Here is a 115,563-nt window from a genome sequence, read left to right on the forward strand (position 1 = left end):
CTGATAACATTTAAACCTGTTATTAATATGTGTCTCCAGTGTCCACACTGAGATCTGATCACTCTGTCCTGCTCAAACAACCAAATGGGTCGAGTGAGCGATTACGTATTTCCCACCCACTAGTGATGCACGGGGCAGGGTTTTTATTACCCGTACCCACCTGACCAATTATGAGAACCGACCTACAAATTTAATAAAACATCCCAACCCGATAGTAGCACAATTGTCAGGACTGAGGTCAGAGTCAAGGACAGAGACAAGGACTGAGCGGCGCTCGCTGTGTTTGAGAGAGTAACAGAGAGAGGTTAGGAGGTGGACTGTTGCATGGATTGTTTCTGTAAGTTATTAATAACTAACTCTGAACCCTGCTTTGTGAACCTGTGATATTTTCTAGTAAGCTGAGCCAAACGTTGTGGGTTGACCCGTGCATCACTACTATGCATTTTGGGTGCATTTACACCTGTAATTTCATGTGGTCCCGCACTATCTGATTACAATCCGATCACCCAAAACGCATTTTAAAGCCGCATTTTAAAGCCGCATTTTAAAGGGGGTAAGTGTCATACATTGTTGCTGTGACTTGGCCAAGAGACGTGGCAGACTGCAGTACAACGGGACTGAATGTTTACAGAAGTAAACACAGTTTTAGGAATGAAAGTGAACCTGGAACAATTCGTGCTCATCGGATCTTTTTCTTTCCAAGTCAGCAGCAAGCGGGTGAGTGTGAGGTATGTGTGACCTCTCACACCCACAGGTTCCTTCTATGTAACGCATCTGGTTCATCATTTCTCTTCTCCATGTATACAGCTGTGTGTGGAGAGAGCGCTCTGTGTGCCTACACGTTAACATCACGGAACACGTCATAAGACGTTGTCAGACTAGGCAGGGAGTTATTCTTTTTATTTCCAGGACGTTGTGAGGCGTCCCTGATGCTGAATCGGTTGCCTTCCAGTATGACACAATACAAGGGATGAAACGGTCGTGCCCAATGCTAATTTTCGCTCCTGACACCATCATATCGTGGTCTAATCCTGGTACATATCTCAGTCTCATTTGGTTAAATGTCAATTCTGTCCAATTCTGTGACAAAATCAACATTCATACAGGTTAATGGCAAACTCTGTATTGTGTGATCAGCTGTATATGACACTTAAAAAGAGTGATCACAGAGAGAGTTAGAGAGAATTCTCTTCTCATCGTTGTTTTTTCCCTGGTCCACCCTGAAACGCCAGCATTTCCAGACCATTTAAGAAAAATGCTGACTTAGTGTGGGTGGATGCCAAAACAGAGCGAAAGTGTTTTCAGATGTAGGCGGCTCAGTGTGGACGTACTGCGAGAGTGAAGCAGGGGGAGTCATTTCCTTTGTTGGTGAAATCAACTCACTCTGAAGTTCTTCCTCAGTGTTTATATTTAGAGACACAAGACTAAATCTGCCATTAAGCACTTAAGCCAACAAGTAGGAGAGAAAGAAAAGACAGAACACTGTGGAGTCTCTAAGGAGTCGGTCGTCACTTCTAAGCATGCTCTCCATAATTACACCGAACAAACAAATTCAGACATAATGGTAACCCTATTTACAGCAGCTGACTGGGAGTGGATCGCTTGCAGAGTGTATCAAATCAAACATATTCAATCATGTCAAGAGTACAAAGAGCCAGTCCGTGGCTACACACCGATCATCAAATTTGAATGTCACGACTCACTACAGTACACGTGGGTCTCCTCGCCGTTTCCTATTGGCTGGAATGGAAGTGACAGCAGTAGTGCAGATGGGGAAATCAATCAGAGGGAACATACAGGTACCAGAGTTATTTTTACCTGGGTGTTGTCGGTAGCCTTGCGTATTGCGTATGGCTTGGAGATGCTTTATGCTCTTACAAGTCAAGGAACCAGGAGGTTGTTGTTTTTTTATAGTTCTTCATAATCACCGTCATCTCTTTTGATCGATCCTGCTCCTCCGCCCAGAAAGTCCTCCAACTCGTCCACATCTGTTTTCTTGGTCCGGGATTTCTTTTTCTTTTTCTCGTCTCCTGCCGGAGCAACTTCTTCTTTTTCCTTTTTCTTGTGTTTGTGTTTCTTCTTGTTCTTTTCATCCTCCTGAAAACAGGACACAATTTGTTGTATTGATATTACTGTCTTTTAGACACGTTACTACTTTACAGTGTGTAAACTGAACAACGATAACTTTACCTCTTTGATTTTCTTCTTCTTTTTCTTCTTGTCTTTGGAGGCGAGTTTGCTTTCTTTCTCTGAAAGAGGAGCAGATACGTACAGTAGTCTTATGGTGATGGACGACTGGAGTAGTTGATTAATTCATTTCAAATATCTTACAATCAAGTTTTTTAATCTTTCAAAGAGGAGCAAAGCAGATTTTTCAACCATTTGACTAAAACATTATAAAAAGGAGAAGCTTTATACCTTATTGTTGCTTAAAGTTACAACGAGGAACTTTTAACTGGTTATAAAACAGTCTCAATGTAATACTGATGCCTCTATATGACCCATATAAGCAAACAAGTCCATCAGAGGTTCTATATAGTTATTATTATTAACGCCTGCCATCGGGTCCGATTCCCCGCAACATCAGACGAAGCAATTTACGGCACGCAGGTTCACCAGAAACTCCTTCAGCTCTAAAAACTGCGGCCGCTTCGATCTCGTGAGGTTATCGTTGCCCACGTGTGCATGACGTCAGAGCAAGTCAGGACAAAGTCGGACACAAATCTAACCGGCGTGCTTTGTGCGCTGATCGCCGGTGATGGATTCTGCGCAGGCCTGGCTCATCTCCAACGAGCCTATTAAGAGAATCCAACTGCTCTTACACGAGGCCAAGGAGGGTGAAAAGAGGAGATGTCACGGTCGTCGCCACGTCATATCATCGGGGTACAACACATGCGCAGTAAAATCCAGTCTGCGCTGAAATTGGGCCAATAGCAACGCATGACCACAGCTCCAGTTACAGTGCATCTTGCACTTCTCCCTGTGCGTTCTTTCCATTTTGTTTGATGCAGGCTATATAAACAGCTGCTTCACCCACGGTGTGTGAAGGTGAGATAGTGCAGGTACTTCCTTCCTGCTGCCGTCACACTTTACCATCAACACTGCTCCAGTAGACCGCAATATTTCAATATATTTTCAATATTTCCTATGTGCAATAATGTGAATTCAACCGTTCAGTCTGTCTACTTGTTACATCTTGCTTTTTTACTGTTAAATTATTTATCAAAGACCTGTCTTGTCACTGTTCACTCATATTTATCAACATTAATCCCAACTATGACTGTATGAAAATAATTGTTAAATCTATGATCGTTTGTTTTTATGAACGGCCGTATGGTGCGTCGCTTTAAATGTTGCGGCAGCAAAGAATTGGGACGCCGTTATCTCCAGTGTTCCCTATGCATAAAGGAGATGGAAAGGAAGCATTGAAGCACCTTTCCTTAACATTTAGAGAATTCCAACAGCTACTTGGGTACTTCCGGGTCATTTCACCCCGTTAGGATCCTTCCTAAGCAAAAAGACTATTTGACCGCAGCCTCGGTCTGTAGCATACGTTCTAGCTCGGAAGCTAGCTATGTTCAGTGTGCTGCTGGCCAATCCAGTTGATCAGGAGAGAACCAGACTGACTGCTGAACCCGGTCGCTATTTCGGAAAGAGGAGGCGGGGGGCAGGCGGGGGCCCGGGAGAACGCAGCAGGGGTGGAAGTGAGTCAGGAGCATCTGATGAGTTCAGATCAGAGCGGAGAGCTGCAGCAGCAGCTCTCTACAGCAACAGCCGAGACAGCACATAATTAAAATAATAATAATAATAATAAGTTTAAACGACGAGTATTTCTGGTGCCAACTAGCGAGGGTGGCAACATTTAATTGACAAGTTGCGGACATCCCTAGTGTTGAAGACAAGAAGCTTTTTTTTCATTCATATTCTTTTTTTTTCTGAAAAGGACATTTAGCCGGTGATACTTTATTGTCCTCGAACAGGAAAAAGACTGTAACATGATCTCAAATGAACATTTTTGAAATACAAAGCTGCGTGTTCGGTCACAAAGTGACATGAAGAATCAATTTTAAATGAAAAATCGATTCTGAAGTGAGAATTGTGACACCGAGACACGACACAAGCCGTCGGAATGAAAATCAAATTGTGAAATTCCCAAAGCTTCCCACTCCTACATATATACAGACTCATTAGAACAACAACAGCTCATTTGTGGATACTAGTGTGAATTGTAATTAAAAATGTGAGTTAGAGAGTTAGAAAGACAGTTCGACTTGCCATCCTGCTCCTCGCTGCTATCCTTGGCTGCCGGAGCCTCTTCTTGGATGCCGAGGCCAAACAGGTCGGTATCGTCCTTGTGTTTGAAGGAGATCACAGTGGGCTTCAGAAGTTCTGGCACCTTGGCTAACTGCAAGTCATCGTCGGAGAGGTCGGACAGAAGCTCATCTCTGAGTGGAAATAAATCCTGGGAAGAACCATCACATGAGGAAATGTTGAGATCTTACCCCCAAAAAAGGCAGAGAAAAATAAAGATTCTGATGAGACAGAAGCTCAATTAAAGTCTCTTTAGTATTAGCCAGAGTATAGTAGTAGTAGTAGTGTTCGCCAGACTGACAAACACCTGACTCAAATCCAATAATTACGTTAAAAGCTCAGGACTTTCTGCAGTAAAAAGAGCCGTGAACCGAGTGAATCTGCTGTAATAGTAAATCTGTTCTATTTACCTTAACTATTTTTGGTGTGTCTGATGCTTCAGACTCAAAGTCGGGGTCATCCATGATAAACGAGAGCATCTGATGGGCCACAGGGGCCTCTGGGTCTGTATCAGAGTCCTCAGCTTTGGGTGTGCCTCCCTTCTTCTTGCCCTGGTGTCGAGGCAGCTGCTCCGCTGCTGGAGTCAAAGTGAGGGAGATTGGTGCTGCGCTCTGGCCTCTGGGCTCTGGAGCTTTAGATGCCACCTTTAGTTTTGTGATGTGGATCACAGGCCTGAAACAGAGTGATATGAAACATTAGTTTACCTTACAATACATTAGGATTTTACTACATTTACTTATTTTTTCACGTTCTAAAAGCCAGAAACCAGAGAAGTGAATCTCACACTTGTGATGTCATCAAGTATAAAGTCTAGAGCTGCTCCATAGACAAATGGGAGTAATTCCCCTTTAACTTCCACTCCAAATCTATTTTTCTTATCTGTATGCTCTTTTTGTGATGTCACTGGGAGCTTTCTTGCTGCAGCAGTGGTGAACTTTCAAGTTTAGTTTACATTAAAACCAGTCGCAAAGAAAGAAATGAAAAAGAAAAAAGAAAACAGCACAGGTGTCTTCAAATGGAACGAGTGAGTTTGTGTTTTTCACATGAGAAGTGGAGGGAACTATTAAAATGGGGAAGTAGCAAGACTCCACCATCCGCTTTTTTCTGTTGGTGTGAACATGACACAAGTGAAAATGGATGCTGTCATTTTAAAAACACAAGGACTAAAAAGGTGAGTGAGAGTCTGCTCTTGCGCTGTGTCATGTGGAGAGAGACTGAAAAGAGCGCAACCCGTAGATCTGACTACTGAAGGGCGGTTTCTTATCTTGTTTTTCATGTATACCAGAGATGAGAAACATAGCTCACAGTTATGATGATGGGAACGGCAATCCCACACTGATTTGGCAATCAGACAGTAATGGATATCTGTGCCAAGTAGCTGAACGGTCTGAATTTAGCTGATTGGCCAGTTCAGATTCGATCATCTCAGACTTTGTTGAGCACCGAGATGTATGAACTTGTTTTTAAGCTCTATTTACAGTGACAAATCTTTCCATTGCAGCTCTGGGCGATTGTCATAACTGACCTCTGTGTGCCTGGAAAACCCAAAAGCTGTGAGTCGCCATGTCATTAGCTGTGGAATATCTACATGTTTAATGCTTATTTATTCAGTTTGGATAAATGTTGCCTCAATTTATTTTAATGTGGTGAGACGCCTTTAAAAAAAAAGCACAATAAAATATGCAAACGAACAAATCTTGTTCTCAAGGCACCGCAGGGGGCCGCGGCACCCGCTTTGGGACAAAATGCCACAAGCCAAAACAGGATTAGTTCCTTCCCTGATATTGGTGAAATTCAATCTACAGAACTTGTGATTTACATTTTAAATGTTCCTGTTACATGCAGAGGCAATATATAGGTGAAATCAGCTTATTTGGACTTCTCTTTGGTGATGGTCCACATGGCATTAACTGCTTAGTGTGATAAGGAACCTCCTATTGTTGTTATTGAGCCATTCAGTACATCAGGTCGTAGAGAGTGCACCATTTAGGCGAGGCCCTAGCTGCCTTTTACTGCATTGCGTTACAGTTCAAAATGTTTCACAGTTACATATCAAAGTATGGATTGCAACATAAACTGTTGCTTTGTGGTTATTTATATAACATGTTGCTAGTTAATAGCTTCGGTTTGACTTTAGCTCCCTGTGACAGACCTGCTCCTACTCACCCGCATCTCCTCTACATCAAAGCAACATATATATTCATGTCATTCTTACGCTTTCAGCTCAGGTTCACTGTCCAGGTCTTGGACCTGTGTGATAGTGGGGGCTGCTGGTACTCCTTCCTCCTCGTCACTGGTCAGAGCGATGTCTTTACTGAGGGGCAGGGTCTTCGGTTGGGGAAGGCTGGGCTCAGTGTCGTCAAGATCGAGGTCATCATGGAAACCAGACACCATGGGGTTTCCTCTGTCTTCACCATCACTGGGACAGACAAAGGACAGGAGACTCATTGAGAGAGGGTCTACAGTACGACTGGAAGCTACTCTCTAGAACAAGTTGGTGGTTGAATCCAGAACCGCAGGGATGTTGAATGTACATGCACATCTTTTTAAATGCTGATAAATATAACTTGTATATCCTGGCACATCAAAAAAACATTTAAGTTTTTATAGTAAACACATTTTATTCTTAAAAAGAATACAATGAATAAAGCTTTGTTTCTCATCCATCTTAAGGAAAATTTCAAAGTTAAATTTTCATAATTAAATAATACACAAACAGGTCTCTCCCAAATCTGAAAACAAGAGCGCTAAAACTCAAACTTGAGATGTCATGGAGTCTGGAGCTGCTCCATAGACAATAAATAAGACACAGAATGTTTGTTTTCTTTTTTTTTTTTTATACGCAAATGAGCTTTATTCTATTGTAGTGTTGTCAGTTGTGAAATTCCCCTGGTTGCTCTCAGTGTCATCTGTAACATCTCTCATACTTGATGACATCACAAATTTGAGTTTTAACACTCTAGTTTTTGGATTTGGTAGAGAGTTGTTCACGTTTACTAATATTTTTTGGACTGTCTTAGACCATAGGAATAACATGGATGAATTTGGAAAATGGGCGTAGTTCCCCTTTAATGTGAAAAAGGGTTAAATGTAGGACATCAACAAATACTAACTCTGTCCCAAAGGATTAACAAGCTAAGTCAAAATGACATAAAAGCATTGGTGTACATCTCACCTGTCGCTGTCCACAGTCGGAGCAGGCTGAGGCTTCTTGGTCTTGGAGGGCAGGCTGTCGTCCAGGAAGCTTCTATCCAGTCTCTCATCTGGCACAAAATCATCCACACTCTGAACCTTACCAGGACACGCTGGTGCAGGCGGGTCGTCTGAGGAACACATAGAGCCCAATGACTATCAAATACTTTCAAAACTTTAGCCTTGTTAATTACACAATGAAACTGAGAAATCACATGATATTCCAGCACCAGCCGGTCCTTTCATCTTTAAAGCTCTGCATTTCTCCTGAGTCTCGGGATCACTTGCTATCAACTTGATGAGAGTTTCAGTTATGGCTGAATAACACAATAACACACAATGTTGATCAGATAACAAACAATAGCTATTGGCTAACCCCCCTAACTGCTTTAGAAGAAATTGTGTACAAAAAAAGCTGCATCCTATTGTTTTCAAATAATGAGAGAATAACACATCTGCCAGAGTCAGGCACCTACAGCTTCTTTCTTCTTTAAATGGCCAACATCTTCATAGCTGCTGTACACAAAATGCGTACAGGTCTGCAGAGGCTTGCTGTTCCATCTCTGTTCCATGATGAAACAATTATGCAAAGCCTACATTTCAAAATAGAGACACTGCAGTGTTTTAAATTTATACTGCAGCAATTAATCAGCACTGTACAAATGAGTCCTTGGGTATACACACTTAACAAGTTAACCTTCTAGCTACCTTTCTCATATGCTTGCTATAGATTTGTCTGCAGTGTGAGCTACAGTGTCAGTGGCAACTCTTGCATGGGCTAAAAGGACTAGAGGATGCGAGCATCATCGACGGTTGCGTACAGTGTGCACACGGCTACAGAGGAGATGGCATGTGGACTGGTGCAGAATCTTTTACCGCCTGAGTAATCCTGTAGAAGAGACTCACCTGGTGCAGAAGCAGCAGCCTCAGCAGCGGGAGATGAACCAAACCAGCGGGAGATGAAGCCGCGTTTCTGGGGGGCCGACGCTCCAGATGCAGCTGAGCCCTGAAGGTGTTCGGGCGACTGGGCCGATGGCTTTGACTCAACAGCAGGTGAAGCCGCCCCGCTGACCACTGCAGACGGAGGTGGAGGGGGGGAAGCGGCCACAGACGGTGACTGTGGGAGCACCTGGGAGGGAACGGGGGGCTGAGGGGTGCTGGGGCTGGAGCTGCCTGTGGAGGCCCCACTGGGAGGGACAATAGGGGACTGGGAGCCCGACGAGGGACTCTGACCATTAGCTGGACCAGGAGAGCCAAAGACCTTGCGAGACTCCAAGTTCTCCAGAAAACTGCAGAAATCACAACAGGGCTGGTTAATAAACTATGATTCACCTGCAATAATATCAGAGGCTAGGAACACAGTGTGGGGACTGCAGAGTGTAAATGCTGCTCTTGTTTCAGGAAAAGTCATCATGAACATTTCAACTGTCTTGACAACGTTCTGTGCTATAAAACTAGTTAATCACTCAAGTAAACTAGTTTTATGCTGGGATACAAAGAAATACAGAACACAACTTCACAAATCTGTTTGTCAAGAGGAACTCATTACCGTTACAATAAATTTGCAATTGTTTGCAATGAAGTTTCCTTTGTTAAAGGGGACATATCATGAAAAACTCACTTTTTCAGTGCTTGTGCACATACATTTGGGTATCTGGAGCGTTTACCAACCCACAAACTGTGAAATAAGACAACCCAGTCAGTTTTCTGTGGGCTGCCTAGATCAGAAAACATGTGATTCAACAAGCCAATCAGATTAGCTCCCCTTCCTATTCCTGTATTCATTAGAATATACCGCCCCCTAAACTGAGTATCTCCATCACGTCTGTATCAGGTGCACACAGTACACTATCTGCTGTGCAACAGAAATTTGTGGAAGAAAAAGCTTTTGCTCATGTCCCTCTAGGGGGCTCTGTACAACAGTGCACTGGCAGAGAGAGAAACGAAGCAGGCAGTACATCTCATAGTTTTGATCTTCAGTCTCCTGCTGGACACACAACTCCTCCAGGGTGGCATCCATGTCCAGCTGGTTTGTCTCCAGCTGCCTCAGGAGGGTCTCTCTCTGCACACACACACACAAACACACACAAACCTGACATGAATGAGAAAGAACGGTGCACGGGCAAAACAATACAACAATCTCATTTTCTTTACTTTACTTTCTCCCATTTTCTCCCATTAAAGCATATTAAAATCCTTATAAACCAGTACAGGATGGAAAAACTAAAGACAAAAATCTAATAATTATGATAGTAACGATGAGTAGAAAACAAAACAAATGAGGAGTAATAAAATAAATAACCTGTAGCTGCAGGAAGGGGATGTTGAAAAACCTGTGCAGATATTTCAAGCCAAACCCATTCTTCATTGAGGATTCAGCATAGTGGATGTAAGATGCTCCCATTGGTCTGTAAAACACAAGCATTATATTTATGACATGTCCTAGTTGGGCCATTAGGAGGCAGCAGAACAAGCTTTAAAAAACAACATCATTCAAGTTAGTGAATGTGTTAGCAAACCATTGCCTTTATGCGCATCCAGCAGACATTCATTAGGAGTTACTCTCCTCTTAGCTCTGGTTTGGTCTCCACCAACTCCAGAGAAATATACCCGTCTCTTTAGCTGCTAAATGCTCCACTTTGTTTACCAGCTAGTCTCTGACTGCTGTTTGCTGCTGGGCTTTAAGTAACATTTCATATGATTGGAGAATGATATTCATTAAATTATCTTACTACCTTTATTACATTATTACTTGGTATCAGGCGGAAATGTTCTCATATTTATGATTATGTCTTCCTAGTTTGGAAGTCACAGTCACTGTTTTGCATCGCCACATTTACTCAGTTATCCTCCTCTCCTCTTATTCCACTTATGTGCCAATAAAGAGTGAGCACCAATAAGGTACATTTGCATTTTGTGTCAGCAAATATATTTTATAACTAGGATTTTTAGACAATATATTCATTATTTTACTGTAACATATTGCACAATAACATCTACATTTAACGCAGCACTTCTGAACAAAACTATTACATATTTAATAACTGGCTTGTTGAACTTTTATTGCACACACATGAGACTAAAACTTATTAAAATCAGAGAGGTGTTGCAGTGTTTCGGCTCCCGTCTCGAAGGGCTGCTAGTGTTCTGGCGATGTCTGGAGCCCCGCAAATCTTTTTCGGCACAAATGGAAAGAAAGCCCAAAAGCTTCATTAAGGCTTCATCCGCCCATCATTACAATTTAGAAAAAAATGTCTGATCTCTACCTGTTAAGTCCAGCTATCAGGTCTCTTATATCATCGGGGAGGATGACGCGATGCTCGCCCATGTCCCTGTGGTTTCCCAGCACACACACGGGCACATGGGTGGGTACTTTGGGCAGTTCCCTCAGGATGTAGTTGAATGTCCTGCAATTGATAAAATCACAACACAACATTGATCTATGGGTGGGTGAAGAAAACTTAAAAGATGCTTGGACCAAAAGGAATGAATTAGTGAAGGCTCAGTTCAGTGGAGGTTTAAAGACGTCTCCATATTAGTGGGCTTGATTTTTTTTTTTTTGCTTATTCGAGATGGTCATGGTGCATATTAATATTAATCTAACTAACACATACGTTTTACAGAGGCAATTTAGTTTTCCCAAGGCATTAATTAACAAAATACATCAAATATGCTGTTGCAAGCACCAATGGATAGGTCACTGCAGGTAACTGTTATTACAAATAAAAAAACACAACTTCTAATGTTTCAGAAAAGAAAACTTATTATCAGACATTCTGAGAGAGAAAAGGTATATTAAAAGCCTATTTAGTTGGGCATATTGGTTTAAAACTCCCACCAGTTTCGACCTCACAGGATCTTCATCAGGGCAGAGATGATTAGAACATATTGAACATATTGATCATATTGATTAGAACGATTGCACCTGGTACTTTATAGAGACCATACACCAGAAGTAAACATCATTTCAATCCCATAATGAAATGACCAACAGATACAAAGGAAACTACTGTCTCAATGATATCTAAATCATGAAAGAATAATAATAACTTTACAAATTATATCATGCAGTACCATCAGCAGAGATATACTTAAGAATCTTGTTTATAAAAATGTTTAATTTATTTCTGAATCCAGACCCAGATATGGCATCAAATTTGAAAATCTAATAGGTCTCCCTCTAATGTTTCTTTAAATCTGTAAAAATCTAAATAAAACTACTGAAAATAATGTACTCTATCAAACTGCACAGTTTCACGTTCATTGAGTGATTACACGCCAGATGTTTGTCCAACTACACACTTTGTGCAGATGTTTCAAAATAATAAAATTACAACATCAGATCTCGCTGCTGTTGTGACCTTAAAAGAAATGGTGGCGCTGTGGGTCTTCTTAAGGCAATAAGGTTTAATATGTGCATATACTATACATAGCTGCTTATGAGACAAGTCTGGCACTATATTTTTATTGTCAACAAATCCCATGAAAAGCCAAAAACTAACAATATGTTAGTCTACGTATGTCTCAATACTATCTGACTCCCTTACCGTGTCTGTGGCTCTAATTGATTCCTACTGAAGACTGAAATCTTTAAAAACAGCTCACTGATGTATTCTTTCATTTTAAATAAGACTGAATCATTTCCTGAAACAGCTCACAGTCACTGTAGCTTTTAGCAAATGTTACTCAAACCGGAGGAGATGGCACATTTGTTGGGGACTATTTTCAGCGGTGGATAAATCCACATTTGATGCTCTAGTGAGTATTTGTGGCAGCAGGACGGTGTATGTGGGACTGAGTCAAAATAAACTACAGAGTGTGTGTTCATGGTAACGAAGGAACATGTCTCCCAGTGCACCAGTGTGGCTCACTGATGTGTTTCAACAACAATGTGGCACAAAGGAAAGAAGATACATCAGGCTTTGATTCACACACTATACTTGTTAGGAGATACATTCAGTGTTGTTGAAAAAAAATATATAAAAGTATTTCCTGTATGTGCTAAACTAGAAAATGTTACGCTTGACAGAATGGCATGACTACATACTGACAGTGATACCGATACTGTTACTACAAGGAAAGTTGGTACGTCCGGGTACAATAACAACAAATATTTAATACCTATTGGTGCATCATATCCTTCGTGGCTAAACATGATAGTATTTGAAAATAAAAATATTTATTCCCTGCGACAGGATGCCTAAAATAGCCCTGTTGAAATGTCTTTGAAGGTTTTTGGCTTTGAAGCTGAACAAAATCCACCAGTGGAAGCTCTCAGCTGAAACCTAATCTGTCCATGCATATTGTAGCATTAGAGCTCACTGATGAGACGGTGTGAGGACAACGACTCAGACAGACGACTCTTACTACTAGGCCTGTCACCATAATTAATACTATTGGACGATATATTGTCCCAGAAATAATTGCGATAAACAATATTACTGTCATTTTAAGACCATTTTATGCCACTGATATAATGGTAATATAATAACATGATAATGAGAGTACACCCTTTAAAAGAGCAATGAACTTAATTCTTAAAGATACAATATGTTAATGTTACAATGAATGGAGCCGAAGGGCAGGCTTTAAGGTCTGAAATGAACTTTTTTCACTTCCTGCCACTGTTGTAGGCAAGTATTTATTTTTTTGTGTGCAACTCAGAAATTGTATCTGCCACTTTTGAAATCTATGCACTAAATGAAGGAATAACATTTTGATCTGATGTCATTCAATGTTCGATATATTTGACATAAAAAACATATGCATTGTACATTACAGAGTTTGAATTACACTGTAGCTTCCGGGGGAGCAATATTTTTCGGGGGGTACTATACTGTACTTTGCTATTGTCGTCTATAGTGGTTGTTTGCATAAAACACACAATTCAAGTGATTATTTAAATATTTGCTTTAATTTACAAAAATCTTGGCAAGCTGCTTAGAGCTAGTAGCCAAGTCATAATTCCCCCTCTAATATCTTTTTTTATATTGCTGTGAAAACATCTCCTTCAAATAACTGGTTTTATTCAAGTTTCTCACCAACACATCATGATAACGTTGTTATTTACCTACGCTCAATATTCGTTTTTACTGAGCAGAGATTGAACGCCTCATAATAATAACTCAATGGTACCTCCATTAACGTTAGTCGCTCTGTTATTTAACCAAGCAGGACTGTGCTGCCCACCACCTTCTAACAGCTAACATTACTAGCTGTCCTCCTTTTGATTACAACACAGATTTGTTGTTCACAGTGTCGCATTATCAGGGAAAAAATAGGATGCATCCCCTGAGGTTTAGTAGTGTTAGCGCCATGCTTTTGACCGCTTTTTTTTCTTCTCTCCGCCATGGCTTCAGCCCCAAACAAACTGATGCATGATACAGCTTGCGTGTGTGTCATTGTGCATGCGTAACTGTCGGAAAGCATTAAAGGGGAATCAATAGTCACGGAGGCATGAGATGCCAAGGAATCGGACAACTAGGAACCGGTTCTCTATTCCCAGCCCTAGCAGTAGCTGGAAATGTTTTAATGTCTGGCCATCCGGCTGACAGCCGACGCTTATGGAAAACCCTGGTTACACCCCCACATGGGGCCAAAAGGCTCTTTGATGACGCCCAGAAACGTCCCAAACACAGCAGAATAAGAAGAAAAGAGGAAATCCAGGCAGAGGGCTGCAGGGTCTCTGTAGATACAGACACCACCATACACTGCTAGTGGGTCATTATTGAGAGGGTCTCTTTTTGTATCAGTCTATATATTGTTTTTTGGGAAATTCTTGTATTTTATCTGTTAAATGCAGATTCAATTTTAATCTAAAAAAAATATAGAATAGAAAATTGTATCTGTCTTTAAAGATATTGGAATTGGATTGTGAAACAAATTTAAATACTCTAAATATATAAAACCACACAACCAAAACAGTCTAAGGCTAAAATGTTAGTGACAGTCTTATGTAAACAAACATGCATGTTTGCATGCGGGCAATATCAAGGTCAGCAAAAATGATTGTCCACATATCGTACGATAAGTCAAGTAATTATTGGGACAGGCCTACTTACCACTGCTTGGTAATGTCAAACATCATGATGATTCCATTACAGTTCTTGTACACATCCAGGAACTCTGCATCCAGTGCCACCTCATCTGACTACGACACAGATATCAAACACGTGTATTAATCACATGATGTAGGAAATACTTCTTACAATACCTCTTTACTCTGGCCGACTACATCGCTGACCCACATACTAGAAATGAGGCTGTTTCCTAATCACATGGCAGTCATGTGATAATCACCTCTTGGGGCTCATTCTCCAGTTTCAAGTTCTCTCCGCGTCTTTTGCCTTTGCCTGAAACAGCAAGAGATCACAAGATTAAACATAACAACCTACAGCTTTGTTTGTTGCTTTATGTTAGATTATGGTGAGTAAAACGAGCAGAGCAGCACAGCCCCTTTTTTTCTTATGGAAAAGCATGTTGCAGGCTAATTTTAACACGCATTATCCTTTACTGCTGGCATTAGGTCACAGGTCACGGCTCACACGGTGCAGACGCTCAGGCTCGAGCTGTACACAGCAAAAAAAACTCAGCCAAACTCAGAAATGTAGCCACGCACGCAGCAAACCCCGGAAAGCTAAACCTTGAGAATATTGACATTCAGATAAGAGTGGAACGAGGCGGGACAAGCCCACAGCACACAAGCGAGTTACATTTTTACACACTATAGTGGCGCTCACCTACACCTTCAGGAAGAGGATATTTTTGGCCTGAGATGAGTTCAAGAAAGGTGCAAAAAAGACAACATCAATACTGATGACAGAAAAAACAGATAAGCAACCATGCGTCTATTTGATGTCATTAAATACTGACAGCAGTAAATAGAAAAGGGTGTAACTTCTTTGAGCGAGGTGAGCCTCAGTGGAAAGTCTGGTTCTTTAAAAAGGGCATGAGCGTCAACACTTACCTTTGTCTACCACGTCCCACACCTCTACCTTGACCACATCATCAGTAGCTGAGAGAAACAGAACAATGTTTTCAGTATTCATGCTCTTGGGGCCACAGAGGAAACTACTTCAAATGAGCAGGCTGTTAAATGACTAATATGGATCCAATAACTGAGAACACTAGAAGTAATAGTGGTGGAACAAGGTTTGCTTGGTATGGAAAGACTAACACAAACATAGGACACCTACTCTAAAACTGGGTTAGCTGAAGCTAAATCTAAATGCTCAGTCTCTTTTTTTTTTTTTTACCTTGATATGGAGCCACTGAAATAAATCACCGAGGCACAAACAGCAAATGTCAAATATTCACCCAAATAGAAACATGACCAAAGCAGTGGTAATCAGATAGAATAAGTTGTAATGTTCAAAGATTACATGATGACTTACTTTTGTAATTCCAATGGATACTTGTGGCTTGGATCTCCTGAGTGGGTAGGTACTCCTCCACAAACTTCTTGCCCTGCAGTCGATGCCATAAAGTACTCTTTCCAGTGTTTCTATCTCCCCGGATGACTATTTTCACTTGAGTGGGAAAGAGATTGTACGATAAGTTTTTGTCAGATCAAAGTTGATTGATTTCACTGAGAAGCTAAGATTTAATTTTAGAAATGGGACAGACGTATTAAACTGCAGAAGCCTGTTTCACTTGATTTACAGCATTACTTACTATTATACTGGACCCCTTTGGCGAAGCGTCTCTGCAAGCTTTGGTTCATCGACTGCAGGCCAGCCGGAATGTTCTTGTCCCTGAACTGCCCTGGCTCGGATCCCACCAGCTTCTTTAACGCTGAAAACATCTTGACGTGGGCTTCACGAGCTTCTCCAGTAACACGCGGTAGTACAGTGGAACTCCCCTGACAATTCGTCACGCAACAACCGAAGGAAAAGTGTAACCGTGTGTCCTGATGGCTGAGGAAATTAATGGTCCATGCTTAGAAGCAAATATGAAGTCAAATTACTAAATATTGACTCTGAACTTAGCAGCGGTTCCCTTAAATCTGACTGGATGATCTTGGTCGCCAGTCAGAGGTGGAGGTAACTATTATGTTGTTTGGAGCATCATCTGTGAAAGAACAGAGGAATACAGACGTTATGGTTGGGAATTAACCTCCATTCTCTTTCAAGGTGTAGGCATGATGAAATGTTTTTTGTGTTTGTCAAACACAAAAGCCCGTACAAAATCATGTCTTCATTACAAGGCGTGAAAGACATGTGCAGCCAGATCTAGTAACTTCAAAGGAAATACACTTGTACATATGATATTCTGGATATATCAGAACACAGACAAACACCATTAAGACTCAATTTGAAGTTGCCCCAGGCTGTGCCTCTTGTGTTTGGGCAATACATTCGAGTCACAGAGCTAAGCGTCCATTTTTTCTGCAAAATAATTATCCAAAAATAATTACACAGTGATCACTGAAAACACCAGAAGGTTGTTTATCCTGCTGTTCTGATTCTGAATGTATTTCCAGAAACCTCAAACACACTTTGAACCATCTGGATGAAACAATCTTCCATCTCTTTATCCAGGACTAAGAGAAGAGAACAGAGCACATTACTCCGGTTTTGAAATCTTTACATTGGCTTCCAGTTGGTTTGGTTACAGAACAGATTTTAAAATGCTGCTACTAACGTAAATATAACTGAATGGTTTAGGCCCAGAATACACCTCTGATATGTTTGAAGAATATAGGCCGAGTAGGGCTCTTAGCTCCATGGACTCAGGTCAGCAACTAAACTAAACTCAACATGGTGCAGCAGCATTTAGCCGTCATGCTGCATGCAAATGGAACAACCTGCCAGGAGATCTTAATGTGAACTAGATGGAGCAAATCCAGGTTAAAAACATTTCTCTTTTCATGTGCCTATGATTGAGCTACTATGTTTTTATGACAAATGTATTCTTATTTTATGTACTTTGTATTTACTTTGGTAACACTTCATTTTACAAGTCCACAAATGTCATGGTAATTAGGTGATAATTAGCAAGTAACCTATTTGGAATTACTGCCAAATTGCCCCAATATCTACCTCAAAATGTATCGAAAATTGCTTTATTATACATTATTTAATAAGTATATTCTGCTTTTTCCCAATAACTGGTAATTTTTTAAATACATTTCCAGGAAAAGAATACACAGTTAATTGATACGCTTTATTTCCATGTCTGCTGATAAATAGATAATAATTAGCAAATAACTTATTTGAAATTTCTTAAAAACCTCCCTTCATATGACTTATCTTTTAATTATATTACCATAGAAATAATGTATATTACTCTGTTTAATTACTATTTTAGGTACTTTGTAATGTTCTTTAATCATATTCTTTATTTGGATGTTGCTTTTTGTTTTAATTCATGTAAAGCGCAATGAATTGCCCCTGTGTACTTAATGTGCTATAGAAATAATGTGCTATAGAAATAATCTTGCTATGTTGCTTGTTTCCTAACCAACAACAAGGTGGCTAGCCTGAAATGACCTGTCTGTGCTCAGTGTGTGTACAAGCTGACACAAGAATAACAAGTTGTATTATCAGTTAGATTAGTCTACATTGATGTTTCACTGTCGATTAGTCGATTAGTGGATTGTAAGATATTAGTGCTCCTTAAGGCCTTACAGCTGCTCCATGTCCCTGGTATTAAATCCTAATGGGCACAGTCTGCTGTCACAGTGTCACACGAGCTATTACATTATTCACACAGATCAGCCTCGGGATTTGTCTCCAGTTGACATTAGTATCTTTGTTCAGCTTAATGAGACTCTCTCGGATGCAGCGTTGTGACGTTAACACCAACACCAACACAGGGACCTTTAACGGTATCCAGCTAGCAGCAGCTACCCGGGCTGTTTCACGCCTATAGAAGGGTTTGATCGACTTTTTGAAGCAATGATGGTTTAAATCTTAAAGCCAAATCCTCTACAGAGTGTGTCAAGCAGTGGTGAGGCAGCTGGGTTTGTAACCTAGCCCTGCTGGAAGGTAACGTTATCCTCTGGCTGTTTGAGCTAGCGAGCTATCCAGACGATGCTAGCTAGCTTAGCTCTTCCCTTTTTTAGGTTCAGTGACATCAAACCGCAGACAGACTGGAGGCTTTCCTTTCAGGCGGCGTCAGCTACAAATACTCACGGTTATTTAAGAAGATAAGACACTGCAGTCCCGACATGTTTGTCTCAAAACATCTGTCAGTCCTCCATCCCGACAGAGGCAGAGCAGCAGCGACATTCCTCTGCAAAGACAGCAGCTACACACAGAGCAGAGCAGAGCAGAGCAGAGCAGCAGCGTCAAGCGGCAGACGACAACAGGTACGACTTCCGCTACGACTTTCAAAATAAAGCTCATGTTTTTACTCATGAAAGCATTGGGAAATTAAATTTTTTGACCACAGAGAAGTTCATTCTTGACCTTGGAAACAAACAGTAGTTGAAAAAGCAATCTATTTTTTTTTTTTTTTTAAATATTATATTTATTGTTTTTTGTTCATTTTGAAACAACAGAACAAACATTCACAAACGTCCCCAATAATAACATTCTCGGTAAAAAGAAACTTAACAAACCTAATATTAATATAAAATAAGCCAGTATAGATACAGGAAAAACATAATATATACAAAAAGAATATACACAAGTAAAAAATCAAATCAAAAACAATCAAATCTATTTATATATACATATATATACTGTATACATATATACATACATACACATATACGCACACGCAGTATATACACATACCAAAACACATATACATATAATCGATTAAAAAAACTCAGTGTACAATTCAGTCTGAAAAAGTAATCTCACCACCAGGTCCATTCAGTAGCTGTCAATTATTCATGTTTTTACTCATGTGAAATTACATTTGACGTTCATTAGAAGTTCATTCTTGACCTTGGAAACAAACAGCAGTTGAAAAAGCAATCTCAGTGAGATTTTACTTGAGTAAATGTACTTAGTTACTTTCCACCACTGAGTACATGTTATACTGTAGTGTTTTTCTAAGCATTCTTTACTGCTCCTGTTGGAATAAAATAATTGTTGATTATTTAACTGCAAAGTAGTGATATGTTTTTGATACCTTCACTTTTTTTGCATTAAATCATACCGGGATGTTTGCTGAAATTGATTGGATGTGGCACAGCCCTACCTAGAAAAATGTCCTCATGTTTTTACTCATGAATGCATTGGGGGAAATTACATTTGACGTTCATTAGAAGTTCATTCTTGACCTTGGAAAACAGTTGAAAAAGCAATCTCACCACAAGGTCCTTCCTTCCTGCAGCTGTCAGACTCCACAACCAGCACTGCTCCCAGTAGACCACATACACACCAAAAAACTGACAAGAACTGCACTTTACTGTACACCAACTGTCTATCAGTACTACTCAGGTGTAATTCGTACTGTGCAATATCATTTTCCACTTGTGCAATTTTATTAATAGTCTGTTTATTGTCAATATTGTATATACTGCTCCTTTTGTTATACTTCCTTCTTTTTAAATGGTTCATATTTTGTTACACTTTGTTTAGCTTGTTTTCTACCTGTTAGCTGATGCATCTTGTTTTTTTTGCACTATCCCCTTTTCTGCTGTACACTGCAAATGTCCCCACTGCGGGACTAATAAAGGAATATCTTATCTTATCTTATATCATCAGCTGATGGAGTTTCCCAGGTCAAGAATGAACTTCAGCTGTTGAACCAACATGGATGGTGAAATCCTAAAAAAGCTCAAGAGGAAATGGAAATTTTAACATCTATGATTCCATATCTGATGCACTACATTGTGATGAAAAGTCAACAGTATTTTTCCAGGAAACAATGTGCTGTTACTCAGGATAATCCACAGACATCACTTAGACTATCTACTCGGCATACAGGAGGCCCTACTTCTTCAGAAGATTGGAGGGGTACCAAAACACTCAGAGGGAGATATCTGAAAATCTGGGCACATAATAGCAAAACTATCTGCAGTGATCAATACCACTAGCAGTAAATGCAAAATGTGTCTAATTTTGTAATTTGTGGTTAGCACTGTCGCCTAACAGCAAGAGGGTCACAGGGTCAAACCTGGCTTGGGGTCCTTCTGTGTGTAGTTTGTATGTTCTCCCCGTGTTAGCGTGGGTTTTCTCCGGGTTCTCTGGTTTCCTCCCACAGTCCAAAGACATGCAGGTTAGGTTAACTGTTGACTCTAAATTGTGCATGTGATAGTCTGGTGACTTAGGGTGTACGCTCCCTTTGATACATGTCAGCTGGGATCGGCTTTGTGAGGGGGATATTGGTTTAAACATCTACATTGACTTCTGGGCAATATAAATCAAACATAACACTATGAGTGAATGCATGATGATTATGCACATCCTACAAAACTGACGAACACAAATACCTTGCTTTTATTTTGAAGAGACAATGACAACACTTCCGACATCAGACTGACTAAATGTGTCTACTTTGCAGCAGCAGCTCTGGTCCAATCCCCATGATCCAGGTCCAGGTCTAGTCCAGTCCAGTCCAGCGCATCGCAGCCTGCTTCCTGATGCTGGTACCCGTCTATAGCTGCTCTTCTCTCGGGCTGGCGCCCTCCAGCGGTAGACGTAGTCACCTACAGCTGAACACAGCATCCTCCTCAGCTGTCACATCTATCACATGAAAACGCCTGCTCTCTTATTTATCAGTGCAGATCAAATATCCCTATGCGTTCTTAACATAAGCAGGGATACATATTGTTAATAAATGTTCAAAGAGCAATGGGTCGTTGTTACTAACATCACATTCAGCTGTGTGTTTGCTGTCTTGAACACACCCCGCTGAGTACCTCGATATTGTTCAAGGGGAATAATGGCTGCACAGGAGCCGTCTCCACCATCTTCCCTGGAAGGAAACAAACCGGGCTTCCCAAAGAAAATACTGGCCAACAACCTGGAAGACAAGCATCTGTGCAATTCGTGCCAGAAAGTGTTGAGGAGGCCCTTGCAAGCTCAGTGCGGTCACCGCTTTTGTTCCTTCTGTTTCAACAAAATTGTGAGGTGAGTATAGTGTCATTGCTAGGGAGCTAGCTAGATGGGGAGAGCAATCAGAGCTTGTCAACCAGCCCTCCTTCAAATATCTCTCAATTTAACCATGCCCTGCTTATTGTTAGGTAACGCGATATACGAGCACAAAGACAAGTTATGGTATATACATTACAGACCCACTGCACAATTCGGCGTGCATGTAATTCACCAATCACCACTTGATCCCAATGAAATCTCCACTTGTGTGTGACGGGTTGTGCCAGGTTGCCTCGTAGTCTAGTCCTCCGCTAGCCTCTGTTGTGGCTGGCCCGAGCAAGCAGTGGAGATGTGGGAAGAGTTGAACTTGACAGTGTATTGTGTTAAAGTCAGGTTGATGTATGCCGAATTGACTGGAAGGTCTGGGACCTGTTAACACCTTCACAATATATTCAATTCACCATGTATCTTTTGTGGATAAGCGAGCCAAACATTAAACTGGGCATTTTCTGATGGGAGTTTGGGATGACCTTTATCCATATGGTAGATAACGTGACCCGACAAGGGTATATCCTATACATACTATACGTGTACTTTACAATAGTTTTTCTCTATTAGAATGACAGTGGAAGGAAGGAGAGTATGACTCATTTGCTTTCTTTTTTTTCTTTTTCTTTTCTTATCATGAAACACATAAAAAATCCCATATTGGCTATTATTATTATTATTATTATTATTATTATTATTATTATTTTTCTGATTCGCACTAAGGGTGCAGTGAGACGACATTAAGCTTGGCAGTGAGATCACTGATTTTTCCTTCTCACAGTGCGCATGTGTGTGTGCCATTTTTTTCACTTTCACATTTAGTTGTATTTTAGATCAGTAATTTTTGGTGCAAGAGTGGCCTAATGTTTGCTGCCACAGCAACACTTTCTCCTGTCTGCTCTCTTTGTTAAGCATATGGCCTTATTCACAAACCCTGTGTTACTCAAAAATCAGATTCTGTGACTCTGTATGATTACTATTGGGGATGACTATCAGTGTAGGACATTATGTGACTACAATGAATACAAATTAAATAAATAAATCAACTGATCTTAGTACATATTAGGGCCAAGAAATCAGGCTTCTTCAAGTGGAAATCCAGTAGTGTTGACCTTGCTAATAATAATAATAATAATAATAATCTAATAGCTTAATTAATTAAACCTGATTTTGTGTTTACATTGTTGTAAAATATAAATACTAAAGTATGTCTCACAGGTCCCTCTGTTGATATCTAGACATTGATTCTGTTACTTTATATAATATTGTTTTAGTTAATCAAATTTACACAACTAAATGACACATGGTTGTAATATTCCCACATGCCGGTTGGTTTCTGGGTCTCTGTGTATGCTGCTGTACCTGATGGGAACTTGTCAAGGTACACACTGTATTCAGCGACACAGCGTTTCCAGTAATTAAACTTTTGCAACCAATACAAACATGTTATTCTTCCTTGTTATCATATTTTGTCACAGTATTCTGCTTTCATGTGTGAATATAAATGTAAACAATACGCCAATTTGTTATGAAGTTTAGGTACTAAAGCTGGTGCCTCTACAGCTTCTGCCGTATCTTCAATAAAATGACAAAGTACACTGTAGTATGTGTGTACTAATGACTGTTTTCATTATTGATTAATCTGCCGATGTTTTTCTCAATGGATCGGTTAATCATTTTGTCTATAAAATGTCAGAAATCACATTTTCCTGCAGCGAAAATTGACATCTTCAAATGACTAGTTTTGTTCTACTAACTGTCCAAAACCCCAAAGATATTCAATTTAGAATGATATACAAAACCGCTGAAGCTGGAACCCGTCAATATTTGTCATTTTTGCTTGAAAAATGAAACTGAGCCAGAGTAAAAAAATGAGGTTGATTCCATTTCCAACCTTCGAGACCAAGACCGATCTCGAGTACTAAAACACTGTCTCAAGGTCTTCGTCAGCAAATGGAGCTGTAGTTATTGGTCTGGCGTTCACTTGAAGACCGTGAAATGTGGTTGAACGCTCAGACGAAATGTTGAGTTGAGATTTTACTGTCATGATCACCGATCCCGGGGTCAAGAGTGAACTCGACGGACTTTAACAGCACCTGGATAGCGGTGATGATAATGTCTAGCATCTATATTGTCGTTTAATATTGGTACAGTATCTATACTAATGTAATATTTGCTTTTTCTCCCTTCAAGTTCTGGACCGCAGAAATGCAGCGCTTGCATCAAAGAAGACTTGTTTGAGGAACCCACCTCCATTCTCAAGCAGGGCGGTGTACGTACATTTTCATCCTATGCATCTTTTTTTTCCTCACAGTTACATTAAATATTGCATTAGTATGCATTTAAAGTTACTACAAGGAACTTCTAACTGCTTATGAAACAGTCTCAATTCAATACTGATGCCTCTATATGACCTACATACTGTAAGTAAATGAGACCATCAGCAAGAAGATTGGCTATTTGGATTCTGCGTGAAATCTGATGAAATCGTTCAGGTTCACCAGAAAACTCCTTCAGCTCAGACTCCAGTGAGGCCTCCAGCAGCGACCAGCGTACCGTGGACAGATCTGGCTTCGCTGTCACCTTCGACCTGCAAGTCGGAGCTTCAGCGGCAGGTGGAGAGCTCTGCACCCGGCAGAGGCCGATCCTCCTCCAGCAAGGAGCAGAGCTTCTCCTCGCTGCTCTGTTGGTCCTCGCTGGGATCCAACACCGACACCACGCTGCTGGAGGCCCAGGCTGCATTGCTGGGCCCGCTGGAGGAAAGGGATTCACGGGAGAACCAGAACCAGGACTGCACAGGGCAGACTGTCAGACCCTGCTGTAGTAAAATGAGAAGTTTTCTAAAGGGACTATGGTGCTCGGACACACTATCGCTTTTGTCCACAAGTTCCTCGTAGTAACTTTAAGTTCCCTAGTTTGTTCACATAATGACGAGTCTGTCATTGGGAGTACAGTCTGGCCTGGTTTGGTATAGATGATGAGAGTCAACATTTTTGCCGATATAAAAACCCTGCAGAGTCAGCACTGTAACGTCACAGCCATTGTTTGTTTTCAGGTCCAATGTGCTGGAGTATTGAGCCAACACAACAAAAACTTTGATTGCTCTATAGTTCTTGGCAGCGTAGACAGAGAGTAGATGGATCAACTCTAGTCCTGTGTCCCTAGAATGACCATATTATGTGCTGGAGAAATTAGAGCCAGGGTGAGAAAAGTGAGATCTGATGTGGAAACTGATGCAGAGTGTGTTTGTAACAGCACCCCTCCGACTGTAACTGAAGACACAAACAACAACCTCTGCTTCTCCACGCAGGCTTTCCCTGACAATGCAGCTCGGAGAGAGGTGGAGGCCTTGGCGGCCGTCTGTCCCAATGAAGGATGCACGTGGACGGGAACTATCAAAGAATTTGAGGTGCGCATTAATGTGAAGCAGGCATGGAAATGAAACACCCCGCTCTCACCTCCCAGTCAAATGTCTTAAGTGTAATTCACACCGTGGCTGGTGTAGTTTATCTGCTCTACCAGCTACTTACTGAGACCTCTGCTCTTCCAAAACATTTGCAGTTGTTTCTTGTACTATCAACGCGACCTTATTTATATAGCACATTTCATACACAATAAAAATGCAACACAATGTGATTTACATAAAATTACATATAATAGTTAAACAAGTGCAAGTACAGAAACCTACACTTTGTTGTTTTGAAGAGAAACGTCAACCTGCTTGTGTTCGTCTCTCTCAGGTCCTCAGACAGGGCGTTCCATCTACTTGGGGCATAAATACCGAAGGCAGCGTCTGCTGCTTAGAGTTAGTACGTCTTTATTTGGAAAAAAACAATACACCCCTCTTAGTATCTCAAAATAAGTGCTGAGTTGGTACAACTTCACAATTAGCGAACTGAAAGAGGCAAAGCATAAGAATTTAAGATGGTGTACCCCATTTGAAATCTTATGCTGTGTGTTTCTCGAATCATTCTAAATTTTTTTTCACAAATAAACCAATTCCTTAATGCCGGAGCCACATGGCCTGGCATGTTGGAGACCTGTCCTCCGGACAGCAGTTCTTAAGAGCACCACATTAAATATCAAAACACAAATTAAAGTCCAGCGCTCAGTGAGAAAAGACGGAGAGAAAGCAGCATGTGCTCTCACTCTACAGTACCAGCCTATATGGTTTTTATATGATATCCATGTATTTTACATAAACAAAGCTCTAAGACATTTGGTGACCGTTTGGCTAACTGGAGGACTGGATGATAAAATGTGTGTTTTCAGATGACGGTGTACAGAAGTGTGCATTAAAGGTGCTCATTTTCAGGTTCATACTTGTATTTTGGGTTTCTACTAGATTATGTTTACATGCTTTATTGTTCAAAAACACTTTATTTTTCTCATCCTGTCTGTCTGAATATACCGGTATTCACCCTCTGTCTGAAACACTCTGTTTTAGCACCTTTCTCTTGAAGCCCCCCTCCTGAAAAAGGCCAGTCCTCTCTGATTGGTTTGTGAGAAGCCAATGTGTGTGTCCCCTTTAATGAAATCATATTAGCGACGTTACAAACTGTAACCTTTAGTCATCATGTGTTATTTCTGTTCACCAATTAGAACAAGTTGACAACATGAGAAACCTATCTGAAAATACTACATGACATGTACCTGACTAATATTCTCATTTCCACATTGAAAAACGTTTTTTGCACGACTAAGCCTGAATCATTACCGCACTTATTTCCTAAATGTAGTCTAGTGTCTACTTTTTGGAGCGCTGTCATTTTCCTTTTTTACTTCAAGAAATACTCTACCGTTAAATTGTAAAGACGTTCTATTTTCATGTGCAAAGTCTACTATGAAATACTTTTTCGACTTATTTATTCATTATTTTCTTATTAATATCGGCGATGTGCAATTTTTACACACATCTGGAGTTTTTGTCTTTCTTCTTCTTATTGATTATATATTTTTAACTTATTCTTTGAAACTTCTAAGTTACCTTAAACACCTACCTACACATGTGAAGTTTCTATTTCACGTCATAACCTCATCACCTCGTCATTGCTGTTTGCTGTTTAATTAAAGTCTCTGAAAAAAAGCGGGCGAACGAGCGTGACTTAATCATACACATGACGTTGTTGCCACCACACTCACGAAGGTGCACTCAAGTTCATCAAACAATAAGTGAACATTATTTTTGTTGGTCACCTGCAGGCGAACCATGAGGGCAACTGTGACTTCATGATCATCCTGTGTCCCTCCTGCAAAGAGCTGATGAGAGCCAACGAACAGGAGCGCCACAACGAGAGAGAGTGTCCAGAGAGGACGCTCAACTGCAAATACTGCAAAGAACCCTTCCTGTTAAAGAACATCAAGGTCAGACTTCTCTGTAGTACTATAATCAAACACTGTTCACTGTATATGACTTCAGTTAGGGAGATGTTTCAGGGATATATTGTAGTTTAATATTGTAACATGATACCTGCATGATCCTGTTTAGTCCAGGCATAAACATACTTATGTTACGATCAATGTGTGTTATTAAATGTCGTTGATAAGATATTCTAAACTCGAGGTTCAATTATTAGCTTTCCCGGAGCATTCAACCATATCTCACAGCCATCCTCGAAAAAAAGTAACTGTCCTAACACGATGGAGGTACAGAACTTGGCTCAAATGGTAACTTGGTTGTAGATGATCTTTCTCCAGTCGTCCACTGACTTCCTGTCTTTAGGGTTTGTTGAATGGGTTGTGTTAAAGGAATGGTTGGTAATCTTATATATGAAGACAACGGAGTAGAAGCGCTGCTGGGTCTTTGTGGTAATCACATACAGGTGTATCGGGCTCATTCAGTCTTGTGAACGGCTCATTGCGTGGGTGGAATATGGTCTCAAAAAAAGTACAAAATGCAAGTCTCCCTCAAAAATATTCCAAGGCACACTTTAGTATTGTATAATAAAAAGGCCTTTATTTTACATGGCAATTGTATAAAATGACCAACGCGCTGCGACCAACATAGCATGCAGCATTCAGCAGTAGCTTGCACACCTTTTATTGTGTTACACTAATCAGTTCTCCATCAATGTGCAAGCCTATTGGTCGAACAAAAAGGAAATGACACATCATCAATAGAGAGGAGAAAAAAGATAAAAAAAAAAAAAGTGGAGGGGGAAAAGAAAGGGAAAGATGTTGTTATATTTGTTGAAATTCTCATTACATCCCGACAGCAGTCAGTAAATCAAATGCTCTGATGAAAAAAAAGAAAAAAATGTGGTATCTGTGGCTGTCGCAGGACTGTAATAAACCCGTCCAATCGTTTCATTCATGAGCTGTGAGTACTAACAGTAGCCATGTTGGTTGTTTATGTTCATAATGATAATTTTGGGGGAGTGGTTTTGGAGGGAGGCCTGAAGCGACGGGCTGTCAGTGTTGAAGACTTGGCGACTTTCTCTCTGTATTTAGAGACTTTTGGAGCTAGTGCTGATAGCTACTTTCATTGGAAAAGAGTTGGCACAACACTGGGCTGAGTTTTTCCGTTGGATCATTTGTAATAATCTAGTGTACTCTTGCTGGTTTCTCAGCATCGCCCAACCCTACCATTAACTGCTGACTACTTGTGACTTGAAAACTCTAGCGAGGGATATTCATTATCCACATCGTGCCTGTTGTCCACTCTCGTAAGAGGGGTCATGAGGCAAAGATAGTGTGTGAGGTGAAAGGGAAAGGTGCATGTAAAAAAAAAAAGTGTGACAACAAGCACTGAAGGCCTGCAGCTTTTCTGGCTCAAGCCAATGCAACAATGAAAGGAATGAATTCAATTTTTAGTTATACTCAATTTCTGTTGATGTGACCCACTGTAGCCAACTTCAAGGTGACATTTGAGGTGACTGCATCATTGGAGCTAAATAAATGCAGTCTCGCCCATAGAGATTTGTCAAGTATTTAAAACTCAAATCGACACGGGAGTGGGCAAATATGCTGCTTTATGCAAATGTATGTTTATATCTATTGTTGGAAATCAATTAACAACACAAAACAATGACATATATGGTCCAGAAACCCTCACAGGTACTGCATTTAGCATAAAAAAATATGCTCAAATCATAACATGGCAAACTGCAGCCCAACAGGCAACAACAGCTGTCAGTGTGTCAGTGTGCTGACTTGACTATAACTTGCCCCAAAACTGCATGTGATTATCATAAAGTGGGCATTTCTGTAAAGGGAAGACTTGTGGGTACCCAGAGAACCCATTTTCAATCACATATCATGAGGTCAGAGGTCAAGGGACCCCTTTGAAAATGGCCATGCCAGTTTTTCCTCATCAAAATTTAGCCCAACTTTGGAGCGTTATTTAACCTCTTTGGCGACAAGCTACCCTGACATGGTTGGTACCAATGGATTCTAGGTTTTTCTAGTTTAATATGTTACCAGTAATCTTCACTCTATCTTTAAAACTGAGCCTGCTTCAACCCCAGGAGGATGAATTGTGTTAATGCTTTAAAGAAATGAATGCCGTTAAAACAAATTTGTGTTATCGCGTTAAATTTTGCAGCCCCAATATAAATATATTCAAGACTCACTCATGTGATGATCATATCATGCAACTGCTGAATTAAGGAACTGACACCCTTTTTTGGTCCAATTCAAGCACTGGCTGGAACTCCATAAATTGAAGTAAGACAAAGAGTAATAATATATATATATACAAAATCCATTAAAATTAACTTTTTTTATGTTGTACTATTTATAGATTTTTGGACATTAGTAAAACTCAGAATGTCCCATCGACATGGTTCTTATATTCCTGGAACACTAACACTCTCCTCTATGCATTCATATACAGATGAACATAGACAAAAACTCACACAATGTTAAATAGCGGGGGATGTTGGCGTGAATTTTAACTTGCTGCAAACTCATCTCAACATATATTTAGTAAAATTGTTGTAAAAAATACTGATGCCAACTGCACCATATACAGTATATAGATATTTCTCTTATTGTGAACTTTTTTTTTTAGGCTCATGATGAAATCTGTCCAAAGTACCCGATGATTTGTGAAGGTTGTGCAAAGAAAAAGATCCCCAGAGAAAAGGTATTCCAGATATTTCTTTTTCAAGTGATTTCTCATAATTCTGTTGGATTGATCTCATTTACCATTTAGCTATAGGGATCAGATTCTACAACGTCTTCTATAGATCATCAGCTTCCTTCATCTTTTTTGTTTTGTTTTGCAGTATGTGGACCATATTAAGTTCTGCGGTAAATTTAAAGCACCATGCAGATTTCATGTTGTTGGCTGCGATACGTCTGTAAGTAGACATTTTTGTCATAATGTGTGTAACACTGGCTAACGTCACAACTACTGGATCATGTAATAACTTGGCAAAATTCAACAAAATCTCACACTTTGGTCGACAGAAAGATTATAAATTACATTTTCAGACAAATGGTTTAACTAAAAAAAAAGTACGATAACATGATTTTCCCAGTATATTAACTAATATGTGAGAAAATAAATGAATATTATGTTGATTAAAAAAACAGAAATTTTCTTTAGCTTGCAAAGGTTATTACATAATTCAACAGTTATTACAGAATTTGTTGCTGCATGCCTGTAAATGAATCCTGTTTTGTTGAGTACGATGTGTGGTTGTCATGATATCACATGAAACGGCGTTATCATGTTGTGTTTAGGCTTTTCAATACTGATCAACAGAAAAAGTGAAAATTTGTTTGTTTTTTCAGAGCACTCTGACATTTTTGTGCGGCCGCTCCGATCGCTTCTAGTTGAAAGTCTCTGAACTATTCAGAAAGGCGCTGGTGTCATCACTGCGGATGAAGCGCTTCCCAGCACCCTGTCAGCGCTTTCTGCCAGAAAAAGCTCAGCCTAAAGCGCACACTGAGATTGAATGCCGTAGCCTGCCTAACCACCATAACGGCAAACGGCAACAAGTGAGAGAGATCAGATTTGGCCAAACAAGCAAACCTTCACAAGTATTTTCTTAAACCGAGCAGATCTAATGACAATGAAGACGATGAGTCTGAGATGCAGTCTGAAGTCACGGAGACTGCTGGTGCCGTGGCTCCTGCCAAAATGAATGTCATTCTTATATAGCTCACCTATCAATTGTTTTAAAGCTCAATAAACACAGATAATATTTGACGTGAATTTCTCCCATTTGTCCGGGACATAGAAATCTTCCAGGACACGTGGACCGGCGACGGAAATCCTGACGTCAATATTTAGTAGAAGCACAAATTTGGCAGAAACGTCCACGTGGACTCAAGGATGAAGTGATTAGAATTTGTCACTGGGACCTCACAAAACACATTTTTGGACATAACTCAAGAATTCATATGCTAATTATGACAATTTAATGCTAAATAAGATAAAAGGATGAAGTGATGACATTTTGGACAGACATGGATGTAAACTGCATCTTGACTGGTTGGTGGAGGCATAAAACTGCGAGGCAGCAATTGTAGTTTTTAGAATTGACCTTACTGTACTCATAAGGATAGTCCTTCCATTGAATGGTCCTTTTAATTATCAGTATATTGAATTAGTTTCAAATGTCTTTTCTCTCCATCCTGTGGTTTTTGACAGGAAACTGACTAATCAGGTGTATTTAACATAACATCAATGGCACACCGTCATTGCACGTAGCTAGTCTCTATTCAATTTTAATATTCGACTTCCAAAAATATATCATAGTAAAGGGTGTGAAAAGTTGTACTTATTATTTTTGCTCAATGTGTGAGATCACTTTGACGTCAAAGCATTTTTTCTGTTGTTCAGTGTCAATGTGGTGAAACGATAAAGCATGAAACATTACGGCGATGAATACTTTGTATAGCGTATATTTCCATTATAAGCTCCATTATTTATTTGCTGTATGCTTTTATTCGTTTCTTCTTCTGTGGCACAATTTCACATAACATCATACAAGTTGATTTCTGTTTGTATGTAACGATTGAGGACTGTTGTTTGTGTTCTTAATGGGTTTCTGCTTGTATCTTTCTTTGAGTGGAGGTGGAGAAAGAGAAGATCCATGACCATGAGCGGCAGTGTTCGTACGAACACCTCAACCTGCTCCTGCATTTCATCATGGGCATCAAGGTGAGCCTGGAGAGCCTGCAGCCCCAGAGCCTGGAGGTGGCCAGCCACAAGCTGCAAGAGCTCCACCAGTCCCTGAGGGACCTGGAGCAGAAGATGAGCCAGCTGGGTGGTGGTGGTGGGGGTGCTGCGGCTTCCGTGCAGGGTGCGTGCGCCCCGACCCTGGTCACGTCCTTCACCCCGCTGCCCAGCGCCGTGGGCGCCGCCCTGGAGCTGCAGCTCCAGAGCGAAAAGACCAAGGTGGCTGAGCTGAGCCGACGCTGCCAGGAGCTGGAGCTCAAAGTGAGCACGTTCGAGAACATCGTCTGCGTCCTCAACCGAGAGATGGAGCGCTCCTGCACCACCATGGAGGCCTATAACCGCCAACACCGACTGGACCAGGACAAGATTGAGATCCTCAACAACAAGGTGACAAAATGACACATGACCTCTGCAGTCCAGCTGTGATTGCCACCAGATTAAGTTGAAATCTTAACGGTCCCAAAAGGAAATTAGATTGTAAAAGGCAACAGAAATTAATAGAGAATTTGAAAGGGTCACTTCATGCTCAAATCATCCTTAAAAAGGGTAACGTAATGCAAGTGTTAACGGTAATTGAAGTGTTTAAATCAGGTGTTTGCTCATCGCATTCGTGAAAATACACTACAGCACTCTACTTTTCAGGGAGCATTGGTTTTGGTCTCAGCGAAGAACTCAAAGATAGCTTTTTAAGATAAGTCAACTGTCTTGTTTATGCGTTACCGTGCTGCAGGTTCGTCAGCTTGAGAGGACGGTGAGTCTGAGGGACCTGTCCATCGTGGAGATGGAGGGGAAAATGAGGGAGATGTCTGCGGCCACATACGACGGCATCTTTGTCTGGAAGATCTCGGATTTCACCAAGAAGAGGCAGGATGCCGTGGCCGGCCGCGCCCCTGCGATGTTCTCTCCTGGTAACAGCTTCATATGATGACTAACTTCTCAAAGTTATAATCCAGACAATGACGAGGCATCCTGTCTGATTTAAGGATTAAAACTTCTTATAGTGAATAAAAGTCATCATTACATTTATTGGTGTGTTATGTTTTCCAGCCTTTTATACCAGTAAATACGGCTACAAGATGTGCCTGCGGATCTACCTGAATGGCGACGGGACGGGCCGCGGCACCCACCTGTCTCTGTTCTTTGTGGTGATGAGAGGACACAGCGACGCACTGCTCAAGTGGCCTTTTAATCAGAAGGTAGGGTCTCTACCCGGCAGACAGAAATATGTGTATGGGTATCTTCACTAGTTTTAAAACTGAGCCCACTATGAGGTTAAAAATCTTGTAAACAAATTGTAAATTTGTAAATTAGATTGAGAATAATAATACAAAATATAATCAACAAATAAATTGTGATGTATTATTATAGGTTTATTGATCCCGGGGAGGAATTCACAAGCTACCCAGCAGTATATAAATGATTAAAATTAGCTCCACCTTTATCTGCAACATGAACACATTAATGCATCAATAATTATTATCCAATAATATAATATATTATTATGAAATGAAACGGAACAATCTGCAAATTAGTTACATTTTGATGCTAATACTTTTGTACTGTTACTATTTTAAATGCATGACTTTGACTTAATGTAACAGAGTATTTCTCCTACTTTTTACTTAAGTAAAAGATCTGAGTACTTCTTCCACCACTGCAGTAATGTATAAACACATAGCTTAACCCCACCCACAAGTTAAACATGATGTAGCTGCCATTTCACTGGGACTTTAAAGTACGGAGCTGCAGCCATGAAGGAGTTAGCCTAGATTGATATCAAGACTGAAACGGGGAAACAGTTGGTCTGGCTCGGTCCAGGTTCAAAATTATACTGATGATGTTATTTTTATATTTTGCTTCAGATTTATTGCACCAATATTTTTTTATTTATGTGATTTTTTTTTTCTTATGGTCCATTATTCATTTTGAATACACTGTTAATCATATTCTAATGATTCTAACGAGCACCTTAAAGTGACATCATGCTGTAGACTAGAACTGCCGCAGTTTTTTCCGTCAGAGCAGATGTAAGACTAGACTCCCAACATCTGTACCCAGGTCACCCTGATGCTGCTCGACCAGAACAACAGGGAGCACATCATCGACGCCTTCCGGCCCGACATCTCCTCCTCGTCCTTCCAGAGGCCCGTCAGCGATATGAACATCGCCAGCGGCTGCCCGCTCTTCTGTCCACTCTCCAAGCTGGACTCTAAGAACTCCTACATACGCGACGACACCATCTTCATCAAGGCCATTGTAGACCTCACTGGGCTCTAGGTAACGGATGAGGGCATAAATCCAACTCTGCCTTTTGTTGCTACTAACCTGTTTGAATCAACAGGTGTTTGTATCACCAGTAACTGGCATTTGTCTTTTGGCATTGGTCTGTCTAGTTCTTTTGGTTTTGGATTGTTGGCGGCAATACACAAGACCAGAGCAGAGCTTTTCTTTCGGCCAGTGGCTGTTGGTTATTCAAGTCTTGGTAAGCCGCTGTAACTAGTTTACCAATCAAACTGAGTTTTTATTTGACAAAAACTTTGATTACCTACCAAAGTGACTGGAGGACTGAACGCAACATATATGCCAGTATTTACCTGGTGACAGGTGTTAATTTCCCCACCCTGCAGAAGCCCCTCAAACGGTATTTGAGCTGATAGAAGCATTCCAAGTCTTGAGTAGGATATTAGGCTTGTGAAAATAGACAACGAAGATTACATTAACCATGTTTCCATTCAACTGTCAAGCGAATTTTAAGAGAATTTTTTTTTGTTTGCGAAATGCAAATTAGGCACGTTTCAATCAACTGGTTTGGAGCAAATAAACTAGACTGCGTAGCTTTGTCAAAAAGTTGGTGGTATAGGCTACGCATGGCTGAAGCAGAGGTTGCAAACCAGAAACAAAACAAGTCACCTTGCCAATCTAACCATCCACGAGAGAAAAATGGAGAGAGGTCTTCAGGAATTTGTTTCAATTGGGCGAGTTTTAATAGTTCTTTCATGTCAGCTAGTATTGGCCATGTTTCATGCTGTCAAGAAAGACAATGTAATATATATCTAGGAAGACAGACAGCGGAAACAGCTGATCAGTCATGTGAGCTCAATATTTGCTACGTCAGAATTTATTCAGCAAAGGCGTTTCCATATCCCATTTAGTGTATCAACTCGTTTTCAAAGGCAAAAACCACCTCAAGCGAGTGTAAAAACTTTTCGCGCAATTTTATCGTATTTTGCTGTTTCCATACAACTTTCCTAATGTGCAAAATGTGCATAAAAATACGTGGATGGAAACATGGCTATTGTCTCTAATCTCCAGTGATCATCCTATGGCTTCTTGTACCATAGATGAGGATTTTTACATGGGTTTTATGTCCAATCACATTCACACATTGTTGTTTCCTTCTGCAAGTAAATAAGATCCTCAAAAAACAGTTATTGCTGCTAGCTGCTAGCTATGTTCAAAAATAATTGGGCCTTAACTAGTAGCTAGCATAACTACCATAACTCAAGACAAGCTAAAAATGACACGTTTGACGTATTACGGCCCTGAGAAGTTGATTTGGCTAACATGTTAGCAAACTATTCCTTATTTGCACATCCAGCCGACACAGAGTAACATTATTATTCATTAGGGGTCGTGTCTCTGGCAACCGGATGAATTAAAGTCCTATATAATCTCCTTTTAGTTCTGTTTTGGTCTCCACCAACTCCTGAGGGAAATATCTGGCTCTTTAGCTTACTAGATGCTTTACTATGTTCACCAGCTAGTCTCTAATTTGATCTGTCTGCAGGTCGTGTAACGTGGGCTTATCAGAGCTTTTTCACTAGAAACCTGGATGAGAACAGCGAACCCAAACAGCAAAATGAAAACGATGAGCTAAAAGATGCTAAAGTGCGTATAGAGCTGAGGAGGAGCTGCAGAATTGGGGTTATAATTCTCTCAAGGTGTGGGTGACCCCTCTCATACTACATGTAGTCATCTGGCCCGCTGTTAACATACAAATATTGATAGTGCAGCTGTTAAACTACAAAGTGCTTGTGATGCAAACAGTATTTTTGTTATCTGATTTTCACCTGGGTTTTTTGTATTGTATTTTTGTATTGTTAAAGTTTGAAATTTCAAACGCCAATAAATTTCCAGATTTTTGTTTTTAAATGAAAATAATGAGCCTTCAGAGCAGCGACACACCATCGCTATGTAGATTAAACCGCCTACAAACACAGCGCTAGATCAAGCAGGTCTAGGCGTTTGTGCTCACCGTTTGCGTTTACTGCTTGACATTTGGGTTAACTAATCTTTTTTTGTTGTGTCTTTTGCATTTACAACGTGGAGTTCCAATAACAGTGTGAGACGCCCGTGTAGCCTTCAGAGTGTCGCTCAGCTCTGCACACAGTTTGTGGTGCAGTTGGACTCGTTTACTGTTTCTTAACGTCTATGCCTCCAACTCTCAAGTCCTGTGTTCAATGGTAATCATTTGTGGTGGTGGACATTGCTTGAATTCCATGAATTCTGAGTGCAGTATCTCAGTGTGTATGTGTGTGTATGTGTGTGTATGTGTGTGTATGTATGTGTGTGTGTGTGTATGTATGTATGTATGTATGTATGTATGTATGTGTGTGTGTGTGTGTGTATGTGTGTGTGTTTGTTCCATTCCTTCGCTGTTCGTTTGCATGTTGGCTCTGTGGAAGATGCACCTTAGCTTACAACAGTTTCTGGGCTGTTTGTCCGGGACGGCGATTGGTTAGTTGAGCTGATTTTCCCCAAATGGAAATATGACATATTTTATGAAAAATAAAACGTATATTTGCATACAAGGTCTGATAGATCCAATAAATATCTTTTTGATATTAAACTTTGGCTTTTTTTCAATATTTGTTGTCTGCATATTTACACTTTCTTTGACCCATTTTTACCAAGGATGTAATCCGTTTTCATTGTAGCAGTTTATAATATTTAATAACATGCATATGTACAAATATTGTGAAATGGCCAAAATGGAATATTGAATATTGAATATACCTGTGCAGTGATTTTGCACCTACATGAGAGGTATATCAAAAATATGTCCACTGCTGTGTCTTCACAAAGGATCCATTGTTCTCTGCAGTTTGTGCTGAGGAGTGTGGTGCTCTCCAAACATATTCATAATTGTGCAAACATTTTTATGCCCCAATAGTAAGAGTTGATAATTTTGTTCAAGACCTGGTATTTTGTCATCCTGGGGTCCGAGCTGTTGGATGGAGACTGAATGTGCTGGGCTGCAAAATCAAAACACTGCAGCGAGTGGCAATTTTTTTTTACAATTAAACCATTGTAAGTGTTTCCATGGGTTTCTCCTCACAAGAACCTTTTGTTACGGTTCCCGATTATTCATGTTTTTGTTGTGACATGCACTGAAATCACTGCATGAATCACAAACAGTCATTTCAAATTGGAGAGACATATTGAAATACATTCTAAGTGATGAATTCACCTCCTGCTAAGTGACCAACCTGCATTTCAGCTTTGACATTTGAATATAAGTGCATAATTATAATTTCTCAGCTGTGCGTGGATATTTAACTTGTAATATTACTAAATGCAGAAAGGGGATGTTGAACCCTCTGTGAAGACACCGAGTTATATTTCCATATGGGTGTAGCCTCTGGCCGCGCTTAGACACGCAGACATGTGGAGGCTGGAGCTGGGATGTGAAGGCCTCAGGATGGAGGCAGAGCTGAGGTATTAAAAGAGGAAATGGTTGATATTATTGTAATATTTTCCTATTTTTGGCTTTCCTTACAGCTTTGAACTGACCTACTTTTTACAGAAAAAGAAGTGCCTGTACCTTTTTTTATGTTCCATGAGCCCACTTAGTTGTGGATGTGCTTTCCTGTGAGTTCAAACCTACCAAAATGTGAAACTTTTAATTTTGTGCAGTGTATTTTTAATTTGTATTTTTTGTATTGTTGTCCTCTAAGAAGCCCCCCCCCACCCCCACACACCTCTTTTCTGAACCCTTTGATGTGTTGAAATCGAAGTGACTAAGAATGTTTCCCTTTGCATACATAAAACTAGTGAATGTTACAGTTTTACTTTATATAATCACAAAATCAATGAGGTCAGAACATCATTAACACCCAGCTTTGGGCATCTTCATCCGAACACATCCAGCATGTTTTTAAACCTCTCAACAAATACTGAAAGCTCTCTGTGCATGAGATGTTTCAGTAGTGAAGCAAATGCGTTTCTATATATATAAACACTGGTTCATATTGTAGACCAGCATTTTATTTTTTATGATTTTATGATCGAGATATACAGCATATGAGCGTGTGATATAATTTTGGTACAAACTTTGACAGTGTTATTGAGTTTGATGAGCTGCTGTGAAAAAGTTAATTATATCTGAACTAGAATGGTGCACTTAGAAGAGTGCAGATCTCCGCCAGGGGTGTCAGCAGCGACCACCGCTGTAGTGTTTGATTGAATAAATACAACCCACAATTGGCTATGTCTGCACCGACATCTCAGCTGCCTGCGTGTTTCCAGTCGCCCAGTGCATGATGGGAGTGTTGTGGTGAGTTGGAGGGTCTGTTTTTTGCATAAAGTTGAAAAATCTAAACTTTATGCAAATGAGCCCGTCCAGTGTGACGTGTCTGTTCTCACTAAACTTGGACCAAGCTGTCAAACAATAGGCAATGTAGTTCCAAAATGAAACGAGATTCAGCAGCGACATAGACTATTTCTCTTCTCAAATGTTTTCAGAAATAGATTTTGGTGGATTGTTTAGACGGAATAACAGAAAGTTTACGATCAGGGCCGCCAGCAGCGAGCAGAAAATCAGGGACCAATCAGGTGCATTCCACGATAGGGTATACGTCACCGCTTGAGCAGCCAGTTAAGTGGAGCAGCGTGTCCTCTTTAACGTTTGTGCCGGATCTATTGCACATGTAGCATAACGGGCATAACCGCCAACTGAAGCAGCTGAGTATAGGCAGTCAATGCACTCAGCTGTGTGATCACTAGCGGCCCCTACTGGCTTGGGGTCCGGTTGAGAGTAGCGAGTCAGCAGTCAATCAATGGCCGTATCAAACAGGCAATAAAAGGTGTTTTGAGAGTGAGTCATTGCAACCACGAGAGGTCCTTGAGCATGCAGCCATAAAACGAGCACCCAAAATATGATGCAGTTTGTGAGATTAGCTGTGGACAGACACAGAGATGCACACTCACTCGACCCATCTCATGATCCCCTGGCGGAGATAATAATAATAATATATAGTATTTATTGAAGATTATACTGTATGTTGAGAACGTTTAAAAGCATGATTTGGTTTGTTTGTCAAAAAGAAGAAGATGTGTAGTCTGACCTCAGTAGGTTGCAGCTTCTACAGTATATTCCTGGCTCTTTCAGCAGAAATGGTCACCTTTTTGCTCTCTTGTTATTCCAGAAACGTTGCCTCCTTTCTTTTCCTCTTTAGAATATGTCGTCAACATAATGTAGACTACATTTTGCATGTATGACTGTGGCCTCAAATAAATTAGCTGCTACATTTGTTGGGCCCTATGTGCTGCTCCTTCAGGCTCGTAGACGCAGCCGAGCAGCACCGTATGGATGTTTATCTTTGCTCTTGTGAAATGTGTTACCTGATGTGGGCTGGGATCTTATTTATTATTCATAGCTGGTGAACATAACAAAAGGGCTTCGCATTTCATTCCCATCTGCCGAATGTCGCGTAAAGGCATACATACACATGCGTCTGTAGCTTGATCTGTTGAATGGATCTGACAGAAGCTTCTCTCGACTCCAGCTGGGGGACCACATCACATTTGAGCCGGTTGATGTTATGCTGTATCAGCGATATTGACTTGTAGGAAATGCCACACTGCCTCACTGTTATTGCAACAGAATAAACAATATGTCAATGTGATGTATGTATTTCAAATAACACTTCAGAACGGTCAAACTGAACCAGTTTGATTTATTTACATATCTATTTCTCTGTTTATGGATCTCTCTCTCTCTAAAGCCCGTGTTGAGATTAAGATGAAGAGCTTTCATCTGTAGCAATGACATCAAACTGCAATCTGCTTGTTGTTCTCTCTGCTACATCGTGTGGATAGTAACCTGTGTGTTAGTGAACTCTTTGTACTACTGGAAATTTGTTCCATATTTGTATTTAGTTTTGTTTTATTAAAGGTTTTAAGATGCCCTCTATGCAAAGAAGTGCAATGTTCATCAATTTTTGTGAATGTGAACATTTACACATCTGCTGCGAGATGAAAACTACGACAGCACATAGTTTTACCACATGAGGGCGCTCAATGCCAATGCATCCACACAAAGCCATGCCATTATTAATGTATTGTATTTTGTAAGTTAGACATATAATTGTTTTATGAAAAATCTTGATATTAAAAGTAAAAAGTAGCCATAGTTGTAATAAATGTAGTGGAGTACAGTGCTTGAATAAAAGTACTTAGGCAAGGCAAGGCAAGTTTATTTATATAGCACATTTCATACACAAAGGCAATTCAAAGTGTTTTACATATATAACAGCAAGATAAAAGAGCACAAAGTGCATAAGATAAAAATGAATAAAAGAATATAAAAGTATAAGTTAAAAGAAAAAAAAAGGATAATAAAAATGATCAAAAGACAGTAAAGTGCAGCATTTGATCAATTAAGAAAAGCGTCTGAGAAAAGTTTGGTCCTGAGTCTAGATTTGAAAGTGGCCACTGTTGGTGCATCTTTGATCTCATCTGGAAGTTTGTTCCACAGTTGAGCAGCGTAGCAGCTAAAAGCAGCCTTGTTTCGCCCATGTTTCGTTCTGACCGTACTAATAGATTTTTTCCCAGTGACCTTAGAGGTCTAGTAGGTGTGTACTGCTGAACCATATCTGAGGGGTAATTTGGACCTACCCCCTTTAGTGATTTGTAAACAAGCAGTAGTGTTTTAAAGTCAATTCTGTGACTTACTGGGAGCCAGTGTAGGGACTTAAGTACTGGAGTGATGTGATCAGTTCTTTTGTTTTTTTTAAGAACTCTAGCAGCTGCATTTTGCACCATCTGAAGCTGTTTGATGGTCTTTTTAGGTAGGCCCATGAAGAGACCATTGCAGTAATCGACTCTGCTCCAGATAAAAGCATGGATAAGTTTTTCCAGGTCATGCTTTGACATAAGACCTCTAAGTTTAGCTATGTTTTTAAGGTGGTAAAAAGCTGATTTGGTTATCGCTTTCACATGATTATTGAAGCTGAGATCACTGTCGATTAACATCCTTTGTTGACTTAGTTACTTTCCATCATTCTATAAGCAACTCAAACAAGGCTGGACCTCTTCACAGACAGCATCAGTATTTGACTCAGAACACATCTTGTTATCAAGCACACTGCCGATGTATTTGGACTCAGGAACAACATATCTGTCCTTATTGTGGATGGCCGTGTTAGTAAAACTGGGCTGTTGTTCTAAAAAATCAATGACCGTATCTCTGTTTTTTGCTACGATTATCTTTAAATAAAACTCATCACACAAAGATGCAAAATCATCAACAGCTGGTCAACAACAACCAGCTCAGGATCACCTCACCTAAACGCAGTTGACCTTTTTGAAGCTTACATAGTTGTAAAAGTCATGGTAAACACATGGGATGTCTAACATTTAGCACTACGAATAGTTGCTGATCACTCAATGGAAATTACCAGACTTATCCACATAGACAGAAGCTCTTCTTGATCTCATCCAAGATGTTAGAGGACTAACGTCAGTAATTGATATACACCCCCGACTCTTCATTACGTCATCAGTGGTTCTTAGTCAACTCTCTGGAACTCCTAATGTCTTCCACACATCTGGTGAAGATCTCCCCCGTCCCCTCTGACAGACGTCCTCCTGTGTGATTAATGGAGGATCAGGCAGTAAATCATTCTGTGGTTGTGAGCTTGAATGGGAATGGCATCCGCTAAGAAATAAGACGTTGAATAGTTTATATATTTGGATGTTCTCTCTATGTTAACTTATTGTTGCTCCCAAATGCTTATATCTACATTTGTTTTAAGAAATAAGAAAAGCAGGAAACTTGATCCACACAAGAGCTCCTAAACAAAACATCATTGCCCATTTTCTTCTCCATGTGGTAGACTATAGAAAGAACGTAGCTTTGAGTAGTGAAGCAAGAAGTAGCCTTTACAAAGGCTCATTTTTGGTTTCCTCTTGGGCTGGTTGGAAACGATATTCCATGCTTAGCTTCAAAGACAGAGGTCATGTGGAGTAGCCAGCACCATTGGGATAGAGGAAATGACCATTGACAGGCACTTGGGAATACCGTGAGTCCGTCTTAAGGATGAGGAAACACTACCTGCCATTTCTATGAATGAGGCTATGGTTGTCCGTACAGGCTGATCTTTGTGAGATGTGCACCTCCAATTCTCCCCTGATCCGGGGTTAATATGTTGCCTTAAACCATGCAAGCTGGAAAGAGAATTGAAAGAAAGGCCTTCTCATGGTGCAAACCACACTAAAAGAATATAGGTACAGTAGCTGAAAAGTGGATTAGTTCCTAAATAGAGATTCTTATTCAGCAGAGACCTCCTTACCAGATGTCACTGTGTTTTTTTTGTGCTTGGCAGTTAAAGTGCTTCTGAAACAGACCTCTGATTCACTGAGAAAATGGAATAAAGGGGTCTGTATGCTTCCAATGAAGTGTTGACGAACAGCGCCTGAAACCCCATCACACCTTTTTCCAATTCAGAAGAGTGTGTACAAATGGAAGTCTATGGGAAAAAGTCATTTTGGGCCCAATGGCATCACGTGACGGACACGGAGGTTGTAGTAATTTACACAAAGAACAGCTGATGGGAATGTAGTTAATTCTGCAGGTATTTGGTGCAAAATGAAATAATAAAAAATGGACAACTTGAAACGTGATGATTGCGCTATAGGTGAAATGTCAGAGGATCACCAGAGTGAATACAGTTCATCCTGATGGGGAACATGAATGTCTGAACTACATTTCATAGCAATCCATCCAATAGTTGTGAAAATATTTCAGTCTGGACCAGCGTGGTGGACCAACTGACCAATAGACCAACTTTGCCATTCCTGCAGCCATGCCGCTACTGTGGCTAAAAACAACTGGAAGTTGACTTGAAATGTTCCCGCCAATGACATCCTAAAACATCTGTGCGTTGATTTGTCGGATCTTAAAGGGTTTAGAACAGAGATCCTGTAGGTAACCTACTATTCTGCTGACCCTTAATTGGACTGCTTCATGTATTTACTCTACTCTGGTCTTGATTTCTTTTTTTTTTTGTCTCGACTTGTCTCAACATTTTTTGGCCTTGATCATAACTTGACTGGGTGTGGTGCTGGACTTTGACTTTGACATGGCTGAGATGATACTGACTACACAGTCCAGGCTGTGCAGATATGTGACCAAGAGTCTGATGTGTCATAACCCAGCATTGTCAGTGTGTTCAGCGTGGGTTGGAGCATCACTAACCATTACCAGCGTAATCGCACAGCGCATACGATTAGAAGCTTAATGATGCCCTCTGCACTCGGCGAGCTGAGCCGGGATCTGTGGTCTAATATGTGGATTAGCACAGGAGATATCCTAGAGGGAAGAATTTCCTCTATTTACCCAGAGGCATTGTGGGACGTGCTTAATTCTCAATGGGCAGAGAAAGCGCTTTGTTATCAATGCATTAGTGTTACTGTGAAAGAATCAAGGGCAAGAAATGCCTGGAAATATACTATGGATAGAGTGAGTGGAAAATAACTATATAACTCAGCCCAATCAATTAAAACAAAAATAGGCAAACTAGTTTAATTTAAAAGACTAAATAACACCCTGAACATCTGGTCACTGTAGTTTTTATCAAATGTTACTCAAACAGGAGGACATTGTGCATTTGTCGGGGACTATTTTCAGCGGTGGATTAAAATCACATTTGGTGCTCTAATGAGTATTTGGGGCAGCAGGACGGTGTATGTGGGATTAAGTCTGAATAAACTACAGTGTGTGTGTTCATAATGAAGGAACAAGTCAGCCAGTGAGGCTCATTGATGTGTTTCTAATAGTTTTTGGACATAGATAGAACTCTATGGCACAGAGGAAGGAGATATATCAGACTTTAATACACAATACTTATTAGTAGATACATTCATTGTTGGTTTGGGTCTTTTTACAATTCTACAATTTCATTTAGCAGACGCTTTTGTCCAAAGCAACGTACGCCTGAGAGTTCGTACAACACAACCAAGGATCTAGATAGGAGGGAACAATGTGAGTAAGTGCCAACAACAGCTTCAAGTACACACATGCCCAGGGTGTATAGAAGCAGATTTATTTTTCTGTCTTCATCATTAACAACATCAACAACATCCTCAATATCATCGTCATCAATATCATCAATAGTATTAATGTCATTAGGTGCGGAGGTGTTCATGAAAGAGCTGGGTCTTAATCTCTTTCTTAAAGCTGGAAAGGGACTCTGCGGATCGAATGGAGTTCGGTAACTCATTCCACCACCGGGGGACTACAGAGGAGAAGAGTCTAGCTAGTGACTTAGGGTCCTGTTGTGATGGGAGTACCAAGCGCCTTTTAATTGGCCGAGCGTCCTGGGCGGGAGGGAGTGTAGACCTGGATGAGGGAGTTCAGGTAGGAGGGAGGGAGTGTAGACCTGGATGAGGGAGTTCAGGTAGGAGGGAGGGAGTGTAGACCTGGATGAGGGAGTTCAGGTAGGAGGGAGGGAGTGTAGACCAGGATGAGGGAGTTCAGGTAGGAGGGAGGAGTGTAGACCTGGATGAGGGAGTTCAGGTAGGAGGGAGGGAGTGTAGACCTGGATGAGGGAGTTCAGGTAGGAGGGAGGGAGTGTAGACCTGGATGAGGGAGTTCAGGTAGGAGGGAGGAGTGTAGATCTGGATGAGGGAGTTCAGGTAGGAGGGAGGAGTGTAGATCTGGATGAGGGAGTTCAGGTAGGAGGGAGGGAGTGTAGACCTGGATGAGGGAGTTCAGGTAGGAGGGAGGGAGTGTAGACCAGGATGAGGGAGTTCAGGTAGGAGGGAGGAGTGTAGATCTGGATGAGGGAGTTCAGGTAGGAGGGAGGGAGTGTAGACCAGGATGAGGGAGTTCAGGTAGGAGGGAGGAGTGTAGATCTGGATGAGGGAGTTCAGGTAGGAGGGAGGAGTGTAGATCTGGATGAGGGAGGTCAGGTAGGACGGAGGGAGTATAGACCTGGATGAGGGAGTTCAGGTAGGAGGGAGGGAGTGTAGACAATATAGAAAATAATCAGCCTCATCCTTTAAATGCATTGCAGCGGTGCTTTATTTTCTTGTTGTCATTGTTTCGGCCATCATCACTATCAGTAATAAATACACCATACTCACCAAGTTACAAATTCAAAGCATTCACGAAACATGAGCATTCATGTTCTGATCAGATATGTTGGAAACAAATCCCAGGTGAGTCAAACTTATGTGGAAAAGAAAATGAGGAAACAGTGAAATTAAATGGATTGATTTATCAAACTGATGGAAAAAGAGTTGATTCCAATTCTTGTATATATTTTGTGTGATGTGCCTCTGTGCTGTCTCGGGAAGAGATGTGAGTATCATGTTGCTCAGCAGAGGGCAGGCTTGTCTCAGTTTTCACTGAAACACTCAACTCAACTATGAGTAATGCTGTACCAGGTTCTTTTCTTGTGTTTTTATACTATAAACCTTATCCTGTTTCTTGTGTGATCACCAGCGGTGTTGCTCTTCTAATGTATTTTTATCTGCTAATGCACCCGCTGACACAGTATGTGATTCACTATACCTGTGCGTGTGTGTGTCATTATAGATACAAAGATAGAGTGACAGGTGAGGAGGATGATTAATGTTGCCTGACACACATTGTCTACCATCCATACGTCTATCCATCCTCCTCGCCTGTCTCCTCCTCAGCATGGTCACCATAACCCAGTGTGAGCAGGCATTGTGGGTAGCAGCCTTCATCCTTTTTCCTCTCAATGATATCATTTTAACCACTTCCCCCTCATCCTCTGGGTCTATAGTTTCCAGACCACAGTTCTCCCTGAGCCCAGCGTTTAAGAAGAGGTCTACAAGTAGGACTCTTGTGTTTCCTCCGTTAGATACACAAGCAGCCATTCTCCATCTCAAAGGTAAACAGTGGGTGGCCGCTGAGGAATCTCCCCGCTGAGTTAATTTACACTGCAGGATGGGGATGAGACTTTATCATCCATGCAGGGGGAGAAATACAGTTGCAGCAAGACGCCACAACTCTTGCTTCTTTGTGCACTTTGTGTAGTATTAATGTTACTTTTACTTAACAGTGTTTTGAATGAAGAATTTTACTTGGCATATTTTAGATATTTAGACATAATAGATTTCCTTTTCAACTAGCCATCATGTTGAAATCATAGACTGTATATAAGAGGAGGACGTAGTCACCGTGACGTCACCCATTGGTTTGTTGACTACCGTTTTGAAGCCTCGGGTTTGGCATTTTGGCCGTTGCCATCTTGGTTAATTTGGAACCAGAAGTGACCATATTTGGATAAGACAAACAAATATTTATTGATAACTGTCAACAGCCAGAACGCCCTTCAGGGGCCGAAGGACCGTGTTGTATTTCTATTTTACACGAACAGTGTGAGCACTGAGGTCACGGACGCGGCTTCTTTATGGTCTATTTGACTCTAAATGGGACCATAATTTACTAAATGATCTTCATGCTGTATTAAAGAAGACTTGAAACTAGCGGTTGAGACCATAAACTCATGTTTACAATGTTTACTGAGGTAATAAATCAAGTGAGAAGTAGGCTCATTTTCTCATAGACTTCTATGCAATCAGACTTCTTTTTGCAACCAGAGGAGTCGCCCCCTGCTGGCTGTTAGAAAGAATACAAGTTTAAGGCACTTCCACATTGGCTTCACTTTTCAGAGCCAGATGTTGCCCCTTTTGGTTGAAATATACACAGGATTGCCAGTTTAGTTACAACTACCCTCATATTTATTGTACCCTCACTATCAGTGAGCTGTAGCTTATTTCTCCCCCTGTTCTCAGTATAACCTTAAAACCTTCAGGATGTACCACAGGACTGTTATATTAGACGGCATTAGCTTTAGCCAGGGTGTAGCTAATAAACTGGAAACTGAGCTAGTCAACGAGCGCAAGATTTTTTTTTTAACAATGGTTATATGTAACCTACATGTCTAAAATAAAGAAAATAGCTTTTTAACCAAATCAAACCAAGTTTTAATCTAGATGAGGTTTTCTTGACCTGAAAATCAACATATTCCTATTAACTGGAATTACATTGCCTCTGTTGTCATCCATTTTCAAAAAGGAAATGAGCTTAGCAAACACATTTTCACCAAGTTTCCATCCAAATTTAGCATACATTTTTAAACACATTTCCGGAAAATTGGCAAAAGAAAATGCTAATTAATAAATGTTTCCATCCGCTGTTATGCAAATTTTAAGAGTCGGATAAACAATTGGTGGCGCTAACTCCACTCCGGTGCCATTAAACCACACAGGACACAACAAGATGAGAGTGCAAGTCAAACTCCAGTAAGATTCATTCATTCAATATATTAACTGCTATACTGAAATGTGATATAAGGGGGAAAAAATAGTCTTACTAGAGAACAGCTTTATCCAGGGACCAACAATAATGATGAATACACCTACTATGAAACATGTATCAATAAAGTTTACTTTCTCTCTCTCTCTCTTTCTCTCTATACATATATACGTATAGAGAGAAAGTGAGAGAGAGAAAGTTTTACTATCTCATTCCCCCCGGTGTCTGTCTTGGCAGAGATATACTGGACTATATTCACTTCTTATGTTTGTCTTAGATCACTCTGCGCCAGAAAATCACTTATTGTTATTGCTTTTTCGAGGCCCTCGAGAAGACACACTGCACTGTGTTCTGTGGTTTATTTGTCTTTGGGCCAGCAGCTGTTTTACTACTCAATGGAAATAGTGAACGACATTCAGGAGATGCCGCTGGGCTCTCTCTAGTTTCTACCTGCTGTGTTGTTCGTCATTACGGTAAAGAGTTACCTACTGAGAGGCTTCTGAACACTCCCCCTTTACTTTACTGCCTCTTAGCTCAAAAGCGCAGTTTTTAAAGACGGAAAAGTTGTAAAACGTTCACGTCCTTTTAGCTCTGACTCACCAGAGGCACACCAGATCATTTACAACACAGCTCTGGGTCAACATGCCAAAGTTCATCAGTTCAGATTGCGACAAAGCACACATCATTTTCACCCAACTGAGCGAGGCGTCCTCACCTCATACTCAATTAAAGAATCACTTTTTCGATGTGCTCATTGTGAGGTCTACAGAGGTACGTCAGCGTACAGTTAAATGACCAGTAGCTGATTGGCCATGTTCATGTATCACTCAGCAACACTCGGTAACCCATGATGAACATGGGGGCCCCTGTCTGGAAAACTGCTGCAGTGGGGGAGAAAACTCATGGATTCCCACTGGAGCCCCTTTCATGTGGTGTTTTAACAGTGTAACCCACATTCTGGTGGCTTGAGCTCACTTCCACACATCTCGTGGTTCTGCTTCCCCCTGCTGATGTGGTGAATACACCCATGCTCATAATGTCCTTCATTAGTCCTTGCAAATACACACTTTGAAACAGATGCACGCAGTCAGCGGGCTGGTGGGGATGGAACAAACTAGAGATGACGGGAGGTCAGACTTCCACACCTCAAAAAATGTGCTTAGCTAAACCGTCTCTATGGCAACACCATCAGCAGTGTCGAGAAAGCTTCCTATGTTCCCTTTTTCCCATAAACACTGTGCAGACGGGCATTTCTGAAACATCTGGATGCAGGCTGTCGGACATAAATGTGCTGTATTTATTTAGCTTTACCTCATAATCTCCATGACGCTGAAACATTGTGAGAACTGTCAGATCTTCTTCCCCTCCTGGCTGTGGGCATTCTTCTTATGGTCTTGGGTGGCTCAGTGTGGTGCAGCATGGCACTACCACGACCAGATTTTCCCATTTGGGCCACCCAGTCTAAACAATGCATGCGCTCATGATGCCGTAAGCTACTTTAAATAAAAGCATCCACCAAAACTTCACATGTCAATGACAAACGGTCAGCATGTGATCACGTCAAGGTGGAAGCATGTGTCTGGCCTGTTGAACCAGATGGTGGAGCGTTCGGCCAAGGTCACGTTAGGGTTCAACTGCGCGGGTAGCAGAGTTGTGGGGGGAACTGTGAAATATCTCTGACAGGGCCTGGTGACTCCCCACAGAACACAGCTATCAAATGGCACCCCAGGCCATATGACTGCACATGCATGAGTAAGAAAACCACAGGTGGTATTGGCCCTTTCCACATGTCTATGTTTCTCCAGGCTGGGTATGTTGTGAGCCACATTGTGATGGGAGAGGAGTTTCAGAGATAGAAGTTGGTTAGAGTTGTATATAGGCGTCCCATCTCTAAGGAATTGAGATGATAAAGCAGCTGTCTGAAGACTCTCGGTAGAAGCAATTTTTCATTTTTAACAAGAAACGTTCTCCAGAGTGTTGGTACTGATAGTTTGCACCTCACATAATATTCCTCAAATATTACATCTACCAAATTGCTTCGTAATGAGCACAGTACGAGCGGTGAAGACATTCTGTTTTCTTTACATCCAGAAACTGAGACGGATGAATTAAAAGAAAAGGAGGGTTTTTGATTTGTGGTTAGAGAGTTCTTTAAAACGGGGATTGGTTTTGAATGAATTCTGCATATTAATATCCTCTGTGTGATGGGACAAGTATTCATTGTTATATAGTATTAATTTTTACACATCCACATTATTCATATCATGAATGAAGAACGTCATTTTTAAACAGACAACCAGGGTAAAAAGCTAGACTGGAGATGTGAACTACAGAATCTGGTCTGGACTCTTGAAAATGAACCTGAGAATGGTCCCAAACTTTGACGTATGAGCCCAAATATTCTTCGTGCAACATGCAAGAAGAGAGCTTATACAGTAAAATACATTTCCCTTACGGTCATGTTGGCAATATCATTATATGCTGTTTGGGATATTATTCATTAAAATCTTTAATAGTTAGAGGACAAAGTAACCATTTGAAGTGAGAACCATTTTATGTTGTTCAAATGTCCAATTGTTTCTAATTTTCTAAAGTACAGACTAAAACATTTCCATAAAATAATACAGAAAAGTTTATATATTTAGAATAGGGGTGTCACAATATATCGGTATTGATGATAACTGTGATATTTAAAAATGAAATATTGATATCAAGTTATCATACATTTCCAAAAAATATAGGAAGTGTGTAGCTGCTGCCCTGCTGGTCACTGCTGACTGACTTAGGAAACCTCAGGAGCTCTCTGAAATCATTTTGGAGCCGAGACCAACACTTAGAAGGTTTATGCCTGGCACACTATTTTATAAAGATTTCTAGGGCTTTTATTGCCTTTATTAGAGCAGCTGGAAAATGACAGGAAAGAGGGGAGAGAGAGGGGATGGCACGCAGCAAAGAACCGCAGGTTGGAATCAAACCCGTTGCCAAGGATCCATCAGGTGAGCTCAAGGTCGACCCATGCACAGCCCTCTTAAATGCAAAAATAAAAGCAAACTTATGTGATTCTTAGAATTTTGAGGCCCTTAAAACTTTTATATAACATTTATATGTGTGCAGTAGGGTCATTATTTCCTGCCCATTGATATGATTAACTGGATCTCCAGGATAAGGATCTACAATTCAAAGTTTCCTTTAAAAAAACAACCCACTCCACACACAAATGTGATCATGTCCATGTCCTTACACCGAGGGCTTGATTGAATTTGACAAACGGGGGCCAGCAAAGTCCGACTTGAACAAAGAAAGGTTTCAGGTATGGTTTGCAACACTAAAAAAATGGATAGGGCATTTTTTGTGTGCAAAGCAACAGAGGAACTACAGTTGTGCCAAAGAGCTCTTCGTGCAGAGGAAGTGATTCTAGAGTCTGGATTGCAGATACAAAATGAAACAGGATGTAAGCTTTTCATTCACAATAACGTAAAGGTTGACAGTCCAATGCTACATATTTATTTTGGCAGGCTTAATATTTAGGTCGATGTCAACAATTCAAGAGATTTAAAACAAAAACATCATGAATGAAGAAAAATTGTGAGCACCAGCAAAAAAAGACATTATAAACAGATATGTGAAGTAAAACCGGATCAAAGAAATGGCACAACATTCAAAATGGTTGTTTCTAAATGTGAATACTTAAACCAGTGTGCCTTAAACCGGGAATAATGTATTTATTTTTTGACACTTGGCAGAAAAAGATGGCATATCATCCAGTACCCACCCACCTATGCCATGTTGCACCCCTCCACCTGATGCATTTTTATAATAAAAAGAACAAAATATGTTTTGCATTTTTGTTCATATTTGAAATTATACAGATAAAAACACAATTAGGGGTATAATTTAATTGTGGATCTAGCAGCCCAATTTAGGCGGAAGACATTCAACCATCAAATCTCGCACATAACTGCGAGATGACCCGCAAGGTCAAAGGTTATGCCGGTCGCGTCTAGAAGGTAAACCTAAACTCTCTCTCTCTCGAGATAGTTAAGGTTTTGGTCGGCTATGGTTTCTCAGTCTCAGCAACACTTGCAAGATCTGGCAACTAACGTTAAAGCGAATGCCCTAGCTAACTAATTTTCGGAATGCTATGGCTGTTAGCTGTGTAAATATCTAATGTTAGCAAAAGAAAATATAATACACAGATTTTGAGATAAATCTCAAACTTTTTCACGTGAAGGATCCAAAATGGATGTCCAATAGACCACAGACCATGGACGTAGAAGAGGTTGTGTCCTGTGCTTTTGCCCTGCGTGTTAGTAAATAGCTGTTGATGTCATGCTACTAGCACTACCAGCTACTGGCCAATAGCCGGTTGTTTGGGAACAGAGACGTTAATACATCCACCACAGTACAGGCTTACAGCATACAGCCCATGGGTGTATTATAAGATCATAAAAGTGATGAATTACAGCCAATAGATCCATTATTACAGCCGCATACCGCCAGCAGGAAGCTGGCAGAACCGGATATGTCATATTAGCGCGCTGGGCGGTGAGTCCTGTGGGTCTGATGCACATTCATTATTGCGAGGAAAATAACTCTGGATTCAGCTATTAGTTCATTTTACAACTTTAAGGACATGATGATTTAAATGAGGGCTATTTAAGTGTTCCTACTGGGAAGTTGACAACTTTGGTTAAGGTTAGGATAGGTCAGAGGTCAGCAACCTGCAGCTCTGGAGCCACATGTGGCTCTTTAGCCCCTCTCCAGTGGCTCCCTGTGGATTTATAAAAAAAACTGTGGAAATGAAAAACAGTTTTTTGTTTACATTTTCATTTTTATTCATCATTGTTGTAGATCTATGGTACGACGGAGTATTAGGTCCACATTGAGGAAAAAAAATAAATCTGAGATTTCGAGAATAAAGTCATAATATTACAAGAAAAAAGGTCATAGTATTATGAGATTAAAGTCATAATATTATAAAGTAGTAATTTTACGTGTTATTTTCTTTTTTTCTCGTAAAGTTATGACTTTATTCTCGTAATATTATGACCGTATTCTGGAAATCTCAGATTGTTGTTTTGCGGCTCCAGACATATTTTATTTTTTTTATTTTTTTTGCCTAAAACGGCTCTTTTGATAGTAAAGGTTGCTGACCCCTGGGATAGGTCGTCGGGGCAGCTAGTCTCGCGATAGTTTCTTGCAAGTTTTTGCTGCTTTTCACAATTTGAGGGTTACCTTCTAGACACGACAGGTTACCGGTTAGCCCTTCGGCTAATGGAGCCCTGCTGTCGTCGGTTTGCGGGGGTTTGGTTGTGATTCTCAGTGGACCACAACTTCAGCCTCCACATGATCTTGGAAGTGAGAGAAAAAAATCACTCTTAGTAATGAGGAGTAGCTGGTCTTCCAGAGGGACTTCTCACGCAAATGTCAGATGGAAGGACAGTGTCCCCACCGCGACGCCTCACCTGCAGCTCTTCCGGTGAGTCCAGTTTTTCTACAGTCGTTAACGCAGATTTGCATACCGACTATATGGAAGTCGGTTGCGCAAAACTATTAGAGTTAGCAGTGGTGGTTAAACTCAGGCATGTGCGCTATGTTGTGGCATTTTGGTGGAATAATTAAAGCTGCATTAATCCGTTTTTTAGGCCAATTTGGGGGTAGAGCTCCATAATAACATAAAAAATGACTCTTGTAAAGCTGATCTGGCAAACCTGTTATCATACTTCTTTACACATTCAGGATACACTGGAAAAAGTTCACCAACTGTAGTTTGATAACTTTCCCTTTCTGTCATTTGGAGCTGGGCAGGTAGTCTGATCATCAAAGCCTTCTCCCTGAACAGAGACGATGATGAGAGCTGTGAGACTGAATCAAAACAGTACAGTTGCAGCCAGAAAACCAAAACAACGAGGTAAAAGACACTAAAACATTCTGTAGGGCTGAGGGGAATTGCAAATTGCATGATCATTTTCTGTAGGTTTAACACCACACTACAAGCGACACATTTAACATTACACATAGCTATCGTCATTTCATCTATTGTAATACAAATAATGTATTAGTGCAGTATTTTATCTAAACTAATCCATACTTGCCAGTCTTGCCGGTCTAGGGGTCCTCCCCCATAAAAATTTGCATTCTGCATTCTGGTGATTTCTAAAGAATGAAAATAACAAAATAATAAGTACACTGCAACAACATTTTTATTTTAAATAGGCCTACTTTAATTTTACTTTTAATTCTCAGGAAAGAAAACAGAATAATTCGCCCCTCTGGTGTGAACTTCTCTGGTCTAAACTAATATTCATCAGTTTTTATTCATTCATTAATTTTTCGCCCCTGTTTGAGTATTTATTTTTCTTAGTTCTCTGCATTTCTCTCTCCTTCTCTCACTCACTGAAGGTCCTTTCAGACACAACGTGACAATGGCACCACTGCGCTCTGAAACCCGTTATTTCTAATGGCTTGTGCCATGCCACAATGGCTTATCGCTGCGTCAATCAAAGCTATAGCTACCAGCTGTATATATATCTCGTGAGCTGCTCTCATTTGGTGTAGCTCTATGGAAACAGTAGAGCTTATAGACGCTGTACAGTGTACAAGAAACAGGTTGAGATAGTGAAAAGGAAAAAAAGGTGTGAAAAACGGGAGAAGTGTGACCCCAGGAGGAAACTGAGAGAGGGCAATGAAAAACGTGAGTCTCCCTGGAAAATCGGGAGGGTTGGCAAATATGAACTAATCCCGTGGTACAGTCAGAATGATGGTCACGCTGGTGTGATGGAGATTTCCAGTGAATGTACAGACTCAATCGGCTGACTCATGATATAAGAGACTTGACCATCAATATTGTACTAATTCAACCCAGGTCCTCTGTGTGCTTTTAGAGACAAAGGCTTTTTTATTCTAAACCACGCTACTGTTCCACAGATATGTTCCTAAACCCATAATGTATTGTCTGCATGCTGGCGGTGCGCTGGCGGTGATGTTCTTATAAAGCCTCTCTTCTTTGGGCGGTTTCATAACCATCAGAACATTCATCCCTTTCAGATCGTCTTGCGGTTGGCTTCCAAGAGGCTCGGGTTTGTCTGTCTCTAGATGGTCTGGGCTTACAGGAGGCTTTATTTTCATTGCTGGAAGCAGTATCCTCTGAAGCGCCGGGGCCTCTCAACAGGGCCGTGTTTTCTTTGTCAACGGCTACTGTTTTCTTTGGAGGCCTCGTGCTCTCGCCGATAGCGCTGCAGTAGCATGAGGTGGAGAGTTTTCCTCACTGAGTGACATTTGTGGTGCGAAACAAAAAAAAATGTCATAGGGGAAGAAAACCTTCAATTTATGAGCCCAGCTTAGCTCCGAACGGACTGCTACACAGATGTGGCTGTTTTGTGAAATGACTGCCTGTTGCAGTGTGATGTAGAGGGATGTAAATCACGTTCGGTGGCTTAAGTCATCGAATTTAGGCCTGGCCGTCAGTGGCACGGCTGTGTGTTTAATACCCTGCAGATGTGTAACCTGTTTTAAACATTAAGATACATGTCTTCATTGAGGCAAACTTTTCCACCACTGTCAGTCCCCACTATACTTCTTTTACTCCCATTCAGGGTGTAACTGCATTTTCATGGAATTGCTTTTTTTTGGTTAGGGACCGTATGAAAATTATTGGGAAGGGGAGGAAAGATGAACTTTATGTTTCACTAAAAAAAAAGATTTATTAATATGTTTCCATGGACCCTCCCTTTGTCTCAGAAAAAACTGCAAAATAATATTCAATATGTATTATAATATTTTAAAATAATAGTCAATTTCAATTCCAGCATTAATTCATTATCTGCATAATGGAAGAATTAATTTTTACAACAACCACAATGTGCACATAAGCAGAGGAGAAAGTGGTAGGGATGTCACGATACCAGAAATTGAGTAGTCGATAACAATACCAGTGAAACTGCACAATTCTCAATACCCAATTTGATACCACGGTCAACTTTACACGTTGTTTATAAGAATTTTATACTTTCTTAAAACAGGTGTGGGTGACAGAAGTTCCGGAAGGTTCGGGTGTCATGTTTTCTCGGTATATCAGGTCTCGACCTCCTCAATGAAGTGTTTTGAGTAGTTCTAGTTTTTGAGTATTGGGTGGTGCGCACCTTTCAGGTCGCAAGCGTGCAGGGCTCACTAACATGACTTGCGGGTATCAAGTGGAAGTAAAGCAATATGCTGCATTATCCTCCCAAAATATTAGACTGTAGTCTCCATAAAGCTGATAACTTATAAAATCAAGAAGTGTTTCACTTTACTTATTGTGATAATTGTCTTGATGCTGCATGTGCAGCTTTTTCTTTTACAGTAAATAAACAAAAAACTGTTTATTATGTAGGGCTAGGTTTTCACATATATAATATAAAATAGATAATAGAGAGGGAATTATGACCTGTTAAACTTCCTAACAAAAAACAGTATGCAAACAGTAATAAAGGAGTGTGTGTTGAAGTACATGGGATTTATTGTTTTTGTAGCCTACCTCACCTACTGGTGAAATGTCAGGAAGCCTAGTATTCAGGCTTGAATTGATTAACTGTCAATATATTTAAAATATTTTGCTTCTTTTTCGGACACTGGGCATGACAGCAACCCCACAGGTGAAGCCAAAACATCTGGATTGCCCCCTGGTGGCTGGCTGTTAGTTTAGGAAGCGCTTGATTTGATATGCAGCAGAGTTTTCTATGAGCGGAGCACGCATTATAAATGTCAGTATCTCAGTCAATCATGTTCACTTGATTGTGGGAAGCCAAAATCGTGATTGCGATTAATACAGTATTATATATGTATATGCAGCCCTAGTATGTAGTAAGAAATGACCTGGAGACGGGTATTTGCTAAACAATTATTAACACTATATATACCAGGCACAAAAAGTTGTGTTACCAAACTGCTGCATTCTCCCCAAAGTCCACAGACAGATGTTGGAGACGGGTAACGTGCTGGGTTATGTAGTGGAAAGAAGGTGTAATATAGAGTTAGGAGCCACCAATTTGAAAGGATGGTTCACTTTCAACGCCCTGCCTGTAAATCACGGTGTTTACACTAACATCATCTTCACTAAAGATGCCTGGATGAGCTGTGGCCTTCTAAGCCATTCATTAGACCAGCCACCACTACTTAGCTCCTTTTTACCTCTCAATGTCACAGGTAGCGTTTTTGATAATGTCGAGGACTATATTATATAGTCTATTATATCCAGTCCTTTTTGCTGCTGCCAACTATATATGAAGGACAGTGTTTGTGCATCCCCTGAGGCTTTGATCGTTCACGTTCAAAGACCGGTGCGATACGAGCACCTGGATCTTCCCGATGGTTAACAAGGTGCAAATATGTGGCAGAAATAATAATAGTCATTATTTCCATCGACTGCTGTTTGAAAGGTGGGAGTTACCATGGAATGGGGGCATCTCAACATGACCATTAAGTTGCAAAACAGAAATTGCGAAGATTCCCCGAGAGGTTAAGAAGAAGGCGATGTGAAACGACTGCTTATTTACTTAGCATTTTAGGTAATCTAATGCAAAGGAATGATCGCAATACACCTGGCTGTTGATGTACATGTCATTATGATCAAGCCTTTGACCTTTGTGGCGACAGGATCGACTCTGCTATTTACACAAACTGTCGGAGCACTTTCCTCTTTTTCGTGTATTTTTCAGTCCTGTCAGAAGATTAATTTGGGGAGCTCAGTGGCTATGGCAACTCACCAGACTAAACAAACGCTGGCAGCTCCGGTAGTCAAGGCGTCAGCAGCACTACATTGGCTTCCTGCTTTCTCAGTGTACATCACGGATGAATCTGAAGTTGTGTTGAACAAATTACTGGCTCAGATTCAGGGAGTCAAGTTCAAGTTCCTTTTCTCTATCAAACTTTTTTTACGGCAGTTTTGTTATAGAGCGGCCCCTCCGGATGCTTTTTTATTGCTGCTGTGATGTTGTTGCAGCTTCGGCTAATGGCATTTACCCGGTGTGTTAACCGGTGCAGAAAAACATTTCAATCAAGGAAGACACATGTTTATTCCAGTAATTAAAAGATCTTTGACATTGACCCCATCAGTGAAATCAATTTATGGCGGCGACACCCTGTAAATAGCAGTCATTCCAGAGATTCCCTGGGGAGCCATAGATGTGGGCCCAGACACTGGTGGTGGTGGAGAGGAGGAACAGACAACAATGGAGTTACAGCAGAGAGACCAAGCAGGCGTGCAGGGAATTACTTAGGGGGGCCCCAGACCCTCCAGGCCCAAAGGCACCAGGTTCAAGGGCTTGGGGTAATTTGGTGTATATAAAATGTGCTTGGTAATACACCATCAAATCACAATGTGAACTAAAATGATGGGACCTTACTGTGATGCCTGCATTATTATGGAATCTCTGGGCCCTGTGTTGTAGATGGGGCCGAGTTAAATTTAGTGTTTTAGTATTGTGGGTTTTTAGAGGGTTCGATGCTGATGAGAACCAAAACAATGAGCGGAAAAATGCTCCATGGAGCTTGGGGGGGGGGACCGCAGAGTCGGACGATAATTCTCTGTGGCTTCATTACTACCAGCAGCTCCTTTCACAATACACGCAGTGATTTAATCCTTTGTTAATATAAAAATATTGACTAGAGGAGCTTGAATTACGACGACATGAAAACAGTTCTCACAACCTGCAATAGCCTATAAATGAACTCTTTATAAATCCATCTTCCCTACAGTTGATTAGATTAGGTGGTTTACCTTGCCCAAAGGAGGTGCCAATCCACATAAAAGAATTCAATTAGCTTTTTAATGGAAAACAGTTTCGGTGTTACATGCTTGCCTAGATGCTGTTTCAGCATTTCCACCCTACTAAGAATATAACTGGCTACAAACTCTGAATACATCAGGTGTGGTGTGGTGGATGGAAAAACCTGAAGCTATTGGCAGAAAATGTCCGTTATCAGCTTCAGAGATGAGAAAAATATTAGTCTGTGGATAATTTATGGTTACAGTGGAACTAAAAAGCAGTGACATGGCACATTGCTCTCCATAAACATACAGTGAGCTGCAGGGGGGGTGAACTCACTTAATGTTAATGCTACACGATTTCCTGCATTTCTGTGGCACACACACAGAACCAAGAGGTCAGCGGTGAGGCTTGAGCACAAAGGCTCCCTGTTCTCTGAGGTCTTCTATCCCGTCGACCAAGAACAACCTCTACAGGCCAGAGACTCTGTCTGCTGGCTGCTCAGGGATCCTCCGGCTCAGCCCTGCTGGGGGGTGTTTGCATTATATGCTTACAGAGAGACAGTTTTCTAGATGTCACATTTGCTACCGCAGCCTTTAACTATAAACTATGACATAACACAGAGTAACCGCCCCTCAGAGACACATCACCTTCCTGACACAATGCCCCTTTTGAGATTCAGAGGGCAAAAATCAAAGGTCACTGCTGCAGATGAAGTGTGGGAGGTAGTCATAATAATAAACTGTCCAAAGAGAGGCATGCAGTTCAGTGGGGAGGCATGAACAAGCAGACTGGAGGTTTTGCGTAGGCGAGTCATCAAGACTCGCCTACGCAAAACCTCCATCCTAAAACCCTACTGGAAAATATGGATGGGGGAAGTGAGTAATGATTTCCGTTCCCTCAGCAAGTACTGTTGAAGTGCCCTTGAGCAAGTAACTTTACCCTCAACTGCTCTGATGGGTCTGCTCAGAGGCCATGAGTAGAAGGTTGTGGTGGAAATCTGCGTCAATGTGAATATGAAGCGTGAAATCTGCAAAATCCTCATTTTTTTTTTGTTTATTTTTGTCTCCATGTGTTGGCAACATCTTCTGAAGCTCATTGCCACAGTGGTTCTTCACTACATTTCCATGTCTGTTCTCATGACATCATTTCATTTTGAGTTTTCTATTGATGAGTTCGAGTTTCCTGCCTCTGGTTAGCCACAGTGTTTTGCTCATGCTCATTATCCAGATCCATTTATTCTCCACAAATGGAAGTGAAAAGTCATTTTCTTGTGGACCAGAAACTGAATCTGCACGCTATTGTACACTATATGTATTACAAGGGCCCGGTCACACCAGCATCAATCTCGGAACCCATCGGCTATCGGTCCGACGATGATTTAGCCTCATGGGCCAATGGCCAACATTTCTTGGGTTCTAGTTTAGCCAGCACATGGATGTATAAAGAGAACTGGATGCAGCGTTGGAAGCGAGACCCCGTTCATTGCTATGGAAGTTGCTCAGTGGCGCATGAAGCAAAAAAATATATAAATAAATTACATATATCGTCAGGCGATCATCCGCATTCCATTGGGTCCATATGCAGGCGCAGTAGCGTTTCCTTTAACGATTTCCTTTTTATATTCAGATATAAGTGCAGGGAACAACCATCAGAACTTCCATGGCGGACCAGAGTGAGTCAATGAAACAAATAGTTTATAATGAAACTGTGTTTATTATGTAGAACACTTTAATTTGGTTGTTTAGTCTGGGACAGTTGAAAGTAGAATGCTAGACAGTTGTGGTACATCAAGTTAATTTGGAGCCCTGATGAATAGCCTGGATCGTTTGTTGAGTACAATATGACATTATATGTAATCAGCGTAAACTCTATAGCTGTTTATCTGACATCACTGTTTAACCACGCTGATGACCTTGATGAGGTGCTCCCGGTGGGCTGATTCAGTAGGAGCTGAGGTAACTTCTGGCATCTTGCTTCCTCCAGTGGAGGCCATGTGTGGTGACCTGTAGCCGGCTCAGAGTCTGGGGAAGAGATCACATGCAGTAAAAGCAGACACACAGAGACCAACATGATGACTGATTTCTATCCGAGACACAGTCTCCTTAATGTAGCGATATTTTCCCATTACATCAGTAGCCCCTGGGGAAAGGGTTAATCCCCTCTGAAGACTGATACGGCTCTGTTTTTTCCTGCTTCCTCTACTTTTCAGTTCAAAGAGCCACTGAGTTATTGTTAGTGGCATTCAGTTAAACACTGAATCTATTGTGTACTTTTCCTATGATATCACATATGTAGTGTCAGACATTTGAAAGATTTTCTTTGCGCACAATTTGAGTTCTCATCAGGCTCAATTAAGTCAACATATGGCAATTATTACAGATTAGTATCTCCCATTGGATGGGCTAATTGGGGATGCCTGATGGCATTCTGTGTTGGCCATTAGTGTTGAATAAAGTTTAACTGGACTAAAGCCTAGCTTTGAGGTGATTTATGCTATCAAATTAGGAGCGTCAGGGACTGGGACCAGTTTCAGAGCTCCCTCTACACTCCTGACTAAAGGCCGATAGATTCATTAGGCGTCCGCTTCTTTTTATCTGTTTAATTGGCACCATTAATCAAAATCCCCCCGCACCACTGAGCGGAACGAGAATGTGACGGCGCTCACGTACAACTGCTTTTACACCCTCGGTAACAGTGACCAGTCTCAGCTCACCTACAGTGGCCGAGGCTTCAGTCGGGCTTTACTTAAACCCATAATTGTTCCCACTGGATTCAGCAGAAGTTGCTAATGATCAGATAAGTGTTCAAACGTGGCTTTAGAGGGTGAAGTCATGTGTTTTCTTTGTCCTCCAGAGGTCAGGCCAATTGGAGTGGGGGTATGCAATCCGATCCTCTGGCCCCTCTGCCCCCCCACGTCTGCGATTGGAGTATTGTGAAATTGAGATGAATTTACAGCCGGCTGCTTATGAGTTCATTTTCTTTAAGTCTGCTGGGAGCACAGAAAGTCTTGAAAAGTAATAATGGCGCAGGAGGCTGGAAGGAGTTGTAAGTGTGTTTCTGATTTGTTAGGGAAATACCGTGTGTCAGTAACAGGGCCATGCTCCTGTGTCTGATGTTTTGATCCAGAACCAGTGTTGACTGATGACATCCTCTATCTGTTGAAGAAAACATTTTCCAACAAGTACTATGTCTGTGTATTGGCAAGAATCTGACGATACAATACGTGTCATCATACAGGACTAACGATTCACTATAACGTGATATATTGCGTTGCTGTAAGCAAGGCGTTATATATTGAAACAGATGAATCATACACTTCTAGGGACTTATATCTAAAATATCTAAATTAATACAGTAAGAGTGTTTGATTTTCAGCATGTATGTAGTCAGAGATGTCCTGAAGTCAAATATATCAGGATCATTGTCAGGCATTATTTATTACATTTTTTCCAGCAACCCAAAAATCAAAGAATAAAGACATTAACACTCACAAATTAGTGGTATTTTCTTTTTAATTTATAAGGGACATGTAGTGTTTTTTACTTCTGGTTAATATAATCCAATTAATCTTATTTCCATATATGTATTTTGTATATACAGTTCCCTTTGTTATTACCTTATTTTGAAAACTGGACGTAGTCACACATGTATACTTCCTCTAACTTCTCCAAGGTGGTCTCTAGCTCTCCCGTCAGCTCCGTTCTCTTTATACATCCATGGTCAGCTCCATCGGGGCCGTTTGAATGCATTTAACATAAATGTCAGTATATGGGTGCTCTACAGTTGTGGCGTCGGCCCATTTGACCACAGAGATGAGAGTGACGGCTGGCTCCACCGCACGTTACCGCGATACGATAACGTTTCCTGTCCATGACAGTTGGAATGCAGCTTTAGCCGTGATGTCTAGCTCTGCTTTACCTGCAATGTGTGAAACCCAAAGTGTTTCCATCCTTTACTGTATGTGTAGAGTTTACCACTTTGGATTTCACGTGTGGGTGCAGGTCATATCCACGCAGACCCTCCGCCGTTTTTAACTTTGTCGTCTCGGCTCGCTACGGTTTGTTTTGTTTTTGACAGATACGGAACGGGTATGACGTCACGTTACTCAGACTACAACAATAAAAGCGGTAACTTCTTTCTACCTCCACATGGACTCAAATGAAGCAAATATATCGATTCTGGCATTAAAAAATCAATTTCAAAATCGTAAAAAGAAAAATCGCGACACATAGGTGAATCGCTTTTTTCCCACCCCTACTGTACAGGGAATATCAGCTCAAATGATATTGTAGCACATTGAAAATGTCCTCATTATTAAACTCTCGTAAGCACCTCTACTTTGGAGTCTTTGGACTTCACACTGATGCACATCCTGTATGAGTGACTGTGTGTCTTTTGAAAAAGCCCTTCAGGCTGCAGGCGGTTTCCCATTGGATATCAGCAAAGCTTTTTGGCACTTTTTCTCCTCTTTTGATGGTTTGCAATACAGTGTTTGGCCTGAAGGTCCAACATAAATGACTGAGGCAGTGGAATCACGGCATTCATTCATGGTTTATAAATAGAAGGCATCTTTTTTTGCAGGATCCTTTGTGCTTCCTATCAGCTGGGCAGTGATGTCAGAGGGTTTTGGGGAAGCCCTGGGTCTGTGGCGGTCTAAGCTAGTGGAACAAAGCCACATCGGTGGGGGCTGGTGGGGAGAACAGAGGGGGTGGAAACCTAGCTGTCTGCCTCACAGTGCCACTATTGTCTCCCTGCCACTGTGCCCAGACCTGCTCTCAGCCCCTCGGCTGTAGCATGAACAGGATTACTGAGTTTTGGTCTGTCTCAGAGCTTCAGCATCCTGCTGAACCTCTTACACACTGACTGTGGCAACGAAGGAAGCTTACTGGTCACTTCTAGATCTTCAAAACCAGTCGTCACGTGATTAAAGGTGCTCAGGGACTTGCACAATAGCACACATCTTTGGGAGATTCTAGATCATTTTAATACTGTGCTAAATTTCAGGTCAACCCACCTTTGTTTATGACCAAATACCTCCAAAATTATAGACATTCCCATCAGCCTCAGCTGTACTTTGTGGTTTGTGCTATAGGGTGGGAAAAAAAACCCAATTCGACTATGTATCACTTTTTTTTTTTACGATTTTGAAATAAATTTGTTTTAATACCAGAATCGATATATTTGCTTCATTTGAGTCTATGCGGAGCTAGACGGAAGTTACAGCTTTTATTCTTTTAGTCTGAGTAACGTGTCGTTATAGCCATTCTGTTTCCGTCAATCAAAACAAACCGCAGTGAGCCAAAATGAAAAAGCAGAAAACGGCAGAGGGTCTGCGTGGATACGACCTGCACCCTCACATGTTATATAACCAAAGTGGTAAACACTACACATACAGTAAAGTATGGAAACACTTTGGGTTTCACACATTGCCAGGAAAAGCAGAGCTAGACATCATGGCCAAAGCTGCATATTAACTCTGTCATGGACAGGTACCATTATCGTATCGCGGTAACGTGCGGTCGAGCCGGCCGTCAATCACATCTCCGTGGTCAAATGGGCCGACGCCACAACTGTAGAGCGCCCATATACTGACATTTATGTTAAATGCATTCAAACGGCCCCAATGGAGCTGACCATGGATGTATAAAGAGAACGGAGCTGACAGGAGAGCTAGAGACGACCTTGGAGAAGTTAGAGGAAGTATACATGTGTGACTATGTCCGGTTTTCAAAATAAGGTGTTAACGAAGGGAACTGTATATACAAAATAGTGCATTCAATGTGTTTAATAGATCTAGGCCTACATGTGTTTCATAGGCTATGCCATGCTGTCAGAGAATTTGCAATATGTTGCTGTGGAAAAAAAGCTTTGATTGAACCCACATTTAATATTGTTTGGTATATGCACGTTTTTTTTAATTATGATTAATCGATTAATTTGATAATCCAGACAATGCAAGCCACCCCCCAGCACTAACTGGGACATTTGTGTCGTCTGTAGTAACAGATGAATCTGTACAGTGGCCACGAATCAACCAGATCAGCGAAACAGCGTGTTGATAGTGGCGATGCATCCCTGGCAGAAGACCTTCTCCGGTTCCATACCCTTTAGCACATGCTAATGGACCTCAACCTGGGGCGATTGGATGACGGGGATAGCACAGAATCCACTCTGAAGGCACACGGGGGCTGAGTGGCACGAGAAATGTCGGCCAAAATTCAAGAGAATTAACTACAGGAAAACAACAAAGTACCTCTACTGTTCACATGCATGTGATCCACTCACAGCCATCCACAGTCCACAGAGCCGATACTTATTTCTTCTGCAATGCTGGTTCTGCAGACTTATATAATCCAATAGCTCCAAGTTGAGGTCATATGGCATGTGCTGAAGGATGTGGAACCAGAGAAGGTCGTCTGCCAGGGATGCATAGCCGCTGTTTCCTGGATCTGAGTTGACACCGTAAAGATTCCTCTGTTACTACTTGGCTGAGGACACAAATGTCCCAATTAGTGCTGGGGGGTGGCTTGGATTGTTTGGATGTAGAGGGCTGGGTAAGGTCCATCAGGACGTGACACTTCGGCGTGGTTTCGACGAAATGACTACGATCACCTGACAGTAGAACAAGAGACAGTTGATCAAACTGTCAAACTTGGCAGTGTTTATCAAATATGAATCAAGATTCTGTTTAGGGGCGTCATGATTCGATTTGATTTTTGATTTAAACATGCCATTGTTAGACTATGGAGTGTCGATTCATAAAGATCAACAGATCATTGGTTTTATACCCTGACAACTGTCATTTACACTTTCAAATTCTTCTTTAAAAAGAGAACTTAGCTCCCTTTTTATTTAGAAAGTGTTTCAAAAATTAGACTACTATATCTACAATATAAAAAAGCTGCATCTCTTCAATATCAGTATCTGTGTGACCAACCTCAGTACATAATCATTACAAAAACAAAACAGAAATCCTTCTGCAGTGCATTACAAGTGTGCTGTGATCTACAAAAATACGGTTTTGTTGTCATTTACTGTCGCGCTTCTTTCTCTCCTCTCTCTCTCTCCTCTGATCGCTGTTTGTCGCCGAGAGCGGAGGCAGAGTCTGTGTGCGCTGAGAGACGGCACTCGGCAGTCCCGCTAGTTGGCTGCTACCAATATCAGCTGCTCAATGTTGAAATTCAAATGAATGGGCATCCCCAGCTTAGTTGGAAATGACACCTTAAATGTTTTGCTACACTCTTTGTTTCCAAAATTAAGTACGTTTGAAGATTAGACCCGATGGATCGGTGGCAATCTTGGATTTGACCTCTAATGGTCCTCAGAAGTCAAATTTAACTTTCCCTCCACATCTGAAAATAAACCTTACCTTATACTACCTATGTTAGAAAATTCATGATTTTCTCATATCATGCAGTGATAATATGAGAGCTTATCCACTGTACTAATAGGTTTTTGTTGTGTGGAGTGGACACAGGCACTATATGAAATAATATAAATATATTTTTGTGACGAAAATGGAACTCGGCAATGTGGGCTGAACCCGGAGTGCATAGCTGTCCCGCACCACATTTTCTCATCGCACTGGTGAGAAACTGCTTTAAGTTTAATCAAATGACCACAAACTTATTGCCTGCTGTATGCACTGTACCTGATAGACCCTTGAAGGTGACTGGGTACATCCACAATGCACATTACCTCATGCAACTTTGGGTCTCATGTTGTTTTTTTAACATCCAACTGTCTTTGTCTTTTGGTGCAGTAAAATGTACCTGTCCCAGTCTTTTATTTTTATATTTGCCTCATACTTCCTATCTGTGAACTAACAGTACTTGATCTCGCTCTATGCTTACCAATGCACCTCAGCTTCCAGCCATCTGGCTGTGGTCCCGGCTTAGTGGGAAGTTGTTGGCTTGTGTCCTACCAGAGGTCTGGTCCAGTTATTATGCCGGCAGAGAGAACAGAGCGTTTTAAGTCATTTCCCCGTCTCGTCTCCAGACGCCAGTTTCTGCTACCGTACATACAGTTTTCCATGCTTGTCTGGCCTGCGGAAGAGGCACAAGTGTGGGACAGCCGTCAGGGGAGTCGCCGCTGTTATGTAAGACCTCTTCTCAGCGTTCTGACTGTAAGGCCATTATAAATCCACATGGAACAGATGTCTATGCACTTTGTACCTGCAGATGTAGAATTGGCGACACGCTGCACTGCGCAGAAAGTGTGTGTGCAAATACAATTAGAAGTGTCATTTCAGAGATGTAATTGTCCAGCTGTGCAGTCTACCTTTGTGATTAATGAGTTACAAACCGAGGCTCTGCTATAGTAATCATGTGGAAAATACATAAAATGTTATGATGCAAGGTAAGGAATTTATGACTTTTACATTTATTTCCATTATATTTAAAGCAAAGAAATGTCTCTATTCTAAGATGCATTGCAATGCAGACGTGGACGGTTCTGCATTGATGCAGTGACGGAACACGATTGAAAGTTTGGTTTCATTTCAGCTCAGTGTGAGTCTTTACTGCGTTTTGCTGTCATTTAGTGTCGCGCTAGTTTCTCTCCTCTCTCCTCTGTCTCTAATCTCCAAGCTAATAATGTGATTTTGACACCTCTTTGCAATAAAAGTGTATCTGTAATAAACATTAGTTTCTCAAGGTCTGTTCTAATGAGGCGATACACACAGTGGTGCTGTCATGCACGATGGAAATGTAGTCATGTCCTGTACTATATGACGTGTTACGTTACATTGTTGTTGCTGTTTCTGTCAGCCAGCTGTGAGGCTCTGTCCTTGCCAATACTGTACATACCAAATGTTGACCATTGATCAGAATTCAAGGCTCCTGTCTCCTTAGATGAGTCTAACAGAAACGTGCCGTGATCTGTTGGGAGATTTCCACACTGGTGTAGGTAGTGCAGCAGAGCGGCGTCAACAGCTTATGATGCTGGGTCGCAGCAATAATCTGACCCTTCTCATTGTTAATCACGGACCCGTAGCTAATGGGATTCCATCTATCAGAGGATTATGATGATCTAGCTCCCTTTGTACACCAGCTCTGCCATTTTACATACATTCTTTATCAATTTGACACACACTTTGTCAGCAGCAGTTGGAAATGTGTCTCCCCCAACCCCCCCCTAAAAAAAAGAAAATCTAAACTACAGTATTAGGAACATGATATGATTAATGGTGAGAAAAGTAAGGAGATCTGAGGTGTCAGAGTTTTTCTTCTCTTTGAAGATTGTCTCATCACTGAGAATATTACTTTGTGGGATGCTTCAGAGGTTTGCCGTCCATTACACTTTCCCAAACGATGACGGGGGATTAGTCCAAATGACAGGCATTGGGACAGGCAGGGGGTCGCCTGCAGTCTGGACAATTTATTTCTTGATTACCCATCCAGACTTCAATGCAGGAATAACGGGGTGCTTCATCACGAACATTGCCGTATATGACTGATGAATGATGAGGCTTTCGAACAAAGAAAGGAGCTCACACGCTTCACTTGTATGGAGTCTTTTTTCTCCAGTAAATCACTGTATATTACATCTTATGACAGGCTAGTGTTAGATATGATGACAATGTGTGAGTGTGTGTAAGTGGTACTCACAGAGATAGAAGCCACTCAATCACACAATGTCCTTTAACTTACACCAGAAGAAGGTCGTGCCTCGCTCCCCGCCGGACTTGATTTTCACAACACATCCCTTACAGCTGGGCAGAGCTATGATGATGAAGCCAGGCGTGATGGTCTACTCCGACTCCTCCCTGATGTCAGTCTTCTCATGCTGCCATTATCAAGCCGATGGTTGCCTCCATGTCATGAACTGTAAGGTTGGGGGTTCACAAAAACAATCTAGAGGGAATGTATTGTGTACAGCATAAATGAATAATCAGGCACCAGCGGGTGCACGTTCATATCCACCACACAAAGTCATCTTGTTGATATCGACATGGTCGATATTATTCATTATTACGATAAATTATTCTGTGTTGTAAATCCGGACATGACATGCATTTTTGGCTACAGCCACTAGGGGGTTCAGTGAGCCCCCCTGAACCAACGCAAACTAGGCCTGCGCTGCATGTCCGTCCCTTTGCATCTTTTGGAAGTCAATGAATGCAGCGATGAGTGAAGGGAAGCAGGAGGCAGCGGCTAGAGACGGAGGCACAGTGGTGCACTGGGAAGCTCAATAAGAATTAGGTCATTACCCGGGGCAAGTTCAATAGATGATTAGAACGAAATGCCAAAAAGTGGGCCTGCCCCCCCCCCCCCCCGTTTTCCTGATGCTACTGCTGCGAATGCACACAAGACTCACGCCTCGAAGGAAAATTCTCTTGCGGGTCCCTGCTGAGTGCGACCGGAGACTTTAAAGGCTCATATTTTACTCAGCAATTTTCTTTGGGAGAATTTTCAACTGTCTAACAGGTCAGAGCCCAGAGGATATTACACATCTTTTGTGCTGTATTTTTTTTCCACAACTATCTTTCTTTCTCAGTTTGGACTACTTCAACTCCTTTTTCGAAAAATCATCTCGTTCCCATAGCAACAGTCTCTTTTCTCGCAGCCATTCCAGGAAGTTGACTGTGTCGGCTTCCTAAGCCGTCGGAGCACGATGAGCGTACGGACCATTTTCTTCCTGCCACAAGATAAACAGTGCAGCTTAATGAGCAGTGAGGTTTCAGATGCCTTCAGACATGCTTTCTTGATAAATGAGTCTCCATCTACTCATCGCCGTGGCTTGCTTTAATTGAAATAATCAAAAAGAGACTGTATAGCTGTACAGATTGTAAAGACCCCTGAGGCAAATTTGTGATATTGGGCTATACAAATAAAATTGACTAGATGTGCCAATTGATTCTGCACTTGGCTTATGTGTTTCAAACCACATCTGCGATCTTGACTCTGGGTTTGGGGGTGGGGTGGGTGGTGGTGGGGAGCTTAGTAGCATGCAGTACAAAGCACTTCCTTGTGCTCTATCCTGTCTGATCATCAGAACTATTCTGTGCATGTCCCTCTCTTTATATGCTGACCTTGTGCTGTAATAGATTTCCCATGGAAACCTCATAAAGATACACAGTTTGTATTCCAGGCATTATAGACCGCATTGCACTGTTGTCTCTCACCACACTAAACTGCAAAGGACCGTACAGCTAGTAATACTCTTGCCACCTGTACTCCATTTAAACTAGTTATTATAGGTCTCAGACACCTCCAAACCATGTCTCTGAAGTTTTTTTTTCAAAAAAACAATCAGATCATGCATGATCATCAGCATCACGGGTCAGCTGCTGAAGGTTCTCTCTGGTTCGACCAGGAAACCCTCACGTGGCTTGCATTCCCTAATGACGTCAAGATACAAGGAAAAAAGCGAATTTTTTTTCTGCACCCATTTCCGGACAAACGGAGGAGGAGAAAAAGAGAGAGGATGGTCTTTTATGATACTATGGTGGCCTGTAGACACACTGGGGACAGATATTGATGTTTAAAAGACATGGAAAAGTGCATTTTGCATAATAGGTGACCTTTAAGTCTTAGGTAAGAAGTAGGGCTGTCAAAGTTAACGCGATAACACGTTAATGCAAATTAGTTTTTACGCCATTAATTTCTATAACGTATTAATGCTATTCTGTCTTTTGGAGGCAGTAGCTGGTGTGGTTTTAAAGCTATAGTGAATATATGGGCATCATATTAAACTAGAAAACCTAAAGAGTCATTGTCATTAGGGATGCTAATTTAGATTTTTTTCTTCTAACCGATAGCCGACCCTCGATTACCGATTATTAACCGTTAACCGACAAGATTAGTGCGTTGCATTCAGCGGCGCTGTGGTTTTTAGGGCCTAACAAGCCGCCCAGCTGCAACGATAAGCCGATGCACAAACAGGTTAAATCCATCATTTATCACCAGCTGCAGTGTATGAGCACAACAGACATCTGAGTCCCCAGTTTACCCGTCCGGGAGAGTTAGCAGCCACGATGCTGCGTGTATTGTCGTGGACACATGCAGCCACTTTCCCAGTAAGTCTCCACCGCATCGTTTAGTTTAGCTGCGAGGTTGTCACCTGTATGTCTACCTGGCGTAACGATAGCGAGTGTTCGGTCGAGAGCCATAAATCATAAATCGGTTACTTTTTTTTTCCTTTCAGTAGCATCAGCACTTTGTTTAAATGAAGGTTCTGCTTGCCTAGACATATAATGTGATTTAGCCACGTTTTGGTGAGTGTATAATCACAGTAGAGCTTTAACCTTCACTTTGCTGTTAATAACAGCATAATAACCTCTGGGGGAATCGAGACATACTAATTAGAATCTTTTCTTGTGTACATTATAAAAAAAAAACTCTCTCACAGATGCAAGACAAGTTGGTAATCGGGTTACTGTAATCCGTCCCTTCACCAGTGTATCAGAATGCTAAATGAAAGCTTAGTTGAACGACAAAGCTTTGAAATTCACAAATCTGAAGGATTAGATGACTTTCAAGAATCAGACATTTTGAGTGCAGCGGGGATATGGTATCTGCAAATATGGATATCATCTTAGTCTCATGAAGAACATTATATAAAAAGGCAGACACTAAGGGGAAAATGGATGGAAAAACAAGGAGACAAAAAAGATGTTGTGTCTTTTGCCGAGTTTGTCGTTACATCAGTACACTGAGAGATGTCGGATCTATGAAATGGTTTCCTCTACTGACGAGCAACACTTGAAGTTTTTCTCTCTCTAGAGAACGGAAACTCAAACTGCTCTCCCAAGGGATCTCCTATGTACTCATATGTGCCTGTAATGCAACTTTGCAGAACAGGCAGTCTGCGTTGAACTCACATATGACAGTTCATTCCTTCTCCTTCAGTGAGACAGTCTGATTAAAGGCACGTGAATCAAATCCAGGAGAAGTAAAAATAGGCCCATGTGTGCAATGACATTCAAGGTTTATTTCATATTCAACCAGGAGACACATTTCTTGCCATAGGTACCATTGATTTGAGGGCATTAACATTCTTTTTTTATATAGATTACATGACGTATATAAGTCCCGACCTATTGGGGGAGAATTGCTGAACAAAACTCGGCTTGTTAAATGAGAATAGCTGGTCCACCTTAAAAGCCAGCCCATCTTAAGAGCTAACTTCGGGGCGAACCCCTTTCACTTTAATCAGCAGCAGGTTCAAAGCAAACCACGGGAGTTGTAACATTTATTCATCAACAAATATCCTAAACTGTCCACAAACCGCTCTGTTACGTTCACAACTGTAACGTTACTGATAACTTCGTACTCTCTCGACCACACACACACTCTCTAATGTTTCGGGTACCGACTGTGCCGACACATCAATGGGCTGAACGGAGACGATATACAGGTGGCGGTGGAAGACTGGCAGTTGTATAAAATCATGTGGCTATAAGCTGCTTTTGTAGTTTGAAGAAGACTAAAACCAAAACATTCAAGTCGCCATCTTTCTGAGCTCAGCTGCCTGGTACTCCATAGAGACCGACCTCTGGTGGTGCGTGCTGTGCACTACATCACATCATTACAGCATCATACAAAGCGGAGTGTCTGTATTTATGACAGTACTGAAAATCATACCGTCGGGATTTCTATATACCTTGCTTCACCTTTATACCATATTACCGCCCACCCCTAATACCACTCTCATGTCTGTATGTTAAATATGAAAATAGAAAAAGCAGGGGATTAGTTTAGCATAACAACTGGAAGCAGAGCTATAGCTTGGCTCTGTCTAAAAGTCTAAGCTAACTATGTGCTTGCTCTAGTCCAGGGGTCAGCAACCTTTACTATCAAAAGAACCATTTTAGGCAAAGAAAAAAAAAAGAAAATCTGTCTGGCGCAGCAAAACATTTGAGCATTGTGACAGTTTATAGTCTAAGTATATAGTATATAAGTCTAATGCAGTGAGGGCCAAAGTGCAAATGTACTACGGAGTATTAGGGCCACATTGAGGGAAAAAACATCTGAGATTTCCAGAATAAAGTCATAATATTACGAGAAAAAAAGTAGTAACATTACGAGAATAAAGTCATAACTTTATGAGAAAAAAAGAAAATAACACTTAAAATTACTACTCTATAATATTATGACTTTTTTCTCGAAATCTCAGATTTTTTTTTTTCCTCAATGTGGCCCTAATACTCCGTCGTACCACAGACCTACAACAATGATAAATAAAAATGAAAATGTAAACAAAAAACAGTTATTCATTTCCATTTTTATAAATCCATAGGGAGCCATTGAAGAGGGGCTAAAGAGCCGCATGTGGCTCCAGAGCCACAGGTTGCAGACCCCTGCTCTAGTCTCATATTTAGCGTACAGACATTAAAATATTTTCTCATCAACCTCTTGGCAAACCATCAGATGTTACATGGCTGAGGAGAAAGCAGGAAATGTTTATCAGAAAAAACAGCATCAATGTACTTATAGTCATTTAATTGTTTCATTCAGTAAATGCATGCTAAAGGATGTTACTATGTGATATAGTAAGTGCTGGGAATGTATCGAATAACAGGAAAGTCACTTTAGTGCACTTGTCTCTGACTGAAAAACTTCCCCACCACTGTCTGAGCTGAAGTAAAGCCCAACCATCTGGCAGTGAACACAGACTAAAACAAACAATGATGATTTTTTAGCTACTATTTGACCCAGTCCCTTGTCCTCCTCCTGCCAGATGTTCAACACAACTCCTGTCATTTACCTCACATTGGAGAAACACCAAGTTCTCTAGGGCCCAAGTAACTCCTCTACATCCTCTCTCAAATTAGTTGCAGTCACACGTGTTAGAGGAATAGTGATGGCAGGTGAGACATGAGTCGTAAAACGTCCCGTCTCCAGGGAAGGAGGCTGAAGATTACCAGCTCAGAATGGAAACCTCGTTCCCACCCCCTCAGGAAACCTGTCTGCAGTCGTCTACTCATCAGGAGAGGTGAGACAGAGAAAGAGGAAACGACTGAGAGGGGATCAGCAAGTTTCTGTTCTATAAGGCAGAGCTGGCCATTGTTCTCAGTTTGTCCACTGAGACAACGTGATCTCATCCCTACTCGTCATTTTGTGCCACTCAAGCAGAAGCCCCTGGCTGTACCATAATGACAGAAGCCTTTTGCGTAATATCTTGACGCAGAAGATTCGCGCGTGGTTAACATTAGGCTCGTTCGAGATGAGCCAGGCCTGCGCAGAATCCATCACCGGCGATCGGCGCTAAATGCATGCTGGTTAGATTTGTGTCCGACTTAATCCCGACTTGCTCTGACGTCATGCACACGTGGGCAACAAGAACCTCACAAGATCGAGGCGGCCGCTGTTTTTACGGGAAACGCCTGGCTGTCGCCTACTCAAAGAGCTGATTGGCTCTTAGTTTTGACAGCAAACACCACGTGTTGTAGAAACTTTCTGTGTAATTGTAATATTTAACACTAGATTGTAGGTTATTAGTGTCATGTTGCGCAATGAAGATTTCATCTGTTAACAAACACATCTTGTGTGGTTGATAATAATAATAATTTATATAGCACTTATCAAAACGAGTGCTCATTACAAAGTGCTTTACAAGGCGGCAGACATAAAAATAAGAAAGGACAGAATCCAACGCCAGATACCTGCACATTTCCACATATATTTACAAACAAATATAAATAAATCAGAACGTGGTCTGCAAACTACAAGTAGCCTACAGATCGGGTCTAATAGGATGTAACTTTTCTTGTGACTTGCTGTAAATTCTTTGAAGGCTGCTGGAAACGGCTGGAAACTGTCCAACTTGACCGCAGCTTTTTGTCTCCGCCTCCCCGCTGCTGCCGCCGGATCTCGTCTACTTTCCAGGCGAGGCGCAGTTCATCTCGAACGAGCCTAGTGCAACACGTGGTTAATGTTGTGGAACTGTCGTGGTAAGGTTTAGGCAACAAAACTACTTACTTGGTTAGGGTTAGAAAAAACATTTTCTGTCACTTTTCAACACGATAAATGTATTCCTTGAACACTTTTTAAAGCTTATACGTTTTAGTTCTGCTAGTTCAGCGGTTCATTCTGACCATTCGATTTTAAAAAACATTTCCTTTGCAGCTGTGATCAGGGTGACAGACGATAAAGATTCGGGGCGCCGCCTATGAACATATACCTATGCACCTTTTATTCATGGCTACTGGCTTTACTGTTTGAAAGTTTGCCTTCAATTAAATTGAGTCTTTTTCTTTTTCCTGTCAGTTCTCCAGCCTCCGTCTCACCCTTCACCCCTCCCTGGCTTCCTCTGTATCTCTGGCTTTAATCAGCCTCTCGGTGTCCAAACTGAGAGTTATGTTCAGCCTGGTAACCTGAGGATGAAGGCCTCCCCGGGGCCTCAGTACTCCTTCCTTGGGCTTTCCGCTCTGGCTTGATGGGTGCAGTCATCTTTTTTTGCGCTCTCTGGCAGGTGGGCTCAGTAAATGAGAAAACCATCTGACACAGAGACGGACATTAGGTGGGCAGGAAAGCGCTGATATGGGGTTTAAACAGAGGGGAGGATAGTCTCAGGGCTTCTCCAGTGATACCTGAAACATCTGAAGTGATTGTGTGACATCAACAATTAAATGAAAAGTGACTTTTAAGTATAGTTAATAGCACTAATCTAAAATAAAGAGTTACTACATTGGTTGACAGAAACAATATGACTAAAGCAGATGTTGTGTAAGCTGGGTGTATGACAGCTACCCCTCCTACTACACAAAAAGCAACACAATTTAATAAGCTTACACATCACCCACACATCACACATGCACTCTGGGTATGACAGCAGACACTTGAGAATCCGAAACGCGTTATTTAAGCTACGGACGTAAATTAGAATAAGTGAACGTTGACTTTTGGCTTTACACTGGGACATGAACTTCTGGGTGAAAGTCTTTGTTGGTTGGACCCGTCCACCAGCCTCGATGTCCTCCCTATGCGAACTTCCGCAGACTATTATTACAAATTTATTTGTGGTACGTCAAAAACAAACGTAATCCGCGACAAAATACTTTTCTCTTGAAACGTAATTCACAATTAAGTTTAGTTGTGTGGGAACGTAATTTTTAGGAGACCGGGCTGCTCTGTGGTAATGCTGACTCTCTTCTAAGTTTACACAATTCATCCTTGTACAGCGTCCTAATAGAGCGTCAAATCATAACAGAAGTCATCTCAAACACGCTTTTCATATAGAGCAGGTCTAGACCGTACTCTAGTTTGAAACAGTTAAACATTTTGTAATATTAAAATAAAGAAAATCAGAGCATGTTGCAGCTTGGTGTAACATCAACGCTGGTAAAAGCCGGAAGACATAAATTCTATTGGTTGAACTTCAGGGAGAAATGTGTCACTTTGTACAAATTCCTGACATGGAAATGTATTTTTAGGCGAAGGCCAATAGTCAATCTGTCTTTACGAAGGACAGTTTCAGTGGTCTCTGTTGGAAAAAAGCATGAATGATTTTGAAATATGAGCTGTGGTTGGACATGTCTACTGTGTGTGAGTCAGACTATGCATTCATCAGACATCAATCACACCATCTAAGAGATGAATTCCAGCAGAGCTGCTGAGGCGAGTGTAACAGGCAACTTTGACCAAACGGTGAGAAGTTTGAGCATCAAATTACCTGTTGAAAGACTGAATACAGGAAAAGAAGCCCACATGGATTCATCATTTCAAAAGTTTGACCTAATTCCCCAGTCTTACACCATCTCCATGACAATGACACTTTTGTTTTTCGGTGTTTTGATGGTGACTTTGCTGGAGGTCTGCCTGTGAGGCCTTTGTGTTTTATTCACAAAATCTAATCTCACAGGGTAATCCAATTGTCGTAGTACAATAAAACGTCTTAAACTACTGTACATCTGTCGAGAGGGACATATAACACTTTTCTTTTATAAGTTCAGGAGCACCCACCTCAGTGATAAAGAATTTGATGCACCACATAAATGTATGTGCGGATCGGGAATGTTAGAGAATAAAGGGTATTTTATATTTGTTGTGAATTCTTCATACTCAGAGACTTTTATCTTGAAACAGTGACTTTTATTTTGGTATTATGAGTTGTAAAAGTAGTAGACTAACTGAACAACCGACAGACATTGCCATCCCAAGAGCCGAGCTGCTTGTGTCGGTTGCAGGTGTTGTGTCCTTGCAAACGAACCTGTCCCTTCCCCATGTGTCAGCAGAGAAAACCTAAGCACAAATAGGGAATTTTGTCATGAAACTACTGAATTTGGAAGATAACTTATCTGCACAAAACAAAAACTGTGTAGTAGTATCAAGTAGGGAGTGCTCCACAGGCAGTATTGAGGGGAGGTATGATCAATAATTCTCTCAATGTACTGTATATATGGCATGTGAATATTGCATTAAGATAGACTTGAAAGAAATCCTAACCTATCCTTAAAGATCCCATATTATGCTCATTTTCAGGTTCATACTTGTATTTTATATTTCTAATAGAACATGTTTACATGCTGTAATGTTCAAAAAACACATTATTTTCCTCATACTGTCAGCCTGAATATGCCTGTATTTACCCTCTGTCTGAAACGCTCCATTTTAGCGCATTTTGACGGAATTGCAACATGATTGCATTGCTAGGCAACAGCTTGGGTCCATGTGTACTTCCTGTCAGTTGATGACATTCACATACACTGCAACCAGGAATAAACTGGAACACATTTAGTAATGTTAACGTTTAAGTCTGTGAAAAGGGTCTAAATATTGTATATTCGTGACATCACAAATGGGCAGAAATCTTGACAGTATTCATTCCTGAATACGGGCTGTGTGTATTTCTCGGTGGATTGAGTGTTTTGATACTTTCACAGTATTTATATAGGACTTAAGCCTGCTTTATAATAAAAAAACATGAAAATCTCACTTTTTTATAATATGGGACCTTTAAATATCTGTGTTAAAGCAAAAGGTTATTTTTTGTGTGTGTTTTGCTTCCATTGTTTTACTCTAACCAAGCTTTAACATATCTTTTTGAATATATCATTAGCAGGCCTAATGGCTACTTACTAAATTTGCCTGCTGGCTAGTACTGTAAGCTTGACAAAACCAAGCGTGTGTTTAAGAAAACTGTGCTTATTCTTCTGTAGCTCCAACTTTCAGCGCTTTGATGCTGAGAATACAAACCCCGAGGGACTACAGCTAAAGACGAGACAGTTTCCTGTGTCCCAGTAACCTGAATTTGAAAGAAAAAAAATCTTACTATATTTAGACCATATTCAAATTAATTTGCAATGTTAATGAATGGCTTAACACCCCACATCACAACAATCCTTTTCAGGTATAGGTTCTCGTTTGAGTACTGTATGTACAGCATGTTGAATTCTAGCTACAGTATGTTGCTATATTTGCTATGTATAGCTTCAGAGTAAATCTGAGGAGGCGAACGTCAGGATTTAATATGCACATTAAGGGGTAAATGCCAAACCCCATCATGGAGTGTGAGTGACAGCAGAGACTTTATATTCAAAGTATAGGTGGTCTAATGGTGTAATTAGCTTAGGTGTCTCTCATTCAGGATCACTGAGCAGCAGACGTATTTCATTGGAGAGATTGAAACTAGCTATTAATCTCACGAGGACATGAGTTGTCGAAGCTGTGTGGTCTAACGGGTCAATGATGCAAAATGTACAACCTGACAGGGATGGACAAAGGAGCACATTTTTTTTATTAATCACCATCATTCATTTTTTTCTCCAGCCCCCTTCGTCCTAAGGAGTGCTGAGAAATAGAACAACTTTTATAGATCCTCGTTTTTCAGTGAACCATGATTAAGTTTTATTGTAAGAATAAGCAACAAAGGGCTTAATATCTGACTGTAAGTAAGTAAAATGACATTTCTAGTGTCAGCGAAGCCAGCAGTGAGGTGTCTATCAAAGACACAAAATGTCAATAATTTTCATTTGGACCTCTCGTTCTCTGAGCACGTTCAATCAAATTCCCATTGAATATTGATAAAAAAACAAACATTTGACCCTATCTAGTGTTCCTCATTCATTTTAATGAGTTTCTGAAATGATACTCTCCTGTGAGCATCTGTCACTGCTCAATTCTCCTTTCCACACAGACACCTTATCTGGCAATGGACAGCGAATGGCATCGTTTCCCCCCCCCCAAATACAATTCCATCTCATCTGGAAGGCAATAAAAAAAAAAAATAATCACATTCATTGTGGGTTTGTTCTGAAATGTTTCTGTTAGCAGGTCTGATAGCTCCATTACAAAGAGGAGCAAATGAGAGTTTAATGTTTTCATTGCACCCCACAACCTCTAACCTTCACTGCCAGAGCAGCAAGGAGCGCTGCGTTGGCTTTGGACTCTGCAACCTTAATGTTTAATCTTATGATCGCTATAAAGCACATTAACTTTGCAGAGGAGGGGTAAATTTAAAGAAACCTCAGATTTATGCTTGAGATATTTCAATTGTTCCCCATATTATGATACTCAGGTTTTAAAGACAGCATAACTTTACTGACATTGGGCAAACCCTGTTATTAATATCCATTGTAAAGCTGCTGTAATCTATATATCAACAATGGGCCAAATCACTGTGCAATTTGAAATGGTTCAGTGCGGGGCATTGTCCCTATACCCTATATAGGTTCCCTCCAGCCTTTTGGCATCTTTCAGCTCATTGTTTTAGTCTTAAGATACCAGCAATTACTTTGGTGAATTCAGTGTTATAACTCATAGAGCTGATGACCAGGGCTACCAACATAACACCCAAGTTGTACTAAACCATATTCCTTTTTTAATGTTGAACAAAATGCTGTACATGCTGGCATAAATTGTCAGCTATCAGCAGTTTACATCCAGACATACTGGCATCGGTGTTGGTCTTTAAAGTCCCTATAACCTGAACCGTAGGAAAGTGATTGTAAAATGCTTTAAAAGTTGCTTTATGTAGCTTCTTTGAAGTTTTATATAAGTGTTCTCACACATGGTATTGATATACCACGGCCTTGTTCACACTTGGCATCCATATAGTGTAAATTACAGGTGTGAATTCACACATTGAGGACGCATTTGGATCCAATCACACAAGTCATATTCACAGGTAGCCTCTGTAGTTTAATGCAAATGCACTCTAGACTACATCAAAGGACCAGCTAGTTGTTGAGTGCTGCATGGAAAACCCCTTGGCTGATTTGTGTACGTCAAACAAGTTAGACAAAGTCCTCAGTAAAGAGGTGTATTGTTTATGATTAGCTGTGGTTGCAGTTTCCCGCATACAGTGTGATGCATATGAGATGTATTCTGGTGCCAGCTGATACACATCTGAATAGTCCTATATCTGAACACAAAACTGAGATTTTCATTCTCACTGTAAAATGTACAATTATTTAAAATGTAATTGAAATAATGTGCAGCATGTTGTAATTTGTTATAATCAAGCTGTTCTGTGTTTTATTAATGAAACAGTGTTATTCTGTAGCATGTCAGACTCTATAGCACAGCCACAGACTGTCAAGACAGAATATTACAGTAAAACACAGTGGTTCCCAGCTGTCTGACGGATGCACACCGCGTTAAAGATGAACTCTTAGTACCCTTTCGTCAACACCACCCATCATATTCCAACTGACTTTAAACTTTACGTTGTTTAACACTGTTAACTATGTAAAGGTGTAGGCTATATTGTTAAAGTCAGGGTTGGAAATTAACTTGTTTGTCCACCTGCCACACAATATGCAGTGTACCTTTTTATAAATATGTACTATAAAAAAATCATATCAAATCATTTCTGTCTTTTCAAATTAATTTATGAATACTTTCACCCTCTCACCCTCCCCATCATGATCCTCTTTGTCTACAAGTGTCTGTCTGAAGGTTTACAAGTAGTTGCAACAGCTGTTGTTTGTCAGCAAACCTTTTTTTAATTTTCATTAAACAGCAGCTATGCATAAACATACCTATTTGTTCCTACTCATTTTTTATTTTACGCTGTAGTACATTTTCCTGTAATTGGAACCAAGTGACGTAGCTGACACCATGAAAAAACGCCCAAGACCAAAAATACATAGATGTATGCAAATGTTCACACATTAGGCCATACGCAGCATTTTTCCAAAACAAATGACAAAATGCTTTAGAAACACAAAATTGCATAGATCAAAGTAAAATACAATATTTAAAATAGTAATACTAGTACAAACCTACCTTTTAAAACTGTTAACATTCATAACCATAACAACTAACAATAAATAACTCAACATATAATATTTGTGAGGGATGTGACTGACATTTTGACCTTGCTTTAATAACAACTGAGAAAAAACTGAATAAATTCAAACTAAATGAGTGTCTGTCCTCTCAGCATTTTAAACAGGCTCATAAAGTGAACAGCACACCTCTTGCATGACAAGATCTCTTTCTCTGGCAGATGTGTGGTGGGTCATTTTTTTTTTAACAAATGACCATCTGCTTGGCCAGTTTGGGTTATGAATGTGTTATATAACTGGATACGGCGCCACTGCTCAGCCTTGCCTCCAATTGTTTTTCCGGTGGCCACTCGCAGTATTGCAACAAATAATCCCCTGCGGCCTAAAATGCATTTTCCACACAGACCAACATTGTAAAATAGCTGTCTGTAAAACTTTTGACAGGACACCTCCAGCTATAACCATGGTCAATTATTGATCTTTTTATTGTATAATTTTACACCATGGGGGTTTGATCTTTGTGAAACTTTTCCAAAGCCCAGAAAGTCAATCGTTTTCTAAATGACGTCATTGCTGTGAACAAGCACTCTACACACGTTTGTGTTGTGTCTCGGAAACGAGGATGCTTGTGAGGTTAAAGCAACTACTGTACGGATGTGCAAAAGTTAAGGAAAACTGAATAACTGACACAAAGGCGAGTCTTCTTTTTCACAATCAATGTATTTAGATTTTGTGGTTTTGCGTCTCATTTATTGGTCACTTGTTAACCTTTGCTCCAAAAAAATTTCAGAATTTCTTGATTTACTGATATGACACTGTAGACAATTTTTCATAAATTCCCCCAGTCACAATTTTCTTCAGAGTATTTTAATTTAGTAAGTCATTTAACTTATATGTGATACTTTATGTGATCTGCGTGTGCCAGCAGTGTCTCATCCTTTGGCACTGATGACTGAAGTTTGTCAAGCCTGAACTAGCATTTGATATTATGACACGTTATGGCAAACATGACACAATAACAAACAGAAAGCGAAAGGTAAGAGGTAAGAAAAAAAGGTAAGCAAAAGCTTTTATTTCTCTGTAGGGTCCTGTCTATAATGTTGTCAGACACTTATAATAACAATCCAAGCCTGTCAGTGGCAAAAACAAACACTTTTACTGAACGTAAACTGACTGTACTCCCTCAATAATGGACCCATTTCAAAAATTGTTGTCCCCATTAGTCACTCCAGGTTGAAAAATAACCAAGTTATCCTTTAACATCAGTCTATAGTGTCAGTGTCGCAGTCGCCAGATCCAGAATGCAGTTTGCTCGTTCACATGGACCAGCTGGACCAGAGGTATGATGTGATTAACACTACTGCACATATTCAGTGGGCCGGAAGTAACCCGCGAGCTAGAGACTTTTTTTGGTGTATGCACAAGGCGAGCAATTCTCATTGGACTGAATAGGCACCATCTCTGGGTCCGGTATCCAGTTCTACAATACATCCATGGTTTGGGTTGAGGACACCAATGACCTATAGTCCTATAAGGTTGAGCAGCAAAGCCTGCTGGGTCTTAGACATTTGCCACATAGTGGATGGCATTTAAGGATACAGTATATGCATATATTTCATTATTTACCTCTTGCAATTGTCCCTAATATTACTTATGTTTTGAATTCCCTCACCTTGGAAAGCACTTTGTGCTTATGGCTTGAAAAGTGCTCTATAAATAATAATATTATTTATTACTACTAATAATAATATCTTACAACTGCCAGTGAATATTACTGAAAATCCCACATTTGGGTTTTAAAAATGTAATCTTGTACATACCTCTTTACAGGGTTTGGCTTAGAGGGCTTTATTTATGTGAACTAATGGTGCATATGCTCAAAGGCACACAGCATTTTATTGCCAGAGGCGTGCGGTGCATGTGCGGTGCAGATGGAAATGGGAGGAATACATTTTCACTCAGTGGCATCAGTCATGATCGATCAAATCACCTCTTTTCCGTCCCATTAAAAGCAATGTCACAGTTATCTGACAACTTCAAGATGGAAGAGAAAAGTCACAAAAGCAGACCCAAATAGAAAAGACACAAAAGCCCCCTCCTGGAGGGAACAGTGTCCTTGTGTGGCAGGTGCAAAACCAATATCATAATAAAAACTGAGCTTAAAACCATTTGCTTGTTGAGGAACTTATGCCATAAGTGGTTTCATTCAATTAGGCAAATATATAAACAGAAGTCAGCGGAAAACCACTGGAACAGTTTGACAGAGAGGGCGCCATGCAGTATTCAGCATATGACATACAGTATGTTTTTCTCTGTCTAATCCCCGTCATGGTGTTGGACACATCATTTACGCCACCACAACCACATGTGTATACAGTAGTCTACTGTTGGTAGGATGACACATGTTGGATGGTTGTGTTCTTCTACATAGGACGTCTGTAGAAAAGTCCGATTGGTTAAGACATTCCAAAAGAGTTTGTAAGCTCTTGAAAGGGATCTGTTTACGTAAGCATTGCTCCGTAAAGCCACTAACATTGAATATGGCTTTGTGCATTTTTCCTGCTTGAATGTTACTGACACAACCATTAGTGCACCTTTTTTTTTGCATTTTGACACTGTAATCTATACGATACTCAAATCAAACACGTCTCCCCAAAATTACATTAATTTACAATAGGGCTGTCAATCGATTACATTTTTTTAAATTTTTGCAGTTTTTATTTAATTGTGATTAATCACAAATTAATCCCACATTTTTTTATCTGTTCAAAATTTACCTTAAAGTGGCAGTAGGCAGTATATTTTTGGCATCATTGGGCAAACATTCCATAATAACCTTTCAGCATATTGTAATTCAAGTGTTCTGAGAGATAACTAGACTTCTGCACCTCATCATGGCTCTGTTTTCAGGCTTTAAAAAATCTAGCCCGTGACGGGAGACTTTGACCAATCACAGGTTATTTCATTGAGAGAGCGTTCCTATTGGCTGTGCTCCGGTCATGTGACCGGAACTTGGCGTTCCTTCACCAGATTTCACAATGGCGGCGGCGTCACAAACTTTCTCATTTTACAGCTAAACTGCACTACAAGATGATTCTGAAAACATTTGAGGCGAGAAATAGGCATTAACATAACATAATATTGATTCATATTTGATCAGCGCGGCCTAGTTTGACCGTTTGGTCGGACTTTGCGAGTGATTGAAAGCCGGCTCTCATAGACGGCAGCTGGACAGCGGACCTCAGATCAGCTCTTACTGCTTGTTTTCCTCCGGTAAGTGAAATCTTGCAGATGCCCTTAGGAGCATCGGAGGACACGGAGGCACATGATTTTTTTCAGGTTACCTGTTTCATTACTACTGTCACGATATAGCGACCGTTTTATAAAAATAACTTTTTTTTAATCATATTTGCTCCAATCTCGCCTACTTCAGCTCCAAATGGAGATTTGTCAAGTATTTAACATGGGAGTGAGCAAATATGCTGCTTTATGCAAATGTATGTATATATTTAATATTAGAAATCATTTGGCAACATGATGTTTGGCAAAACAACAACAAATATTGTCCAGAAACCCTCACAGGTACTTAGTTTAACATAAAAAATATGCTCAAATCATAACATGGCAAACTGCAGCCAAACAGGCAACAACAGCTGTCAGTGTGTCAGTGTGCTGACTTGACTATGACTTGCCCCAAACTGCATGGGATTATCATAAAGTGGGAATGTCTGTAAAGGGGAGACTCGTGGGTACCCATAGAACCCATTTTCATTCACACATCTTGAGGTCAGAGGTCAAGGGAGCCCTTTGAAAATGGCCATGACAGTTTTTTCTAGCCAAAATTTAGTGTGAGTTTTGAACATTATTCAACCTCCTTCCCAACAAGCTAGTATGACATAGTTGGTACCGATGGATTCTTTAGGTTTTGTAGTTTCTTATGATGCCATATATCTGCACTCTTCCTTTAAAACTGAGCCCGCTACAACTTAAAAATCTCAAGTTGCGTTAAAGAAATTAGTGGCGTTAAAAGTCATTTGCGTTAACACGTTATTATCACGTTAACTTTGACAGCCCTAATTTACCACTAATATGTCTAAGCAAATATGTTTTGTATGTAATGCCACCCACATTATGTTTTTAACACCATATTGAATTTATAATAAAAAAGAAAAGTTCACTGTCAATGTATGCCATTTGTTTTACTACAGTATTAGTCTGACTCACTGAATGTATTGTTATTGTTTTGAAGAAATACAAACAAGCCAAATTATTTCCCCCCTTTGCCAGAATGATAATGTGTGGAGCCAGACCTTTTGACTCTGGCTATACAAGACTACTCCTTTCCTGCCAACCAAAGCATGATGAATTTCTTATTGTTATGTGCTCAGAGCACTTGGCTATAGTTAAGGAAAGACGGTGGCCTTGTAGAATATTGAGCTAAGACATAAGTGTCTACAGCCAAGCTAGTGGCTCTGTGAGGCTGTACTTAGGCACATCAAATATTAATGTCTGCAAAAATAATAACATGCTGATGTTTAAGAGATATAATGTTTATGCCACATTAATCCTGTAGCTTGGTGTGTTAGTCTAATAATATTTGACCAACAGACTGACAGAACGGCTTGGCCACACCACTAGCATGGCTAAAACATTAATGTTGATTTGAGGCACAAGATGGGACTAGTTACTACTGTAGTAGATTGTACTAATAACCAAAACCACCATCTGTTGCTAACATTAACCGTGTTTAGCTGAGGTGTAATGCTGGGGTCAAAAAGTTAGTGGAGCAACTATGAATATTTCAACAAAGGGCAGCATTGTAGCCTGGCTGCAAACCTTTGATTCATTGCCAACATCTACAATTTTAAAACAAAATGGTATAAAAAGACTTTGACAAATGAAACTAGGTTATTGTTTACAGTCTGATTAGCAACTTGAGACACAAGAGTGCAACTGAATTGTTTCAAATGTAACCAGTTAATTTTAAGATAATAAAAAGCTAGATCTTCATCAAACAATAGCCGATGGGTTCCCAGATTGCATTTCGGGCCAATACGTTCCGCCTCTTTGTCTCTCCACACGGACTGTTTACCTGCATTCAACCAAAGCCTGCTCAAACACGATTAGTCAAACGGAAACCAGAACGCTTCCGATACCAAAATCTTGTCCCGTTGCCTAGATTCTGCTTATGAATGCTTGAATGTTTATAGAGATTAGCATACATCCAGCTTGTGCTGCACAATTAATCGAATATTAATCCCGAACACAATTTTGGCTTCCCACAATTAAATGAACATGATCGTTGAGGTGAGATATTGATGTTTAAAATGTGCGTTCTGCTCATAGAAACTGCTGCATATCAAATCAGGCGCTTCCTAAACTAACATCGAGCCACCAGCCGGCGATCGAGATGTTTTGGCTTCACTTTTTGGAGATATACATATATTATCTATACAACCAATGTGTTTATGATTAAATTAAGAGCATAAAATTGTTTATTTAGCCATTATTGTTGCTTATTTTGCTCTTGAAGTGCATCAGATTGAAGCATTTAACTTTAAAGTGTAGCTAACAAAGGGGTGGGGTGTATTTTCTCATATCAAAATGTATTTAGCAGAAAAATAATTTCAGTTTTTTTCCAATATCGTGCAGCATTTGTACATTAAGAGGGATGTAACACTATCTGCTGTTTTCTATTCCTTTCTATTTTGGTAAATCAATTAATAATTCAAGTGAATCTACAATCCAAGCAAATGGCATTGGATAGTGAAAATCTTAATGTGTACAGTGTACCTCATATGTGGTGAAGTCTTGGCATGCGTTATTGATTGCTCAGGTTAAACTGGTTAAACCAAGTATTTGTTGAAGGATTAAGTTTAAACCATCTGCACCTCTGCAGCTTATTTCTGCCCATGGCCTCCTGCAATGTGTTGGGTACAGAAAGAGTCTTAAAATACCAGTGACTTGAAGCTGGCTGTTTGTACACGCGTGTGTGTGTGTGTGTGTGTGTGTGTGTGTGTGGGCGCTCCAGCGTGAAATGTGACCTTGCCTTTATGGTGAAGAACAACAGCACAGGTGTGTAATGTGATAGATGCGATCTCCTTACCAGTACGCCCACAGATCAGCCGGGCCTTTAGCACTGCCAGATTTCTGTTGTAATGACTGTGGAGATGAATGAACAATTTGTCATTTGTCACATCAGAGAAAAAAAAAAAGCAGAGTTTCAGCGAGGTAAAAGACAACAGAAGCTCAACCGAATCAAAGTCAAAGTCAGACGTATTGTCTTACAACTTTGTGATTTTCTAACTTTGTTACTCACTCTACTTATTCCCTTTGTAGTTTTAAAAGAAGCTTTTAAAATGTTTTTTTTTAATGACATAAGAGACTCCCTTTGCTCAAGGACAAATAAGGGTAAATCAATTGTTATAGGATAGGATAGACGGTGCATTTAGTTTCTAATTTAATAAATTTTTTAATGATTTAAAACAACAACAACAAAAATGTTTGAAAAATATAAACACATATAAAACCCAGTCAATTAATGTATCTGAGTTAGCTGTGATAGCTGTCAGTAATCCCATTAGGTGGTGTTGAACTGGTTCACCAGTTCAGCGATGTAGTCCATGGACTAATGGACTCTCGATACCATCCTGCTAAACCCACAGACTGTAAGAAGTGGACGTAGTCACCGTGACGCCACCCACTGGTTTGTGGACTACGGTTTTGAAGCCTTGAGTTCCGCATTTAGGCCGTTGCCATCTTGGTGACACCAGAGGGTGCAACCGACCTCTGAATAAAACATTTTTAGGTGACCAAATGTTACAATTAACTTTCATGAACTGAAAACACACTGTGAAAGGGTTAAAGTTCTAAGACGAAACAACAGACAACTCCCAGACCGGACAACACCGTGGCAGCGACCTTTCAATCACTAATTAGCCACGTCCTAAAGCATCCCCTGCTTTATGGTCTATTTGACTCTAAATGGGACCATAACTTACTAAATGAACATCATACTGTATTGAAGAAGACTTGAAACTAGTGATTGAGATCATAAACTCATATTTACCATGTTCACTGAGGTAATAAATCAAGTGAGAAGTAGGGTCATTTTCTCATAGACTTCTATACAACCAGACTTCTTTTTGCAACCAGAGGAGTCGCCCCCTGCTGACTGTTAGAAAGAATGCAGGTTTAACGCACTTATGCATTGGCTTCAACTTTTCAGACCGGGAGATTGCCCACTGGCTAAACCTTGTTAAAAGTTCAGGTCAGTTCAAAACAGTAGGTCTGGATTAACCCCGTAGGGATCCCTCTGTTTCTCCCATTCCTTTGTGCATTAGTTAGTAATTAGTGATAAGTTTGTGTTAACTTGATTAAGCACACATTTAGTAAAATACACATTGTAAGCATAGTATAAACTGAAATAATTAAGGCCTTTAAGCTAGGTTAGATTTTAGGGTTCTACAAGATAGGCTTCAACATTAGGTAATGCAGATGTTGCATCATTTTAGTTTATAATATGCTTTAGTTATGCATATATGGCTGTAACGATTAATAATAATATATTTTTTTAATTTTGTTTATAAATTGTCGGTAAATAGTAAAAAAAAAAAAAAAATGCCCATCACAAATCCCCAAAGCCCAAGTCGTCAAAACCCAAAACCCAAAGACCAACAAATCCCCACATCAAAATAGAATACATTTTCGGTCAATTAGACTAATTTATTCATCGATTAATGGTTTCAGCTTTAGATGCTTGCACTATTAACAAGCCATGTTGAGCAAAAAGAGCACATTTTTGTCAATTTTAAACAAATAATCTTACCTTAAGGTAAGTCAGTTTTTTTTTTTTTTTCCAAACTACTGTTAATCAAAGACATTTCACTCAAACTAACCTGGAACCTTTGGGCCCCATGGGTGGTCCGGGGGCCATTTTCTACAGTCTTGCAAAAGGGAAATAAGAGGTTGGATCTACTTTCTGTCAAGTCTCATCTGAAATCATAGTCCATATAAGAGCATCTTCATTGTGTAAGGATGTTGTTACGGTATCATGTCTGCATGTGTGCAGTATGATCATCCAGGCACATTGCAGCAGCATTACATTTTATGTGTAATTACACAGATCACAGAACTCTCCTGCTGCTGTAAAAGCTGTGAATGCCTGAGCCGTGTGGCGTGCGGTAGTAATCACTAAAGAATGAGCACATACTACTACTCTGCAGCAAAGACACTGGGGACAGCTGTCATTCAGATGAGGACAAATGTAGGTCACTGTTCCTTGTGTCTTTGCTGAGCAGAGCTTGATTAAAGCTGCAACCTATGGCCTAAGATCTCTGCCCAGCCCTCACTGCCAAGTTACACAACATTTGACTTTTTTTTTTTTTTTGCAGTTGTGAAGGCTGCGTGATTCGATATCCTTCCTCACCGAGAGTCCTTGCCCAGCGCCACCCTGACTCCCGTTTAGAACAGCAGAGACTGGATTACCCAACTGTCAATCAATCATATGGATGCTGATGCAAGCCCACCATGAAACATCCCAGACAGATGGCCAGCCACTACCACACGCCTGCACCCCCCACCCAGCCCTAACCCGGACCTAGTCCCTTGGTAAGAGACTGTAAGCTCCTTAGAATTTTTTTCATGCTTATCACTAATTTAGGTCTTTTCATCAAAGCGATCATGCTCCTATTTTTGCACCAGTAATGACACTTATGACGCCCTCTTTGCGTATAGTTAACAGCTATCATACGCTTCATTTACAACATTTAACGGTCATGCAACTGTTAGGAAATGTGCAAAAATGTCTTAATGAGTTCATAAATCCGCGGCTGTGCTTAAGACAATAGCATGCCAGGGGGCTGAGCAATGGGTGTATTTTGGGGCAGGGCAGCGACCCCCGACACCCGGGCCGGCAGGCAGCGGAGGAGGAGGCTGAGCCAGAGCAGGTGTCTCTGCTGACATCTGCTTCAGTTCACTGGGGAAACACAAGCACCCTGCAGCTACAGCGCTGACAATGCCACTGAAGTGCCCCGGCTCCATATAAACAAGGTAGAGTCTTTCCACTTACTTCTTATGGGATCTGGAATTATCAGGTTGAGGAGTGAAGACTCATTTCTTTTGCAGGATTTTGTTAAAGATTGGTGTTTTTTTTTTTTTTTTTTTATATATGTTCGAATTGTGCTATCAGCAAATATGACTTTTCACTGGGAAACTTTGTGGTTAACTTTCCTTTATTACTATTTCTTGCTTCTGGCACTTCTATGTTCCATGTTCATTTCCAATGTGGCAGTTTAATCCATTAAAAACGCACATTTTCATGGCTGAGTATTAAGAGGATTCGACCCAGATCTCTTACAGACATTAAAGAAAGAAATCGTTGGATGTTCAGTCTCATGCAATATTGATGCTGTCATGTTTACTCATCAACCCACTTTCTGCTGAATCTAATCAAGCTGACAAGACAAACCCACAAGGCTGTTGATTCAGACACGCTATTGATCCAAGTTTGCGTTCCATTTACCCGAGTGCATTTTTAAAGACTTTGTAGTGTAATTAAAGGCTCTGTGGACTCCCTGACCTGTGGTTAGCAGATGTAGCCTATATATTTTATTCTCACTGTCAGCTTATATAAAGCTGACAGGCTTTCACATCACAATGCCATACTTTGTGTGTTTGCTATAATCGGACATTGATCTTCCTGTGCGCTCCTCAAACAATGGATTGTAATAGGACAATGATATGATGGCGGAGTGTGGAGGCGGCGGCAGGAGGATGATGTGCTGTGATGGATTCGTGTTGACCTGAGGATGAATGAAGGGGGGGGGGGGTGGCTGACAGGAGTACCTGATAAAAATTCTGAGCATGCACTGGGGTGGTGTGAATCCCAGTCCATATGTGTCCTGTAAATGAAAGAAGCTGTCGTCTTATCGCTGTAAACTGACCTATTTCAAAAACTCAGAGAGAACAGAGGAAGACTACGATGAAGAAGGCGGTTTGATTTTTAAAAAAATAATAAGTGTGCAGCATTTCTGATCTTTACTGCTTCTTCGGTTTGGAGGTTTTAATGAGCCCAGTGCACAATAGGAATGATATCGACTTGTGTTTGGGGAAGTATGCCCTTTCCCTTTCCAATGGCTTGCTCTTTTGCACTTGTGTTCCAGACATAATTTGATTCTGCTCACACACACACTCTGTCTTCCTAACCAACAAAGTGCCACTGCTTATCTCTTAGCAGCCAATAGGCGCCTGTAAAATCCAAATGTCAGGAGGTGAAATTGATCCTGGGTTATAGACAGCTTTGTGTATTTTGACAGATTCAGGTGTCTTTCTGCAGGTGTTGAGTTATGGGTGTTATTGGGAGCAGAGCGGCAGCAGGGTGTCCCCTGAGCCTGTAGATTAGAGAAGCAGGTCTGGTTTGTAGAAGGGTGCATAGTAGAGGCAAATTGAATCAGTTTACCTCTAAGCAAGGCATTTAATATGTGAAGATGAAATGTGTGAAAGTAAAAGAAATCGTGAAATAGATGATGCTATAAGCTTGGTGACGAACTACCGTATAGCTGGCCGGCTAACCGCTACACTCCTGTAACATGGCTGAACATGCAAACAATGTGAAATGTGTCTACAGGCAAGCACACAATGTTTTCTTGGACTTTAAATGGAGCTGTTCTTATGAGGAAATTTCTATTTTAGCCATAGTTAGTACCAAATGACATATAGTTCTTTCTGGGAAACCTCCTGAAACAACTATCAACATGTTATTGTGAAATCATGGAGTTAGTTAGAACATTTAAAGGTCCCATATCATGCTCATTTTCAGGTTCATACTTGTAATTTGTGTTTCTACTAGGACATGTTTATATGCTGTAATGTAAAAAAAACAACTTTATTTACCTCATACTGTCGCCCTGAATATGCCTGTATTTACCCTCTGTCTGAAACGCTCCGTTTTAGCGCATTTCGACGGAATTGCAACAGGATTGCATTGCTAGGCAACAGCTTGGGTCCATGTGTACTTCCTGTCAGCTGATGACATTCACATACACTGCAACCAGGAATAAACTGGGACACATTTATAATGTTTACGTTTAAAACTGTGTCAAGGGTCTAAATATTGTATATTTGTGACATCACGAATGGGCAGAAATCCTGACGGCTTGTTTCAAATGCAGAGTTTCTGAATACGGGCTGTGTGTATTTCCCTGTGGATTGAGTGTTTCAATACTTTCTTGTTTTTAATATGTCCCCTTTAATATGAAGATTTATATTTAGAGATACAATTTAAGTGATCAATTTTCCCTTTTTTAATTTATGTACTGCTCAATAAATAACTTGTAGAAAATGATCATGAATTAGCTTGATAATGCACAGGCATAAATAAGCAATATAGTTTGTTATATAGCTTTTATAGCGTCTCACCCACACCGTGACAAATAACGGTTAAAGTGGTGTCTTATGGAGGCTGATCCTCAGACCAGTGGGCTTATTTGTGGAGACGGGGGTCCCTCCAGCCTGAAGTCATTGCTGATCTGGCATCAGCCTGTCTGGGGACAGGATTAGGGGGTGAGTGTAGAGGTGAGGACTTGCAGATAGATCAACGGCCTCTGACTGAGCCTCACATGCAAACAAGCGCATTATCAGCAGGACCAATTTACCTAACATTGCTGAACACATGTCCACTGTAGATCGATCCGCTGCTTAATCCCCTCAGTGCAGATCCTGGAATATGATGCGAGTACTGCAAGTATATGAAATGTATGAGATTTAGAGTGCTACAGGAATGAGTCCTAAAACCCATAAAAGTTCACATTTTAGCACTTCCGGTTCCCTCGTCTGGAAGTCAATGGTTTATTTTAATAGGTTTTTAGTTAGGTGCCTGAAAAAAGGGCTGTGGTGAACACAAGCTGAAAAGATTTTTACATTTTTTTCAATGATATAAAATGTCAGTAAATATCCCAAATTTTGAAGCTTTTGTGTCTTAAAAAAGGTAGTTGTTAATAAGCGGCTAATTGAGACTACTAAATGTCATCCCGCCTAGGGATGCACTGATACCGATACTGACTCAAATAGCTGGATCGGATATCGGTGACAATCCGGCTGATCTATTTAAATTCATTTCTATGTTTATATACTGTATACATTATATACTGGAATTTGAATTCCTATTTAAGTTTTTTTTTACCAATTTGTTGCTGCATTAAAAAGGTTTTCACCTGAATCGTAATTCCTGTTAATTTTGAAGTTGCTGGTGTACATTTTATTATTTTAATAAGAAATAACAATTCACTAAATTTAAATCTATGTATTTATTTGTTAGATTTTGTTTTACAGAGTTGGGAAAACAAGGTTTAAGTCAAACCTGATGTCGCCTTACACATAAAAGAATGATCCAATCTCTTCCACACAGTGAGGCTTACTGCTTATTAATTAAACACTGGTATCGGATCGGTACTCTGTATCGTCTGATACCCAAAGCCCAGGTATCACTATCGGGACTGAAAAAGTCTTCCGCCGAATGCATTCACACTTCAAATATCCTAAAAGTGGTGTTCATTTGTGGAGATTATTTTATGGAACAAAACATGTAAGTATTATAAACGTTTGTTTGCCACAGAGCTTATTTTCTGCAATAATCCAAAACTCAATGGAACAATCCCATTGGGTTTTTGTCGAGAGAACCCAGGGCGATGCTAACTTCCTGGTTGGCCTACTAAAATACATCATCCCTGGAGCACACTATTGGTAAACCATACAAGTCATGTGCTACAATGGCACAGAGCTCTCTCTTTTTGGAGATTTTATTCTATAGTGATTCCCTTGATCTCTTTGACCGGATATGGTTTATACTGAAGGGAATATAGTAAATGGACTTGCATTTATATAGCGCTTTTCTAGTCTTCCGACCACTCAAAGCGCTTTACACTACATGTCAGCATTCACCCATTCATACAGGATCTAATCTACTCATTCACACACCGATGGCTCAACCTTCAGGAGCAGTTTGGGGTTAAGTATCTCGCTCAAGGACACTTCGACACTGGTGGGCGACCCTCTCTACCTCTGAGCCAAGAGGTTATTTTATTTCCTGGTTAGCCCAATAGATTTTGTTCATTTATGTTATTATTATTGTTCAGAACAGCCACTTATTGCTTTTTAGAGTTAGTCCATGTCATTGTTTTTTGTTGCAAAAGCCCAGCTTAGCTCTTATCCTGCTTATGAGAAATCCAAATAAGATAGCTGGGATATAGTGTAATTAGATGGGATTCAGAGCATGTATACACCTTATCCCATCTTTGTTAATTGAGTTTCTGTGGCAATAGCCAGAAAATCTGTAAAGCTTGTTGGTAACTAATTAACTAAAATAAGTAAATGGACTGTTGTCTGGAGCTCTTTGTGCAAGCACTGCAAAGAATGGGCAAGTGTAGGTTGTGTAGTCAGATGGGGTCAGTGTACTGTAGGGGTGTCCCCGACTAAGAATTTACAAAGTCGATTGGTCAAGTCAAGCCTATCGTCAACTGATCGAATCATCTTTTTTTTCTTTTTTGCTCATTGATGAAAAATACTTAAAACAACAAAATGATTGGCCGAGATACATGTGACTAATGCTTAGCTGTTGTGTCAGAGTTATGGACAGCGCTGTTGGTTGTGCGTGTAGTGTGTGTGTGTGTGTGTGTGTGTGTGTGTGGGAAGCTGAGGCGCTGTCCGTAGTACTGAAGCATAGCGGAGATCAATAGAGAGACACAATGACAGACATTGTTTTATTCTCTGTGAATGTAGCCATATGTTAGCCTTTCTGAGGCTATCAGCAACATGCTGCTCTGATGGTCCTGCAAATTTGTATATTGCAACTTAGTCTACATGGTGATTTCTTCACGCACACTAAGGAGATTGATTGAAAGCACATGAGCTATTTTCAAATTTCCATTAACAGTATTATTAATAGGCTGATATTTATACCAAAATAGGCTATATACATATGCTAAATATCAGGATTTATCATGAGAAACCAAGCAATTCTATGTCAAATCAGACATCCAGCACCCACATATAGCCCAAATGGAATGTACCTTTGTTTCATAACCACATTTTTGGTCGACGATTTGACTGAGATTGGAAGTCAAATTAGACTCCTTAGATCGAATTGTTGAATAGTCGACTATTCAGGTTGTGCCCTAGGTTAGTGTGTAGTGTTTAAAGGAAATTTCAGCAATATTTAATGTTAACAAGCTGTGACATTTGGTGTCATGTTTCTAGCAAAACGACAAATGTAAGTCCAATATGCACTCTTTTAGCTCCGGTTTTGGTCTCCACCAACTCCTGAGGGAAGTATCTGTCTCTTTAGCTGCTAAATGCCGCACTATGTTCTCCAGCCAGTCTCTTAACTGTGTCTGTCTGCTGTTTTCTGCTGAGCAGGTATGAGTTCAGTGGCTTCATCACAGCTTTTTAGCTGAAAACAAAGTTGATGAGAGCAGTGAGAGTGAACCAGAAAGAGCGACCACAAGTAAAGGATGCTCAAATCTCCACAGAACTGAGGGGAAGTGCTGTGTTGGGAGATAATTTTCTTTGGGTACGTCACTCCAAGCGACCCCCTTTCACATCACATGTCGCAATTTGATCCACTGTGAATATAAAAATATTGATTAGTGCAGCTTTAATTGAACGTTTTGTGTAGAGGTTGATCAGTTTGACCTTTGACCCCAGTGGGATCAGTTATCTCACCCTCCAATCTGTCCATACTTGGATAGCGCCATGTCTCTGGGGAACACAAAAGAGCCTCGATTAGAGCCTTCACCCCCCCCCCACACACATCTATCTATGGCGACACATCTTTAGGTGTGTGTCAACAGCTACTTTGTTTTAGCTCATCGCCAAAGAACCCACAAAGTGAAGTTTTGAGTCAAACTGTTTTCCCAAGTCTTTGAGCGTGAGTGGATGTGAACAAGGGGAAGGATGAAAGGGGAAGGTTAAATGGGGGGTGAAAAATGCCGTTAGCAAAGCCTCTTTGAGGATGGAGGAGGAGGCTGAGGCACACATACACTCACACATGGACTCATGCGTGCAAACACACATGCACACGTCCCTCCAGCAAGCAGATACGCAGAAGATTTAGTTCCCTTTTGAATATGTAATGAGTTTAACATGCATGATGAGCCGGTGGTTGATTCCTGGTGAAGCGGGCTGTGATCCATGCAGCACATTCAGGATTATCTGCCGCCAGAGATAACGGGCAGAACAAAGCTGGGGAGGGCGCTGCGGGCGGAGGAAGCCCTCGCCGCTCGGCAGCCGCTAGACCCTCACAGCTATTTGATTGGAGAATTCCCCCCACATTACCTTTGCATGCCTCCAGGCTGCACTCCACTTTTGGGGGTAGGCATCCTTGGGGGAGGCAGTGTTGGCTCTGAAGGCGACAAAGCATTTAGCAAGAGAGAGTATAGGACATAACTTCTCTTAAAAGCTTTGCTTTTCCTTGATCACAGTATGGTATCTGATAAACTGAACAGCCAAGAAGCTCAGCTGTGAGAATAAAGATGATGTGTACATCACGATAAAGACATATTTAGATATTTGCTTTTATCCTATAATAGTATCTTTATGGGTACCACATTGCGACGGATAATTGAACTGTATAATCTATGCCATATGGGATGTGATTTAAAGGGGCACTCCAGCAATTTAGTATTGCACTTGAATCTGGGTGATCATTAGAGACACAGGAGACCGCTGTTTTAATTCATTTACCTAACGTAACTTAACTTACGTTGTGTACGTAATGTAGCCTACTTTACTACGTAACAAACATACTTATTTGAACCCAAACCATGACCTTTTTCCTAAACCTAACTAAGTAGTATTGTTGCCTAAACCTAACCAAGTTGTTTCCTGTGAACACGGAAGTTTACTTTGTAAAGACAGTGTAGGAATGTAACAAACAGAAATTGACACGTCCAAAACTGACTGAAGCGTAGCGCTACTGACCAAGCTACCATATTTTGACCAGTTGGGAGTGAGAACATGTTTTTAATAACACCATATTGTATATCGTAAATACATACAAGTGCACATAGTTCAATTGTCAATTGTTAAACAGAATGCAAATACATTTTAAAACATGCTGTAGCACATTGATGAATGCTACGGTGTATTAAACAGTCGTGTACATGTCAGACTGACTGAGACCACAGTGTGAGTAGTAGAAGGTGATGTTTAACACACATTGAACCATTTTTTGCTGTAGCAATACCACCAGTGTAAATATTTCATATGGACAATTGAAATTCTGGGTCAAGTCAGGAAAAATATAGATTCCATCTGATTGATGGTCACATGGGCAGTGTTTCTGAGGAGAAGCAAATGAAAGATTGACTATATGAAGCCTTTAGCAAAGTAACACACGTCCTTTCACTTCACTGCTCTTATAGTTCTTACCAGAGAATCATTGTGAAAGTTTAATGACTCACATTTTCAGCTGGAGTCTCTCATTTTAACCTCAAGCCATTGTGGTGTAAGATGATCGCTGCATTGCTGCATTGAGAGTCCCACCGTTTAACTTGAGAGGGACCTTATTACAGGCAATTCAGAGCTTCTTTTCAGAGCCAGCGGCACCGCTGACTGAGGCTGTCCAAAGTTGAGTCGGCTGTTTCTGAAGAGGTGTATTTTCTATCAGGAACGTTTCAAATGAAAAAATGAGGGCTTCTTGACTGGCATGTCGACGCCGGCTAAGAGTAATGATTTGGCTTTTAGCTCCTGACTCGAGATGAGACTCTCGACAGCGGCAGCCATCGGGTACATTTCTGTAAAATGATCCTCAGCTTGACGACAGCGTGTCAAGAGAGTCCTAACCTTAAAAAAGTTCTAAAGAGACTGAACAGCATCTCAGTTCAAATATTTGTATAACGTTGAAATTGACAGTTGCTATTATTTCTGCTATCCATACTGGGCCCATTACAGAACACGATCCAGTGGATAAAACGCCAATCAGGTAAAATAGGAAAGTGCTAAATCAGTCAAGGCTTCTTGTGTGTTACACTTGTTTATTCTAGAAATGAAATTAAGGTTTGTTCTGTTTTTCCTCTCTTAGTTTTCTCTGCCATCTTTTAACAAGATCTGCAGCGGTGGGTGAGGGGGAGTTTTAACACTCAGCCTTCTGTTGCTTCCAGTCTCCTGCTGGACTTGAATAACACAGTGACCTAGTTAGGAGGAAGCTGATGATCTCCCCCACCTTGTCATCAGTGGCCTGAGACTAACGGATGAAATAATTTCTTTCTATACCCAAGGCAAAGGAAGAGTAGAGCCAGGCCTGTAGCCCAGACTTGTGTGACACATAACGGCTCTGTAATCACGCCGAATGCAAACGATTCGGCTCCCTGGCGGCTTGGCGCTGGGAGCTGGCAAAAAAGAAACTCCACTCATCTGGCCCCCGTCTTTCTCTGGACCGAGCTAAAGACCTGCCGAGAGGGAGGCTTCAACTCGCTACAGTCAAGTGCTGTTGGCAACCAATTAATGTTAGCAAAAGGGGAAAAGAAGGGTAGGAAAAAAGCACCTTGCACAACACTTTTCTCAGGCTCCTGTTTCCATGGGCACAAGCTCTCCAGGGGGGCTGGTGTCAGATCGTAACAGGTAGCTTACTCCACGGCGCGACCTCCTCTGAGCTCAATTACATCTTTGTAGGATTTAATTTTTTCACTTATCAGCTGCAAACTTTGCAACCTGAAGACTGCTGGAATGTGTGATTTCTCCTTTTCCCCTCAGGTCTGGTGGTTATGTGAAGGTAGATTCTGTTTGAGAACTCCGATTTTTCTTTTTTTTTTACCCCCGTCTCCTCTTTCTTAGAGAGGGAGGCACTCTGCCACCGGATCATCTGCCAGCAGAGCTGCCCCAGTGCCAGCTCCTTTTCATTCAAACAGAACAAGCGCCTACATTATTCAGGCTAGAATGGATCGTCTATCGCTCTGCCAGGCCGCTGGGCTGCACACTTACCAACAGATATGTTTACTGTTCGCGTTAGAAGATATATTTCAGAGTCCATTTCGAGTGCTACTTTACTGCACGGATCCAAAAGGTATGTGCCAGGAAGCATACCAGAAGATCACACTGGCTTAAACCCCCCCCCAGCACAGCGGGATGTTTTCTGCTGATTTATTAGACAGTGATGAGCCTGGGCGATATCCGAGTGCTGCTGTGAAGTGTTGATGCACTTTACCACCAACACCAGCAAAACTGCCAGTGAAGGAGATTTAAGCATGTCCACACTCCACACATCCCAGGATAAATGTGTTTACATAGCACGCTCGACTCCACAGTGCACTCTCACAAAGTGGCTGTTAAAACACTGCCCTTCTCCTCCCCTCCGCCTGGTTAATGGCCAAGTGATGATGTGCGGAAGGTCAGACGGTAGGCTGCCATGCCAGTGGCCCAGTGTGTCGGTGCGACCTGCCTGCCTGCCTGCTGCTCAGTGTCATTCCACCCACTGTTGTATTGCTATCAGCACTAACGTTGGGGGAAGTGCTGCACTCCAAGATGTAATCAGAGAGTCTGGTCCGCTCCAAAGGCCAAATAGGATTCTGCCTTATTTCTGCTGTCGAAACCTCCGAACCCATTGGCTATCGGTCTGACGACGGATACGCCTCTGGGGGCAATATTTTGTGGGATTCCGGTGTAGCCAGCTGATATCCGGGCCAAGACTTCCCTTTCCGTGTGCTGCTCATTGTTTACAGTCCGATTAGCAACTTGAGATGCGAGACTGGAGTTGGAGTCGAGAGACGACGTGTACGACCGGACTGTTTCACAAGTTTACAAGCTACTTTTAAAGCTAAATTCTCATCAGACGATAGCTGATTGGTTCCCAAATTGCATTTCGGCCAATGCAGATCGAAACAGACTTTTTACCTGCATTCAACCAAAGCCGTCTCGAAACGTGATTGGGCAATACTATTCCCGACTATAAACGGAAACCAGAACGCTTCCAATACCAAAAATCTTGTCCCGTTGCTACAGATTCTACATGCGAATGCAGAATCTGTTTATATAGATTACTGCTGTGCTAACAAAGACGGCTCCTACGCGCTGGCAAACTGCGTTGATGAGGTCATCATCCTCCGGGGCTGCTTTAAACTGGTGTGACAGGTCAGGTCATATAATGAGATTTAGACTACTAGCTACTGGATTCAGACATAGTTTCAGTGTCTGTGAATCCACACTTCAACTCTTGGCAGGCATTTCTTTTGAAAACTGTATATTTTATTAATCAGACTTAGTGACTGGACTCAAACCTGGCTTTGATAATGACAATACTGCGGTCTCATCATCAGACTACATGCAGATGTGTCTGTTCTGCAGCTGCATGACTCATCTCCGTAGAGAGTCCAAATCTAGAAACCGCAATTAAATCATCTGATGTCATTATTAAGTGTAACTTGGAAGTGTGGAGAGATTCTCCTTGGAACAAATCACAGCTACCTCATGTTAACATCCTTGTGATCATGTACTATAATAAATGTATGATGTAATCGTTGCAGGAGGCGCCTCCACATACCTGCAGTGTTACATCAAGTCCTTGTAATAGTAATTTACAGCATTCTTCACGCTGAACCTCTTTAACACTCATCCAAACCCAGGGAGTTTATAGACTGCTAGTGTGTCATACTGTGTAATGATTTTGCCTTAAGGAGCTGTTACTGATCACTTTATTGTAATACATCTCCACTCAGTGCTGAAGTATCAATTACCAAGACAGTAATAGGTGTCGCTGTGTGTAATTTAGTCCAATATAGCCACTCTTTCATTGAGAGCACTGCAGGTAATGAGGAGCTGGAATAGATTTAGGGGGAGGGAGGCAGTTGACCTGGTGTAAAGTCTTGCATCATGTCTTCCTGAGGGTGATCTTCTTCAGCTTCATTCATGCTGCAGTAGAAAGATGGGACACAGATCACTTTGATAAACAACTCCAGCAAAAAATGCTTCTAAAGGTTTGGATCACCGAAATAACAAAACCATATTTTCTCACGTACCTCTACTGGTATCTAACCATGCAGCCATGAAACCTAACCAAAACTGCACCCCTGCACGCCAATACCTGACCCCAACCTCACCCTGATCCCTACCCCTCTTCTCCAACACCGATTTCCCATCATATGGGACCAGTAGCTCACAAGCAAGCTAACAAAAAGTTAAGCTTAGGATTGAGCCTGGCCACGACCTGGAAGGGAGACCATGAATAACATACTGGAGAGGAGAGGTTGTTTTATTCCCCCACCCCTAAAGCCTAACCGGCACATTTTATATTTATATTAATTTACCTGTGCCTGTGCCCCATGAGCTACACCCTCAGGATGTAGACCGCCTCTCTTTTAACCCTGCAGCCTTGCAAGTTTTGAGATATCTGTCTCTGAGGTTTCTGCCCCCACACCAATACAATAGAGGTAAATAGCATTTTGTTTGTGGGGCTTTCGACATTGAAATCTGATCATCAGACACCTGGCAGCACTTGGTTAAGGTTGATGAGAGGTCACGGTCTGGTTTAATACAGAAAATAAGACACAGGAGAATAGAATAGAATAGAAAACAGGAGTGGCATACCACTCACATGGACCGACTTACGCCGCTGAACCACAGTGGCACACCATCAGCCACTTTTCAATCTCGGCGCTACTGAATGAGGAAGTGCCTTAAACCTGCATTCTATCTAATAGCCAGCAGGGGACGACTCCTCTGGTTGCAAAAAGAAGTCTGATTGTATAGAAGTCTATGAGAAAATGATCCTATACCTCTCACCTGATTTATTACCTCAGTAAACATTGTAAACATGAGTTTATGGTCTCAATCGCTAGTTTCAAGTCTTCTTCAATACAGCATGATGTTCATTTAACAAATTATGGTCCCATTTAGAGTCATATAGACCATAAAGCAGGGGATGCTTTAGGGAGGGGCTACCTTGTGATTGACAGGTCACTACCACAGTTGTTGTCCCGTCTGGGACCATGTTTTTGTCTTAGAACTTTTACCTCTTCACTGTGTTTTCTGTTCATGAGTCTATGGGGAAAAAGTATTTCTGGGCCCAATGGCATCACGTGATGGACACAGAGGTTGTAATTCCACCGTTTGGCCTACAATTTGCTTCAAAGCCCGACGCTCTTCCTGGGGGGCTTGAGGTCCACCCCCTCGTGTCACTTCTGGTTGCATAAAACCAAGATGGCAAAAATGCCAAACTCGAGGCTTCAAAACAGCAGCCCGCAAACCAATGGGTGACGTTACAGTGACTACGTCCACTTCTTACAGTATATAGTCTATGGTTCAACGCCACAACACACAGTTTCTGAGGCCTCTTCTCTCTGGCGTTGTGTCTTCATGCTTAGAATATACATCACAGCTATATGTGAATATTTAAGGAGGCCTTCGTGGTAGCTCTTCCAGGAGGACACAGGCTAAATCTTTAGCCAAGACTTGCAGCTCTGAGACGGATCACTGGTTTTCATACCATATATCCTTTTACCTTTTATACTCACAAAGATTATATAAACCAAGTAGGTTGGAATTTAATACCTCATATACATTCTGTAGGCCACTATAAGTATTCATTTGTTATTTTCCTCCTTTTCTGTTAGAATAGATTGTAATTCATAGCTTAGTTTGTCATGTTGTTAGGTGTATAGTAGCTGTACATAATGCTACAAACACATAGATCAACATCAAACATGTACAAAACAAAAATAGCTGGTTAAACAGTCACAGGGAGGCTGTAGTCAGGCAGTTTATTTGATTTCAGGTGGATAAATGGTCAGAGCAGCACTCATACAATAATAGCTTTAGGGATCCAATAGCTTTATGTATCCACAAATGCTCCAGACAGGCGGTATATTACATGAGCCAGTCCAGAGGGACATCCTCTAGTATAAATGTGTCTGAGAGTCAGGAGAGAGGGTGTAGGGCTAGTCCTCCATCACTCCTCTTCTTTTCCTCAGTGTGATGAAGGATAAGATGAGTAGGCATGTGAGGAAGGAAGAAACACACAACGTAGACCCATATTTCAGCTTCTTGTGCCGCCGCTGTGATCGCTAACTCTTATAAATGCTTTCACTATACTTGTTTGAGGTCACGGGTTCGAATAGACGATTCAGTCAGTTATGGGCATTGAGGAGATGCTGGGTGATCCATCTAGGCTCTGGTTGACATGTCATCACAGAGGAAAAGGCCCTTCGCTTAGTTGTTGAAGAGCCCCTCAATCAGGCTACGGCTCGCTGCTCACAGCAGTTTGACTGGAGATCCCACTTTCATCTGTTTCATCCAGCTACTGTGGAGCCACACTAGAGATCTGTCTGGGATTCACTGAAGTCAAAGAGTGTGTCTTTGGATTTCCATGTGATTCTTATACATAATCAGCAAATTCAAAGCTGCAGTTATCAATATTTTCAACAAATGACGTAAACGGCATCACAGAGAATTATCACATATCCACTGTGCAGTTCCTCTCAACTTTACAGAGCCTTTTTTTTAGCTCATTTTTATTAGCATGCAAATTAAGCTGTCATCAACCTTGCTTCCAGAAGACAGCTGTCAGCAAAACAAAGCTGTAAAATCCCACTTTACACTACCTGCTCAGACACAGTTAGAGACTAGTTGGTGAACCAGCCCGTTGTCACTCCCAAGTAGTCAAATACGGCAGCTTAGTCAGTGACCCTACAGGTCAAACTATGACGCTCTACGTGGTCATAATTTTGATGAAACACAAGACTTTCCCCCAGGAGACCGGTGTTCATGTCCCCAAAAGTCAACGTTGACCTATTTTAAGTTACGTAACATCACGTCATGTAGGTTAAGTTCAAGTTTCTTTATTCGTCATATACACAACAATTACAGCAAGCAGTCGTTGGCAATGAAAATCTTGGGTCTCAGGTATACCCTCCAACAATACTCTTTAAAAATATATGCAGTATATACTGTATAAAAGAAAAATCAGAAGTAAAAGCAAAATGAGAATCAAATACATAACATAGTGCAAGCCATGAATATAAAATAAAAATAATTACATACTTAACTTACAACGAATGTACTTATTTTAACCCAAATCATGATCTTTTCCTAAACCTAAAAAGTTGTTTCATGTGAACACGGAAGTTTATATTGAAAAGACGGTGTATGCATGTAACGACTAGGCTAGAGGGGTACGTAGAGCGTCTTAGAACCACTGACCAAGCTGCCGTATTTGACGAGCTGGGAGTGAGAATGTGTTGGGTGAACACAGTGGAGCATTTAGCTGCTAAAGAGACAGATAAATCTCTAAGGAGTTGGCGGAGCACAACTCCAATCCAGTAGACATGGAGCTACATTATTATTAGTCATGTTTCCGGCCATGCAATGAATGTAAGTCCAATTTTTAGCTCTGTTTTGGTCTGTGTCTTAAGCTGCTAAATGCTCCACTGTGTTCACCAGCTAGTCTCTAACTGTGTCTGTCTGCTGTTTGCTGCTGAGCAGGCACAGTACAGTGGGTTCATCAGATCTTTTTCGGTAAAAAAACACTGCCTGCTGCTGCTGCTGCTGGAAACCAGGTTGATGAGTGATGAAACTGTAGTAGATCAGTAAAGTTTGGGCTGTAAAACAAAAAAAACGACCCGAAAGAGTACAGTCAGGTGATTATTCTCTCTGGGTTCATCAGTGCAAGCGACCCCTTTCATATTACACACGCATTTGATGCCTTGTATAATATAGAAATATTTATTAGAATATGAAGTCCTTCCTCCCCTTCAGCTGGAAAACCTGCACAGGTTTCGAGCTGTAGCTCCGTTTAAACCAACATCTGATTCTCAAGATTAGGTGATAGAGTGTACAAAAGTCGTTCAGGTCATCTTGTAATCTATAAAGGTTCATCCTTCCTAATCCCGCTTTGATCAAATGTATTTATTTCAAACATTTCTGTTTCCCACAAGTTGTCTTGCTATCTCTATCTGTATAGCGTAAGCCTGTCACAGACTTAAATCGGTTTGTTTTGGGTTGGTTAAGCGTTTTTTCAAGAGATTTGCAGGTTGCGCGGGTCAGAACTCTGGTAGTTATGTAATCCTCAAATGCAACTAATCATCACGTGTGTGTTCCCGAAAATCCAACAACCTTGAAATCCAATGCTTCAACATGACAGAAATCTCCAAATCTCCAAAATCTCCCAAAAAAAAAAAAAAAAAGCCAGTAGCTGGAGTGTATTGTGGAGTGTTGTCTTTTCACCATCTGTTCAGTCATGTGTCCTCGTGTTTAGAGTGTCTGTGTATACACAGAGATCATCCCTGTCCCTTTTTTCTCCACCTAGACGTTCACACACTGAAGTCTTTGTGTCGCTCCCCGTCAGACACTAGCATGGTTGTATAGTATAGAAAGGGGGAAATCACAGCGAGGAAACCAGTGCTCTCCATCCATTCAGCCCTGGGACTCTCCTAGCATGTCAATGTAAAGGCCTTATTCTGTTTGACTCCACAGATCGCGCCAGTCAGCCATGCGATGAGATTACAGAAGCAGCAGCGCTTGTCAATCACACAACAGGAGCCGCAGTGATACCCAACCCTCCTGGGCTCTCACTGATGAAAAGGCAAAAGATGTTTCTCTCCACATTCCGATGAAATATGCACACTTGTCAAAGCACACACACACACACACACACACACACACACACAAACACACACACACACACACACACACAAAGGCATGAATATTAGAGGATGATTAAGCACAAGCTTGGTCATCTAAGGGCAGTGGTTAGGAAAGCCAAGATCGGCGTGCATCACTGTGCTATCTTTAAAGTGCTGAAGTTGAGGGATAAAGTTATGTTTTGCCTCTGCGGGGGTTTTGCAGAACTTCTCTCAAGTTTATGCTTTCAACTGTTGCTGTGGCCCGATGGGGTGAGATCACGCTGCGAGGCTCCAAAGCCTATTGCACACTCAAGTTTGCCAAACTGAACTCCTGAAAATATTTGGATTCAACAAATCCCTGCTGGTTTCACGCTATACCCAATTTTGCTGCAATGTTGTGGTTTTCCGAGCCCTGTCCACGGGTCTCAGTGCTATAGCAGTAGTCACAGTGATTGACGGATTGACACTGAGCTTCTTTAAAGAAGTCCGATCAAAGCCAAATTTATCTGCATTCTTGTATCCACATTTGTTTACACGCTCATCCCAAAGTGCTTTATAGAGGGCATAAATGCATATACAAACACTAGACACTCTCCTCCTCTTTACAGTAAAAGATCAATGTGGACCCTCCGGACACAGAAAGTGAGAAGAGTCAGGGAGTCGTGTATGCAGCTGTGCTCGATCCCTGAACAAATAAAGAGCACTGCTGAAAGCCGAGACGTTGTTTTACATTCACATCGGTGCCTCTCATAAATCCCTCATACAAGCGCTGATCCCGATCTCCTTCATCCTCACAAGGCCTTGGCCTAACCTGCGTGCATCTTTGTTTCACTGCCCTCCCTGTCTTTTTTTGGGCCACAGCAATAGAATACGATTTATTGGTGTACGTACGAACTGAGGTTCCTGATATATAAGCATTTTTGTGCTGGGTTGGTGAAATGCTCCAGGGTCAGAGCAGGAAGGATGGAGGCCACTGTCTGTTTTATTGAGCACACAGCTCAAAGGCTTCGGCTTGTAACTCAAGACAAAGCCAGCTGAGTGGTCGTGTGTTAGTGCAAATGAGCACCCAAGAGGGGTTTCCTCACGGTGTGTGTGTGTGTGTGCTCACGTGTTCTCTCGCATGTTTTATGGAACAAGCCCTATACACAGCTCTCATAGATACTCCCATACAGACCATCAATTAGTTTGAGGAATACATCATGTCATTTCCCTTTTTTTTTAATAGTTATCTCCCGCCAGGAGATTATGTATTTGTGTTTGCATGCATGCATGTGCATCTCTGTGTCTGTCTGTCCATGGCTAATCTCTCATACTGCTGGACCCATCGGACTAATATTTTTTGTGCTCATTTATGACTGTAAGCTCAAGGACCTCTCGTGGTTGCAGTTATTCACACTTTTTGAAAACATCTTTTATTGACTGTTTTATACCGTCATTGAGTGCTGACTCCTCGCTACGCTTAACATGCCGGTATAGGGGCCACAAGTAATCCAACATTACAGCAGTGGCCGTTTAAAACATGGCTCGAGGCTAACGCCGTCCTGTCGTCCTGGGAACGATATTGTGTTCACTATTACTTAGCGAAATGACAAATTCAAGCGAGCGCTGTCCACAACAGAGCTCATCTTCTCATGTCAGCAGGATGGACAGCTAGGTAGCTGTTAGCTGTTAGTAGCAACTGGGCAGTATTGTAGGTTGTTTTTTCTTTGTCCAAGTGAAAGGCAGTGGGTAAAAACTGTGTTTGTTTGACCCATCCGACCTCCCTCCCACCCTCCTTAAGTGGACTTTCTCACTCTCAAACTACGTCAGTTTCTCTTAGCGTCTAATAATGAGGTTTACATCGGAGTCAGTTGAAAGCCTGGTGCATCTCATACAGACACTAAAGAGTGCCTCGGTGCGTCGGTGTCAGACGCTGAGAGCCACTGACCAAGCATCGGGATTTGAGAGTGAGACCGGGTTGAATATACAGCTTATACGTATATTTCCAGTATATAGTACATGACCTCTTTGAGGTGTATAGAGGTATTCTTGAGAGGAAATATGGGTGTCAGAGGAGGCACAGCCAACATGACCTATTTCAGCTGGATGCTCTATATCAGTTGAATCGATGTCATCTTCCACCCATAAAAACCCAACTAACATATTACAGATGGCTGTGTTCTTGCTTTATGACTAGCTCTGCTCCGGTACACCCTCAAATTTGTCACAGTGAGCTGCTGGCTGTTTTCAGCTGGTTGTATATTTGAGAAAGAAGGCTTCGCCTGCAGTAAATTGTCAGCTACCTCAGACACGGCTGCAGAACCTCTGCCAGCTGCTGGGATCCTAAGGGGTGTCTCCGATTTTACTGGCTTGCCAAGGCATGCGTGTGTGTGTGTGTGTGTGTGTATGTGCATTTATCACCCTGTGTTGTAATTAAGTGTCCAGCATGCTTTGAAGAGAGAGGCCACACCAGACGGACGAGGCAGACTGATTTTTATGTCGCTCGGTCAGGATGTCACAAACACAAAGGGAAAGTCAAACGATAGTTAAAAAGTCACTTTTCATTCATCCTCGTTTGTTTTCCATTTGATCTACAGTGTGTTTGCCATTCAGATACATCCAGTACAGGCACTCAGGTACTAGAAGTAATACAGAGTTATTTGTTGCCGTATTCATATCTGAATGGAGGCCATAATATCATTTTCTACCTTTTGTTTCTGCACTAGCTCTCATCCTGACAATTTCAACATGGATTTGTTGATAGTGGCATCGCAAACCCACGCCCAGCAGTTGGTGTGGATAGCCTCGATGCAATTCTTTGCATCGATGATTTTTTTAATCTAGTTACTTGAGTTTGTCAAGGAATCGTTTCAGCTTTACTTTCTTCTGCCACTTATATGTAATCAGTCTCACAGAGCTGCCGGTGTGTCAGTTTTTTTTGGTCCCGCTCAATTTCTGGAATGGCTCTAGTTGATCCATTTGAATAAGTGCTGGACGTAAAGGAGCCATACTTCCCCCGGTGCTCTTTGTAGCAATTACCCAGCAGGCTCCCTGCTCTCACACTGAAGCTGCCGCTGTAATTATAGGCTGCCGGTGCTGAGGCTATAGCTTCGCCTCTCAGCCGACCAGATTTGTGTAAGCAACATAGACGGGCACACACAGATGTCCATGCACACACATACACACATACACACACACACAGAGCTGAGGAATGTCAAGAAAAAGTGTGAACATAAAGAAAAAAAAAGTACATGGCTGAGACTGATGAGCGCTTAGTGTGATCAGGCAGCAGCAGCAGCAGCAGCAGCAGCAGCAGCAGCAGCAGCAGCAGCAGCAGCAGTGAAGGCACATGTTAAACATGCACATGGAAGCCATTACATTCCCTCCGCCACTGTTCCAAAGAGTGCATCTCAGCAGTGTGTGATTATTACCCTGAACGGGTAGCAATGAAACCTTCAGCTATTCTCTCTGCTCCTTCCAGGCTTGCATTCACGGTGTTTCAGGCAGTGCTGCTGGCATACAGATGTGCAGTATAGCTGCTGAGATCTAGGTCAGACAAGGGTGAGCTGTGAGAGGAATAAAACCACACAACTTATTGGAGGGTATATTCAGAGAGCATAAACAAGCACAAACACTATATCATCAAGTAGAATCCAACTGAAGGTATGATCTTTGATGATGGGACATCAAGCTCAATGATTGTATCCACATTGCGGCCCATAATTGCCAGGGAACACTTGGTAGCTGTCATGTAGGTTGCCTAATTTTAAGCTTTATTGAGTATTTTTGCACAGTGTTGATGCCGAATGGCAGGAAAAGTAATTTGATTTTGAAGACTAAAGAAATCCTGTGCTGGGAGTCCCATCAGGCGATGTTTGCAAACTGCAGGGTCATTTTTGCGAAAAGGCTAAATATTTAGGACTCAGACTGACCGTATAATAGAATGGTGCCGTTTGCTACGTATACCCATATATTTACGTATATTTTTATAAAATAGTCAGTAGCAATCTATAACAAAATGATATGCTTATTCTACATAAACTATCAAAACTATAAAAAACTATTCAATGAACTTAATAATATCTTATTTTCTTTGGTATTTTTTGTCATATACAGATATGCAATGATTGCTTTATATGTTGATGTTGTCTAATGTCAAGTCTCTATTTGGTCATGTGACGATATGATATGCGGTGGCTAGTTTAGGCGCAAAATCTGTCAAAAAGCAACAGTAAGAAAAGACAAAAGAGAAAATAACAGGAGGAGAAAGTAGCAAAGCTCCCTAAATTAGATTAATTTCACTTTTTTATAAACAGTCGCCAGCCCACGCTGTGTGTGCTTCATAACTAGTAACTAGCATATACTATGGCCCATCATAATAGCGCGCACCAGGGCTCATCGTAACTACCTTATACGCCACTGGTTGGGCGGGTCAAACAAACACAGAACTTTTAGCGTTGACTTATTTTACTGTAGTATCATTAGGTAACATCTGCACTTTACTAACGCCAGTCACGTAACAGACTTATTTGAACCCAAACCACAATGAGCTACTTTGGTTCCTGAGAACCAGGGTTCTGTGGATTATGCTATTATTCAATCTACTAAGAAGACATGAATGACTTACATGAACTGTTATTTTCTTGAACCAACAGGCTACTGTCCCAAGAATCTGGTGTATTTTTACAACCAGTCACCGCACCATTATAACTGAGAGCTTGCATCGTCGTCGTCTTCTTCTTCACTCTGTGTTTCCATCCATAATTGGAATCCATTAGAATTCAAACAGACCTGCCATCATTAAAGAAAAGCTCTGGGGTAAATTTGGATGTAATTCATGTTTGCAAGACATTTGCAAAGGCTCCGTAAGTGAGCACAGCAGGGCTCCAGATATATTTTCTCTTTGTTTCAAATGGCTGACAGGTTGTGAGAATAAATAGAGCAGACTCTACACCTCGGGAGATCACTGAGCCCTCTGGAGTCTCTGAAGCTAGTTTATCATTAATAAACACTTAGTAGTCCCCATTTCCCTCCATCCTTCCTTCTCTGCTTCTCTATACCTCCATTTCTCTAGCCCTGCACAGGAAAATATGAATCATAACAGTGTTTTGTTTTTTTACAGATGCATACAAGCTGAGAGAGAGAACAGAGAGTACTATACACCTCTTTACTGCAAGGGCAACATTCTTTAGACGTACCGAACGTTAGGAAGAATATGGATTGTAATCTGCAAAAAATCAATCAAGTCATTTAAGCAAGGCAAAGAAAGTTTATTTGTACACATTTCATATGCAAAGGCAAGTCAAAATGCTTTGCATAATGTATTACAAACATCGAAAAAACAACTACAGCATAGAAAACAAATTAAAACATTATAGACTTTTAAAAAAAACAAGATAAAAACAGAGAAATTAATACTAAATCAGAATCTTGTTTATTGCCAGGTGTATCAGGTGTACACTAGGAATTTGCTTTTGGTTTGTATAATAGGTAAAGATGAGTGTGCAGTGTTGATGATCATGAGTGCTGAAGGTTCAATCAGTGGCAGTGGAGAACATAATAGTGATTAACCTGGAAGTTGGGGCAAGTTCTACATGTTCTTAAAAGTTTGTTCCAACTCTGTGAAGCAGAGTAAGTCTCTCTGGGAACACTCAGCGAAGCACCTGTTGCCACCGACAGCGACGTGGCGAAAGAGCTAAAGCCAAGATGTCCAAGTTTATGAAAGACACATCTGAGGCCCAAGACAAGAAACTTGACTTGATGAAAACTACATCGTTACGTTTAGTACAAGATTTTGTTTTAGGTTAAAACATTTGTCACAAAGTCTGTTTAAATATGAGCACTATTAATTAATCATTGATCATCCTTCTGACATTTAATAATGATGACTGAGATATCCCCACGACGATGGTTTACATGTGCACGTGATGAATTAAAGCTGCAGTGGGTAGAAATGGAGAAAATATGATTCAAAAAAGTTATTTTTATAAAACGGTCACTATATCCTGACAGTAGTGAGACAGGTAATCTGAAAACAATCTTATGCCTCTGTGTCCTCCGGTGTCCTCCGGTGTCCTCCGGTGTCCTCCGGTGTCCTCCGGTGTCCTCCGGTGCTCTTAATGGCATCTGTAAGATTTCCTGTGATTGGTCAAAGTCTCCCGTCACAGGCTATATTTTCTAAAGCCTGAAAACAGCTATGAGGAGATGCAGAAGTCTAGTTTTTTCTCAGAGCACTTGAATTACAATATGCTGAAAGGTTATTATGGAATTTTTGCCAAATGAAGCCAAAAATATTCTGCCTACTGGAGCTTTAATGGTAGGCCTATGGGAGCTTTATATTCACAGCCATGCATGATTGTTGCGCGTAATGACAGCTGTTCTTCTACTCCTCTAGAGGCCAAGGAGTGTTTCCTGCTCCTCTCTGTCTAGAGTACATGACCGTTTTCTCAGACATTGATTGCTTTCCTGTTCATCCTGATTTTTTCACCCCCGTTTTCCAAGAGCACCCGACACGTTTTGTCTCATGGTCGAATACACCGAGCAACCAGTTATCTCTCTTTCCCAGTTTTCCCAGTCACTTTACTCATCCCAAAGCTCCTCTACTTCTCATGCCGTTCGTTTGAGCTTTAAACATTACGGTTATGGTTAATTTGCGTTTGGGCGTAAGGTAGTTACGACGGGCCCTATAGTGCACGCACACCAAGTAATTAGTTAAACACGCTAACACACCAACAATGTGTTGGATTTTACAGTCGAATCAGTTACTTCGGCTATTGTATTGGGAGAGTAGAGAGGGTCAAAGATGAAGCTATTAGGACCATGGATAGCGCTCTGACGGTCAAAGTGCTGAAACGTGAAAACAAGCATCAGCGCCTGAGAGCAGAGGAGCTGTCTATTTCACTGTGGTGCTGAAATGACCGCTGACTTCAACAAAAGGCATTTTTTGGTGCGATAACCTTATGAGTGCTCTCTTATTTGATAAAAAGGTAAAAGATGATAGTAAAAATGAAGCCTATAGCACATGACGAGACAGAATAGAGCTGCGATATTTAACAAAAACAACACCATGTCCCAGAAACTGGCCAGCTACACACAGTCTGCATAAATCCTAGTAATTATAAATTAAAAAGTGTAGCTAATATTCCTAAAAACATTGATGAAAGGCATTGTTTGGTACGGCAGCACACACAGTGGCTTTTAGCCACATGTGAAAAACACAGACATAACGAAACAGACGCTCTGCGTCGACCTGACTCTGAAATGATAACAACCTGTGACTGTAACTATAGGGGCATGGCAGCCCATCAGATCCCCATGATCCCCTTGAAAAAGCACTCCTACTCACTTATTTGAATGGCATCCGAGGAGTCTTGCGTTGAGCGAAATCTTCGACAATGTCTGATGCTTTCAATGGACAGGATAGCCGGCTCATTCAGCACTCTCCTGCCTCATGCTGCTCCTCAGGTAGGTCTTAATGAGTTTCAATTTGGAAAAGGATCACTCAGCTACTGCCACTCACACCTCACCGAAGGCGGATGTTACGGAGTGATGATCCACAATCAGCATCTTGGCATGTTGGGAGCCTTAGGATTGCTGAGCAACATTGGCTCAAAAACAGGCCCTGGATGACAGGAGTTGTGCAGGAATTGTTATTTCTGTGTCCCTGTTGTAGTGGTCAGACTGACGTTTTGCCTTGTCATATAGCTCATCATCGCCTATACACGCTGAAGGGTCTTGGGTTTTGGGCCTCAAACATGTGAGAGGTAGTGAATCTTTGGGAGAGCTGGGGGATTACTCTGTCCAGATTGGCATAGAAAATGTATTTATTTTTTATAGGTGCTCATTTTCCCAAGCTCGTCAAAATGACGTTTCACTCTTCTTACTCTTACATTTCTTAAGGTGTTCTGAGCTCCCCAATAGTCTGCGAATGTCTGTGCTGTTGTCTTTGCCTGGTCAAAAGTGCCCCGGTACTCAGACAAGATCTGGTGTTCTCAAGCAATTCCACTGCATTCTGTATGTCTGTGTCTTGGAGTATTTTAGAGACAACATTCACACTCTCCCATACTTAAGGCTGCTTCACCATGCTCATCGTTCTTGTCAGTGGTCAGAGCTATTTTCTGTGAGAGCTCTCATTATGTCTATATATCTGTAACGTATGGCAGTAAGAGACTCATACCTAGAAGACCAACGGGTGGGGCATAGTCGCGTCGATGTTATGTCTGAGTGAGCACAGAGGTCTGTGGAAATGATGCCAGTGAGCATGGCCCACCTTTTAATACCGTGTTCTATGGTGTCATAAAGCTGTTCCATCTCTGTTTTTTACTGCATCAACGAGGGCTAGGTTTAGGTTGTGTGCCTCACAGTGTACATATGTTGCAAGTGGCTCCTTTTCCCTTTTCCTGGCCTGTACTCCCGAATAAGCCGCACTCATATTGGCCGCTCCATCATAGCCCTGCCCACGATATTTCGAAATATCAATGCCATTTTTTTGTAATGCTGCAGAGGATTTTGTTTTCCAGCTTTCTTGAAGATATTTCAGCTTTTTCCTCAAATCCAGGCGGCGACCTCTAGTTCTGAAAAGTGAAGCCAATGCAGAAGTGCCTTAAACTTGATTTATTACCTCAGTAAACATTGTAAACATGAGTTTATGGTCTCAATCTCTAGTTTCAAGTCTTCTTCAATACAGCATGATGTTCATTTAGTAAATTATGGTCCCTTTTAGAGTCAAATAGACCATAAAGCAGGGGGTGCTATAGGGCGTGGCTACTCACTACCACGGCATTGTCCGGTCTGGGAGTTGTCCGTGTTTTTGTCTTACAGCTTTAACCCTTTCACAGTGTGTTTTCAGTTCATGCAAGTTAATTATACCATTTTTGGTCACTTAAAAATCTCTTATTCAGCATTCAATTGTACTTAGCTCCACCCTCTCGTGTCACTTCTGGTTCCAAAAAAACAAGATGGCAACGAGCAAAATGCCAAACTCGAGGCTTCAAAACTGCAGTCCACAAACCAACGGGTGACGTCACGTGACTACGTCCACTTCTTATATACAGTCTATCCTCAAATCCCCAAAAGCCTCAATTACTGTGATATCAATAGCTATGTCCATCCCTTACTATGGCAACATATCTGTATACTTGGCTAAGCTGGTCTCCCTGGGACAGATCTTGAGTCATATCCACAACCACTGAAAAAATCTGTAATGTACTGTTGAACTTGCTGTGACAAAATATATACGAGCTGATTCTGGATGGAGAGGCTGAGGTATTTTTCTAACCCCTTGGGGCCATTCGATCAATACTTACAGCAGAGCGTCATAGCTTGCCAGCAGCTCAATAATGGCAATGAAGTTCCCAGTGTCTGTCTGGCTGTGCCAATATGTCCCTATGCCCCCAGAACGCTAGGTTGCAAGTAGCCATTATTAGTGTCACATTCGCTATGCGTTCCACTCTCCAAAAGAGCACCGCGCTACGACGTCCCTTTTTAAACTGCACATCAATGGTGCCGTGGACTTTCCACTGTTCATACTAAACAAAGGCTCCAACATGTAACTGAGAGGACTCATGGAGATACATTTGTTTTCTGATAAATGCCCCGATCTCTGACTCCCTTCACCCAAGCATTGTTATAGAAAGGTGAACTGCGCTCTCAAAAAATCACCAGCATGGCTCACAGTACACACAATCCAATTTTGGAGAGCAGCAAAGCCAGCTACATGGCAGTTTGATACCAGCTTTTGTAGATTTATGATTAAATCCATCGACTCTTCCACCCGCCATAAACGGTCTTTCTCCCCTTTTGTTCTACATCATTACATTGCAATCAGTACAGACTACATGAAGTGAAAATGACACCCCTAAAGCAAGAACCGCATCATTCACACAGTTTTTTGTGTGACTGGGCTCGCTCAGCTTGTCAGTCTTGACAGATTCTGAGCCTAAACTAGACAAACTTTGGCCAAATGGTCCAATCAGACACCAGGGATGTACAGTAAATGCTGATTTCTTAGCAAACCTGAATTTGAATGTTATTTCAATTGTTACTTGGAACGTCAGCATGTTTTACGGGACAAAGGTGGCAGGATATGTCATTTAGAGGCTCATAAGAGGCTAATTACCACCATTTTCTGGTGTTTCGTCTGAGGAGCACAATGATGACACATAGAATAGCACCCTAATGGCTCATCCTTGAAGCCAATTGAGAAAATATAATGGATGTGGGGAGCAGAGCAGCACTCGAACCTCTTCACAGCTGCTTAATGCGATTTGTCCAAAGCTCTCCACTCTATTGTCCGGTGGCCCTTCTGCTCTAGCTGACCTGCCTGCCCTCACCTCTCACCTCTGTCCATCACAGCTGCTGCTGTGTTATGATGGACGGGCGTTTTCTCCAGAGGTATACGGGCTTCCTTCTTTTGCTCGCAGGTGACTTATTTGAGGTGTTTAGTGGTAAATAACAGCGCTTTGAAATATTGTAAAGTCTGGCTCGTGCTGCGTTTTTCACCGTTTGACAAAAGTACAGAGAGAAAAGATGGTTATTTAAAGGTAAGAAAGGAGAAAGGCAGGATGGGAGAAAGAAAGAGGAGGTGGAGAATGAAAAGATGAGCCTTCCTCGCTGTCGCTGGCGCCGGCTCTACTGCTGGGTTAATATAAACAGTGGAGATAAGCTATAAAAGTTAACATCCCCATGCCTCAGTTTCCATTAGAAACACCTCTTTCATTGTGTTTCTAAGAGAATGGTCCTCATTAAAATTCATTGCACCACAGTTTCTCTGACAGATATCCTCACGGAGCTTAAATAGATTTACAA

At 41.1% G+C, this 115,563-nt stretch overlaps 2 protein-coding genes and 1 long non-coding RNA gene across 8 annotated transcripts; 2 read left to right on the plus strand and 1 right to left on the minus strand.

Annotated features, from left to right (window-relative positions):
- Positions 1 to 1,757: 1,757 nt before the first annotated feature.
- Positions 1,758 to 18,792, minus strand: rabl6b (RAB, member RAS oncogene family-like 6b). Of its 3 annotated transcripts, XM_074637558.1 has the most exons (17): positions 18,639 to 18,792; positions 16,177 to 16,572; positions 15,897 to 16,031; positions 15,470 to 15,517; positions 15,243 to 15,272; positions 14,803 to 14,855; positions 14,565 to 14,653; positions 10,770 to 10,910; positions 9,806 to 9,911; positions 9,462 to 9,565; positions 8,410 to 8,792; positions 7,487 to 7,634; positions 6,527 to 6,730; positions 4,722 to 4,983; positions 4,276 to 4,462; positions 2,191 to 2,249; positions 1,758 to 2,097 (listed from the first exon to the last, which is right to left on the minus strand). In XM_074637558.1, exons 2-17 carry the CDS (start codon positions 16,304 to 16,306, stop codon positions 1,909 to 1,911), a joined length of 2,268 nt encoding a protein of 755 aa, XP_074493659.1. In that variant the 5' UTR covers positions 16,307 to 16,572; positions 18,639 to 18,792; the 3' UTR covers positions 1,758 to 1,908. The 3 variants fall into 3 exon arrangements, with proteins under 3 accessions (XP_074493659.1, XP_074493660.1, XP_074493661.1); XM_074637559.1 differs by lacking the exon at positions 15,243 to 15,272 and having other exon boundaries at positions 18,639 to 18,773; XM_074637560.1 differs by lacking the exon at positions 15,243 to 15,272 and having other exon boundaries at positions 18,635 to 18,771.
- A 2,319-nt stretch (positions 18,793 to 21,111) lies between these two features.
- LOC141768992 (TNF receptor-associated factor 2-like) lies at positions 21,112 to 39,880 on the plus strand. Of its 3 annotated transcripts, XM_074637594.1 has the most exons (11): positions 21,112 to 21,533; positions 23,739 to 23,817; positions 24,856 to 24,954; positions 26,748 to 26,909; positions 29,557 to 29,631; positions 29,774 to 29,848; positions 31,573 to 32,064; positions 32,408 to 32,585; positions 32,725 to 32,873; positions 33,736 to 33,954; positions 37,459 to 39,880. In XM_074637594.1, the coding sequence occupies exons 1-10, from the start codon at positions 21,346 to 21,348 to the stop codon at positions 33,952 to 33,954; spliced, it is 1,716 nt and encodes a 571-aa protein (XP_074493695.1). In that variant the 5' UTR covers positions 21,112 to 21,345; the 3' UTR covers positions 37,459 to 39,880. The 3 variants fall into 3 exon arrangements, with proteins under 3 accessions (XP_074493695.1, XP_074493694.1, XP_074493696.1); XM_074637593.1 differs by having other exon boundaries at positions 33,736 to 39,880; XM_074637595.1 differs by lacking the exon at positions 29,774 to 29,848 and having other exon boundaries at positions 33,736 to 39,880.
- Positions 39,881 to 52,334: 12,454 nt separating this feature from the next.
- LOC141768996 (uncharacterized) lies at positions 52,335 to 89,636 on the plus strand. Of its 2 annotated transcripts, none has more exons than XR_012594238.1 (3): positions 52,335 to 52,730; positions 53,052 to 53,162; positions 88,567 to 89,636. It is a non-coding gene; the product is annotated as an uncharacterized LOC141768996 (long non-coding RNA). The 2 variants fall into 2 exon arrangements; XR_012594237.1 differs by lacking the exon at positions 88,567 to 89,636 and adding an exon at positions 78,079 to 78,505.
- Positions 89,637 to 115,563: the final 25,927 nt, after the last annotated feature.

This window comes from Sebastes fasciatus, chromosome 6 (genome assembly GCF_043250625.1).
Source record: "Sebastes fasciatus isolate fSebFas1 chromosome 6, fSebFas1.pri, whole genome shotgun sequence".
NCBI classification, from domain to species: Eukaryota; Metazoa; Chordata; class Actinopteri; order Perciformes; family Sebastidae; genus Sebastes; species Sebastes fasciatus.

Coding starts and splice junctions, on each gene's coding strand:
- rabl6b (XM_074637558.1), bottom strand. CDS start 16,306: ATGTTTTCAGCGTTAAAGAAGCTGGTGGGATCCGAGCCAGGGCAGTTC. Junction 15,518..15,896: donor TATCCATTGGAATTACAAAA/GTAAGTCATCAT, acceptor TGTTTCTCTCAG/CTACTGATGATGTGGTCAAG. Junction 14,856..15,242: donor TCCTCTTCCTGAAGGTGTAG/GTGAGCGCCACT, acceptor TTGCTGTTTCAG/GCAAAGGCAAAAGACGCGGA.
- LOC141768992 (XM_074637593.1), top strand. CDS start 21,346: ATGGCTGCACAGGAGCCGTCTCCACCATCTTCCCTGGAAGGAAACAAA. Junction 24,955..26,747: donor GAACTATCAAAGAATTTGAG/GTGCGCATTAAT, acceptor GGTCACCTGCAG/GCGAACCATGAGGGCAACTG. Junction 32,874..33,735: donor AGTGGCCTTTTAATCAGAAG/GTAGGGTCTCTA, acceptor ATCTGTACCCAG/GTCACCCTGATGCTGCTCGA.